A 134,366-nucleotide genomic window follows, 5' to 3' on the forward strand; every position below is an offset into this window, starting at 1 on the left:
CCATGCAGGAAGCACTCCACCCCCCCATTTCACACAAAGGGCAGTCGTACGCTTGGCTGTGTGACACCTACACCTCCCCCTCCAACCCTCCCGATGGTTTGGCTGACATGGAGAAGTTTTGCCATTGGCAGACAATGGACCAATAAGATGGAGGCAGGAACATGGAGACAGAGGCGGAGTTTGCGCACAGAAATTATGCAGCATTAGGGTGACCTAGTAACTTCTGCGTGGAGGAAATTTGTTGAAGGCTGGATTAATTATTACATAATTGATTCATACATTCATTAACAATGAATGAATCGCAGTCGCTCATTAGCATAGACAAGAGCCTAAGCATCACTCTCATCTGCCATAAAAACTGTCAATTAAATCCAGAGAGATTTGCATTCTGGTTGAACAAGTTGGAATATAAAGCTGAAGAAAGTCATACCCTTGATGGGAGCTTAGCCAAGTTGATCTGCGGATGAAGGAAATGTAAATGACCATCTTCTCCGATAATACAACACATACTCCTATTGTAAATGCATCATTTAACCACCCCCCCCCCACACACACACACACAATGGGATTTAAAACCCTGGTAGGGGTAGCTATCTAGGAGCCCTGAAATCTTCTAAGCAGAAGAATTATCTTTGAAACAAAACGTGTGCCTGGTTGTAGACTTCTGCAGATAAGGTGTTTGGGGGGGGGGGGGGAATGGGGATGTTGCTGGTCGCCCCAGGCAACCCAGCAGCCCCTGTCTAACCCCAGCCCATCTGCCATAGTTTCTGGGGCATCTTCAGCACTTGAATGCAGCTGGAGAGAGTGAGGTGGGAGGGGTCGCAGGGGGAGTGGGTGTGTGGGGGGTGGGGGGTGCTGGGGTTGCAGGGGGCATGAAAGGGTGTCTCCAGAGGGAGCCATGTTGCAGGCAGTCTCCTTCGGGGGGGGATAAGGGAGGGGGGGGTGTGGGGCCAGGAGTGTGCGTAGATAATGAAATATTGTGACACACCACACTCAAAGCCCAAGCTAATCAAAACAGCTGCAGGCTTTGGGGGGGGTAGTCTGGCTTTGGGAGGGGGGAGGCTACATCCTCTTATATTAATCAGTACATTCCAGCCGACCGAGTGCTCCATCACCAGGACAGGGTAGCCCCCCTAATTTTATGCCAGGATTAGGGGCCCCTCCTTGCACTTTAAGGTTGCCGAATATGACCACTGCCCCCCACCTCACTCTCCCCCGCACGGCTCCCTGCTACCCATGAGTGCACTACAATGGGGAACCAAAAACACAACCTCCAAAGCAAACAGAGGAATGAGGGCTGGCTTGTGCCAGGCCTGACCCCCCCCCCCCCCCCCCAGAGACCCACCCACTATCCTTTTGTGTGGAGTGGCAGATGGAGAGATGCAGCCCCGTTGCTGGGTAGACTTGCCATCAAAGTTTTTAGGCAAGCTCTGTTTTTTTTTCTACAGACAGCGGCTGCCTGTCTGCTGAAGACAAAGAAGCTCTTACACTTGCATTGTTCGGGATTTCTGATTAGACTGCTTTTGTTCAACTTTTCCCTATTGCCCCCCCCCCCCAAAAAAAAAAAAAAAAACAGAATGACCTGCCTGGGGGGGATGAAGGGGTCAACAGGAAGCCTGGTGGGGGTGACCGCCGGTCTCCACACGCGTCCGCTATTGCGGCAGCACAAGCAGCTGATCGCTTTGGGGCATTTAACCGCTCGCATGTGCAGCCGCCATGAGTTTAACCACGCGTACACACCGCGCGCGGACATGCTGCATTTAACCACACGCACGCGCCCACACAAGGAACATGGGCAGAGTGAGTTTATGTTTACTCACCGTTCCTTGAATATCACACACTGTGATTGCAGTGTTAAGCTGCTATACAGTTTAAACAAACTGAATTAGGTGGCAGATAATAAATGACAACCGGCTATCTTAGAGAAGTAAACACAATTTGCTACCAAATTGGGGAAATATTATTATTTATAAAGCTTGTAGTCAGGGAAGGAAGCGTACGAATAAAATGAGCTGATTTATTCCAGTTATAATGAAAACTTAATCAATGTCTAATAGAAAACATGTCCTGGAGCAGTAAGGGTGGCACGATGAACCCAAAGTGGCTGGTTCGGTCCGTTTCCTTCCTTGTGGATTAAACCATTGAGTCTCAGAATGTGCATTTGCATGTCCTGCTGTCCTCAGTGTCCAAGTGCCTTAGTGACACAAGTGCCCAGAGCAGGAATGCATCCAGTGTAACCTCAGTGTAAACAGGCCTCACAGAATATCAATGGGAGTAATAATAACTTAGAAGTATATTATCTGCATCGCGGTGGTGAACAAGGCCTAAATTCGTGCAGTAATAGTACAATGTTTTGAAGACCTATTTTTCACATTGTCTTGTAATGATTGTGCTGTCTTGCATGAATCTGTTTGAATATGATAAAATGTGAAGCAGATGTAACTTTCAAATGCACAAACTGACATACAGAAAAAGAAAATGAAATGTTATTGACCACACCGATAGAGTTCATATTCGAAACACAGGACTAAAGCTTGATAAGTCCCATTTTCCCACGCATGTGGTGTATATTCTTCCCATTTTTACTCTAATGTTGTTTGGCACCAGTTTTCTTAATCAATTTTTTTGCGATCAGATTTCCTTGCACGCCTGCATTGTTAATTGTATTTTTAAATAAGGCTTGGTATGGTGTATTATTTGCGTTTCTTTATCAGTTCAGCAGTAGCCGCTAAGATTATGATGAATTGTTGTATTTATGTATCCTTGCATCGCTATTTGGTGTCTTGGGACACATATGAATGGTAACCTGGATGGTTAATAATGCAAAAATATACAGGTGGCAGTAGAGATTCACATTAAGGAGCTTAATGGCCTTCAGTAACAAGGTCAGCATTCCCGTTGTTATTTGAGTGTGGCCCTTGAGCAGCACATGATGAAAAACAATGTAAAAATTGCATGTCTTGCGTGGAGGTCAGCCAGCTGTCACGGTCTTTACAGGAAAGGAGGTCTGATGCAGCAGTGCAGCTCCACGATTGTGCAAAAAACAACATTATCTTAAAGCACACCCTGCACTGCTCCCTGAGAGTGCACTCAGTAGAAAACATACAGGATTGCACAAGAGCTGCGTTAACCAATGAGAGGACTGTTGCCCCCAGAAACACCTCCTGTTTGGTACTGTCCTAGAAGCAATCCTGACTTTGATTGGTCGAAGGCACCCAGCCCCCCATCCAACCTTCTACCAGCTTTCAGGTTTCAGACCTCTGTGGATTAAGGGGTATCATCACTAATAAATAGGCGTTTTTTTGTTTTTTTGTCAAAAGAAGAAAACAGATAAGACAAACAAACCTGATTTGTTTTCTGCGGAAACAAAGGGATGTGTGTTGAGTGGAAGGGCCTTATTATAACCGTACGATTACCTACTGTTGCCAGGGGCTTGCGTGTGCAGGAAGAGTAATGCCCCCCACCCCCCGTCAACAAGGCTCCTTAAAAATGCAAGGGAGTGACTCTATCGCTGAGGCTATCAGTTGGAGCGGCATGAAAAAGCCATTCAGTTTAAGATGAATTCACTGCGTTTGTTACTGGAGCAGGTATTATGTGGAACACATGTAAAAATACAGGCATGCTGTCCATTGGAACACACAGGAACACATGGAGATGTTTTTGTGACCTGTGCTGTTTACCTTATTAAAAGGCAAACTTTACCTCTAACGTGCCCCAACCACACACAGGGGCACTCTGGGAATGTGTGGGTGAGGCAGAAATGGTAGAGTTTTCATTTTGATTGCAAATGTTTATTAGGTTGTTATATAAAAAAAGCATTTCTTGGAACTTTGGTGAAGGGGATCCCCTTACAGTTGCATCATATTTGTGAGAACAGTAGCTGTGCACGATACATACGAAGTGTGATGCATTGCAAAAATAATATATGTGAGCTTATTCTGTCAGCATAATAAGTACACAGTTATCTACAAAAGACTGGCTTCGTTTTCCAAAGCAGAAGGGAATTCGGGCGTCGTTTATTAACCAGCATGTGTAAAACACTATAAACAGTACGTCAATGAGGCATGGCCTGCATGTTATGGAACAGCCCCCGGCCCCTCGCCCCCCGCCCTCCGAGTCCACATTGTTCCCAAAGGCATGGACCGCAAACAACAAGCTGGGCAAAGTTATTTGTACGCAGAGAGCGACCTTTATTCAAACTCCCCCCACATGAGACCACGAGTCAATGTGAGGTGTGCTGTGGAGCTGGGGGGGGGGGGGGGTTGGGGGGGGGGAGGCAGCACAGGTTGCTTATGCAGAGACGCACTGTGTTTCCCAGCCATGCTGGAAAAAGGGATTTGTTGACAAAGTTAGGATAACCTTTAAGCCAGGCGGGATGTTGATAACCGTCTGAATAAGACAACCAGTGCCCCATCATACAAGTATATTACAATAAAGATCACGGACCAATGCTGCTGCATTCAATTTAGTTACTGGATTTGTCCAAAAGTGTCCCCAGGTCCACCTTGTAAACCAGGCCGAGGAGTTCTGTTGTTTTTTAGCACTAAAAGAGAGCCTCTGTAATACCATCTGCACCACAACATGAAACCAAATCCGAAACAAATAGGGGGTCAACAAACATTGTGTTTTTCCCAAGACTCCACGCTGTGCCAAGACTCTTTTAACACCCCTGTTATCCGGTTACAGACTTAAACGTCTTAAACAAAATAGATCACATTTTAAGAGTCGTGTACTTGGGTGGTGCTGCACAATAATTTGACACAGATAATAAGAAACAGAATTGCACTCACTGTTTTTGCAGCGCAAACTGTGACACGACAATAAATATGAATCTGAATCAGTTTTTATGGCTTAAATGCTGCTATAATTTAGGGTTTTCTTTATGTCTGCCGTATGTGTTCATCAGGCATCATTTCCTGCCTTTCTGCTGTGTGTGTACTGTATGCTTGTGTTTACATTTGTGCCTGTCCTTTAATTGGGTACAGCAAGTCCATGCTGAAGATCACAGAGAAACAGGGCATGTTTGTGACAGCGAGGGCACTGCTGCTCCGGCCTTTGCTGTCGGAACCCCTGGCAGCCTGTCACCTGATCTGTCGTGGAACCGGACCCAGCAGTAGGCACGAGGCAGCATGTACTGCATCATGGGGGGACACTCCAGACTGAGAGGATGGTGGGCAAGAGGACAGGCGTCCCCCCCCCCTTTCTGGGGAGTTTAATTTATTCAGTGGCCAAGTCATGCTGCATTTGAAGGAAAACACAGAAATTGGGGGAGATATACAGGTTCAAAGCGATTCATCGTGCAGGTCTTACTACTGCCTGTTTCCCGTGAAGCACAATTTGTGCGCCAGTTATCACTGTCTTTGCACGTAGATAGGCTCAGTGTTTTTGAAGGGGGTGGGGAATCAAAGTCCGTGCCACTGTTCCTCGGGGTAAATGTCACCGGATTTCCTTTGATGTTGACCACAAGTGGGCTGTTTTTGATGGTAGAGGGGTGGTGGGTGGAAGAGATCGATGTTCTGGACGCACGGAAGTGCAGATCGCGAGCGGGAGTCCAGGGGAAGCGGCCAAAACACAATCGACGGCGACGCAGACTTCACAGGTTCACAGATCAGTTCCCGTTAGGCACAAAAGCTACTTTAGACATTCTACTAGCTAATATGTGTCAGGTCATGTGTTTCATTGGGTTGTAGTTGTAAATGTATAAAAGACAGCCAGCATTAGATTATGATAATTACAAGAAGAAATATGTTATCTTAAGCAGTGCAGGAATCTGGCTGGCTGCTGAAGAGGAAATACTCAACTTGAATTTCATGTCCTCATCTGGTCACATCTGACTTGTTAACTATCCTACAACTAATATGCCTAATAAGTCTGTAGCAAAACAGGTCAGAAATACATGAAAGCTCTCGTAACAATTGTCTTGACATTCCAAAATAATGAAACAATCACATACTCATGGAAGAGTGTTGTGATTCCCTTCTAAGCAGACCTTGATAGTTGGCAAAGGTGTTTTGACAACTGTCTGAGCCTCTTACGACATTGACGTGTTTGTTATGGAGCAAAAATTTATTAAAATTTTAACCTGACAGGGTTTCCAGCAAACAGGAACTGAACTAGTGATGAGAGAGAAACATGACAAGCATTTTTCCAGCTGGAAAAAAATATTAAAAGGGTTAGACATGCACATGACTCTGGAAAACAGCATCACTAAGCAGCCAACAAATGAACAAAGTCAGAGGGCAGATTAGTGCTACGCAAAAGGATAATAAATCACAACAGAAACCAGACCCAAAGAAAAAAGTTTTCAGACACATGGGCGTGTGAATCTGCCGCATGCGTCTGAACATGGCTGGCAGGGATCCATACATCTCTCATTCATAACAGCTTATCCTCCCGCACTGCGGTGCAGTGAGACTGGAGTCTGGCCCAGTAAGAATGAGGCAGGGGACACCCTGGACAAGACGGCAGGCCATCGCAGAGTGTGCACACACGTGCACACACACATTGACACGGACACACACAGACACACTTACATGTTTAAGTTTAGAGGTATTAATTCATCTAACTGTATGTTTTTCGATTGTGGGGGTGGGGAGGCATGCAGACAGGGGGGATCATGCAAACTCCACCCACAAAGTTCTCATAATTTAACACCAACATCAGTGTCATGCCCCGATCGTGCCGATCCTCTTCAGTGCCACACCCCCTCAGCTACCCCCGTGTGGAATCCTCGTGTTATCAGCTGTTTCTAGTTGTGTCTCATTAGTCTAGTGTATTTAAGTTCATATCAGTGTATGTTTCCGGAGTCCGGTCATTGACATTGTTCTGTGCTCCTTAGTGTGTCTCTTCAGAATAAAACCCGTGTTCACCCGATTCCCCCGGCTCCTGTGGCTGCTTCCCCGCTTTGTGCCAAGACAGAATGACCCACCAAGGAAGAATACCTCAACCTGGTGGACGAGGTGATCTACTGGCTCCGGCAACACGAGGTGATGGAGGGCCCAGCTGCCAGAGCCCCTGCGGTGCGGTCAAGGGACATAATGGAGGCGATCTCCCCGTCTGGTGACCCGCAGCTCGCAGAGGAGGTGCGGCACAACCTGGTCCAGCTGAGATGCGGAGTAGTTGGGGCTCTGTTAAGGCAGGTGCCCCTTGACAGTGGATTGTCAAGATGATCAGTGCGCACTGTGCATCACAAGGCAAGAGCAGATTTTCACATCATCTGGCCTGGACTGTAAATTCGTGTAACTCAAGGAGGAGGTACGGAGGGGACTGGCTTTCTCAAGGCTTTCGGGGGACCTAAAAAGAGAAGGAAGGTTGTACCTATTCATATGCCGAGAAATGTGACTGCCGGTCACTCCTGGATGTGAGCCTGGCATGAGGCAGGGCCCCCCTCCTTCCACCACCCCTCTCAGGTGTCCCGGCATGGGGGGAGAGCAGAATTTGCACCCACTTCTGTTTGTGTCAGCTGCTTGTGTCAGCCTGTGTTATCAATTATCTGTGCACTCCCAAAAGTACTGGGCAGCTAATGCTAACGCCGGCACTAAGTTTGCAGTGTGCCGATGTCAATGTTGCCTCAGATAAACACAAAGCCGCGGCACATAAGATCAGAGGGAGGGGAAACTCCGTCAGTGACACAGAAACCTCAAGTGTTTTCTAGGCACTGCCAGGTGCCTCGGTTACTGCCCACACTCATGCTGACAGCGGTAGCAGGTCTGGACAAACACAATCTGGATGCCAGCTGCCTGGTGGGTTCCGGGATGTTGCCAACATCGGATGGGGATTTTTTTGGTGGTCGGGGTGGGGGGGGGGGGGGTCCTGGTCCTCTCTGGCCTTCTCGGATTGCCATCAAATAGTCCTGTCCAGTCAGAGCCTTGTTCTGTCTCTGTGGCGGAATTCACACCCGCTAAATCTCCCCCAGCTGAATCATAGCAGGCCTCACGCCAGCTGCCTGGTGCTTAGACTCACTGCCCTTTTCTTCGTCTTTGACCGGAAACAAACTGCTCCCATTTCCCTTCCTGCAAATACTCTAACTGACACACTACATAGTCTCGTTTATCCTCCTTGCAGGGAAATCAGGCTGCCCCGGGGTAAACTTCTTCAAACCCTCTGAAAAGATTCATCATCAACCGATAATCCACTCAAAGATACTTTTTCTCTTGCCAGTTTATTTGTAATCGGCGCTTAAGCAACATTTAAGCCAGTAAATGATTCTGCTGATTAGCAGCAAAGGTGTTAAATGCCCTGGCTGTTAACTTCAAGGTGCTCTGAGCAGAGACACAGGAAGTGAGCTACCTTGGACCTACCTCTGCCATTTAACACATCTAAGCTAATCAAAAGGTAATCAGCTTAACATGAAACTTAGAATTGCCTGGAATAAAGCTATCATGATTGTTTGGTGGTGAATAGCAGCCATCAAAGCTGGCAGTTAGGACTGGACTTTTAGCCTTGCAATTGTCTCAAGCCGAGCCCCAGAGCGAGACAGTGAGGCTGCCCCACATTGCCCCGTGGCATGTGTTCCTTCCAGGGTTTAGTGAACTATGGCGACTATGTGTGAGGCCTCTCTGCAGGTCCCAGGGAGACGCTTAGCATTTCGCAGTCGGCGCAAATGCGCAGTGCCTGGAGAACTGCAGAGCAGCTGGAGCATGTGGAGAGCGACTGGCACTGGGAAGCAAGTATCTGTGGGGCCCTTCATTTTTTTAAAGGGCAGTATGTCGCCCTGTCGGTTAGGACTTTTTATCCATGATCAGAAGGTTGCTGGTTCAAATCCCTCGGTCGGCAGAATGAGCTCACCGTTAGGCTCTGGAGCCAGGCCCTTAACCCCAAATTACTTCTGGAACCAGGTGGCCCTGCTCTCTCAACTGTACAACACTTTGGATAAAAGCAGATGTTAAGAATGTTAATGAATTTCTTTTGCATAACACCGTACATCCTCTCGGAACATGTTGGTCAAATAGGCCACAGCCTTTGCAAGTCTGAACCCAGTAATGATTTTCTGTAATTGTCTTCACCAAAGACAGCTGTACCGGGACTAAACATTCCTGAGAAAAAGTGCCTACAGTGACATTTTTGTCGAGGAGGATGTCTGGTTAGTAGCACATAACTACAGCATGTGTTTTGTACATCTGTGTGTTTATATAATGCCTGATATGCTCCGTACTTTCCCCCTCCATCTCTGTAGTTGACTTTCTGGGAAGGAATGGCAAGCCTACAGTAAGTAGAAGCCCAATGCGAAAGAGTGACCTGCTCCCCACCCCCGCAATATCCTCACATTGAGATCTGTGCCCTGGGCACTGGAATGACTGGGGGACTTTTCAGCTTGGCCTGTCCCTCCTATTTTGGAGATGCTATTTCATTCACACTTCTCTCATTTCAGGTCACATGGCAAAGTGAAGGCCCTGCTCCTCTCCCCTACCCCGATTTTGATAAACACAGGCTTGAGAAATCACAAACATCAAACCTTGCAAGCAAACTTTACGTGCCACACTAACACACTAATGCTTGCAAACCCCACTGTTTTGATGTTTCCTCTTGACATGCACATTTACCTGTCTAAGACTGCAAAGTTCTTTTAATTCACGGCTGGCCAATGCACAGATTTGGCTGGCAGAACCACGTAAACCATTTAATTTGATTACTGGTCAGACCAAGCATTACCAAGACGTCCAGCATATCTGTTTGTTTAAAAAAAAAATGTGACAACCAGATTTGGAAAGGAGCCTACTGACTGGTAAATAGGTGACATTCGACCAGTAACACATATTTCACGCGGCCTTGATGAGCAAGAGATGAATTCAGATGCAATCTCCGAGCTTTGCTAAAGAAAAACATACTAATGTTTACCAAGACCCCTGAGATCATCCTGTGTCACTGATCATTAGGGACAGGGGACAGATGTGTCCTTGGTTAGAAGCACTGCCTCATTAGGGCTGATTAAGGAATACTGCTACCTCACACAGGCCCTAAGTTTTAATTAAAGATTTTGTGTCATGGGATCACAGCCAGAAGAAGGGATGGGAATAACAGCCCTGGGCTTTGTGAGTTTTTCTGATGGTTTCACACAGATCCTTAGAAAATCTGGACCATGAACAATACAGAGGGTGGGAGAACGGGACAGACAGGCGTGAGACACTGCTGAGTCTCCACCCAAACAAGCACCAAGCAGGCAGTTCACTCCTGGGGAGTTCATTTGTGCGACAATGGACACCCTATCACACATCATAACCATTTATGTATGTGGCATGAAAGTGCACATTTTGGGGGGCAGCAGACCCCTCCATAGGAGACAGGAATTTTGGAGGATGGAACAGAGAATTTTTATTGTCACCCTCGGGGTAAAACTGGTGTGTTAACTGAGCAACATGCAGAATAACCTTTTTTTGCGCTGCAAACAAGAACAAATAAATCAGATCCCTCCAAAAGCTGGACCATTGTTCTTGGTCTCTCTCTAGAACATGCACAGAGCAAACCTCCTTAATACACTTACCAATTGATTACATGTCAAGAGGAGCTTGTCCCAAGACCTTGTCCCGCTGAAAAATCATTGCCCTCCCCGCAGATTACACAAGGGTATAAATTTCAGGAGATACATGTCCTTTTGAAGTCAGGACGGGTTTAAATTGCATCATAAGCTGTTGTACTCTTTTCCAGAGAGCTACTCCTATGAGTAAAGCAAAGGTTGACTCAGCTTCCCAAAATAGAAGAATCTGATGCAGGGTTGTACAAACTCTGGAGAAGAATTTGTTTACCTGTGATGTCATCTTCAGTAAAAGTCTATTTGTCAACTTTGGTCTGCACTGCAAGTCCAGTTCAAAGGAACCACTGCAATAATTACAGGGCAAGTAAGATAGCCACATAACCAAAGTTTCAAAGATCCTAGACCACAAGATCCCTGACTGATGTTTCAGCACCTACATCTCAGCTAGCAATTTTTTGTTCTTGGAACGTTTACTGAACATTATGATTAAGGTATGGAAACGTTCAAGTTTTCCTGATGTTCCCAGAATGTGATCCCACTACTACAGCTACATATACAACTATGAATAATTTTGTGGGTTCTGACAAAGATCCAGGTAGCGCTTAACACTTCACACTCAGGGTGCCACACTGATTCCTGCAGTGTTCAATAAGTCACAGCCTTAAATCTTCATTCTCCATTACTGTAACCTACAATGTTTATATCTGCACAGATCTGATTAGAAGTCTTGCATGTAAGCAAGAAAGGGTACAGAAAAGTCTGCTTTCACCTGATATCTCTCCTGAACCTTTATCACATCAAGTCTGGCAGCCAATAGCATTGTGTGGTCGCAGACGCAAACTTTATGGCATTTCAAGGAGAAATGAGGCACGTCCTGACTCGTTGTTTATGTTCGAGTTAAAGACGTTGGCCTGCAGTTGTCACCATTGCTTGCAGGAACAATGGTCCCATTTTCTATTGCAGGCTGAATTTGAGTGAGTAACAGCTAACAGTACAGAGCTTAACAATAGCTGAGTAGCAGCTGCTGAGAGAGTCAGTATTGCACGTACTATATGACTTCTGGGTGTGAGTAAGCACCATCCCCAGAGGGCCAGATGCCACAAACATCACATTTCAGCCAAGAATCCAAAATACAATGTGATTGTTAACAATGCAAGTCAAGTTTAGTTTATCAAACCAATAAAGCATCATTACCCATAGCTCCCCTGTCTACAGTTTTGCATCCAAAGGAGCAGCATGGAGTTTCAACTCACACATTACAACGGCAATGCGGTGGTGGAGATTCAAAATACCACAGAGGGCAACTGGTAATGCAGGGGGAAATCAACGAACCCAGCCAACCAGTGGCTGCCTATGAATCACACGCACATGCAAACATTTGGTGGTTCACTAGCATGCATGATTCCTTCACTTTCACATGTAGGACAAGTAACAAGGATGATAAGGGGCTTCTGTCTCCTAGGTGTGAAAAGCTTCAAAGCCCATAATTTGAATGTTTCGCTAAGCTGCACGGGAGGCAGAGCCGTCAAGAACAGGGCTGCCAAGTGAAGAGAACGACGAAGCCTTCAGATCCCACCACTGTGAGTCAACAAACGTGGGACATGCACACACCTCAGACTTACAGTGCTGCTGCAGAAACACCGCATGTGCAAAAGTGTTCATCTGCAGAGTGGATCTGAATTTAGGTAGGTACCACTGCCCAATATGAGACTGCCTGTATGATTAGCAGCGCTCACCACTTGCATTACCGTCCCATTAGATTGCATGTTAATGAAGCATCTGCCTTTTACATGTAGTCTGATGGGTGTGGGCTGTGTAGAGAAGCAATGCTGCACTCAGTGAGTCCTGCTCAGTGACCACACTGTCTGAAAGGGTAATCCCCTTTAGGTTACACTGCACAAATCTTCAGTTGTCAGGAAGACATCGCAGATATCAGAAAGCTTCTTTCCTACTGATGCATGAGTGGAAATCTTAACCAAAGCCTTTTTTGCTAGTTTTATCTCTGTAATGAAAGTCACAGGACTGGGAGTTTCACAGAGCAGGAAGCCTACTGGGAGTTCACCTCAAATGCAGTGAATGTTTTTCAGTTACATGTAATAGCCTGCAAACAAATAGGTACAGGTGGATGCTGACAGGCAACTTTGATTATTCAGAAAGAAATCAGTTGGCAAAAGGGTGATGCCCACATGATGGGGGGGGCAGGGGAGGGCAGGACAGCGGGTGCATGGCATGTCTAGTTAGTGCTGTGGGGGCGCAGTGATGGGTCGCTTCTGCTTACCTGATAAAATCTTTCATGTAGGAGTGCACCTGACCCTTGCCCCCCCTTTTCCCCGAAGCGGGCGAGCAAACTGTCCCGCGGTGGTTTGCTTTACACAGCAGTGGTTGTAACCAGACATCGTGCACCCAAGGACTGCTGACGTGACTCAGAGGCATTTACAGAGAAGCTCCACCCCCCCCCCCCTTTCTTCCTCACTTCCTCCCAACAGCCATGACAGTGAAGCTTCTGGCGCCGGGGGCCACGTGAAACAAAGAGCGCACTATGAGTAAACAAGTGAAATCTCTCAACTGCACACAGCTCAAATTCCCCCTCCCCTCTTCTGGACCTCCCTGCAGGTGCCACATCATCTGCAAAGGGGGGGGGTGGGGGTCGGATACTCATTTTGACAGCACCCCCCCCTCACCTGAACTCATGCAAGCTATTGCGCTAAGCAGCTGGCACATGAGTGGAAATGGGTCATTGCGGGTCAGTCGGCACACATGTCGGGCCTGTTATTGCGGCGCGGCCCCCCTCCCGCCTGCTGGCGGGCCGGGCCTGTGGCACGGTGGTCTGTGCCAAGCCCACAGCTGCCGTGCTCTGTCACTAACGGCATCGGCTTTCCTCTGCATGCCGCCCCTCTTTCCTGTCACAGTGGTGAAAAACTCGAAAGAAGGCACACTGTTGGCAGTCAGTCTGCGATTACAGCACAACGGGGGGGTGGAGGCACATACACAGACACACAACTCAAGTACATTTTCACATGTTTATTGCAAAGAAAGCACACGGTGCTACACTTGCAGAGTCCCGGCTGCGCACGTGTCCACTTTGTCTGTTCAGAAGCATCATTCCAGATGGCTGCCCAGTCTACTCCAGGCTCCCGGGATAGTGTAACCAATGCAGTTTGCAAAACGTCGACAGTCTACGTTTAATAAATATATATTTGCCCCCACACAGCTCATCAGCAGCAAGCATAGTTTAGCCTTTTTTTCTGTCAGTTCGTTTGACACCCTTTAACCACCCATGTCTCCAACCCTCAGTCTTAAGTCCTCCTTACAGAGACACGATCCAGTTTTCAAGTACTGTTCTCCATCGTTGATAAACCACTAGCAGGACCCACCCAGCTGCCCCTAACCACATCCGTGGTTTTACAGGTGGGGCGTGGGTTTGAGCTGTCCTCTTCACTTCCTTCCAGAGTCGTCAAGAATCCAACAGCCCAGTCCATTCATCTCCTCTCTCCCACAGGATAATCCAAAGATTTCCTAGAAATCGCCAGGAGGGGTTGGGTGTAGATTCTGTCTTTCACCCGTTCCAAAAGGATGACGTCGTGCCCAGGGGTTAAACATCCACTTGGGCTCAGCTGGATGCCTGCTCAGCGCTCGGGCAAGGTGATGGCTGGTACCCACTCGTAACCGCTGCGGCTCTCTTCGCAGAACAGGGCCAGCTCCTCCAGGGCAGGGTCCTTCAGTGTGTCTACGCTGGGGCTCTGCGAGGCAGGGAAGATAAAAAAGGCTATGAACAACGGCCGAGGGCGTGCAGTTCTGCAGGAGGTGCAGCGTGACACAGAGGCAGCAACGCAGAACGTTCTCAGGCGGCAGCAATTCTTACCGTAACCAAGATACAGTGGGCGTCTCTGGGCTCCTCTGACTCATCGCTGCCAACGATCTCAGCCAGGCGCTTCACGTCGCTCACCCGCACCACGTTGATGTCGTTGTCGAAGCAGAACGCCTGTATCAACGTGAAGTGGATCTGCAGGGCGATGTCATATTCGTACTCCTCGTCGGTGGCCAGGACGCAGAAAGCCACACTGTCTGGGTCACTGCAGGATGATGACAGCGTTTTTAGAACTAGAGCTCCAACATGATGCAACAGCAGCAAAAGACAAATGGCTCTGCACGTGAGGTACAGTAAGCAGCGAAGTGCTGCTATACTTACACATTCATGACCTTGGCGGACTCGTACACCCCGACTGTCAGACAGTCCTGCTTCTTCGCGGACACCAGGAGCTGCTCTAGTGCTCTGCCAGCACACTGCATTCTGGAAACATTCAGATAAAAAAAAAAAACAAGTTTAGATACACGAGCCGGTCATGCATATCGAAGAATTATACCTTCCATCCATCTGTCTAAAGCCCTTACTTATGAATCGGATTCCGTTTCTAAATAAAATAGTCCTGTGTAGCATATATTAAGAGAGCGAAAGATTGACATTTACCTGTCATTAGATACGACTTCGCTCTCCTGTCCTCGAACTTCCTCCAGTGTCATGGTTAATATCCAGTTACACGGCAGCAGACTGTAAGACCAAACGCTTGTTTCTCTAGCCACGGTTGTGTGTGGGTTACACGGCTCTGCCGGCACTTTTATAGTCTGCGGCAAACGTTTCTCGGCAGTGGGAGGATCTTCCGTGGCTGCTTTTACTGATTGGTTGAAAAGACAAAACAAATGTTAATACATTTTCGAGTCATAAGCCCGGCGCGTGTCGACACCCCACGTGGGCAGAAAATCACTACGCCTCAACTGTTCCTTTTGTTATCATGGTTTCTGGGCAGACCTGGACTTGCCTTTTAAAAGATAAAAGAATCCAATACATTAGTGGATCCTTATTGCACATTTATGAAAGGCAAGCGTGCAAGTTGCAGGTGGTGAATTCTATTGTATTCTCATGCAAACTTTGACTGTTCGTCTGCGGTGAATTATAAACGTTTACTAGCTCTGAACAAATATAATCAGATTCACGATTAAATTTATATGTTGATTAACAAATAAACTTAATCGATTCTTTGTGCTTCCTCCAAATGCAATGCAAATGAAAACATCTTATGAAGTTAATGTTTTAAAAGTATTTAATATATACATTGTGTTTAATGTAGACAAACAGAAAAGCTTATGCTTAAATTCAGCAGACTGAGCACGACACACGCCTCTGCTTTGCACATGTATAGCGTCCCCATAAAAGCCTGACTTTGGCGCGTGGCAATTAATGCCATGACGGCCTGGGTTTGTAACAATAGCCCCCGTGTTCCACCTGCTGCGCGCCCTGTGACATGGGGGAGGGTCAGCATGCGCTTAGCCTAACTCCCCGACCTTGTCATTGTCTGAGACAGATGTATACACATAGATCCAAAGCGTTAACTCTCCCTCAGCTCGACTGATTTTTGACATATTCATAAATTCAGCTCCCGCAACACTGACCAGGATAAGCGTTTTTATAGAATGGATGGATGGATATTCAACAATCACTCGCTCTTACTGTGTCAAAATGTTTAGTGACAGCTAAATATTTTAGATATTTAAATGGATTCGTTAGCGAAACATTGCCTAATCGTTTGGGAACGATACAATAATCTAAATGGTATTATTGATAAGTAAAATCAGCATCAACTACTGATTATACAGCAGATCTGAAATGCTATATGTTATGTATCAAAAATATAAAAATTTAAGAAAGCAGTATAATTCTCATTTTATAGTACTTGCGAGCGTTCGATTTCATCTCGCAGTGGTGAAAATACAGTTGCACTGAAGGCGCCACCTGCTGGTGAATTTCGATGAATTTCGTAATGCGCTCACTGAAGGTTATGAGTCATACTGAGACCACTCACGAACCCACCAGGTCATGTTGCGTGACTTCAGGTAGGCTACATGTAGAACCTGCTTCGTCCTATACTTAATGCATCCTTTTTCGCAAGGAGTGCTCAGTACTATTGCTGCGTTTAAAAGTATTTTATGATAAAGCTTGATATTGATATAATGCAGGAAATGTGATTTGTGGTATGAATTAGTACTGATGCAACCATGATTCGTTAGATTATTTACACTGGTATATATGCAGTTGTATAATACAGGTAAAGTAGTATTTACCATATTGTATGTCTATCAAATGACTATACAGACGATAGCTGTCAATAACAATATAACAGCATGTGTAGATGGGCATTTCTTGCAGAAGATAATTTCATTCCCCAGGGTGAAGCCACTGATTCAATCAGAGCAAATTGGGTATGTGACATATAAAGTTAAATGGGTACATGACGTGTAAAGTTGGAAAATGGGAGAAACTTATACAAGGACAGAAGTGATTCTAACGAAGTCAATCACACAAGGTTCACAACAATCACTAACAGATGGATGAGAAACCTCTCTCAGCGTATTTCTAGATAAGCGTTATTTTTACTCTGGAACAGAAACTGCCCTTAACTAGGTACTAAAAGACATAGATGCTCGGGTGTTATGATTGATGATATTTAAAACTTAAAGTTTGACTTTGCCACTCATATCAGCAGATAACAGAAAATACTTCTGCCATCTAGTGGTAGTAGTTTAAATAGGCCCTAATTTTCAAGGGGGAATAAAAGACCCCTCGTTTTAATTTCAGCTTTAAGTTTAAAAAAGTATTCCCACTCATATGTGAGAGATGCAAATTAGGATTAGCAAAAAAATACGGACTCAGGTGTTGTTTTTTTAATGTTTATTGGTCATTAAAGTTAAACATGGGTGCCATTTCAATTAAAATTCATAACGATATCAGTTATGCCAGCAAAACAGCAAACACGTCTTTCGGTTTGTACAGATTCCTTCCTCGGTAACTTTCATGTCCATCCACGCATTCCATGTTGTCGGTTTCACGTTCTCGACGCCAGTCCAACATTGTGTAGTAAACATTTCCACGAAGCCTTTCAGTAGCTTACACAATGTCCAATCACCCCTTGTACACTACAGAACTTGAGTCCTTGGGAAAGCGAGATCGACAACGCATTTGCGGTATACACCCCCAATCCGAATGGCTCGTTCTGCACAGACCGACCACCGCTAGGAGCTCTACGGCATACTCTCGCCCTTCCTGGAACTGAACTCTTCGGAAACATCCAGCGATGTGCAGGGTTGAGCTCACCCTCCCATTTTCGGATGACAGCTTAATTCCTTCAGGTTCCCAGAATCCATATTAAGACCCATTTCAGCGCTCCGGGAAAGTTACTTCGGGCACCCATTCATTCATTCTGCGACTCTCCTCGCAAAACAGGTGCAGCTTCTCCAGGGCTGGGTCCTCCCACGAACCTTCAGCTGGGTTCTGTTGCGATACAAGAGAAAATAAATATCAGCATCACCGACTACGAAACCATGAAACTGAACTGCGTTAACATAACGCTTAATAGTCAGATGCATGCGTATAATGAGATACATACCGTGATCAGAACGCAGTGCGCATCTTCAACATCTCCGGACTTGTCGCCGATGATATCAGCAAGTCGCTGCATGTCGTTCACTCGGACAATGTTAATGTCGTTGTCGAAGCAGAAAGCCTGGATCAGGGTGAAGTGGATCTGAAGGGCGATATCGCACTCGTATTCCTCGTCGGTTGCCAGTATGCAAAACGACACGCTGTCCGGGTCACTGCAAAGAGCGATAAAAGAACGTTACTATTCATTCATTCTTTCGCACTCAGGAAATTCACGCAGACGCAATTTTAAGTATTCCAAGTCATTAAGTGTTTACTTACTCGTTCATGATTTTCGCAGATTCGTACACGCCAATAGTCAGTCGGCTCTCGGACTGAGCTGAGATGAGAGCCTGTCTCAAAGTCTTTCCTGTGCTCTGCATGCTGACTGCGAAGTATGGGCAGGCAGCAAGCGGACAGTGCAATAGAGCGTTGTGGCGAATGTCACCTGGAGTCAGCATTTATAATCCCTCCCCTGACGCTGACTTTCCGCACTCGCTCTGATTGGCTCGATAGTACAATCGACTGACTTGAGGGCAGGCGCGTGCCCATAGACCAACCCATTAATAAATCATAGTAAAAAAACAAACTTTAAATGTAATGAAAAATATCCACACACTGAAGTATCTAATTGTTATTGTGCATTATTTATATGTATCATGCAAATTAAAACGTATGTAATTAAATATACTTTACTATAAAACTTACATTAAAGTTTTGTAGTTTTAATCTTAATTTTTGTAATATATTTTTTATCTTAATCTTTAGCCTAATTTTCAATAGCAATTTCTATCGAAATGAGCCATTTCTTCTGGGTTGGACGAAGCAATTGCATTATATTATTCGTCAGCAATTATATCATTGTTGAAACGCGTTTTTATATGTATACGTGAATGTTACACTGTATGGTACAATGAAACATAATAAGCGAAACGACTAATGTATGGGCCAGACTATGAGCGGCACGCGCTGCGGCTTTGTATCCAAGAAGTCTGGGCAGACAATAGCCCAACTTCGACTCGTGTCATGAGGAATTTCCTTATCCTTAATTATCTTCAGGGCAACAGCTCCATCTGCCAAAATCGGGGCAGGGCAGAGGTCAGCACAGGCCACTTTTTATGCCTTGAACCCGAGACAGATGTACAGGGGAGTTATATTAGCATCCGTGCTGTTTTCAAATGAGTTCCACCTAAACAAGGGGAAGCTTGCGCAGAGTTATACAACTGGAATAAAGACTTGGGTAAATTGCAGTATAATAATTCATTTGAGAGAAATAAAGTAAAGTAAAACTTAAAAAACAAGATAAACGACAAGCATTTCTAAGATTTTACGTCGTCAGTGATAGTAATTACACGAGGAATGCTGATATGCATCTGTATCGATATGCCATGTTATGGGTGACTTCGGCATGCGTCCTTTCATTTGGCTGGCACTGCAACGGACCACCTGTCACCCATGAATGCATTGTTTAAACTGGGGAAGGGTATGTGTCCAATCAGTCTAAAGATGTCATTTGAATTATAACTGACGTACACGTGCCATTAAAGCAATGTTTATCAGCTGCAATAAGTTTTGCAGCAGGCCTACATTGCTTTCATGCTAAATTTGGTCCTAGTGCCAATAAATATAATAAAATTTGAATATCGTAAGATTTCACCAAGTAGATGTTCATCAGTTCTAACTGAAAGCCATTTGTGATGCAATTTCTTTTAAGTAGGCTACTGGAGATAGATTATCTCTTACAGAGGAGCTGTTTGCAACAAATACTAATGTAATAGCGGAGTATAGAAGCAAGTTGATTGACAATCAATTCCCGCGCATTAAAAAGAAAACAGTTCTTCAGTAACTTGGTTGGAAGGACCAGATTAATAATTTCTTTGATGTGCTTGTTACTTATGCAAATATAGGCCTAATCAATACCTATACGTAGTCGTCGGTGTTTTAACAGATACACTGCGTGTGCATCAGACTGCAATGCAAATCTTGCAGACTAAATTGTCTTAATTGTAATATTAAGATACAAGTTGTTTGGTGCCTCTTTTCTATAATTAGAATTTTGTGAAATTTCGAGCGGCACGTGCTGTTTTACATATGTGAAGGCTCGCGGACAATGGGACGGCACACGGCAGCATCTGGGGGTTCGAGTCGTGTGCTCTTCGGGGCCTCTTCATTGCGACACGTCTCCATCTGCTCCGGGGGTGCAACCGCCAGGAGGGGGCTTATTGATCCTTATCTTTTACGGACTTATTTCCAGTTGTGTAATTTCTTGGGGAACAATTGTCGTTACATTCGTTACCAAATGATTGCTTGCAATATAGAATTAGACGTCACCAGTTTGTTTTATGTACTTACATTTCTCTGTACATAGGCTACTTTTTAAATGAAATACTTCTTCATATGTTGTTTAAATCTATTAAATGGCATTATTGACCATGTACTTTACAATCGTAAAGTAGCATGGCACTCTGTAAAATTATAAATGCCGCTTATATGTGTAATCTCTTACGAAACCGCTTCTATGACCAAAAGGTGACTAGGGTAGACTATGTTTGAAATTAATACACAACATCCACGAATTCGCTTTGTATGCCTACCATTAGAGAACGGCTGTTCATTCAGACACAAGCAGCAGATTGTGGCCGGCACACGCTCTTCATTTGCATTTGTATAGAAAGGCTAATAATAGCAGCGATTTCAGACTTGGGGCCACACAATAGGCCTTTCAGCCATCCCTTTTTGTGGAGGATCGTAGCTCCACCTGTCGATAGTTTTTTTCCTGGGGGTCGGGGGGGGGGGGGTGGTGGTTGGGTAGGGCCTTTTTCCTTTATCGTCACTTTCACTATAACAAATTGTAGGGAAAAAATCTACGGGTTAGAAGGGGTGTAGTGAAATGAGTTCGCTATGATCTTGACTAAAAAGTAAGATTTCTTTGAACGCAAGATTAAAATGATGGCGCAGCGAGGAGAACAAAAGTAAAGATATTACTGAGCCGGCCACGAGCACAAGTGAACAATTACATTAGCATAGCAAAGGTCCCCCCGGACAGCCAATGACATGCCGGGATTCCAACAATAGCGGGGATCCCTACCGTATAAAAACGAGGGAGTGACCCGACTGCAGCACATCGCCGGATCACACCAGCTCATCGCAATGACTTTCGAAGAAGTACAGAGCAAGGCGGACGCTGGTCAGTTTATTGGGGAAACATTAGAAGATGCATTGACTGTGGCTAAAAATAACGACTGCCTTACTGTCGGAGTATACGAGTCAGCTAAAGTCATGAACATGTAAGTATGCCTTAACACTTGGGACGTAAGCGCGTTTGGAAAGTGAGCGAAGTTAGTGTTTGAAACCTTTTGTGAACTTGTTAGTAATCCACGTTTTGTTTTCTTTGCAGTGACCCGGACAGCGTGTCGTTTTGCATACTGGCAACCGACGAGGAATACGAGTGCGATATCGCCCTTCAGATCCACTTCACCCTGATCCAGGCTTTCTGCTTCGACAATGACATTAACATTGTCCGAGTGAACGACATGCAGCGACTTGCTGATATCATCGGCGACAAGTCCGGAGATGTTGAAGATGCGCACTGCGTTCTCATCACGGTATGTATCTCATTATACGCATACATCTGACTATTAAGCGTTATGTTAACGCAGTTCAGTCTCATGGTTTCGTAGTCGGCGGTGCTGATATTTATTTTCTCTTGTATCGTAACAGAACCCAGCTGAAGGTTCGTGGGAGGACCCAGCACTGGAGAAGCTGCACTTGTTTTGCGAGGAGAGTCGCAGAATAAACGAATGGGTGCCCGAAGTAACTTTCCCGGAGCGCTGAAATGGGACTTTATGGAGATCCTGGAAACCTGAAGGAATTACCATCCGACCAGAAAGGACGATGGGAATCCTAAACACACACTGGGTGTTCCTGAAAGAGGATGCAGTCCCAGGGAGCGCCGGGATAGGTCGGAGATCCCAGCGATGGTCGGTACCTGCCCGAATAACCAAGGTCCTTGTACTGGACGAGGTCTGGTGCGGCAGGAGGAGGAGACAAGAGTTTGCTTCAAGAAACTTGGAAAGTGAACCGTAGAGAAACGCCTTTGAAGAACTAACAACATGAAGATGGAGAACATTCATTTCTTTGAACGTTTGTTTTGTAACCGAAATAATTGAACGCGAGCACAAATGAAAATGATCTTGCGTGCTTTTGTGATCGAGATTAATAAAATGGTCAAAGAAAATGTTTTGTGTTATTTCATGCATGGATCATACTCTGTTTTAATTTACCGACCGATTCTAATAGAATAGATTAATTATAGAAGTGTGTTTCTGAATCGTGCAGTAAAATAGAGCAGAATCTAAAGAAAGGGGGGCGGGGGGCGCGCACTGGCATTATAACAAAGCGCCCGTCGCACGCCTCAGCCATCTGCATGTCAATGACACGAGTACAATAGTAGCACCTTGCCCCTTAACATCTTGAGGCCCATTATCCAGCAGATGTCCGAGCTGCAACTGCTCCATCTGCCAGGGTGGATGGGTTAAGGGGGGGGGGGCTCACAGAGTTTTCATCCAATGCCTCTATTGTGTACAAGGGGCCCCCCTCAAGTCTGGCTGCTAGTTTGTAAACATCTACAAAAGGATCCAGAGGCAAAAGTGTTCAGGATTTCTTAGTGTTTTATGTTGATCTTAAATACACCTCCTTGTTTTGCTAATCAGTGCTACATAATATTATGAGCATAGCTTAATTTTATAGGCTATTCATAATGTGAAATTTGATATTTCTGAAGTGGAATCAAAAAAGGGAAAATGCAGGAATAAGTCACAGATAAGCATTTAATGCATTTTAACATTCAATAAAAAATGTGCAAAAAAGTGCAAAAATTTAAAATAAATCAACAGGACTACGAACACAAATGATCTGATTTAAAAAAAACAGGCACAGAAAAAATGAGACATGATTTTTTACACCATTTTATACATGAATACATTCTGATCAACAGCATGTTTCATCAGTAGGCTTTTTATGTAACTGCATGAATACGATTCAGAAATGCTTCACTGTCGTAACAGATCATAACATCTTCACCTGAATGCATCATATAGTCAATAGTTGCTTACATTTGTACAGGAGGAACTGCAAAGAAAGTGGGGATTTTGGGTAAGAGTCACAGACATCACTACAAACAATGGAGCAAAAGCTGAACAGGACAGATACAGTTACGAACATTTCATCTGGAGATTTTCCCTTCTGTTGTAGATGTTCAACAGGTACCACAGACAAGTTAATTTATCTGGTTAAGTTTATCACCTTGCGTGAGAGCAGTGCTGCCAAATGTGAGATCATGATTTTGTCACTATATTACCGTCACGCCATTTCATCCTTCTTAACTGTAAGGAGACTTGGAAAAATAGAGAAGGAAAAATTACAATCGCCCGTTAAAAATGAATATTTAATCTTAATAAATCAAAAGACACAAGTACATCGAAGCTATTAAAAATATATTAAAGGATTTCATTATTAAAAAGTGCAGAAACAGCATAGCCGCTAGCTGCAAGCTGAAGGCTCGTTACCCTCTGCTACAAGGGTAAAGAGAAACAGGATTGTTTATACATGCCCAACATTATACACATCCGAGATAATCCACTGAAATCTTCATTTACTGTCAATACTAAATGTTTAACTTCTTTCATATGATTTTGTATGCAATGCCCTGTTTTTCTGGAGAAATTATAATGCATAATAATAATGATAATAACATATAACAATATAACAACCCTAACTTGTGAAAACAGTAAATGCAGTGCATATATGAAGGACAGTAGTTCCACCAGAATAACCCTGATCTCCACAGTTTGAAGATACTTTTCTGTTCCCTTTCCATCGGTAAAAGTCAAGGTGAAACTTAAAAGCGAGGCTTTTAGAATAAATGTTAACATTTTCGTTTTTACATTTCATCCGAGTGGTGTTTCTGGATGGTAACTGTGATCGATTTCTGCTCCCTCCAGTTTCTGTCGGACCCTGGAACGTGGTACTCAATGGGAAGGACTGGAGTTTCCGGCAGCCTCTCACCCACGGAGCTGGCCGGCTTCAGCTCGGACTTTGGTGGAGTCGGGAAATCAGAAGATGAGTTGCTGTTGACTCCAGACTCGGACTCAGGATGCTCCACCCGCTGGTAGTCTGGAGTGTGAATCTGACTGCTGGAGAACTTGTTTTGTAGACCCAGGATGTTCTCCTCAGCCTCAAACTCCAGAGAAGGAAGCGAGGAGCTCTCCTCAACCGGAATGGAACGGATAGTTCTTGACAATACTGCAAGACAATAATATATAATTAGCTATAGGGATAATTATAAGATATGCATTTTAAATAAAGTATCTGCTTAGGACAATAAAACTGCTCTCAACCACCCATTTTCCCCTTACACCTCAGTACTATGATCACAAAATCCCAATTTGTCTCAGAATTTGTCTGGTAACCTTAGATACATGAAACGTGTTTCTCAGTGAGTCAAGTTAAGATAAAGGCATCCTTTGATAGCCCACTGCAGCCAGCCATCCTGAAGGGTCAAAGGTAAACTGTACGTCTCCTTTTGACGGACAGCAGCGAGAATTACCTCCTGAGGGGGCATATAGATCCGTCTGATTCCCGCTGCCGCCAAAGGGGTTGACAGAAGGAAAGATGATCAGGCAGAAAGACAGCAGGAACACCTGGACGTAAAGAAAGGAGAAACCATTAAACAAAGCCGGTGGCATTACCTAAGATGCACTTTAGGTTTTTGTCTCATCAGTTTGAATAGATGCTTCCTTATTTAAATCACTAGGTCTAACAAAGGCAGCTGGATAGCACCTGAAATCGGATTATCAATTGCCAGTTTATAAATGATTTACTGAACTGACACAAAATCAGACCATGACACTGGCTGAAATGGGAAGCTCTGCCTCCCCCTTAAGGTTCACCGTTCATTAGCGTGGTAAACCCGCTTGTGTGTTTTGGGGATGAGCAGACGGGTGGGGGTTCAGCACAGTGGACTCACCATGAGGCAGGTGCTGGTTGTGCTCGTCTTCATGGTTGAGAGTTTTATCAGAGACTGCAGCTTCCTCACCTGTTCAATCAGAGATCTGGGACAAGAGAACTTATAAATAAGGCAGAAGAGACCTTCATGTACATTTAGAAAAATGGCTGACAAACACTGGGAACATTCACCAATAAAACCAAGATGCGAGAGTGCATGAAATAATAATGCCTCTGCAGCTCTATGGAACAAGAACGACTGCTATAAGACGTCCCCCGGGTACAGTTTGATTCTTCCTCAGAAGTACAATAGCTGACTGATCATAAGTCATAATGTCCCAAGTCTGCCTGCTGCACACAATAACAGCTGCTCTTTGTTACAAGAACAGAGCAAAACAGAAAGAAAGAGCAGTCTTACATGTTTTGTTTCTGCAGGGTTTGAACCTTCTTTTGCAGCTCCTGATTCTGAGCAGTGCAGACAGCAACCCTGAGAAAAGGCCGTCCATCAGACACACAACGAATGGATCTCAGCACATGTCACTCTACACCAGCTCTGTAGGTCACAGGCGGCATCAATAAAACAGCACAACTCATATAAAATAATCCAAAGCAAAGTCATTCAGCTTCTTTAATCATCATATTTCATTTTAATGACAAAAGCAAGGATAACTAACAGGATAAGTTAAACCTGATGTAATTTCACTGGAGACAGAACACTTTAAAAAAAAAAAAAATCATGTTACTTCAGTTCAAAGTGAGATTCATCTAGTCTACATGATTTTCAATTGTATCATTTGTACCTGTTCATAAGGGTTTTCCACTCTATCACAGTGATTCCGCATTTATTCTTACTCACCTGTTCTCTAACCCATCCACATACACCTTCTTCTTTTTTCGGCTTTCCTGTGCAGACTGCTTGTTCCGGATCTTTCTCCTAATCCTTTTCAGAGTCCTCTCCTCCGCCTGAAACAGTTCCAGAATCACTCAGGATTGTGAGACGTAAAAATGCAATAAACTTTTTACTGATGCCAGACAGAGAGGAATAATGGAAATATGAATATTTAAATATTCAAAAGTAATAAAACTGCCATTTATCCTGGGGTGTGGCTCACAGCCAGCAGGTGGCAGCAGGGAGTATAAATTCTACACTCTGCAGACTTGCATCACGAACAGGAACATTGTTATTACTAAATGGTGTTTTGTAGAGGATCATAGCTACAAAAATATTAATAAAAAAACACAAGTTGTCTCTTCAAGGTTGATAAAAGGTTTCCAATTTAAATCCAGAGTAAAACAGGACCACTGTACCTTCGAGTAAATATCTCGATTTAATATAAAGGGATATATATTTCAAATATAAATACAAAAAAGTACATAAAATGTGCATAAACGTTTTGTGTAAGCACATCATTTGCTGTCAAAGGTTAAACTTTCTTCACAACTCCCACTAGGGACGTGTAGTTTGCTTCCTGTGGTTTCGTACATTAGACCCTGATAAAGGTGGTAATGAAGGGCAGTAAAGATACCAGCTGAGCTGCTCGTCTTCTCAGAGGCTGTGGTGTCTGTGTTCCCCATCAGGGCGTTTAACCCTTGGTCACACATCCCAGATGGGATGACAGGGACACACAGGGACCGTACCTTTGTCAGGGGCATGTGAGTCGGCATGGATATGCCTTCTTTTGTGAGAAGTCTCTTCTCTTCAGCTGTCAGAACGATTTCCTGGAACTGAAGAAAAATTTCATTCAGAGAGTACTCATTCTACTCCTTCATTCCAGCATGAAAGGTTAAAATTCCACCTTAAAAAAAAAAATTACCGTATGTGCAGTAAAAAAGTAAAAACACCAGGTGGCGCTCAAGAGTTTTAGAAGAACGCTCTCCTTTGCCCAGCTGCAACTGGCCCATTTTCAAGCAATTTTCATCCTCATAGTCTATTTGCACAACACATTGCACAATAATTTATCCCAACCCCCCCCCACCACCCCAAAGTGACGCCCACATGGCTGTAGGTGGAGCCAAACCAACAAAGGTCAAGCTTGCAGTAGAAAGACTGAAAGGAAATGGGAGGTTGACAGCACATGCAAAGGGAGATGTGGGTGGCAGTCTGCACCCCCCCCAAACCGGTGGGGGTACCGAGCTGCATAAGAAATTAGATCACTGGAAAAATTCCAAACAGAGAAAAATGAAAATCTTTCTAGAAGAAAATATTTTTCCAAAAGTATATACCTATTACATATGCTGTATATACTTAAAATAAAAAGCATTGATTTATAGCATGAATTCGTGCAAAGTTATGAGCAACAGCAGGAGAAGCATTCAACAGGGTTCATAGACTTTTTGATCAAGAAATTTCAGTGACTTTTTCATGATTTCTCCAGGACTTCAAGCTAGATTTCAAAGAAACATTATCTGTTCAGCCCATTCAGGAAAAGCATCCTAAACTGATATGTGATCATCATCGCATAACAGCATTACAAACATGTACTTTGTGTAGAGCAGGGGTCTCCAACTCCGGTCCTGGAGAGCTACCGTCCAGTAGGTTTTCTGTCCCACTTGGCTTCTGATGAGCCACACCTGCTCCTGGTATTTACCTGAGAACAGGTGTGTCTCATCAGAAGCCAGGTAGGACAGAAAACCTACTGGACGGTAGCTCTCCAGGACCGGAGTTGGAGACCCCTGGTGTAGAGGAACCAGCTGTTATGATCTTGCATTCATCCTTTGGATATGGATACACCTTCTATTGCATGTAATTTTACAGATATGCATGTTGCTTTTCCCTCTTTTCAGACACACACCATCAAAATAGCTGCACGGTTTCATTTCCAGCTGCTCTAGCTATCACAAGATAGTCATTCATTCATTTCTTACATTTGCAATAGCAAAAACAATAATTATTGAGCTGTAAAAGTTAGTGATAAGACAAATTATTTGTGCATGCCATTATAATTAATGTGTCACAAAAGTAAGAACGAAATAATGTTCACTTGAAGTATACCCAATATGTTACAGAGTGTCTCTGCTAGCCTGTACTCACAGCGCAGCAATCTTCACAGGTATTACACTAATTGTTTAGTAAAACACAACAGACAGGGTAATCAGATGTTATAAGACATTTACCTCATTTGCTTTAATGCAGGGTGTGGGGTCCTCTATGGCCAGTGTGCAGGGAAGTTCATCAGAGTCCATTTCGACCACACTATCAGTGTCCCAGTTGTCTGTTAGGACGATATAGATGTACAACGAACTAAATGCTTTTTCAACAAATGTATCAGATACCATTACAGTTACTACAGTATCATAACAGTCTTGGGACAGAGTAATATGAAATGAATGTAATAATACTGCTTACTCCCAAAACTAAAATGACGATCAGTATCGCATTTTTGAACACTTGAGTGACAACAGGATGACAAGTATAACATGTAACAATGTAAATTATAGACAGACAGAGTGGGGAAAATATGATGACTGAAAACAAAACACAAATAATTAAGATTCACAAAATCCCCCATGGTAATTTCTGTAAAACCACAGCATCGGCATATTGTCAGACAGAGAAAAGATGACAGGCGGTGAGAAATGTGTGAGTGGAGAAGCAGCCACCCCACACCCCCCCCCCCCCCCCCCACTACCCACACGCCTGCACTCAAGCAGCTCCCTACCTGGGTCCAAATCAATGAAAACGTCGGTGTCAGGCTGCTCCGACCTCACGCTCAGCAGGGTGTCACCAGCCGGCTGATCCTGCTGGAGGGAGTAGCAGTGGTCCACATGGATCACTTCCATTGTCACGGGGCTGGCCTCCGGCAAGGGGGTGAAGCCCATGAGCCCGGGGCTCTGGCAGGGGGTACTGTCCGAGTCACTGATCCTGGGGCTTTGGCACTGGGGGTTGCCCACGTCGGAGATACCACTGTCACTTCCTGGGGGAGAGAAAGACTGGGCAAGAGCAGCGTCGTCTTCCCCCAGAAGGCTGTTAAGGAAGTCCTCCGTATCCTGACTGTTCAGAATCTGGAGCAAAAATATATATGGGAAAAAAACAATAGTAAATCACTCTTCTTAATCAACGACATGTAATACAATACTCATCAAATGAAACAGGAAAGATTTTTTTCAGAAGGAAATTATATTTGGCAAATTTTCGCCTGTGACCCAGACCAGGATGGTCCTGTTGTCAGTATCCCCTGTTAAAAGCAGATTTTATGTGTGCGAAATGAGGCAGTGTGTGGCATCTGTGTTCAGACTATGGTTGCGATCAGAAGGTTTCCAGTTCAGATTTCGTGATTAAAAGAGTGAGTCCAGCGTCGCACCCTTGGAAAAAGCCCTAACCCTCAAACTGCTTCAGGGACTCACTAACCCTGCTCTTTCAAATGCATGTTGCTTTGGACAAAAGCAGCTGATAAATAAATATAGAATAAAATTTAGATGACTAAAATGACCCACTGTTTTTAAGCCCAATTCAGTACTGGACAATCACACACACACACACACACACAAGTCTCCACAGGGTCAGAGAAATGGTTTTACCCCCCAAAAGAGGTATATTAAACAGCATTACACTTACATCCTGCCCGAAGAGCCAATCCTCAATGACCCCAGAGAAGGGGTCATGCGCTCCATGGTCTTCATCTAAGAACAGACCGAAGAGGTCTGTGTCGTCCATCTCCGGAAAGGTGTCAGGAACTGACATGCCACAAGAATCTGGGTGTGTTCCCGTCACTGTGAGGGTAAAAAGGCACAATCTCATCTGACTGGTCTTACACGACTTCGGTAGTTGCTCAGTTCAAAGGGCTATTGGCCCACCCTCCAGAAACGGCTCCAATTCCTGTCTAGCACCAGACTCTGTCCCCCCCCCCCCCCCCCCGCCCCTGCTCTGTGCATATACATTGGTGTATTATACTGACAAAATAAGGCACTTCACAGTGAAATCGTATCAGTCATCTTGGTGTCTAATGTATAAATCGTGACAGAGGTGTAGCAAGATTTATCATCCTACAGTTGCGGCTTTTTTCAGCAATAAGTCTTGCGTACACAGGACAAAAAAAAAAAAAAACAACTGAAAAGCAACATCAAGTGTGAATCATCGTTTTTATATTCCATAGTATCTAAACATTAACAGCCAGCTGAATTTTCAGTCCCTGTAGCTCCCCTCTTATGCCACCTGCACCTGTGGCTTTGGGCTGTGAATCTCCTAAACGTAAATTTGCTCTCACATTACAAGAGATCAGCTTCACTGGAAGAATGGCTCTATTGCTACACAGTCTGGGTGTTGAGAGTTTCATGCTTCAGAGAGTAAGGCCTCCAGGCAAAAGGGCTCGGCTGAGACATTTAAGTTCCATGAATATAGCGGCATTGGCAGAAGATCCCCTGATAAAGCACCAGGAATGTCTCTGAACATTTATGAGGAGAAAATGAGCTCTATCACTGAAGAAAAGGCCGAGAAGCCTGGCTTCCTAGATTTTAACATCCATTTTACTCTGCAATTATAAGTAATATCATAAATTAGATGTTGTTAGCAAATGACCAGAAACATACTGTATAAAAACCTAGCTAAAAGCTATTTGCTCTTGTCTGAGAGTGCAAAATCGGGAGAGATGTTATTTAAGGTTAAGTTACAATGTTACTTATAAGTGTTTTTAATATATATATTAACAACAAAAAGTTTACATACATATTAAAAAGAAAAAGTTAAAAACTTTGTGAGTTTTTGCTGGTTGAGTTTGAGAAACTGATATAAGCATAATAGTTAGGAAAGAATTAATGTCCCTTTAATTTTTCTTACCAGTTAATCTTTTGTTACTGATATAATCGGTAACATGAATTGTTAGTTTCTTAAAATCTGTTTTAGAGACGAACGGTTCTTATTGTTCAGGCCATAGGGGACCACACCCTTTGCAGTGATGGGTGGGATGGGAACAACGTTCTCAGCTCTTCACTGACATTGTTCACTGAATTCCTGCCCTTGATCACATGGATGTCACTATCACCGACAGACCCGCTACACTCAGTAATAGTGATCATGGCATCTTCACACTCAATGGAAAAAAGTGATTTTTAATTTTTTTTATTTCTGCAAACAGTCAGAAAATAAATTTGCAGGAATGCACTGTGTGGTCCATGGCCTCAGCACAGTGGTCCCAAGGGAACTCAGAGCACCCTCATGACTCAGGAGAGGTATTTGAGGATTTTGAGAATAGTAGTAGATGTTACTAAGACATTCAATAGTAACCAGGTGTCCACAAAGATAAAAAAGTAGTCAATGGCTGCAGAACTGCATCAGTTGCAAAACAGGCTCCAGCACCCCTCCTACAATGGCCAGAACACCCTGAGGAGTGCATGAAGGTCACCTTCACTGGGGAGTTATAGGTGTTCTGCATTAGCAAGGGGCTGCAGTGCAGTGGCTTTCAATACTTAAAAGAGTCCCAACGAGCCCTATTTGCAGCGTCTATTCTCAGGGTTTCACCGAGATCCTGAAGTCCTCTTTGCACATGGCAAACATTTGACAGGCTCAGTTGGTGTAGAGGAGGGCCTGCAAATCTGGACATCATTCGGTTACAGAACCACGATACAAATCCTCCACGAGCCTGTCACAATCATCATACTTTCTTTTTATTTTGAGCCTCATGGAAACAGTAGGATGTTTTGTTTGCCGGAATTACAACGCCGTTACATTAAAACGATAGTGATTTGTGATCGCCGGTGATAATTAAGAGTGGACGTTCAAAATCGCTTAAAACCAGCAGCCAGGAAAATACCGATTAGACCGGTGCTTTGCCAGACCGCCTTACCGCACGCAGCGCGAGGTCACGCCCACGCCCATGTGACAGCCGAATAAGGGTGACGTACAGAATAAACAAGACACGTTCAGCCATTAACCTATTGTGCCAAACAAACAATCTAATCTAAAAGGTCTTACTAAGATTATTTAATGTACAGATCCCTAAATGATTCCCCAAGTGTCACAAACTGTTGTTAAATGCACAAATGTCACAAACTGTCAAATCGAATAACGTCGCTAGTGAACGCTGTAGTCTAAAAAATTATTTTTCATAATTAATAAAGCATCTTTGCAACCATGTTGCACATGCGTTCTGATTATCCGAGTCATCTATTATAAATTCAGATTTACAGTTCACGGGTAAATATGCTGGCATACGGCTAGGAGGCACTAAGTAAAATACACCACAACGTTCACTAGTCATTTTTAACAAAACCATCTAACAAAGAACAAATACGTTTAACACCAAAACCGCCAACGCAAAATAACAAGACCGTGTAACAAATACACTGATTTAATAAATAGATTAAAAAAACTCCAGCATCTTATTACCTTTTAAGGGCTTTACGATGTCGCAGAAGATGTATATGTTATTAGTTCCTGGATCTTCTTCTCTTGTATTGTAAGCGGTACCGTCTTCCTTCCTGATGAAATCACCTTCCAACAAGACAGAAATGACGTCATCCCGCAGGCGCGAGCGACCCGACGCGCGGCTTCGTTAGGGACTTGTAGTCCATCGAAATGCTTGAGAAATTCCCGTTCCCTAAGTTACATGGTTAACAACTTTACCCAACTCTTATACATTCAGTCATTTATAAAACTGGATATTCTGTCAGAGGAGTTCAGATAAAACACATTTGTGCTTGTTTTACTTCCAGTTGTGTTTATTTAGAAGATAAACGTCACTTGACCTCCGTAGCAACGTAACGTAGCAACGTGATACATGATGAATGTTTTTCTGTGTATTTCCCTTATAAGCCGGTGAATATTTGTACATTTAAAATGTTTTAAGAGTGTAATGAATCACTTCCAGTACAGTTAATTTCAGGGTTTCCAAAGTAAATTGAACTACCTACTGCAGTAATTCATACCAAAACAAGGCATACCAAGCACCGATTGAATCTGCAACTTTTGGCAAAGTGCCGTATTCGCATGCTAAAACGTTTGGGACTTAAAAGTTTACGGGATAACTGCAGTCGGCATAAGCGCATTGCTACAGCCTAAAGATTCGATTTCATGCTTCATAGTAACTTGGGAACACAGTGGTCCTATTGAAAGGACGTACCAGAAAAGCACAATGAGCTATTTCATCATGGCAACCATATCATTTTGACGTAGTGTTAAAAAAAATCATCAATTTAATATAGTTGTTTATAATTTTAATGTTACTTGGAAAATTAGTTCTTTTCTGTCCAGCATATTGTGTAGGAATAAGCTTCAACAGGAGAGGGAAACATGTTAATTTGCTTTTAACAGTAACAGTCATGATTCATTATCACACAACCAATCAGTGTTTTTGGGCGAGGAACATTTGTACTTATATCACATTATATTGTATCAAAACCCTTCATTATCAGATTTCTTTTCAAAACAAAATTCAAAAAATATATTAATATATTAACTGTGACAATGATGTAATAAAATCTGGACAGACAGTCTGCTGAATGTCTGCAGGCTGGTGCTGCAAGTCTGGCTGTCCGTGATGTTGTTGGGAATCCGTCAGAGGATCACGCAGAGCTTTGAAGTGTGCCGCAGGCTCCGGTAGGCGTGTAGACGCTCCTTCTTGGGGTCGGCGGGAACACGCGTGACGACGGGCATGCTTTCCATGGCTCGCCGGCGGTGCGCACGGTGCAGCAGGATGCGGTAGATGCCGGTGATTGAGCTGCGACAGTCCTTGCCCTGGTTATTGCGGATGTGCTCCGTCGTGATGCCCAGTGCCTCCAGTGTGGCCTTCACCTCCAGTTCGTCCTCCTCCAGCTCACTGGGCTCCGACTCCGCCAGATGCAGGGGGTTCAGCTGGAAGGGTTCCATGGCCCTGGGGAAGTCCACTGGCAGAAGCCACTCGCAGCCCATCATCTGATCCACGCCCCAGCGTTCTGAGGGTTGCGGCTGCAAGATGCCGCGGATGAGCTGCTGGAACGGCTCGGGCACCCAGGGCGGGATGGTGTAGGCGCCCTCCAGGATGCAGCGCTTCAGTTTGGCCACTGTGTCGGCGCGAAACGGCATGGTGCCCGTCACAATGAAGAAGAGCAGGACGCCCAGTGCCCACACGTCCACATAAATGCCCACGTAGTGCTCGTCACGGAAGAGCTCTGGCGCAGCGTAAGGAGGCGAGCCGCAGAACGTGTTCAGGGTCTCGTCCCGCCGGCTGATGGTGCTGAAGCCAAAGTCGCCCACCTTGACGCATGTGCTGCAGGTGTAGAACACGTTTTCCGCCTTAAGGTCCCGGTGGATGATGTTGTTGTCATGCTAGGAAAAGATACAGACAGATTTATTCACCATTAAAAGTATAAAAAGTACACTTGTGCATGTCATATACACGTAACTACATAATAGGCCTACATACGATTAATGACTTGTTTACATTGTGATAATTAAGTCTTCTTGGACAAACATTTCTTTACTCATCTCATCAATAAATTAGAACACATTCTCAGTGGGTAGAAATGTTCAGGAATACAGAGAGGAAAGGCGTAATCCCTGGCAAAGGAATGATGAATCATGGAGAAATCGGAATGCAAAGAACATGAAGTACATCCTGTTTGAGCAATCGGGGGGGGGTATCAGCAAAACACTCCGCTTGAAAATGAAAGCATGTGCCCTTTGGTAGAAGCCTGCATTTCACTATTCACATGCAATCCAGCGTGTCGGAATATCACACATGGTTTCATGCAGAATTGTATAAAAGTCTAACAGGTCTAAAGTGAATATTATATAAAGTACTGCTGTGCGCTAACAGCAAGGACTGTGAGGCACCACCCACTTTGGTGCGTGCTGAGCCACGGCAAGCACCCTGTGCCTCTGTGACTAATAATCTTGGTAGCATCACACATGGATGCTATAAATATACCAATCAGTTATCTGCTTTATTGATAGTTTGTGTTAATCAGGGAAATGGAGGAAGACCAGCTCATGCCAACGAATAAGAAGATTTCCATCTTGTACTTGGATTTATTAGGGAAATTGCCTGTAGGACAGGAATCTACAATGAGACCACATATTAGGTCTCGATTTGCTGAATATCATCAATACAACCGATCTGGATATAAAAATATGTGCGTGTTTGAGTTTGTCACTGTTCCATTTAACCAGCACTTGTGAAAAGACATACAGTTGTGCCTGTGGTTCACGAACGCTGTTGCTTACGAACAGTTTGGTTTGTGACCCAAAATTTTGTGAAAAAATGCATTGGTTCGCGTACAAAATTTGGTTGACGAACAGATTAATATAAAAAAGGAATCTGATCAGTGTCGCACCGGTGTTCTGTCGAATTTAGCTACTTTGTCGAGTTAGGCTACCGTAGTGCTAATCGATAGCCCTAACCCTAACCCCAAAAACCCCCCTAAAACCTAACCCTAATCCCAAGACGGTGGAACTGCACATGCACAGAAAGGCTCGATAGCACGTCTCAATAGGTTGCGTTTCCCTATTGTCACGCGTGTGTTTGCCCGTGTCTTGTGTGTACCCGGTCCGATCCTCTCGTGTATTTAGCATATGTAAATCTTCCACCGTGTGTGCATCTTGCAGTTCAGCATCTGACAACCTCGTGTTTCCCGTCTGTGTATTTGGGTTGGGTGCCTGTCGTGGTTCTTCTATTTACAACTGCACGCGGGGCATGCTGGGACAAAAATTATTTGGAAGGCTTGTGAACGAATTAATCAAATTTCTTATGGGGAAAATTGCCTTGGTTTGCGTACAAACTGGTTCATGACCACTTTCCTGGAACGGATTGTGTTCGTGAACAGGAGGCACCACTCTATTAGGAAAATTTTTAGATTTTGAGTTTATCATTAAACTTTGCAGGCTCTCCATTTTTGTACTGGTATTACAATACTTATACAGAATAACCTCACTTTAATATGGGGCAGCAGGTACTTGGAAGGTTGTAACTTCTGTTGTACATTCTGTTGTAACTCTTTAAAGACTCATCTTTTAATGAACACAATTTCACATGTGGATTTCTAGATAGATCTAAAAATAAGGTGAAAGCTAAACTTCTTCAAAACAAAACAAATGTGATTGCACACCAAACTGCTGTCAGGCTTGCTTCACACACCAGACTCAACAAAGTGTGAATTATGTCTAACATTTAAACATACACACAACAAAAAAAGAAAAAAAAAAAAACAAAGTATCAGCGAACTTCGGAAGCAGGGGTGCAGAATGTACAGAAGCTGAAGGACATTCTAACCATGTGCTTCACTGCAGACAGGATCTGGGAGAAGACTATCTTGCTGTCCGTGTCGGACAGCTTCCCGTCCAGGCTGATCTTGGTGTAGAGCTCCCCTCCCGGGGCGTACTCCATGACCAGATGCAGGCGGGAGAGAGTCTCCACCACCTCGTACAGCCGGATGATGTTGGGGTGATGCAGCCTCTCCATGCTGGAGATCTCCCGGGACAGCAGCCGCTGCGTCTTCTGGTCCAGTTTGGTCTTGTCCAGGATCTTTATCGCCACTTTGTCTGGAAGCGAGAGACAGAGTCCCAGATGGTTTAGCTACATGGAAGAAAGTCCTCAGTCATCTTTTCCATCACAACTTTTATAACAAACAAGTCTATGTATAGTTGTGTTCAGAATAATTGCAGTGAATAAAGCTGAAAATCCTTAATAGTTTTTATTTCCATACATGCAAATGCATTGGGAATACTACAAATTCTATTCCAAATCAAAACAAGAACAGAAATTCATCACATTTGTGTTATTCCTTTATAGAATGTGAAGGAAAGGGAATATTAGGCTGCTCAAAAAAATAGCAGTGTCCACATTCTTCTTTAAAAACTCAAAGATTCACTGTATGAACTGAAAAATATTTTAAGATTTTGCTTTCCTTTGAATCATTGAACTAATATTTAATTGTATAACAACTGTTTCTGAGAAATGCTGCACATCTGTGTTGTATGGAGTCGACCAACTTCTGGCACCTGTGAACAGGTATTCCATCCCACGATGACTGGACTACATTTCTTGGTTTTGCTTCAGAAACAGCATTTTTGATGTCACCCCACAAGTTTTCTATTGGATTAAGGTCAGAGGATTGGGCTGGCCACTCCATAACATCAATCTTCTTGGTCTGGAACCAAGATGTTGCTTGTTTACTGGTGTGTTTGGGGTCGTTATCTTGTTGAAACACCCATTTCAGGGGCATTTCCTCTTCAGCATAAGGCAACATGACCTCTTCAAGTATTTTGAGGTATTCAAACTGATCCATGATCCCTGGTATGTGATAAATAGGCCCGCCACCGTAGTATGAGAAACATCCCCATAACATGATGCTTGCACCACCATGCTTCACTGTCTTCACATTCAGTGTTTGGGGGTCATTTGACAAACTGTCTGGGGCCCCTAGACCCAAAAAGAACAATCTTGCTTCCACCAGTCCACAAAATGTTGCGGCATTTCTCTTTAGGCCAGTCAATGTGTTCTTTGGCAAATTGAAACCTCTTCAGCACGTGTCTTTTTTCAGCAATGGGACTTTGTGGGGGCTTCTTGCCAATAGCTTGGCTTCACATAGGCATCATCTGATTGTAACAGTACTCACAGGTAACTTTAGACCTTCTTTGATCTTCCTGGAGATGATCATTGGCTGAGTCTTTGCCATTTTGGCTATTCTTCGATCCATTCGAATGGTAGTTTTTCGTTTTCTTCCACGTCTTTTAGGTTTTGGTTGCCATTTTAAAGCATTTGTGATCATTTTAGCTGAGCAGCCTATCATTTTCTGCACTTCTTTATATGTTTTCCCCTCTCCAATCAACTTTTTAATCAAGGTACGCTGTTCTTATGAACAATGTCTGGAATGACCCATTTTACTCAGAATTTCAGAGAGAAATGCACTATAACCAGCATGTACAACATTTGCTGCCTTCCTTCCTTAAATAAGGCCCATAATTGGCACCTACTTTTTCACAGAATAACCTCACGAATTGAACTTCACACTGCTATTATTTTGAACACGCCCCTTTCAAGTAATGATTCTGTTACACATAATCAGCAGCATGCATGTCATGACTGTTGGGTCTGTTGGTTTTCCATTACTCTACTACACCTACTAGTAAATTATTTGCCATGTAGAAATATAATTTCTACCAAAAACGGTGATTGATCAGGTTAGTGATGTCGGACTGCTATTATTTGGAACACAACTGTACGTCATGCTATTTATAAGCAACTCAATTTACTAAAGCCATTCTTTTGCTCCAGTAGTTCAAAGGTCCAAAGTTATTGGCATATCTCCTGTATTACATGGATAATGACAGAATATTATATGGTAAAATGGGGTTTCCTGTTGTGTATCATTCAGAATAATGGTCTTGTTCATATATGTTTTCATCATTACACCAATGTAACCCACTGGATATTTTGGGTGCCTCACTGCCAGAAGGTGGTCAGCTTGGTGTGACAGACAATAAATCTCTGCTTATTAGGTTCATGGTGGATTCCAGCATATCTGTTATTTTTTGTGCAGAAAATCCTAAGCAAACATTACTGCAAAACACGTCAAGGCATCAGGCATACTGGAGTCTCACAGCAAGGACCAGCCATACCAGCTTCTTAACGTTTTATACAAGCATTTACAATTTGCTATACAGTTTTTAAAATATTGAATTGTCAAGTTAAAGAATAACCTCAATTAGAATGTTAATGTGTTGATACACACTGAATAAACATTTTAATGATGTTAATCATTTGAGGTGAAAGTCCACTCATCCTTTAAACCCTAACCCAGTTCAGGGTCACAGGGCATCCCAAGCCTGTCCTATGTAACACGGCAAAAGGAAGGGCAACATACCCTCCCCACCCCACCCTACCCTACCCTACCCAGGTTTGTAATTGTATCTTTGTGGGGACTCCATTCATTTCCATGGGGAAAACTCTAATCCCAACATGACGACTTTAACCGCTACCCAGCCCTAACCATAACCATAAGTACCCAAACTACATACGACACATTTGGCATTTTTTGTGTTTTGATTGCATTCGCAGGTTTTTATAAAATTAAGGTTACAGCACAATGTGTGTGAGGTCTTTTCAAGTTCTCCAAAAGTTAGAAAAGCAGTTATCTTGGGGTAAAAATGGTTGTGGGAAATCGCAGTGACAGGGTACATTCAGTGTGTCAATGTTCTTTTCACTAAATGTATCCTATATATCTGATTATTAAGGCTTCTTTTATGGAGGAAAACAACCAGGAATCCACGAAAAGTACAAATCAAGCAGGAAAACACAGTGCTCTGCTGAATTAAAAATGTCATGTTAGGGTCAGTCCTCAGTTTGGCCCGATTTCACGGGAGCGGCAGAAACACGAGGCGCTCTTCAGGCTGTATGAAGCAAATGATGCAGTGCTTATCTCTTTCAGCTCTACTGAAGCGTGCAGTAATTCCATCCCTCTCCAAAAGTCATACAGCTCCTCTGTTCAAGCCATCTCATTGCCCTGTTTAACTCTGCTCTCTCCCATTATAACTAGGTTACCTTATCGGGAAAGTTCATTGCAGGCAAGTGATTAGCAATTCAGACATACAAGGCCCTGAACAGGGAGCATTTGAAGTGCAATCTGACCAAGGGTCCCGGGGCTAATGTTCCCCTATTTGTGTTTGTCTTAAGCCAATAAAGCCTCAGTTAACAAAACCCAGCTGGTTCTCACTGGACTAGCTGCATTGGAGGGATGAAGAGGGTCATCTGTGGGCAGGTGGGGAGGCAGGAGCAGCCTGTGATGGAGGGTCAGCTGGCTGCCTGCCAATAGGTATTACATGTTCCAGCTGGTTTATTAGCTTTTTTGTAGGTTTGTTTAGTAGTAGTAATAATAATAATAATAATAATAATAATAATAATAATAATAATAGATACTTTATTGATTCCCCTGGGGAAATTGTCTTTACGCCTCCCTCAACTTGCTCTTTTTCGTAGAGTAAGTTGTCCGCGAAGGGCAGCCACCCATAGTGCCGTCCAGGGAGCTGGGGGTTAAGGGCCTTGCTCAAGGACCCGCAGACGTGCTGAGGCTGGGTTTGAACCGGCGACCTTCTGATTACAGGCACACAGGCTTAGCCCACTGCAGCAGCAGCTTTATGTTTAAGTAATTTCTAAATTCACAACTCAATTTTGTGTTTGATTGAATTTTTTTTTTTTTTCCCCCCCTTTGGCAAACTTGCTCACCGACCTTCGACCCTCCATCCATCCACAGAAGAGAGCTGAGACCATTTGAATGTCTAAATATACGAATATTTACAGTTCCATGAGTTACATTAAAATGAATGCTTACTTCATAATATGGCTATCATGGCAGACTGTAAAGGTCACTCATTATATTTGAATTTAATGTATTTGTTTCATTTCAGTAGCACATCGCACCTTTGGTGAGGGCGTGGATGCCCAGCTTGACATGAGAGAAGTTCCCGCAGCCGATCTCACCGCGGACCTTGTAGAAGCCGATGCGGCGGCCCACCGTCAGCTCACGCACCACCCTGTCATCCTGGCACATGTCCAGGTTGAGCTTCTCCAGGGGCGTGAGTCGCCGCGGCGGGCCGCCCTCATCATCCGTGCAGATGTCGGAGCTGTCCTGGTGGCTCCAGCGGGCGTAGCGCTGGGTCCCGCCACCAGAGTCGGGCGCCATGCTCGGACACACGGCTGCCATCTGGGAGCCTCGGGGACGGTCCACTCACGGCCGGTGAGCTGGGTGCCTCGGGTCACCTGAGGTCACACGCATGTACAGACATTACTTCCTGCTCCGGAATTTATATACACACACGTTTGTAATTATATCTTAGTGGGGACTCTCCATTCATTTCTATGGGGAAAACTCTAACCCCAACATGGCGACCTTAAACTGCAGGCTCAGAGCAACCAGCAATGGAAGTCATTGGCTTGGCTTAAACTCGATTTAAACTGCAGCTAAGCTAATGACAGAACAATTGCAGTGATTTCCTTTTCTCTCTACCTGCCTCTGCATATGAATGTGTGTGTAATAAGTTTATATTACATTGTGAGGACCAACTGTTCCCCACAATGTGATAAAAACCTGCTATTTTGACGTGGGGACCACTCAGATTCCCAAGACCTGTGAATGCAATCAAAAAACTAAAAATGCTAGAAATCTTGTATTTTGTTTGGTTAGGGTTAGGGTTAGGTAGGGGTTAATGCTGCTAGAGGTCACGGTTTCTGCGATTTATCTCAAATCTGCTTTGGATATGGATTAGCTGCGGTTTCAGGACAGATGGACACAGTTGAAACACGCTGCCAAATCGGATGTTATTGACAGGCTATTTAATACTTTGAAATCTGTCACACTGTAGGCAATTTTGCCATTTATGGAGCCTTCGTGTAACCTTGAGCTAAAGGCAAGAGTACTTACACAGGCTAAGCTTGCTTACGCCACATTTAATCTTAAGGCACCTGGCTTAAATTATGAAGCCAGGGAGGGTTATAATTCGTGCTTATCCTATTTTTTAAGTATCGTAAAAATGACGACGGCCTACGCCATGATAAAAACAGCACGGCAGTGCTTGTTCTTCCTTCACAGACCACAACAATCTGGCACATCACCCCACATCCTCAGATACACAAGAAGATGCATGAAGTAGGCCAGATCCATCCTGAAGGACCCCTCCCAAACACCAAAGGTTTTCACTCCTGCCGCATATGTGCAATGGAGCTGAGACAAACAGACCCCGCAACAATGTCTTCTCACAAGCAGTGAGGCTACTGAATAAGTAATCAGGCAATTAGTGTGGAATTTGCACATTTGCATTTTATGTATTTTTAAATATAAAATGTTAATATTTTCATATTTCTATTTACCGTTTTACTTATTTCTCTTATACGTTGGTTGCACTGTTGAGGCGACACAGTGATTAGCGCTGTTGCCTCACACCCCTGGGACCAGGGTTTGAGTCTCTGCTGTGGCACCATGTGTGTGTGGAGTTTGCATGTTCTCCCCGTGTCATTGTGGGGTTTCCTCTGCATACTCCAGTATTCCCCCACAGTCCAAAAACACGCGGAGGTTAATTGTAGGTACCAAACTAGCCACAGGTGTGAGTGTGCCCTGTGATGGGTTGGTGCCCCATCTTGGGTTGGTGCCCCATCTTGGGTTGTTCCCTGCCTTTTGTTCACAGTCTAACCCAACCCTAAGTAGGACAAGCAGTTTAAGGAAATGGAAGCTTGCTGTACATTTGATGACTAAACTTTGATATCTTTTAAAATGACCTTTAATGCAACCTGGCATTGCCACAGAAGTCTACAAAAAGATACCTTTCAATTATAAAATACATCTTTTTAAGAGAAACTTCATTTCCAGTTAAATTCTTGCACCCCTTGTCACAGATTCTGCTGTTACTGAGGTAGTGCTTCATTTAGCTGTAACTAGGGGTGCACCGATTGCAGTTTTCTGGCCGATCAACGATCACCGATCCTTAGGCAACCTTACCTGCTGATCTCGATTTTTTTTTTGCCGATCTTGTTTCTTTCATAACTAAAAGACAGTTACTTCAATGTTTCCATTTTTATTGAGTAAATTGATATGAATACTCACAAAACATGAGGTAGTGTCCTCAAATATAAACGAACATATAAATGAGCATTGCTGTTTGAACTACAAAATCATATTTTTTCTTCCAGACTTTAATTTCTCTAATTTTGTAAAAAAAAAATATATATATATATAGCTGTTATGACACACTTGTCCAAAAAATAGGGAGGGAGGCAGCCTGCACTGCACCTCTCTCGGGAATGGGAGAAAAGGCTGATTTAACCCTCTGGGGCCTAGGGGTAGGAAACACACTTTCACTGACTGGGGCATGATCACACATTTCATCACACTTAATTCATGGCAAATAAATTATTTCTTATATATTTGTTTTGCCATTACACTCATCTTTATTTTAATATATATTGTAAATATGTCAGATTTTTGTTAAGTTTGAAATTTGACATCAAAGTATAGACATTGCAAAATGCAGTTTGGAACACTTGCAGAAACATTATAAAAGTACATAGTAAGCAATGCTGGCAGTGTGTTTTGATCCCAGATATCTGATCACCAAAGTCTTGGCTACATGAAGATGACTAAATGGTGTAGATGCAACATTAATTTGGATAAATAAATAAGAAAAACCTAACTCATGTAACTATTTCTGGCTCCTTTCATTGAATATGTAGCAACTTTCATGTGTATGAATGAGCCATTGTCACCTGGCCACGTCCCCAACCCCCTTTTATGGCGCTGAAGGGGATGTATCTGGATCGCGTTTCACCGTTGCGCTGTTAATCAAATTACCATGCGAATGCGATTTGAATACGCGCTAATGCGGCTATTTAGAATGTGAATAGCGATCTTCGGGTGAGAGCGGTACTACACGCCCCCGATGTAGGTAAAACAAAGTAAGATGACATGGTTTACTTTTTTGCCGATTTAACCTAATTTTTAAAACTTTAATACTTCCGACAATGGACGTTTTGAAAAGAAGACAGATTACGGATTTAGCCAGCGTTTTTTTCATGATTATACATTAAGTTTTCAGCGAGATATTTATAAACTGAAATAGACGCGAAAAGTACGCGATGTCGTCGACGACATACTCGACCCCAAAGAGTTAAAAGCATATAACTAAGATCGGTGGATCTCATGGGGATATGGTCGAGTTCTGATCCCCTCAAATTAACGTGATCGAGGCCGATCGATCGGTGCGCCGATCGATCGGTGCACCCCTAGCTGTAACACATACTGCTTACCAAGCAGCCCTTTCCCAGAGGGCCTCACCATAACGTGGTCCTGCCACGCAGGGTGGCGTCACTCGCAATTTTCTCATTGACGTCGGAAATCTGTTCATCTCAGGGTTTCGGTGGAGCAGCTCCTACTTGGCCGAGTCCATGGTCACCTGGCAACCACGCAAGCTTGTCCAGACCCGAACACGGGACCGTCACCTGTGCTGCCGTCCTTAGTATTCCACCACAAACATCGGTTCTCCAATCCAGCTTGGTGGTATCAGCCGCCTTAAATGCAGTTACTTTTTCTCTTTCCTTCTTGTTCAGCCATGTTCTTCAACATCTGCTTATAAGCCACATGTATCCAAAGTGAGTCGCATTGATTCTGCTGTTATTCATTTATGGACTCAAACATTCGTAGAAGTACGTCAGGCTGTGGAAATTAGTGAAGGCTACAAGAATTGGGGTCCCCTTTGATCCAAGACTGAAATGACACATGGACTAAAGAAGCTCTCACTGAGAGTTTGTGATCACCACCGTGTTGCCGTCACAAAGTCCCAGAAGCTATGGTGGGAATGTCCGTGTTTCTTTGAAGTCTCCTTCTTATGACCCCCCCACCAAAGTTGGCATTAGAGGATGTGGTGACGATCGATCCTAATTCTGCTTTCATTTAACACGCTAGTAAATTCCCGCTCCACTTCCTCGGGAATCCACACTCACCTACGGGAGAGAAGACAAAACTGAAAATGAGAACATTAAGTCACTGGTCTGGTGTTTCAGACGTCTGTTGTTGAGTCTCTAGAACCATCTACGCTGGTGAGGTCTTTAATAAAGGTTTTAACCTAAAACAATAAACCTGTGTGTGCTGCACATGCACGTACATACCATTAAAAGACGTTCTTTACATGGGGAGCTTTGGAGGTGGTTACTGTTTGTTACTCGTAGGGGAGGAGCTAATGAACCACCTGGGGAGGTAGGGAAAGGAGACGAGGGAGAGGAGGAGGTAAAACAGGTGGTGACAGAACTTCTCTAGTACACAACACCCCAACAGTGCTGCTTAGTGACTGAAATCCCTGAACATACATCCTGGATTTCCCTTAAGGAGTTTCCTCGTTTAATGCCTACACTGGGGTTATTCGAGGTCATGGTGCTCTGTGTTACGTGATGTGGGAGGGCACAATCATATAATTACTTACGTTTCTTTTCCAGAACATACACAATCACAGAATAACAAAAGGTAACTGGAAGGGGATTTTCATGAAAAGGGACTTTGGCTCTCTGTTAGAACATACGCGCTTTTCAAATATCATACCGTCTTAAACCGTTACTGGGATAAGTGTGCAAGCACTGCTCTGAAAATAGAATACATAAAAACATTTTTATTGGAATATTTCTCATTCCGTTTCATATCTCTTCCTGGGTGTATCGCTGCCTTGTGCCCTATATTGCCTGGAGTTTGCTCCAGGCCCACCCGTGATAAGCGGCAGTTGGAAGATGCTGGATGGATGGATGGACTATTTTCACTAGTTTGTAATAGTGTCAAGAGACGCATTAACAGAGAGACTGAATCCTCTTCATGCAGGGATGATCTGTAAGGCAAAGTAAGAGGATCACTAAAGACTGACGTCCCAAAGCCGTGTGCAGCCACATTAGAGGGGACAAAGGGGAAGGGGGGCACAGAAAAACGAGGCCCATCGGTCGTTGCGGTGAACGTGTACCAAGCTCCCCCCCCAGCCAAGTTTCTCAGGGGTGGGGCCGGACGCCGGCAAGGCTTTTTGCGAGCACTCCGGTGCCTTCAAAGGGTCCCGCACACGTCCAGGTCTGCGGCCCGGCTTGAATATGTCACCATTGATCTCCGCAGCTGAAAAGCGCTGTTCGGGAGGACCGAGGCCATGGCTTTGCACCACAAAGAGAGCCGGCCCCATCAATTAGCCCCCCGCACATGTGCGGAGCTCCAGGGCAGGTGTGCACACGCCATCTCTCCCTTCCTGTCCCTTTTGTGGTTCCTTTTAAAACGGCCGACAGATCAACTCGGCGGCAATTAACCCTCCGATGCATCTCTTTGTGCGTCACTTCCAAGCACAAGCAGTGACTCTGATCATGGTGTGCGGTGGACAGTATCCAAACCTGCCTGGTAACAGGCCACAATCAATCAAAGAATTTTATCGATCACCTTCTCAGGTACTGACGTGCGCCAACCATTAAAAGGACAGTAATTCAATCACACACTCTATAAAAGTATGTCTTTGACTTTTTGAAAATGGATTAAAACAACCACAAATCGTAAAAGTATCTCCACAAAACTACTGCAGTTTGATTTGGGAAAGTCTTTGTCACAATTCTTAGAGATGCACCAACTGAATCAGCCAACGATCAGAATCGGTTGATATAGGAACAAAATCGGCCATTGTTAAAAATTAGCTGATTTTTATCACTGATAATTCCCTTTAAAATGGTGACACATATTGCTTTGCACACCCATGTACTAAAGAGTTACAAAAATTTCTGCTGGGGGGAATTATTTTAACATTGAGTACTTTGCAAACATTGTTTTGCAAAAATTTCATGAGGATCTACAACTAAACATTTCAACAACAAATTTGATTTCTCACCTTTAGATGAGACAGGGAAGAGTAGAAAGGGTTTCTGAAACACAAACCCATTCCTATAAAGGCGGCGGCAGTACTGGGGAATAACGCTGGCCTCCAATAACGTAAGCATTTAATAGCAAAAGAAAATTCAGTGCAGACAGTGCAAATCAAGAGATAAGAGTAAAATCACAATTGCTGATTGGCCTTTCTGTGTTGTTGTATGCCAGAGTTGGTGTTTACTTACCAAAACATAAATACATTTTTCCTATTTTACAAAAGGAAATGTATTTATTTATTTGGGTGGAGTGCCCATTTAAACTCATTTAAGCAGAACCTCCTGAACAATCGATATCGGTATCAGTTTTTCAAATAAATCGGCTATCTGTATCGGTCTAATAATTCGACGATTTCTTGGCAATATAAGTTATGATTATGAACTACTGTCAAATATTTGTTAAAGGAAACATTGTTAAATGCAACATTGCTTTCACTTAGTGGAGCTGCATGATGTACCTGATTCAATGAAATGTCAACAGTACAATGCTAATTGCAGAGCTGCTGGACATGACGTGTAAAGTAAGATCAGGCGTCTACAGAACTGCCTACAGGTTGCACAACAGGAAATCGGTCCAGCTGGCAGGAGGTGGCCCTGCTGCATTTCCTCGCGAAATAAGATGGAAAATATCTCCGAAAAGCAGCACTAGAATCATTAAGAAAATTTGTAATCACACAACCTCAATTAAACTACCAATGACAATAATAAAACTGGTCAACATGACCTTGCCCGTCCCAAAAATTCCAGCTAAACAGTGCCACAGCAGGTCATACCAGCAGTCGGCTCAGCTTACAGATTTATTTTTTGGTTTATTTAGCAGCGAGTGTCAGATAAATGTGAGCACAATACCACAATTAATGCTGAAAGATGAGACGTGGCCATCATCTGATACACGGCCTCCGCTCACCCATACGGGGACTGCCAGCTGTGACTGAGCTGCGCAGGCGGGAAGGCCAGTGCCGTAGCGTGGCAGTGCCAACTCCGCCGCGCTGGCACTAAAAGCAGAGCCTCTGTCCACCTCCTCGCTGGCTCTGCTGCTGCCTCCATTGACCAAGAAAATTAAAAATGACAGGGACAGCCAGTGTCCCAAAGCGGGGACACTCTCAAGCTCTGCTCGTCTCCAGCCGGCTCCACTTTAATATTCCCAGCATGTGAAAGCCCCCCCCCCCCGGGACACAGGCAGGGGTGCTGGGGGGCTGACGGCTCTCGGCACATCAATGGAAGCATCTGGAGGGCAAATTCATGCTCTCTCTCCACATCCCTTTCTCACCCAGGCAGCTGAAGTGGCCGTGATGATTGATTAATTATGAACCAGCCCCCCCCTTAGATTCAGAGCAGAAGCCTCTTCCATTCGTTTGGATGTGGATGGATGGCAGCAGACAATGAAGTCCAGCCACTGTAAGATGAGCTTGGAGAGAAAAGTCCACCTCCACGCACCATGCTAACTGGGGGGGGGGGGGGGGGGGGGCTACAGGGACTGCTTCTGCTAAATGCATTTTTTAACGTTAAGGAGGAATATGCTTTAAACTGCAGCGTAATCTCAAAGTAGTTCAGGGGCACACATTTCTTTTTTCTTTAAAACGCTGATGACAGCATTAATACTTAAGTCCGTCTATTGTTTCACCAACGTTAACATTGAAATACACATTTAAAGCTCATTTCAGCAGCCCAAGAATTGTAACATGGCTGTGACAATCAAGAGGAATGTGAGGACAGAAAGATAAAATCTCTTAATGAACTACTGATTTGATTAACATATGTCACCCAGACAAGTTTAACAACATTCCTGGCATTCATGGTACATGTATCCCTGAACGTCCAGCCCTTCTGCATGTACCTTGTGGACGCAGGTAGATACTGAACACAAAAGCACATGCAAATTCACACATACAAAATCCTACTTACTATTGCACAATTCGGCAGAACAGAAAATAATTACAAAATGTAAAGCTAACATAAAAACCATATAAAAATCAAGGAATTTGGGAGATAACGGATTTTCTTTTGTATTTTTTTTTCTTTAATAAAATGCCACAGCACGACAGCAAGTACATGTTGATCTGTTGTCACCAGTCTACTAAGGTATTAGAATTAGACCTCAGAGGCTTGCAGACCTCGGATGATGTCTAAGCGAATCAGACGGGCATATGAAAGCACACGTCGCTGTTTTCATCAAAGCCCCAGGGTTCCCGCCAAGTCGTGTATTTGCTCAGAGGCGGCTCTCAGAGACAGCTGGTCAAGCCAACCGCAGAAATAAAACAGACTGACTGCAGAACAGCTCATTACATGTGACTAATCCTACCCCTGCCATCCACTCAGTTGGGATCGTCGGCAGAGCTGCTGAGATCTCATTTGCAGCCCTCGCCTCCTCAGAGCCCAATACACCAATTGTGGTGACATTAACACCATGATACAAGTCATCACTGTGAAAACACCCTGTCCCTTTAAGAGTCAGCAAGTGTGGACAGGAGAGATTAAAGGGGGGGGGGGGGGGGTCACTTAAGGCACTTGTGTTGGGGCCAAAACATACAGATAGTCAATAATGGGGTTGCCAATGCAGTCACAACTTTAATTTTCAAAGCTTTGTGGAATCGTTCCCCAAGTTTGATGTTTGGACTATCCTACATTGACTGAATGCAGTGACAGCTTTCACAGTGCAATTAAATGCCAGATCCCTGCCTTAATTAAACATAGTCCTCTTCACTCCCAAGCAAAGAAGCTTTACTATTTGTCATGAGCCATACAGCTTTGCTTCTATAAAGAAAACAGCATCCAAGGCAGACAAATGAGCCTTTGACTCTACAAGACACCAAAACCTATACATTCTCTTCAGAAATATGCTGATGTAAATCTTCCGTCAGGATTGCAATTTTACAATAAGCAAAAAGACTAGTTGTGCTTTAGTAAAAGGTGGATTATCCAAAAACGCTGCACTGTTTTTGCAACAAACTGGCAGCCGATTTCTTTTTTTGCCCATTCAAATTACATAGGAAACGATCTATGCCAACATACAATATACAGAACCACAAAGAAAATCATCATATCGAACCTAAGTGAAACTAAAGTAGCCCATCTGTTACTTTTCCAACTACTTAGCCATATCAAACTTTTTGACCAACTGCAAGGCCAGTGTGATCAGGGCAACATGAGAAGGGCCATCTCCGCTACAATTCACTTCATGTTTTATTTACTTCGTGTTTGTTCTCATGCAGCATATGGCTCTGTGGGTTAGGAATCTGTGTCCGTTCTCTGGCTCAAAACCCACGGCACCTTTGAGGCTTTGAGCAAAGCCCTTAACACCACTTGCTCCAGGGACTGGCTGACCTTGCTCTCTGCTCCTCACTTTCATGTCGTTTGGAGAAAAGTGTCCAATACATAAGTAGACATTTATGAAGATCTGAAGGGTTTAGTTGAGTTTCACATTAATTTGATGCATGACTTGTTTCATTTAGCATGGTCTTTGATTCCTTCATTCCCAGGAAGAAAAAAGTATTTACAATACTCTAAAAGCATTCATTTGATATCCTAAGTTGCCACAAACCCTGGTTGTGATCTGACAGTGCAACCAGTGACGGCAGTACAGTGAATGTTAACCAGCCTCTAAGACCACATCTATAGAGGGGAGATGATGTCATTAGATTATGTCATTAGCAAGCATCATATCAAGTCCTGCCCTGGTCCAAAAGTAACACCTTCCAGTGCAGCTTTCACTGGATGCAGCCCCCAGCAGAAGATTTAAAAACATCAACAATCATCAAAACATGTTTCTATTACCTCACATCAGTTCACACAAGTTTCCATCATCCACTGAACCACAATAATGGCAAAAGATCTGGTTCCCAACCAATCCTTTCCAACTGTAAAATTTTGTGAACATGGGATTAGTAACATTTGTTTTGGTTAAATTACTTTATTATGATTTTTCTAAGGAAACACAAACTATTTCAACCATGCAAAGATACAGCAACGTTATCTGGCCCTGGTAGAAACAGAGCTTCACAGAATGGAGACTGAGGCCAGAAGCATCGGAGTCCTGGGAAGCTGGGAGGGACGCAACTGACGAGAAGGTTCTGGTCTGAAACTAAACCCATGACAGGAAGCCACACTTTCCAAATGGCCAATGGAAATTTCCATGTGTGCAAGAACTTGTGAATGCTGCTAAAAATAAACTTTTTAATAATATAAATATATAAATAATAGTTCACAGGCTAATTATCCTGAGATATAAAAATAATTTATTCTTGACATTGTCATATATGTATGCATACCATACTTCTAAGAATGCTTTTTAAAATGTCATGATATCTGTAGAAACACCTGAAACTTGCATGCATTTTGACGTTTCATGCATCTTGCAGATGCTACGTGATGGCTTAAGGATTAGCACTGCCAGCTCTCAGCTCCAGGGCTAAGGTCTGACCCCAGGCTCAGGCCCCCCATGTTTGCACAGGTTTCTTCCAAGCACACCTGTTTCCACCCACAGACCAAAAACATGCAGCTAGAAGAAATGGTGGCTATTAATTTCCCTTAATACGCGCCCCGTGATGTACTGGAACCCCAACCAGGGTGTTCCCAACCCTAAACCCCATGTTCCTGGGATAGGCTCCAAGTTCACCACAACCCTGTGCTGGATAAGCAGCTAAGGGTTCCATAAATACACGCACACATTATACAACGAGTACTTCCAGTAACTGCTTGTCCAGCCGAGGCTGCATTGATTCAATGCCTTGACATGGAAAAAAGGGAAAATACTTTACTAACCAACTGCATTTATACACTGATATGAAACACATTCATACATTGATCTGTAATAGGGAAATAACCAGTGGCCGAAGCTGGATGCCTTGCTTAGGCAGATAACTTTTATTTAAGGTAGTCTGGGTTAAACGTAAGTGAACAAAGACAATGTCCGTTTAAAACTAGGGTTTTAACTACCTGAAATCCAATAAATTATGTGACCAAGAAGAAGAAATTCAGCTTCATGATACAGGCCCCAGTTCTCCACTTATTTCACATGTAGTCAGCAAACAGCATGCCAAGAATGTTGCTGACACACACACACACACACACACACACACACACACACACACACACCGGAACAAATGTGTGATTTTAGGATTTACTAATGTTCTCAGCAATCAAACTTTATTTACTTTACCTGCTAAAACATGTCATCAGATTTACAGTTAGCCAAACTAAATTTAGCGGACTGGTCCGCTAATGGTTTTCAAAGTCAGCATGAACATAAGAACATGAATGCTAATCTGCTAACGAAAAGGTTATCTTTGCTAATTGGCAGGTAGCGGACTAGCGGAACCCTGCTCTCCAGTGGAAGAGGGAAAAAGCGAACAGGAATTGGTCAAGAAAAAGCTCACGTTTTCTGTATGGAAATATTTTATGTCCCAAAGAGCAAAATAATTTATTTGTCGGCACTGCTTTGTGTCTGCTTGTACAACTCAAGGCACAAAACCAACTTACTTGACAGATTCAGATAATAGATAAAATAGATGACAGATCATTATTATTCAGCTATATAGTTAATTTTCAATTCCTAAATATCGCAAAAACTTCAAATATCGCAATGTGAACTTTTCCCAATATGGTTCAGCCATAAATCATGTAATACGCTGACAAAAAAAAATAAAAATATCAATATGTTTATTACATAACATATTCTGTAAGATGATATAGCTAAGTGAAAGGGTTAACGTTGGTTTTACCACCAACTATTTTGACAAACAGGAATCGTAAAACATAAATTAAGCAGAATGGTTTTAAGTAACAAAGCGAAAGACAGGCTAGGCTTCTCAGAGGATAAATGTCACATATCTATGGCTAAGCTCACACTATTCGCCGAGTCCAACAAACGTGAAATCTTCTTTTAAGATGTATTTGCATTGCAGTTTTTCTGTGTCATGTTTAAGTTCTGCTTTGCAATACTGACAGAGCTTAATTCTCATTCACTCAATCAGCAGTGTTTCCACAGAACTAATGCCTTTGCTCTTTATTTAGATTCTCATGTGCGATGCACCGTCTTCCATCTGCCATACTGCAGAGTAATCGAGAAGGAAAATTTAAAAAGATGCTTTTTAGTAATAATCGAGTTTAATCAGGTAAACATGACAGCTCTAATCTGTAGGTGAAAGTATTTGACGTGTATAAATTAAAACTCAAAATTAATAAAAAAGCAAAACATAAAATAAGCAAATGAAATACACCATGAATAGAATGGCAGTCCATCAGAGGGCATCCATCCACATTTGATTAACCATACAAATGCTATTCCTGTCATCTGTTTTTGGCACTTCAAAGCAGCTCGATATGACGCAGATTCAAAGGAAGATAGCGGACTCACTCTACAGCTCTAATACTTTTCATAAATCCCTGCAAGACCCTTTGTGGGTTAATTAAGCACAAACGGTCCCTTCTTTTAAATCTATTCAGGGCAAATCAAACAAACACTGCTTTCAGCATCTGAATAATTCCTAGCCCTGCAATCAATAAGTTGCAACAATGCCTTGAAATACTGTACTCCATATTTATTTGTTTGATTATTTTTTATGTATCAGATCGGGGGGGGGGGGGGGGGGGGGATGGTTAGAGAGTGATGACACAATGCTAACCCCCCAAAGGCTATGTCACCCCCAGCCCTCAAATGTAAGCCCCAATGGGGTACGGGCCTGGGTGAACCTGGTGCGACTAGCAGACCTCCAATTCATGTTAAACATCAGCAGGGACAAACTCAGCAAGTCCCCTTGCTCCATTTCATGACAGTCAGTGCCTGTCATGGTTACCGCCAAACACCCCCCACTTTCACACCCCCACTCTTCTGTACCGTGACCTCAGTTTAGACCTGTGATCACGTGATTCCTGGTGCACGCCCTTTGTCTAACAGCCCGTTGTTGGTATCATTGTCGTTTTCATTGGAACATGTTCATTTTCATGCATAGGTAACATTCATTTTCAAGCCAGGCTGAGTAACAGCTGGTGGCCACTTGGAACTGCAGCATTCGTCACGGTTGCAGTTTTCGTTCGGATAAAACAGTACTGCGGGGCTGCCAGCGGTGTGGCTTGTATAACAGCTTCAGGTATGTAAAGCACAGGAGCACTTGCATGAAAGGCAGCACCTATATAAATGGACACAAGTGAAACTTGCATGAAAACACAAATGTTGATATGTGGTTGCTGGAGGCCTCAAAGACTCCTGGTTTTGCACCTCAACGTTGCCCATAAACGTTACACGATTGATCTGCATTGTTTTTATTGCAACTGTACGGTGACTTTACTGTAATTATTTGACTTTAACAGATAAATTAGTCTGCACCAAAACAGCCAGCCAACCTCTTCTGTTTGGTAAACTGACAATATTGAAGCAGGATTTAAGCTTTCCCCACTGTGCTTCATGCAAGTGAATATAGGTACGGCCGCGATGTGAGGGGGGTAATATCACGAGGTGCAGCGCTGACTATTAAAAACTGATCCTTCAAATCTTACAAACGCAACAATATCATTATGCACATCAAAATGTACATGTCATATACGTTATATATGGTCGACTGGTCAAGCAAAATACATTTTATAACATGAATGTCCCAATTAAACTGAAATTTATCCATACCGTTATAGCGTAAACCTACACTAGTAAATCACGAGGTAGTACGCAGCCATATGCTATTATGTACAATAAATTGTGATAAAAGTTCACGAGCTGAACGTTTCCAATACACCACAGTAATGCTGCTTAACGTAAAATTCATCGGCACTTAGTAGTGTTTTGTGTACGGCATCTAATCATTATGAATGCAAAGATTACTTATTAAATCAGTTGCTCCACACTATTCGGAGAACATTATGACGGTAGGCGAAACATACAATCGATGCAATAATAAACCCCATACATGCGAGCGTTAACTATAACATGTGTGCTGTAAAATATACTATATAACAATAAGCGTATTATGCAGCTTAATCATCGCATCGCAAATACTGACTCGACAGGTGTTCACCCGGAGCTGTTCAGAGATTTACCTTATATTCGTTTCTAAGACCCAAACATTACATCCGAGCGACCATTTTCCAGGAGAGTGATGCCTGCCGTCCTGATCACCTCGGTCGATGGGATCATGCTGGAAGATTACACACAGCTAGCAAGGCACTGCAAGCCAAGTACATTTTAAATTGACGCTCTCTTACCTTGCTGAGATTTCTGAACGGACAACGCAGGTAAGCATCGGGGAATGGGAATTTAAACTGGTGTCAAGTCCTTTTTTTGCATGAATGAATACGTACAGCAGTCGCGCTTTCAGGATCCCCGAGCAAAAGCGTTCGCGGTGAAGACAGTTCATTGCCGTTAGATGTATGTCGGAGGCTCGCAAAATGACAAGCGCCTCGGCGTATCACGAGCTGAAGGAGGCGGGATTTATAGGCGCATTCAGCCAATAGGAACACCGAATGAGGCGTAAGTTCATGTTTAGGCCATTACTTAATTAAAAACAGATTTAGAACATGTATGAGAATGTTTTTTTTTCTATTCACAGTTATATTTAAAAGAATTAGGTGTTGCTATACAACATATAGCAAAAGGAAAACATCATAAACAACAGTATGAAAAAGATGTTCGTCACTTATCTTGGGGACCAGCAACCGATATGAACGATCATCACATTATTATCAACTTCTTCCCCAAGCGCGAACAGGTGGTATCTTGCTAAAAGAAGGCGGCCCCACATCTCAGACACTAAAACGTCTTAAGAAAATACATGAACAAACAAAATACAAATAAAGACGGCGTAAAAATCTTCAAACATGTAATTCTCTGAAGAAATAATAACCGTATCAAAATAGGTTCTTGATGTGATGTAAAATAGTTATTCCCTCCGTCAGGGGTCAGCATCGTGGCATATCCTGACGGATATTGTGATCAAAAGGCATTTTTTTTACCACGTATCTTACGCAGTGTATTTTCCTTTATCGCCGACACAGACGCTCCTTGCTGCGATCGAGCACGTTTGCACCTGTATGGACATGGTGACCATCCCGATCCCTGTCATTACTAGACGCTTAATATTTCTTAAAGCCAATAATTGCCATACACCGTGGTCGCCAACTCTCATGTATCTGGCGTGACACTCACGCTGTCTGACTCTCACGCTCACGCAAAAAAAACTTATGGCGAATCTATATTCCATTATAAACCTAGAATTTTATGTATCAAAAGCGTTAGAATGGTCTGCAAACCCTACAGACTGTTTAAATATCATTTACGGTACAGACTATTAAGGTAATTAAAGGGTTACATACATGTAAATTCGTATGCTGATTTGTCTCGAATTGAAACATCAGGCCAACCAGCTAACCAAAGTTGGAAAGCCCGCATATACTAAAACATGGATTTTTAAAATTATTATTTTAAAACATTAAACGTGTAAGTGCATTTTCCAGTTCCATCTACTCCAAAAGTCTTACGGAAATAAATGGTAGTAACGTGAATTTATTACACATTTCCATCCATTAAACTATGCACACTGCATTTGGTGCTTAGGCAACTGATCGAGCGTCAGCAGCTGGAATCAGCACAAGCCGTAGGTTTCAGCCTAGGAATCGGTGCTGGGTTATATTTAATAAGTATGCGACATGCGCCTTCCGCTTGGGTTTCTGATGTGAAGCAGCTATCCAAAGTCCTGTTAATCACATTTTCAGCGATATAAATCAAGGGACCTTATACAATGGAAGAAAACATTGTTTAATATGCTTCAAGTACATTTTTAATTCATAATAGAGTGATTGCAAAATGTGATTAGAATCGAGGTGACACAGCTCACCTCGTCATCAGCTTGAATAAAATGACACCCGACGAGGCTGCGATATCTGTCCCAATTCTTAATATGGTCGATAAGGACGCTTCAGATTTAAAAATCCGCTAAAACGTAGAAGAAAAAAAGTTTAATGACTTACATCCACTAACTGCACGTTTTTACTGTAGCGCAACTATGCTGTTCTTGTTAGTTTTATTCCAAGAATCATCCAGAAACTCTGCATCAAAGAAATGAATCTTACAGTACTATAAACTTGGGCGGTCCCTCCCTGAGTGTGAACATGCATTATCTGCCTCATATTGATGTCTGACAATTAGGTACCTGAGAAAGATTTTGCCTAAATATTAAAACAGACCATTTCAATTCTACGGGTGTATTAATACGCAAACTCTTGAAAAAAGAAAATATTCTACATTATTGGTTATAAACAGTGTGCGAAATACCCATCAATATTCGTGGGTTTCCCTATCTCCCTATTGTTGCGCAATACCTATCTTGATACACCCTTAAAATTTTGCTTTTGAGCCTTTCAGGGGGTCTCATGGGTTAATCGGGGGTATCGGACCCCCCCCGTATTTCGCACACTGGTTATAAATGAATGAAAAATATCAAATGCCATTACACAAGCTAAATACTGTGTCAATAAGTGAAAATGTCAAGCATTTTAGCTTTATGAGAATCATCCAACCAATAATTTTTAAAATAGGGCTCTCCCTCCCAGGATAAGCAGCTAAAAGATGGGTGAATTGATGGGTGGATGGATTTTACTTCTATGTTCTGTAAAAGAAGTCAGTACATCATCACCAACTATAGCATTCTTTTTTATTTTTCTGTACAAAACAGAAGAATTTATGTAACAAATTAATAATGCAACTATCATCTGGGAACATAAAAACTGAATGGGGAAAAAAAAAAACTGTACGTATGATCCTGCTGGAGCTTTTTGAAATTCTTCATCACTAGAGAATGTGCCACAGTGTTATTTCACGGACTGCAGCCGGATAAAGGTAAACACAAAGCAGGCCATGTCCGTTTCTCTCTCTGTGGGATATGTAGCTCCTAGCACTCCAGGACTCTGCCAGTCTCCTCATCTCCTAATGTTACCTCAAGCTCCTCAGAGCTAGTCCAAAACAGGCAATCTTCATTTACAGAGAAGGGTAGCTACTAACTGGATAGAGCTGGGTCCTGATCAGGAACCTGAATGCTTGGGGCATATGGTTATGCTGTCTCAGAGTCATGACTAAGCAAAGTGCTTCCTGAGGACACCAAAGCAGCTTTGAGTTCCAACATGTCAGGTAGAAGGTAGGAAGATCTGCAAGACTCCAAAGGACATGGTTGCCAGATGCGTTGAGCAAACCAACTCTCAGCATCCATGACATGTATGATAACCATAAAATATTAAAATAGAAAAGGGTTTGAAATCATTTGGTCATCAAGCTATAAAAACCTTCAAATTTATTCCAAGGTGTGCAGGAGGCGGAGCAAGAGAGAAACACCTGTTTCTGATTAATTTTGTAAATGTACATTACAAATCCTCGTTTCTTTGGGCCAAGGGCTTGGAGACGGATGATTATTGGGTATTTCTCATACTTCCACAGCCTCAGCCTCACAGTCCTCCACGTGCGTCTCCACCTGTTCCTGTGCCACCTGGACCTCCAAGTCCGACACGGGCTGCTCCCCGTTGCCTGTCACCTGCCCCACTTGGATCTCTACCTCTGTCCCATCATCCTGCTGTACCTCAGTGAGTTCTCCTTCCTCCACCTTGCACACCTGTAGTGCCTCCTCCTCATCCTGTGACAGGGGTTTCTCCTCTGGATCCTCCTCCATCACCACGGCTTCTTCCACCTGCTCCACATCCACAGGCTCCACAGTCACGTGCTCCACCCGCATGCCGTCCTCCTCCAGCAGGGCCCCGGCCTCCTCCTCAGAGGTCACCACAGCCACCACGGCGGGGCTGGGCTGTGCAATCAGCACCTCCTCTACGGAAGTGGCTCCGTGGATGTCACGCAGGTGTGTGCGCAGGTCTCGAGGCTGGGTGAACCACAGGTCACACAACGTGCAGTGGTTGGGCTTCTCCCCCGTGTGGATCACAAGATGGTCTTTAAAATGGTCCCAGCTATTGAATACGCTGCTGCACACCTGGGGAAAGCATAAAAAAGGGGAAACAGGAAAGTAGGATCAAAAAATAGTTTTACTAAAGAAACCATTTTATGCCATGTTATGATAGTTCCAGTTCTTTAGCTTCTATGCTATTAGAAAGAAGATTTCCCTTTGAGTCTCCTCCTGTCTGACTCCATCTAGCTCACACAAAACGAACACGACTCTCTTGGATGCAACACTGTACTGTTCCACATGCATTGTGAACATTTTCACAGTTTTACATTATTTATCGTATTGGGATTTTTCCTTGTAATGCTGCGGGACAAGTAATACACCCCACAGGGAATTAATGAAATTCACACATATATTATGAGGGCCAGCATGCCTTTGAGCAAGAGATTACAGGGACATTTGCGTAGTACCACCTTACCTGACATTCATAAAGCTTTTTGCGGCCTTTCTTCGCTCCACAGCCATTCTGACAGGCTGCCATGTGGCATTTGAGTGTGCTGTTCCGGGCAAATCGCTCATGGCAATCTGGACACTCAAACGGTTTCTCACCTGCAGACACGATCGAAGTAGGTGAGAATGTCAACCATCATTGACGTCCCACTGCAAGGTCTTGGGGAATATAGCAAAGTCTTATCATACTACCCCAACCACGATTCATAACAATGAATTTCATTTACCAAGGAACACAGAACCACAGATAACGTGGTTTCTCCCCTCACCTGTGTGTTTGCGCAGGTGCTCTTTGAAGTGCCCGAAGTGGTCAAACTGTTTGTCACAGTACTCGCAGACGTGCACCTTCTTCTGTGGCCGGTGGCGCCTCGACTGCTCCTCCGCCTCGAAGTGGCAGCTGTTGAGGTGCTGCTTGAGGGCACCCTCACGTGCGTAAGCCTTGGCACAGTGCCGGCAGGTGTACGGCTTGTCCGTGCCAGCCACGTGCGACCTCATGTGCTGCTTTAGGTGGTAGAAGAGCTTGAAGGAGCGCTCGCATTTGTCACACCGGAACATGTTGTCCAGTTGTGAGATCTGCACCTCCACCACCTCGATGCCCTCCAGGGCCTTAGGGGCCACAACACTCTCATCCTGCAGCACTACTTCCTCGCCTCCCTTTGTCACTACTCGGAGAGCTGGCTCCCCCTGCTGGTACTTGCTGGTGATGTCAGCTAGTAGTGCCAATGCTGAGTCATCTGAGGAACCCTCAGCACTTTGGGCATTTTTGGCTGCGTTCATCACCATCTCCTCCAGCCCAGCCTCCTCCACCTCGATAGAGCCCTCAGAGATCTCCACCTCGATCTCTACAGGCTCTGTCTCCACAGAAGGCAGTGACTCAGTGATGACGTTTGAGGTCTCTGCAATCCTTCTTTTTTTCGCCTTGCTCTTCCCCGTCAGGGTTGGGCTTGTACCAAAGGAAGCACTGCTGTTAATCCTACCAAAGAAAACCCCCCAGGTTCAGCAGATCAGACAACAGGCTGGCTAGCTGGGAACAAGGAAACTTGATGGCACACAATGACGGCAGCCAAGATTCATGTTAAAAGTCAACACGCACCTATTGTTGAGGGCTTTGATGGCCTCCTGCATCTGTAGATATTCGGCTGCTTTCCACACATCATTAACCTCCTCATGGCCGCTGACCACCAGCTTGGCGGTGTAGGTGAATTCCATCAAGTGTCGGAAAGCAGAGTTGCTGACCCCTGTTACAGCAGAGGGCAATACTCATGAGCATCCAACATTGAAAAACAATACTATGCATCTGCTATTACTATTTATTATATCTTACAAGTATCTGAGATATATATAAAATTGTATACGGTCCAGAAAACTAGATGAATAAGAGTCATACAGAAATTAGCAAATTTAATTTGGATACTTGCCCTCAATCTCCACCAGTGGTTCCAGAGTAAAATCTTGGAAAAACTTGTGGAAAAACTGACTGCAGGCAGCCAAGACAGCTTTATGAGCCCTGAACTGGTGTCCTGAAAAGGCAAAAATGTGATGGTGTATAACAGTAATTAAAGTAAAGACAAGTTCACATCTACAGCAAGCAGCATAAAGAAATCGAGTTATATCACTATGAAATGACAGAGCTAATTGGACTGACAGTGTACTGAACACTACATATCTTCGAGGTTGTTCCCAGGGCTTTCAGGCCATATGCATGACTGTATGAGTATGCAAAAAAATTATTCAACTTCGTTGGTGCCATCTGGTGCCAATTTATGGATACTGCAAACCAAATCCTGCAAACAAACATGTCTCAAACTGCAATGGTTGCTAACCCCATGGCATTCTTCAAAGCACACCATTAATACACTTAGCCCTGTAATGAGTATGCAAAGTCAATCAATTGCAGTATATTGTTCAGATTGTATAGTTGCAGGTACACACTCAACAATAATCCAGTGGCATTTAAAAATTTGAAAGAGTGTTACATAATAAGGTTATGTACCATCCACAATTAGGGTGATGTCGGTAAACTGGTCCAGTTGGCGCTGCTCATTGAGCTTGTCCAGCATGACCTTGTAGTGTGCGGGGAACTCATTCCCAAAGTCCACCTCACCGTCATCTGACATGATTCAGCCAATTGTCTGGAAATAATCCACAGAAAGAATAAAGGAATCACCACATGAAATGAACAAATGCCTCCACTTCAACTTATCTGTGATTGTGGCCTGTAGATATATGATAGGCAGAGTCATGCACTGAGGTCCAGATAGTGACTAGGACTGGAGTAGTTACTACTAGAAATATGAGGAGATGACAGGGTGAGAAAAACATTTGTGCCAAAGAAATTTTTAAAAATAACTACAATTTTTAAATAAGGGCAACATGTGCCTAAGCTAAAAAAAAATTAAGCTCTGATAAAAATGAAATGCACAGAGAAAAAGCAAAGAATAAATCTACTGACAGAACCCACCATAGTTTAGATAGATAGATAGATAGATGGACAGATGATAAATGTAAACTTAAACGTATTTGAAAAAAACATATTACCTTTATATTCTTATTCATATGAACTGCAATGGGACCAAAGCATAGTAGATAAGTCTGGCAGTCACTGTTTGACATCATGCCTAAACTGTGTGAGTTTTATCCATCTATTTTCACCACCACTATCCAATGCAGGGTCGTGGTAAGCCTGAAGCCCAATAAGGTGAAAATGATTAATTGTCCTTGTTGACACACCGCAGAACACAACAACAAAACGTGCTCTCTGCATTTAACCCATATGTGACATAGCAGTGCTGCTACTATTATTTTCCAGTGGACAGTGCATGGGGATGACACCTTAATGGCACGGTGCTGGTCGGGATTCGAACCAGAAACCTTTCAATCACGAGCACGCTTCCTTTACCGTTAGGCCAACACTGCCCAGCATTAAACCACGGTATGACACAGGGGACAACCTCTATTGGATTTCAATCAAACACACACTACGCACAACTCAGAGAGACAAAACAACTAAACCTTGACTTTTGAACATATGCAGGAAACCCAACATGGGAGAATTAATCCCACAACCTTGGAAGTGTGAGATACGTACGGAGTTACCGTAAAATTAAAATAAATCTGCCGCGGAAAACTATTTTAAACCGTCTCTACTGCGTTAAATGCACCATATCTCATTGCTTGTATACCGATACTACATTGTCATTTTTACATATGACACGAACGGCCAACCAGTCAACTACTAACGCGAACCAGAAAAGTGTGATGCACCGAACATTTGACAATGGTCCATGTACGAAGCTTCATACTATTTTGAATGAACGTTTAAAAACATCCAATCAAAAGAAAAACAAACCCACGTCAGTCAAAAACGTTAGCCAATTAAATATGTCGGAGCAGGGGCGATTCTGGGTAGGAAACGACACAGTCTCCAATCACATCGTAGATGACGGTGTCAAATATATCAAAAAGACCAATTACTGATTAGTAGGCGGTCAACGTGTAGCCGCTAGCACACTACCGATGGTTTACTGCGGAAGGCCTTATAAGAACCTCCTCAACCTTCGAATAAAGACATCAGCAAAACAATATGCAGCATAGAATTGGATAAAATGTATTTATACGGCAACTTATACTAAGTATATACAGCTGGAACCAGTTGGACGACAACTAACGCTTAAGAACTCTAAACGGGCCTGCAGGCGCTCATTCCATTTGTTGTTTGACCATCGCCATTACGTCATCAAATCGCGCATTAAAATCCACATTTTTATCGGACGTATTGATAAATAAACTAGCCTCACTTAAAAACAATTTATTTATCACGCCGTTAAACCTACCCCAAGAAGGTTCCACTGCTTTATCCAGTTATTTTCTGAGTCTATATCTCGCTCAGTTTCCCCTGTGCTGTTCTTCTGTCGTTCCCCAGAAAAGGGCGGTCGCTTTCTGAACGGGCCTCTGATTCCCAGCAGCCCATGCGAAGTCTGAAAGAGACGACGCTGATTGGTAGTGTTGCTGGGCAACTGCAGTGGAATAAACCAAAATGGCGCTATCGCCAAAGCACGCATTGCAGTACTACTCATTTACGCTGCCTGCCCAAAAAAGGTCACCGCTTGGATTTAACTAAGCAAATAGGTAAGAGCCTTCCATTTGATAAGTACTGCAATGATTAATATGTTTCATCTGGCAACAAGTTATTTAACCCTAAATGATGCAGTGAGTAGCTTCTGATTTAAATGACCAAGTCGGAAGACATATCCTGTGGTCGTGGAAAAGATGTTACGTTGTATCAGAAGGGTCAAATTATTGGCCTGCATCAAGCAAAGAAAACAACTAAGGCGATTGCTACAATTGCTAAAATTGTGTTAAGAATTGCCAAACGCATCATTAAAACCTGGAAGGATAGTGGTGAACCATCATATTCGAGGAAGAAATGTGGTTGGGAAAAAAATCTTCAATGATCGTGATCGGGGATCGCTTGAACGTTTGGTGAAATTAAATCCTAAAAAATCATCAGTAGAACTCACGGCTTTGAAAAGACAGTGAAAGTAATAATATTTCCACACGCACAATGCGAAGAGAACGTAAGGCATTGAGTTACAGATGTGTAGCCTTAAGAAACCACCTATCTGCGAGGCTTCAAAAAGGCTTCAGTTTGCCAGGGAGCATAAAGATTAGACTCTGGAGCAATGGAAAAAGGTCATGTGGTCTGATGAGTCCAGATTTACCCTGTTCCAGAGTGATGGGTGCATCAGGGTAAGAAGAGGGAGATATGAAGGGATGCACTCACCCTGCCTAGTGCCTACTGTGCAAGCCTGTGGGGGCAGTGTTATGATCTGGGGTTGCTTAAGTTTGTCAGGTCTAGGTTCAGCAAAGTTATGTGCCCGACGAATGAGGTCAGCTGACTACCTGAATATACTAAATGACCAGGTTCTTCCATCAATGGATTTTTTTCTTCCCTGATGGCACAGGCATATTCCAAGATGACAATGCCAGGATTTATTGGGCTCAAAAAGTCAGAGATTGGTTCAGGAAGCATAATACATAATTTTCACACATGGATTGGCCACCACAGAGTCCAGACCGTAACCCCATCCAGAATCTGTGGGATGTGCTGGAGAATACTTTATGCAGTGGTACCACTATCACTACAAGATCTTGGCAAAATATTAATGCAACTCAAGATGGAAATAAATGTTGTGACATTGCATAAGCTTATCGAAACGATGCCATCGCGAATGCATGCTGTAATCAGAGCTATAGGCAGTCCAACAAAATATTAATGCATAACTTTTGGCCAGGCAGTCTATTATAAACAGCCATTTAACTGTGCAGAGAATATGTTAATCTTCACAAAAGCGTCCATAGGCATTAGGTTGAAAGGAGATATATTTTCAGTTGCTATAATGTTATTTGGTGTTATTAGTGCCAGTTTATAATATAGTTTATAGTGACAATTAAAAGCATCAAAATGATTTTTTAATAATAGAATATGGATTCCTTGTTCCCCAACAGAAATGTTCATAGTTGCTTGGAAGAAAATAGTATTACACAGTAAATGCATTTAAGCATAATTGTACAGTGGAAAGCAGATCTTTAACGTTAAACTCTGATTATGAGTTTTTTAAGAAAATGAAGGGATGTCTGACAATTTCAACAAGACATTTAAATGGAAAGTGAAAAGTGCCAGGAGAAAACCGATATACCCAATTTTTTTAAAATGTCTGCCTTGTCTTCGCAAGGGGGTCTCCTAGTGTCCTCAGTAATGACTAGAGATATGTACATAATTCTACTGTGTGTGAGAAGGGTGCACCAAAACGTGTTGAAATTCACAGTGAGGCAGCAGAGGCATTTGAGGTAAAGATAGCCAAGCTGATTGCAAACTTAATTGGAATAATGATAACCAATACAGTACATAATAAACAAGTGTACATATGATAAATACTAGAAAGTTTGTAAACAAGGGTAAACTGAAGGCTGTTTGCTAATGAGGAGAGACTTTCCATTGGAAAAATATCCACTGACTCCTGCTTGAGTGTTTGCAAGATGACAAAGCTTTTCTTTCATATATGAGTTTAAGATTTAATATTTACATAATAAAATTTATTCTGGGTAAGGGGACATGCAGATCTCATCTTGAAGTCTATTGAAATCAGAATAAAAGTGTATTTGTTTCGTGGCAGACATCCATAACTTCATTATGAATATAATGAAAGGCCTTGTTTTTGCATTGTAAAGAGTGCAGGCTGCATGAATACTGGGAAGGAGAGGCAGGAATCTTGTGTCCCCTAGGAGGTACAATGAAGAGCAGTTCTGGAAAAGATATCACTTGTCAAAACAGACAGACAAAGAGATGGAATATGCCAGTCTACATTATCTTGCGATACAGTCTTTTGTGTGCTGTGGTGGGGATCTTATCAATGTCCACGGAAGCACAGTTTGCCTGTCAGTCCACAAGGTGCCCAGGACCCTTGCTATACTCCATTTCAGATGTGTCATCATGCCAACTGGGGATCAAAAGAGGTTTTTCTGCTGCAGGGCTGCCCAGTCCTCCTCCTGCAGAGCTACCCCCCTGCAGAGCGTAGTTACAGCCCTAATTAAACACACCTGATACAGATAATCAGGCCCTTCAGTTATATCTCAGTATGAGAACCAGCTTGACTTCAACATAGCTGACTCTAATACTGAGGTGATGCTGAAGTGCCTGATTACCTGTATCAGGCGTGTTAAATTAGGGCTGTACTTAAGCTCTGCAGGGTGGCAGCTCTCCAGGAGCTGGACTGGGCAGCCCTGCTCTGCTGCATTTTATAGTAAAACCAGCATATCTGGGGTGATTGGCATTTTGTGAACTACACCCATGTCTCAACTGTGTTTCATAGCACTGTGTAGGACTGGGCATTTGTCAGGTAGCACTGGTACTGTAATGGATTTCGGTAGGCTAATTGTAAAGTCACATGCATTTTATTGTCTGTTTCTTCCCGTAATGTGTGAGCATGAAGCAGTTTTGCTTATTGAATGATTTGTTATATCTGTGTCACAGGTACACCTTTCTGAATGGCCAGGTGATGTGAGACGTGGGTATGCACGGTCAAAACACTGTTGAAAGGTGGCCAGGCAGAAGACAAATGAATGTGGAAAGGTCTGTAAGTGATAACACTACAAAAAGAAATGGTCATCATCCACTGAGGATCGTCAACTACCGTTAGTTCCAGGGCAGAAAAACCACTTGTCGACCCAGCAAAGATATTTTTGCCTCCTCTTCACATGAAACTGGCACTAATGAAGATTTTGTGAAAGCAATGAACAAGGAAGGTGAAGGATTTTGTTATTTAAGACAGATGTTCCCAGGATTAACTGACACCAAGATCAAAGAGGGCATTTTTGTTGGCCCTCAGATCAAACAACTTATGAGTGACAAGCGGTTCGAAGATCTGTTAGTTGGGCCGGAAAAAATTGCCTGGAAAGCCTTTAAAGATGTTCACAATTATAGAGCCCCAAACTATATTCAACTGGTAGACAAACTTCTACATGCATATGAAGCAATGAAGTGCAACATGTCACTCGATTCATTTCCTCTACTCACACTTGGACTTCTTCCCTGCAGAACTTGGTGCTGTCAGTGATGAACACGGTGAAAGGTTTCACCAGGACATTGCTACAATGGAAAAACGTTATCAGGGCAACTGGAATCCATCAATGCTGGCTGACTACTGTTAGGCACTGCAATGTGATGCACTTGACATTGAATACAAACGAAAATCAAACACTTCTAATTATGTTGTACTTAATAGCAGATGAGAACCATAAAGGCGATTAAATACGTATATTTCTCAGAGTTCCTACGTGATGCAGCAAAACCAAAACCATATTTGTGCATACCCAACAGGTACCTGTCACAATTAGCAAAAACTTTTTAGAAAGCAAAACTTTTCAAAAAAATTGTTGTCCAGTGATACCTGTCCACCATTCACTGCACCCCCCCCCCCCCACCATATAGCCATTGTCCCCTACTTTGTCCTCACCCCCACCAATATCTATCTGTGAAAAAGGTGAACAGCCCTGAGCCTGTTGGTGCATCTTCAGCCTCCTTGAAGTACCGTGCTGATCAGCTAGCACTGCTTTTCACAGACATCTTTAGTCAATCCCTAGACCTCTTCATTGTCCCAGCCTACTCCAAAAGTTGAACAATCATATCAGTCCCCAAAAAGCCAAGATTTCAAGGCATGAACGTTAACAGACCAGTTGCCCCGACATCAGTAATCACGAAGACTCTTGAGAGACTTATGCTTGTCTACGTAAAATCCATCCCAGCCCCTTGCAGTTGGCGTAAAGGACAAACAGGTATGCAGACCATGCAGTCAACCTGGGATTCCACTTCATCTGCAGCATTTGGAGTCTCCTGGAACCTATGCCAGGATCCTGTTTCAGCTCCGTGTTCAATGTTATAATTCCATCTCCGTTGCAAGACTAAACTTTCCCAGTACCTGATGCCACATGATGTAGGATTACTGACTTCCTTAATGACAGGAAGCAGCATGTGAGGCTGGGACAGATCACCTCTCTGACCCTCAGCTCCGCAGCACCGTGGGGCTGAGCATCCTCTCCATTGTTTTTCTTGTTAGACTGTCCACTGCACAATTTTTCAGGAATCCCACTCTTTAATGCTATATTACCCTTTATTTGAGTTATTGTTTTGTTTGTGTAGTTCTCAGAGCAGTCACCTAGTCCAAATTCCTTTTGAAGAAGGAGCTTAGAGTGGAGTTCTTCTCACGTATCGATGCTACCCCTTGCTCCGATAACCTATAACACCTGTCCAAAAGCTCATATCTCATGCTGAGTTATGAATTAGCAAAAGCCTCTTTACACACACACACACACACTCTGCCACTCTGCTTCACACACAATACTCATTAAACATGAAGTACAAGAAAAAGTCACCTCTAGTGACATGTAGGTGATTTTTAAAGAAACCGGGTTACAGCTGTAAAGTACAGGGCTAGAGAACACAGTATCTAAGAGGGAGGTTATAAGGGGCACTAATAACATATAATATAATATAATATAATATATATATATATATAAAGGTGAGTGTGTATATATATTACTGTTACTGTTTTTGTTGTTTGAACAATGTATTCAGTGTTTTTGGACAGGTGGAAAGTATGACAAGTAATGGAAATCTTCATCACCATGAACATCATAAAATATCCCATAAGAAAAAGGCAGGGTCTGTGGTGACTGTTGTTGCAAGCGAATGTTTAACTGTGTCTTCAATGGTGCTGAATTATGGCCTTTTCTGGCTGAGGATACATAGTTTACTTTCAGAATCTGTCCAAATAAGCATTAACTTTCTCAAGCTGCTGAGTAATCAACACGAAGTTAAATATTCACTTGGAGTCTAATGGTATGTCTGTTCGAGGGGACAAAGTAAAGAAAACGTATTCCTTCAATACGGAGCTGTGTTAGGGCCGCCTTAAACCTACGAAGTGGAACACAACATTACACTTTAACTGATGGTCCAAAGGCAGCTGTCTTGATTTAATCTTCCACTGAGGAATGCAACATTACGTTCTAACTAAGCATCCCAAATGAAGTCACTCAGACTGGGCCAGAAGAAATTATAAAGAATCCTCCAACAATAAGCAATAAGACACTTTGAGGCAACATGAAATGCATGTTTCATGTATGTCCAGTGGTATATGGAACATCTACAGGTACAAAATGATGCTAATGAACCAGTACACATTTTCTTATTTCAGCATCAACATATGTCTATATTTAACAAATGCTATTGTCCAGTAATAGCAGTAGGGTGTTTAACCAGCCCTTTTGTTAAGATAATGATAATGAAGATGAAGATTCCATAGGAGAGAAATAGTAACTGAGAACTGCAGTGTTCCTGTCTAACTGTATCTGTATTTACGTTGCTCTTTTATCTACAGTAATGTACATTAAAAATAGTGCAAACAACAAAAAAGTCATTGAAATAGACTTGAAACCCAGTGCATTCACAATAATTAATGCAAGTTATTCTGCTTTTCAGGAGCTTGTTCCACCAATAAAGTAGAATTTAAAATGTGCACACTACGGACATTCCCAACAGCTCAAAGCTGCTGAGATAAGCAGGAAAACTTGCATGACTCCCAAACTATTTGTTGTTTTTGTAGATCGAAACCAAGGTCTTGAACTTGATTTGAGAACAATCCGCTTTTGATGAAAACAGATGAAGAGCTGCTTGTGAGCCTGGAAGGATGCAGAGCAAGCAGCTGCACAGCAGATGAGCTGGAAGGGTTAGTAGGCACAGGAAACAAGCTGCAACAGTCCAAGCATGACCGCAGCACGCTTGAGGAAGGTGTTTGCTACAGTGAAAATTCCATATAGAACTGTAAACATTTAAGCATTTCAGCTAATAATTGGCAAGCGTGTATGTGTGTATATATAAAATATACATTTTTTTCCATAGGATGGACCTTTATACAGTGATAAACATAGTTCACCATGACATTTCAGAAGGGCAAATTCTAGATAAGATATGTGTACAAGGCCCCGGTAATCTTACCGATTTATGGTATAGCTATATTGAGCATTTAACAATCCAGAAGGCCTTTATTATGCAAGAGATTAAAAAGGTCCTCATGACCTTTCTGCTAGCATTCACTTATTTCTTTATTATTCCCCTTTAATCGTGAGTTTGTTTATGTTATATTACATATTCACTCTAATATTTACATAAATGAATAGGACATATTCTAATCCGATATTTAAAATAGCCGTGTCTTTTCATACATACAAGGGTACATCCTTCATATCTTCAAACTTTAAATTATTTGGTCTGCTAACAGAACAATTTGGTTGGTTATCAGACGCAAAGCAGACTGCAGGCCATTGTTATGGTAGCCAATCGGAGACATCCCCTGAGCCGCAGAAGGGTTGCACTGTGACCATCAAGGTGCATTAACTTAAGCGAGAATGACCTGAAGATTCATGTAATAATAGGTGCCATGGGGAGTTTTAGAAGATTAAAAAATGCTTGTTAGAACATTGAACAAGGGACTGTGAGTTAATTTTTTGGTTGGATTACTCTTTAAGTATGGCTCCTCTCTTTACGATGGCCACGGACATTAGCAGACTGTAGCCCCAACTGGGATAGCTTTGTCTGTTCTGCAGGCGTTGGATTGAACTTTGTCCTACATTCTGACTTGAAAAACAAGTCAAGTATAAATAGGAGGGGCAAGCAAGGGTGGAATGTATTTCTGGGGAAGAGGCACAGCTGGACAGACAAAGACTGAGAGTGCAGTTTACCAGATTGTAAGTAATATAAGATTTGGTTTGTTTTAGAATAATTTCTGTTCAGAATTGACCGCTGTAAGCGCGTCGACTATATTAATCTACCAGTTTTTACATGCAATGCTGATTATATCTCACACATTGTTTTGTTTTACATTGTGTTGTAAGTTATGTTAAAGGTGTGTCAGAAATCTGTAGTTCCCTTCAAAATGTTTATCTGAATTATATACAGTGCCTTATTTTTTCATCATTCCTTCCTCGAGGCACAGCCTTAATGTGTGTTTAAATGCAGAAGTGAGCAGGGGTCTTGGTGTTTGCCAGAGCGGGGGTCTTGGTGTTTGCTTTGTTTGCTCTGTTGGAGCAGACAATCCAGAGCACATTTAAAAAGCCTGCAAGTTATTATGAAAGAGTGATTAGTGAGCACTTCGGTAATTTATCACAATAATAACCTCAAAATAATTTTGTTAGTTGATAAGATGTTTTTTTGTCATATCTGTTTATTATTCAAAATTCAACAAAGTTAAAGCTTATTTAAAAGATAACAGGATTGTTTTTGGTGCATTAACATTAAGAAGAACATCAGAATCAGTCATTTCCAACAAAGGTATAGATGATAGTCACCTGATTTCTGTCCCCTCATTTGTTCTTCATTCTTGCCGGACCTTGATTGGTTGCTGTGCAGTGCGGCGTGCCTGCGCTCCGTAGCCATGCGGACGGGGCTCTGCCTGGCCTTGGCTCTGTGCCTGCTCCCATGGGGAGGGGCAGAGAGCGAGGTCGAGGGGAGCCACTGCAGGCCGGCCCCGCCCTGGAAGATCGAGGACATGGAGCCGATGAGTGCCTCCATGGGGACGGTGACCGTGGTGGCACTCCTCAAGGCCAGCTGACCTTTCTGCCTGGTGCAGGCATCCAGGTATGACACGATTGTGCGCGATTGCACTGGCAGCACTGCTAGTATTCAGCCAGGGACATAACCTCCATGCCATATCATTCATACAGACAAAATAGGAACAGAGAAGCACAACATACAGCACTGGAAAAAATTAAGACACCAAAATCTGCATGTTTAATCCCGGTTCTGCTGGCAGAAGCTACGCTGAGCAGCAGGTTGCTTCCAGGCTCAAAGTTTCTAAGACAGCAGTACACAAGAACAAGGTGAAGCAGGAGACACTGGGAACGACCAGAAACCAGCCTGGTAGAGGGCAGAAGCGACTTTCTAATGACAGAGATGACTGTCAACTTATCCGGCAGTGCCTCATAAATCGGAGGATGACCTCAAATGACAAAAGAATGGGAAACATTAAATGGGGTGAAATGCACTGCTAGGACAGTTCATAACAGGCAGCTAGAAGCAGGACTGAAGGCCCATAAAACACGGAAGAAGCCCTTCATCACTGAGAAGCAGAGGATAGTCAGGCTGCAAAAAAAAACCTTATTCACAGAAGCACCTATAAATTGAAAAAAGAGTGAAACATAAGATTTTGCTGTGGTTTCTCAGTTTTTTTTCAGTGCTGTATGTAACTCAGTTATATTTTCAGTGTTCCAGTGAACCACACAGACTCCCCGGCCAAACACCGTATTTATCAGCAGCTCTCCTGCAGTGGAGGAAGCAAAGATACCGGTAACTAAAGGACATGCCACCATCTCCCCTTTTGCAGAATGGATGAGCTGCGCCTGAAGCTGACAGCACAGGGTCTGGCTAACGTCACCTTCATGGTGGTGAACAGCCAGCACAAGGCATCACGGCGGCTTCATCACCAGCTGCGGCAGGAGATGTCTGACAACATAACGCTGTACGCACAGGATCCTTGGCAGCCTGATATATGGAAGGCCCTGTCAGGTGACACAGATGACTTCCTGGTGTATGACAAGTAAGTGTAAGCCCCTCCCCCACCGTCTCCACCCACCGGTAATCAATTCAAATCTTCATGGGAGGGTCACAGCGCGGGACCACGTGCGAGTCCCTAATGCGATGCACTTTCTCCCCACACAGGTGTGGTCGTCTCACCTCTCACATCTCCACGCCGTACTCCAACCTCTCGGCGCCCCATGTGGAGAGCGCCATCCGAGGGTCATACTGCAGCAGTGCCTGTGGCAACTGCTCGTCAGAGGTAATGTCTGCCTGTCTGGAAAAAAAATAAAATAAATAATAATAAAATATATATGTAAAAAAAAGATTACCACAATACTGCACCATCGTACTGTATGTCAGTTTGCTGATGACCGTATAATGAGAAATTTGACTATCTATCTATCTATCTCTCTATTTCTCTATCTATCTATCTATCTATCTATCTATCTCTCTATTTCTCTATCTACCTGTCTATCGTGTCTGTCATCACAGGACTCAGAGCAAATAGAAGCATGTAAGAAGCCAGCGGAAACAGAAGGCGCGGACAAACTGATGGGTGACGAGACAGTGACTTTGGGACCGGAACTTGGCAGGTTTCCTTGGCGTCATTACGATCTTGGTGAAAGTAGTCAGATTCATGATCACAAGAAACATCATGTTGATGGTCATGGTCACGGTCACGGTCACGGTCATGGTCACAGCCAACATCACGACCAGACTCTTCATAGTGGTAGTCACAGTCATGGAGACCATCCTGGCCACAGGCTCCAATTAGACCAGCAGGACTTCCAAAACATTCAGTCCCAGCTGAATCAGCAGTTGTCCCTGCAGGAGGTGCTCCACCTCTCTGTTCAGCGGCAACAGCAGCCCTGAAAGAAAGAGCAGCCCAGGTGAAGAGTGCAGTACAGCTGAGAGCAGGGGGCGGAGTCACACAACTCCGCCTCTGTGACCAGCTGATGCTGACACTGACGCCAGCTGTTCGGCAGCGATGGGGCCAATGGGCCGGCCGCCCTCTGACACTGCGAGGCACAACTTCCCACCTCCTGACAGTGACGGGGGTCGCTGGGCGGCATCCAATACGTCAGGGAAACCTGACAGTGACGCATGCCCCCCGCTGCCTGACAGCAGCATCAGCCCACCTGAGCCTGACCGCAGGGCCGCAGCACCTGAGAGTGACAAGAGCAGTAAGCAGGGCCTCCGCTCTGCTGCACTGCTACACCTCAGGCTACACAAACAGCCCAGCATTCGCTGTGGACTCCTGCCTGGGACGTCCAATTTACCAACTAGTATTAGAACGGGGGTCCAAGTCAGCTCCAAGCTGCGGGGAAAGGGACAGCTGTAGTCAAAAGTATTGGCACATAATATCAGAGACAGTCAGATTAGACAGCTACATACATCCAGTCACTGACTACAGGGGGGAGTGACCCTGTCTCTTTGCCTGCAGACTTGCCCCCAGAGCGTGCGGTCAGGCCGTGTTAGTGCTCCCTGACCTTCCCTAAGCTGGCTTTGTCTTTATGACGCCAGGTGCAGAAACTATGACCTAGTGGTGCCTGTCTGATGTTAGGCAGAGCCAGTGGAAAGGTCAGGAGCACTCTGACCATCAACATCAGTGGCGTGAGAGTATCTGTGGACAAAAGTCACCCGAAGCCACACAATAGGTAGATCTCAAAGTCTTAAAGACACATTGTGAAAGTCTGCAGCATTAAGGCGAACAGAAAAAGTCAAGCGAAACAATAAACTAAGTTCTAAGAATGTGATGTGATGACTCACCTGTAAATGTGATGGTGTAAGGCTTGGCCTTTTAACTGTCTTTATCTTCATTTTCATCATATGATCTCCTGTTTCCTTTAATGTGTGAATGACATGCATTCTTAGCGTATCTGTTCACCTCTATGCACCTGCTATATATCTATCCAAAACGGCATTCATAGTATTTTAGAACACGGGTTTGGTTTTAAAAAGCCAATGTTTTTTTAGAAGTAATTCTCATTAGCTGTAGGCAAAGTACATTTACAGTTTAAACAGCTATTATACATTTAAAAGCTATGTACAACCATTTGTGAATGTAACAAAAAGGAGCCAAAAAGAATGATGCTGAAATGAAATATGGTATGAAGAAGGTGAAAAAGGAAAGATGTTTCAAACATTCTTTATACTTAATGAAGGTGTCAAGGTAAAAACAAATCCTATGTTACCAGATAATGTGTATAGAAAATGTTAGAAACAATGAATGCTCCAAAAATATCAAACGAAAATTCAATAAAGATGGTCTGTACACTTCAGATGTCCTGGTCTGTTGTTATTTTTAAAAGCATGATCTGAAGGACCAGTCAGGTCTGAGTATGTTCATTAATGACCATTATTATTCATTAATGTATTGAGTTCAACACCTCTGAGTTCCCACTAGGTTTTTGATAATATTTAGGAAGCCAATTCAAGCATCTGGTCACATGGTACCACAAACAAAATGGTGGAGAAAGTTCACTTGCATGTATGAATGTTATTCATCTGATGGAATCTATATGTATGTGTTAAAATGAACTGATCTGAAATGGCAATTGGGTGATGTTTTACTCCTTAAACATTCTAAAAGAATTTTAATTACTAATGGGAGAATGAAGTCATGTGACATACTATTAAACAGTAAGCATCTCATCAGATTTGTGTGAAATCACATTTTTGGGACATTTTCTAAAGAGTTCGAATCGTGGCAATAATGTCTGGGTCATGCATTTAATGCTTGATGTGAAGGTGTTACAACATAATTAACAAGACGGCATTTAATGAGCTGCTTTTCGCCTGAAGATCATTGCACAGATTGTGAGGTACATCACCCAGTTACTAATCGAAAAGCTGAACAGTAATCTTCAAAAAAGGAAATTCTGTGGTCGCTGAGGATGAGACTTCTTCAAAGCTATAATCAGAGGCAGAAAATGTTTTGTTTCAGATGAGAACTGTTTCATTTATTTCCTCTCTCTTTGAGTTTATCGTATTTCTAAATAAAGAATACCTGATAAATCAGTAAAATGGTGTTATCTGGGATGGACTGTTGTGTGGATGATCACAGAAAGGCTCCCTCCTTGGGTGGTTCTCTTGGTTTCCTAATCTCATCAGTCAGCCTGGTCAATCTAATTTAAGGACCATAATGTTGTTGTTCGGTTGTTTTTCCATCTCTAATTTGTAATTAATGTCTCCTTGCGTCTGTTTCTTTTAGCTCTGGGCACTTAAATGGGGTTAAAAAACATATATTTTGTTTAAAGTTAATAGGGTAAAACAGCTTATTTAATTTCCTAACACATGTGCTGGTGCTCAGTGGGTGGCGTTGACTCCTCACACCTTCCAGACTGGTGTCTTCAATCTCACGCTTCTCTGTATGTATGGAACACTTCTGTTATCCCCGTGTTTACAATAATAGATGCTCTATTGATCCCTGTGGGGAAATTGTCTTTACACCTCCCCCAACTTTGTAGAGTAAGTTGTCTGTGAAGGGCAGCCACCCGTAGCAGCACTCAGGGAGCTGGGGGTTAAGGCCTTGCTCAAGGACCCACAAATGTGCTGAGACTGGGTTTGAACCAGCAGCCTTCTGATTAGAGGCACACAGGCTTAGCCCACTGAGCCACACACTGCCCTTTATGAGTTTCCTACTGTAGTCTGACATGTTAGGTGAAATGGTGTCATGAAATGGGCAGCTTGTCTGTGTTTATGCCCTGTGATCGACTGGAATCCATTCCAGGGTATGTCGCCTCACACCTCTGGGACACCTATGCTGTGGCTCCATGTGTGTGTGGAGTTTGCATGTTCTCCCCGTGTCATTGTGGGGTTTCCTCTGCATACTCCAGTATTCCCCCATAGTCCAAAAACACGCGGAGGTTAATTGTAGGTACCAAATTGCCCATAGGTGTGAGGGTGCCCCATCCTGGGTTGTTCCCTCCTTTATGCCAATATTCTGTGGACCCCCCTGTGACCCTGAATAAGACAAGCAGTCTCAGAAAATGGATGGATGGATTTTCAAATATCGCATCATAATTCGAAATAGGTCTGTTTCTGGCTTTACTAACTTTTAATGGAAGTAATGTAGAACGTTTTTAATGTCCAGTACACAGACAATGATGGACATCAATTATTTTTGCGGGTTTTCCAGCTTTCTTTGCGGTCGAATTTTAATTGATTTTCCAATGTTCAAGTGTCTCCATATAATGATTTTTCAATGTTCACATGTATCCACTTAATTTTTCAATGTTTGCACGTATCCACATAATTAATTTTTCAATGTTCACATGTATCCATATAATGAGCAATGGGACAATACATGAAAGGGTTAATAACTAGACAAGACAGACACATCTAATGAAGTGTGCTTGGATCAGCGGACTCCAGGCATCAATGACACCCCCTGGATTTTCAGGTTATTTTTGTTTGTACTAGTTGTTGATTGTTATATTGTATCAATTTAATGCGCAATGGGGCAATTAATAGACTAATGGGTTAATAGATCTAAAACTAAACAAGACAGACACACCTAGTAAAGTGTGCTTTGAACAGTAGGCTGCAAGGAACAACGCACACTCCCTGGATTTTCAGGTATTTTGTTTTACCTGTAATAGTTATTAATTATTACATTATATCCATATAACATGCCATTGGAGCAATACACTAATGGGCTCGTTAGAGTCCACTGATCCAAGCGCATTGAACATTGAAAAATTAATTAAAATTCGACCGGAAAGAAATCGGGAAATCCTTGGGGTGTGCAACAGCTTCCCTGAAGCTAAAACGCTAAACCAATTCCTAATTACAGCTTAAATTACCTATTTTCTTAGGCATTAACGAGATTAACAAGAAATGACTCGAAGCGCAAAAATAATCGGCGTGCGTCGTTGTCTGTGTACAGGACATTACAATTCTGTCATTAAAAACGTCCTACCTTATTTCAGTTAAAAGTTATTAAAGCTGAATATCGAATATGAGGCTAACATAACCGCGGTTGAAAACGTGTAGCTTTATGTTGGAAAAAATCGCTGATCACATTAGCTTCAAAAGGGTCTTTCTGACAAACTGTTGGTAACTTGAAACCTCCCTTTATCCGGAGCCGCCGCACGTTTACTTAGTGTAAAACTTTACCGTAAAAGGGACTGTTCAGGTTAATGACGATAGGTGGCGCTCTCGCCCCTTTGGAATAACTCCCCACTTTCCCTTATTGAGCCTCGTGCGCTGCAGCGAACTCTCGCCACACTAAATTCCCCGTGAGCTGTGCAGCTTGGCAATGCAGCCGAAGATGGACATGTTGCCGTGTGGCTGCCTTTGCGGGGGATTTGCGTCTTAAGTTCTTTTGTATATAAGCGCGTCGCATTTATTTGAGCCCGAGCGTGACATCTGCTATGAATACCAATAAAGTTACTGTTGCCGGCTCACTTCTTCTTCCCGTATACTTTTTAAATTCTTTGCCAAATCATTCCTCCCCCCATTTCAGGCGTAGTGACGGGTAAAGAGTTGAAAAATAGGGAGGCAAAAATAAAACAGAGAAATGAGTTCAAGGGGTAAGCCTAATAAAATGAATAATTAACTGATTTATTAATAATGTGGCATTTTAGGATTTTCACAACTCATGAAATTATAAGAAAATGTAGGCTGTATTTCCCTTTGTAAAGTGTTCTACTAAAAGAATAGAAATGAATGAGCGGTCCCCATAAAGATATGATTACACGACTGTGTCTGTGTGTGTGAGTGTATACATATATTCACCCTTTTAAGGAACAGTTGAAACATGTTGTCCTCATTTTACTGACATAAGCTAAAAAATGAGCTTCTGCTCAGTGGGCTGACTAAAAATGCTATTGAGGGAGAAGAAATGTGAAAGCATGTTTACAAAAATCTACAGAGGACTACACGACACAAGAATACCAGTAAAAATATGACCAGGGAATGTATTTCATAACATCCTGAATCTGGTTGGAGAAAAATGTTAAACTTCTTAGAAAGGACTCCGACTTCCAGATGGGAGTTACCTATGCTGAACAGTAATCTAGCAAAGTGCTTTGTGGGATTTTAACAAGAAAGAATGTCAGTTCAGGAAATGCCGTCAGGGGAAGAAGGAATAACTTAGCATCTTGCCAGGCATTGACAATAAAAAGCTGGACGCATTAACAAGCTTGCTATCATTCTGGATGGAAAAAATTAAATGTTCACTTGTGCGCGACCTAGACTGACTGCACATGAGATTTCTCACTATGAGAGTCAATAAGGTCAATATTGTAATTGTCGTTATGTACAATGTGAAGTTATGAAACTAGGATTAGCAACTAGGAGATAGCGCACTGTCTATAGGATGCCTACTGCCTACTACTTCCAGAATAGGTCCCTCTGTGACCTTGACCAGGATAAAAGTTGGAAGAAACTTGGAAAAGATTGCTGAGTATATTAAAATTGTTATAAAGAAATGTTATATGTTAATGCATCTGCGATGGGTTTGCAGCCCATGGTAGGTTATTCCTGACCCTGAAGCTTCCGGGATAGGCTACAGACCCCCTACCCCTGCAACAGATAAGCAAGTATAAAAAATGGAAGGATGGGTGTCTAATGATTGTTTTATTCATTTTTATATGCAAGTTTATATGTTTATATAGTCATATTAAACATTAATGATGACTTGCATGATTAGTCTAGGTCAGGGGTGGGCAATCTTATCCAGGAAGGGTCGTTGTGTATGCGGGTTTTCTCTGCAACTCCCTAATTAGATTATTAATTAGAGGACTGATTTGCTGAAGAGTCCTCACACCTGGGTTTGAACAGCTGACCTAAAGGTTATCCCTCAATCTTGCATACACACCGGCCCTTTGAGGATAAGATTGCCCACCCCTGGTCTAGGTAATTGCATAACTAAAAATCTGCCCCACATTCAGAGTTACTTAATTTACAAAAATATTACAAGGGTCAGATTCATCATTATCATTATTGGTAGAGTTAGGTGAAATTTCAGTAGTTCTAATTTGGGGTGGGCAGATATAAATAAAAGGTGGCTTACCTGATACATACAGCTGTGAGAAAAATGAAAAGACTACAGCACAATTTTTTGTTTCACTCATTTCTCAACTTATGGGTTTGCATCTGTGAATAATAAATATGTTTTTTTGCAAACTTCAGCCTGGTTCTTCTCTGTTTCTCATTAATGAAGGGCTTCTTCCTTGCTTTATGGGTCTTCAGTCCTGCTTCTAGGAGCCTGATGCAAACTGTCCTAGCAGTGCACTTCACACCTGCACTTAATGTTTCCCGTTCCTTTTGAAGGTCACTTGATGTCATTCTGCGATTCATGAAAATTTGTCGGATAAGTTAATGGTAATCTCTGGCATCACTTCTGCCCTCTACCTGGCTGGTTTCTGGTCGTTCCCAGTGTCTCCTGCTTCACCGTATTCTTGTGTACTATGGTCTTAGAAACTTTGAGCCTGGAAGCAGCCTGCTGCTCAGCGTAGCTTCTGCCAGCAGAACCGGGATTAAACCAGGATTTAAAAATGCAGATATTTAAAAGTATACAGTGGTCTCAATTTTTTCCACGGCTGTATATTTTTCACACAAACGTGGGAACCACTTATTCAGGGTTTTAAACCCTTTAAGTCCCTTGATTTGAATCCCTTGATTTTTATCACCCATAGCAGCTGCAGAACAACATTAACTGTTCAGGGAAGTTAAAATCAGTCTTACTAGCCAAGAAAATACAATTTTATATAACTAATACTATAGACAGAGAGATATAGATTATAATTTACCTTTATCTATCTATCCATCTATCTATCTAATCTTATCGTACCTGTAATCTCTTCAGCAGCTGTGGGTTACTCAATACTGGCTTGCCTGGGTCCTGTGTTTACGCGGCTGTGTGATGCAGTGGCTGTGTGATGCAGTGGCTGTGTGATGCAGTGGCTGTTTGACAGGGACTGGCACCCGGCACACCGTCTTAGCCATTACAAGACCGCAATCTGACGCAAGTGGCGGAAAGGTCAACAAGCGGCCAGGGGCATGAAGGGGGTGGGGGGCCACTTAACAGCTAGAATATGGTTACTCCTGTGCAATTACACGCACATCCTGAAAAACGAGTTTCTGAGCGCCTGCTCCTTAGTCCCAATCAGCCCCACACTGTGTTGCTAAGAAGGGGTGCCTTGTCTAATTGGCCGATACACTTTCCTCGCCATAGCATGTTGCCGATTGACTGAGCCACTTATCAAGGGCAATAAAGAGCTCTCCTCAGGTGTGCTATACAACCAGGGACCTTGGCCCATCTGTCACTGTACAGTGAGACAAGAGCTGCATCAAACTACCTACATAATGTGTCTTTCTCCTGCCACCCATCCCTGAATACCACAATAAATCGGCCTTCAGAAGCCGTAACCACATGGGACATTTGTCCCAGGCTTGAACTACAGTAGAGAATCAGTACAATAGAGAATAGTTTTCGTGGTGACCCAAGTGGCACAAGAGCTAATGTAGTGCTGTCTTTTTTTTTTTTTTTTTTAAGTTTTTCTAATGTTATGTTGTTTGTTTTAACTAATAATTGTGTTGGTGGTTTCAGTTATTGGGGTTGGGTCACATATGTCTCAGCATATTAAAACATAAGATGCAGAAGAGGGTTCAGATGTTTTTGGAGAAGGGGCGATGTCGTGGCACAAGCTGCTGTACGCACCTGAACCTAACCGGTAATTGTGTAAAGCAGCATCACTCTATATGCGTATTTGGGACAGACCAGGAGCGATCATCTGGCTTTGAGAGGTTTCTGATTCGTTAGGTTTTTAAATTGCTCATCTGATACATCCTGAGAATGCAATAAATTAATGACAGCCCGATGAAGCTTCATGAACCATTTACCGTATTTTTTCACCGCACCAGATGGTGCTCTTGGTTTGCTTTAGGGCATGAAGTCAGACCTTTTTTGAATAGAGCACCATCAAGTGGTGTCAGAAAATAAAGCTAATGGTTCATAAAGCTTAATTTGGCCATCACTACCATAAATATCTCCACTGCATCCTCCAGAATCCCTGTGGCTGTAAGTTTTTTATTTATTTATTTATTTATTTATTTATTAACCTATAAAAACCTAAAAGAAACACAAGTGATGAGAAGAAATACATTTATTGGGTACTTAAGAAAATAAAATGCTATAACACTCAAATATAAACAAAGATGGTGACTGAAGTCAGGGGGAAAAAAATACAAACTTAACCCACTTATGCTCCCAGCATCAGTGCCCCTCTCCCCAGGAAAGGGAGGCCTTGTGGCAAGTTAGGCCCCATTTCTGACTCATTCCAGGGTGGGTGAAATCTTCATTTAACACCAGGCTTCAGTCTTTGGGCTAGAGTTATCCACCCAGATAAACAGTCACCCAATCATAAGATGTACCATGTCATTATACAAGGAAAATAACGGTAACAGCAAGAATAAAAACAATAGCAATCTTTTCCAACATGTTGCACCTGATGAAAGCCATTTTCTAAAAGGTGACTAGCAGCCAACAGAATAGAAAAGAGCATTTCACACAAAGGCTTTAAAATAAACATGAAAGATCGCATTTTTGTGTCCCAGTGATATTGAATGGCAAATTGACACAAAAAGTATACAATGTAGCTCTGTTTCAACAGATATTGTGGATGGAAAAAAAATCATGATCTACAGCTCTGGACAGCTGTGCATGGCCAGAAACACAATGACCAGTTTTGACTCATTCTGATAGCGGTTTACAAACGCAGTGCTAGATGTTGACAGTGGCTGAATAAATTCAGAGATCTAGGACCTCTTCACCCTCACCCCAAAGACACCCCCTCTCCCCTCCTGATTGACACCCAGGAATGTAAACTTGTACAACACTTTAATTCCCCCACCCCCACCTAACTTGAGGGCATTTAAAACGTTATATACAGATATATATTGTAGTTTCACTTCAAGCAGAAATAAATTCATCGCGTGTACCAGATGGTAAAAAGACATGGTTTATATTCGAGTAATTGTTTAATCTGTACCAAAAAATACATAAATGACATTATTTTGCATACTGAAAATGCGCCAAAGGCAAGCTATGATTTCATTTCCAATACAATCCTTCAGATATCACCACATGCTCAGCCTGGATGCCGTTCGTACTTCTACTCAGCACGTCTTGCTGTTTACTAGAATCAGGCTAAAAGCTCCAGGATGCTACATTACGCTGGCAAATGCCAAACGGTTCATTCTAGCAGGAAAAAAAATAAACAATAATAATTCAAGATTAGTAACTCTCCATAATGAGTTGAAATATTAACTTCGCTCGTTCTCAAAATAGTTAGATCTTTATATACTTCATATACAGATGCATCTAGGTTTTTTTTTTTTTTTTTTAAAGCTATAGACATCTGCTTACCAGAGACCATACAATAGGATACAGCATATGCTGAAATACAGACGTTGCAAATCTATAATGATATATTAAGACATGTCTTTGTAAATGTGGACATATTGGTTTTGGCAGCAGCAATAGCAGCGGGAGCAACAGCAGCGTTGAGGAGCCGATCGCGTTCATATTTAAGGCAGAAACGGCGCTGGGTCGGGCCGCGCTGCCAACGCAGCAGCCGAAAGCTCAGTGGACACGCTTCCTTCTCCTGCGGACACCCAGCCTATAACAGCCTTAATGACAAAGACTACAAAAATTACACACAAAAAAAACACACGTGCCATTTTCAGGAGCCACACTTCTGTATCCGCAAGATAATATGAAGAGAGAACTCTCTTTGAATCTGGTAGTCTAGTAACACAGAATATAGATTTTAAACACATTTAAAGCAAATAATCAACTGTGTAAAGTACTCCATTAAATATTCGAATTCGAAAAAAAAATATTGGCCTATTGGCATATCAAAAACCCATTCTTCCACAAGCTTACATATAGGTCAGTTGGATCCTTCTTTGGGTACAAACATTCCTCTAGAGATAAATAATATACTATATCTATACATAAGATGAAGAGAATTAACTTTGGAAAATGAATCTACCAAACTAACATGATGTGATAACACTTTGTATGACTTCATGCTACATATTAATTTACGTGGCTTTAAGGCAAAGTGACTGTAAAGTTCTCGCTAATGTACGTATCGTCAACCCATCTGCCTCTCATCTGAGTCGGGGTCCTATCAGAAATCTAGGGACCACCCCAGGCTAATGACAGCATCCCTCATAACCGCGGCAACTAAGTTCGAGGCCAAACTCTCCGAATTATGGATGCCGTGCCCGTATTTGTCCGAAAGGGCGGAGCACAAAGAAAACGCGTGGAGGGTCACGAATCGCTGGCCCCCTGAATGCTGTCCAGGCACCATACCCTACCTAACAGCCTAAGTAACACAGAGGATGTGACTCTGTGCACCTTGCATACAGCTCCATGAAGTTTGGCATATAAAAAAAAAAACTGCTTTCCAGTTTGTAATTACTGCCATTGTAACGCAAGTTACAAATAATGACTTAAGACTTAAGCAGCATTTTCCATTATCAAGAGCTGAGCGTAATAAGGCCGTCGAGTGGAACTAGGTCATCATAAACAGACGTACACTTGGCAGCCAGGTCACTATAATGCTGTGTTTCATTACCGCACGCTGCTGGTACATTCGACACTGTCACACGGAGAAGGGGCGGCATCTCTGTGAATTAATATCAAAAAACAAGACCTCACTTCATTACGCATTTTGCAAATAGTCACAGTAAGAGGACAAATAAGGTTTTTTTTGTTTGCATGTTGTTGCATGAAAGATAATTTCCCTATTAAAGGTCTATAAACGTAATAATTCTGACCTTTGACCCCAGAGATGCACCATTATTTCTGCCCTGCTGCAGATACACCGGGATAGTGCATCAGATCTGTTCTTTTCTGTTAGATTTTGCATCATTTGATCCAAGCTTAATGAAGGTGAGCAGGTTTATATACAAATACAGAAAGTACAACCTTCATTAGACGATGCCGTCCACACATACATAAGTATCCCTTCAGTTGAGTTGTTTGGGTGACATTATGACATTATGTTGCTTTTAATAGCTGTTGTGTTCCAACTAATATTTACCCTGAACATTATAAGTGTAATAATAAAAAAGCAATATAGGCACCAGTCCTATTCATATAAAAAAACTACTTTCCTGATACTATTCCTCTTAAGGGGGAAATTCGATTGAAAAGAAAAACTCAACCAATTCACTGCATTCTTTAGATTCAGATAAACAGCATCTGGCCACAGAAGTATGCTACTCTGCACTGACGACCTTGCCGGGGGTCACGTGGCACAATAAAATGTTTCCACAGCAAAACATGAACACTGCAGGAACATTACATCCCATCTGCAATTATCGCAAATTATGGCAAATGAATTCACATTAAGGCTGTTTTAGAGCTTATTAGACATGCTTAGTGAGATCTGAAGGGAAAATACTGAACTGCTATAGCGTCTTTTACCAAAGTACGGCAGGGTAACAAACACTTTGTTACGGTTAACGTATATTATGTTTGTAAACAGCATGTGTAATTCTGTAATAATAATAAAAAAAAAAAAAAAAGCATTAAAAGAAAACCAAATATGTGTCAACATTAAGTAATACTTGTGACACCATTTTCCCCACTATGAAACTGTACTGTGCATAATCTTGAAGAACTCCCTCTCTCAAGAGGATGAACTTAAACCAGTGCCACAAGTGGTCAAGAACCAACATTTGTACTTCCAGGCCAATGCACTGGCTCCCTGATGTTTAGTCCGGCATTTAGTGTTTGTCTGTAGGCCCTTGGTTTTCACTGGTGTAAGATGCAGAGCGGGTCTGTGTGTGTGTGTGTGTGTGTGTGTGTGTGTGTGTGTGTGTGTGTGTGTGTGTGTGTGTGTGTGAGGTCCAGCGTCCGCATTCCTGGGCTGCTCCCACAGCGGGGGGCTTGGCCAAGGTGGGCAGCTCAGAGCGAGATGTTCCCCAGGAGGTCTGGCGTGAGGTACCCCACAGGCATTGCTGGCGGGGGCTTCACGGGGGCCATGCTGGGGGGCGGTGGGGTGCTGGGGTTGAGCAGGAGGCTCTGCTGTGCGTCCACGTCCTGCACGACAGTGTAGTCTGCAACAGGGGGTAGCTGGGGTGTCGGGGGAATGAAGTAGGGACTCTGATACTCCCCTGCGGGGGGCACAATGAGCGCAAACTGCTCCACGGCGTTCTTCTCGGGGGGTGGCTGTGGCATTTCTGCGGGGGGGTCTTGGAAGGCTTCTCGGCGGGAGCAGTCACTGCCTATCTGCCGGTTACCCAGCTCTGAGGTGTATGCTCCACTGTCAGGGGCTACGATTAGCAGTGGGAGCGGCACCTCCTTCTCCACCCCGCCTTCTCCTTCCTTCTTCTGCCCCTCCTTTTGATTTTTTAGGGGCTGGCCATCTCCTCCCTCGCCTTTCTCCCCCGGCCCCCTAACCTGCTGGCCAGGGGAGAGCACGACCCCGCCCAGGGGGGTGACGTCGCTGACCTGGGCGTAGAAGTCCATGCTGACCGAGCTCTGCGTGCTGAGCTGTGTCTGGATGACGGGCCGGCCGTCAGCTTCGCCGTCAGGGGCGGGGCCTGCATCAGGGGCGGGGCCTGCATCAGGGGCGGGGCGGTCGCTCTGCGGCTCTGGGGAGGTCACGCGGGGTCTCAGGCAGAAAGCCGCCGCCACCGCGGGGTCGGCTTCTGACAGCTCGGGCTCGTAGCAGCTGGCTCGGCCCAAATCGCCGTCCTTGGCCGCCAGCCTGTGGGAGGAGCCGAGGTGGGGAACCAGGCCCAGCAACCGCTGCGTGTCCGAACAGCCAGTCTTCTCGGCCGCGTCCATCCGCTCCAGGTCCAGCTCGATGAACTCCACCCAGGGCTCCTCGCGGTACATCTCCGCCTTACAGAGCGGATGGCTGCTGAGGACCGAGCTCAACTCATCCAACCTCCCCTTCTGTGGACGGGGCACAGAGGTTCTCCGTGAGTTACTGCCTGATTTCTGCGTTTTGCTCTCGTCATGCAAGGAAACATGTGCAACAGGTAGGCAGACGCCATATCTGGACTAAATAACACTTTCATCACCTTATAGTGCTTAACATCAAAGCCAAAAGTGCATCATACCGCATAATTACCTTTACATCACAAAGTCACCTTTAAATACATAAGTCACTTTATATCAGATCTTAAATACTCTGTAACTTGGATCTTACTAACAAAATAGCCCATGTTTTCTTTGTATGAACACACACACACATGCAAACATAATTCAATATAAAAATGAAGTCAAAATTCCAACCTTTAGCAGATCCGGATCAATCCCTTTGATTTTTGGAGCTGGCACTGGGGGCAGTAAAATCACCATCAACCTGAGCGAAGACATTGAGGAGGGAGTGAGGACTCAAACATCGGCCTCATGCAGGATTGCAGGATGCTCTTGGTTGGCTGTCAAAGGGACCAGACTCTACAGAGGCGTTACTTGGGTGAAGCTCTTAAGAAGACCACCAAGTAACAATCTAAAGTAATGATTTGCCAGGATTTCACTGCAATTTATTCTTTGTCTGATTTATTACGTGTAATTTTTTTGTAAATGTTCAAAATCATAAATATCAAAGCCAGGAGAGTTTGAATCCTGCCCTCACTCTACATGTGTGGTTTGCGTGTTATCTTTGTTTCCTCTGGATATTCTGGCTTTCTGAAAGGGAGCAAAAATTAGGACTATCTGGCAGGAATCTCGGAGGGAGCAAAAACATGGACTAACTGTGGGTCCCCAAGGACCAGATTGGGCAACGCTGGGTTACAGGATGAAATGGTGTCAAACTTTTCAATGGGTAATTCATACCCTACAGAATTCCCAAATAGCAGCTGTCATATAAATGTGTTTGTTTACCAACAAATGTTTGATTATATGCGAATAATTAGTAATAATTAGAGGCATACAGAAATGCTTCATCAGAGAAATTCATACTTCTGCTGATGAGAGAAGATGATCAGCAGGAAGAGGATCGCTAGCCCCACCACTCCAAAGATGAAGACGACCGTCACGGGGAAGGTGGATTCTGGTGGAACAGAGACGGAGCACTAAATCAGATGATTTTTAAAATAACCAAGAACGGCATGTAATAATCCCGAGGAATCTCCTGACGTAATGGCACACGCTGCTGAGCGCTCCAGCGGCAGAACGGCGCCCCCTAGGGGTCTCACCTTTACCATGCACCTTCCCCGGCACATGGACGAAGATGCTGTCACTGAACTGTCCAAAGTTGTCAAAGGCTCGCATCTTGCACCTGACCCGGACCTCATACTCCATGTTGGTGTGCAGGCCATAAACGGACTGCTGGGTGGAGGTTTCCAGGTCGAGCTGGGGGGGGGGGGGGAGGGGGGACAGGGTGGAGAGGCCAGCCGGTTTAGGGTGTGTCAGGGTGGTTCTAAGGTTTCACACATAAGCATAAAGAAACGACTGGGGTTTTGATAGATGGAGGAAGTGCATCCGTCTTCCTTACACACTATGTCCAATTTAAGTTCCTGGGGGGGGGGGGGGGGGAGCCTCTCACAGGAAGCCCAAGACACACAGCAGGAAGACTCTGGACTGGGTGGCTACGTTCACACTGCAGGACAAATGTGGCCCAAATCTGATTTTTTGCTCATATGTGACATTTTTCATGACCATGAACACAAGTCACATGGAATCCGATTTTTTCAATTCCGATTTGGGCCACTTCAGAATGTGGACATAAATCGGATACAAGTCTGATTTTTTGCAATGCGACCTCAGTCTGAACAGCGAAATCGGAATTCATGCGACTTTTATGCAGGGGCGGAGCCAAAAGGGTGGCAATTACCATTCCCAGTGCCACCCGCTGGAAATGGTAAACATTAAAATATAAAACTGTAATTTCCGAGTGGCACTGAAGGCATCCCGACGCAGCAGTACCCTGTGCACACTGCTTACTGACATGTCACTGGCTAAAAGCTCAGGCAGTGGCCCTGAAGGCATCCCGACGCAGCAGTACCCTGTGCACACTGCTTACTGACATGTCACTGGCTAAAAGCTCTGGCAGTGGCCCTGAAGGCATCCCGACGCAGCAGTACCCTGTGCGCACTGCTTACTGACATGTCACTGGCTAAAAGCTCTGGCAGTGGCCCTGAAGGCATCCCGACGCAGCAGTACCCTGTGCGCACTGCTTACTGACATGTCACTGGCTAAAAGCTCTGGCAGTGGCCCTGAAGGCATCCCGACGCAGCAGTACCCTGTGCGCACTGCTTACTGACATGTCACTGGCTAAAAGCTCTGGCAGTGGCCCTGAAGGCATCCCGACGCAGCAGTACCCTGTGCGCACTGCTTACTGACATGTCACTGGCTAAAAGCTCTGGCAGTGGCCCTGAAGGCATCCCGACGCAGCAGTACCCTGTGCGAGCTGCTTACTGACATGTCACTGGCTAAAAGCTCTGGCAGTGGCCCTGAAGGCATCCCGACGCAGCAGTACCCTGTGCGTGCTGCTTACTGACATGTCACTGGCTAAAAGCTCAGGCAGTGGCCCTGAAGGCATCCCGACGCAGCAGTACCCTGTGCCCACTGCTTACTGACATGTCACTGGCTAAAAGCTCAGGCAGTGGCCCTGAAGGCATCCCGAAGCAGCAGTACCCTGTGCACACTGCTTACTGACATGTCATTGGCTAAAAGCTCTGGCAGTGGCCCTGAAGGCATCCCGACGCAGCAGTACCCTGTGCGCCCTGCTTACTGACATGTCACTGGCTAAAAGCTCTGGCAGTGGCCCTGAAGGCATCCCGACGCAGCAGTACCCTGTGCACACTGCTTACTGACATGTCATTGGCTAAAAGCTCTGGCAGTGGCCCTGAAGGCATCCCGACGCAGCAGTACCCTGTGCGAGCTGCTTACTGACATGTCACTGGCTAAAAGCTCTGGCAGTGGCCCTGAAGGCATCCCGACGCAGCAGTACCCTGTGCGTACTGCTTACTGACATGTCACTTCCTAAAAGCTCTGGCAGTGGCCCTGAAGGCATCCCGACGCAGCAGTACCCTGTGCGCACTGCTTACTGACATGTCACTGGCTAAAAGCTCTGGCAGTGGCCCTGAAGGCATCCCGACGCAGCAGTACCCTGTGCGCACTGCTTACTGACATGTCACTGGCTAAAAGCTCTGGCAGTGGCCCTGAAGGCATCCCGACGCAGCAGTACTCTGTGCACACTGCTTACTGACATGTCACTGGCTAAAAGCTCTGGCAGTGGCCCTGAAGGCATCCCGACGCAGCAGTACCCTGTGCGCACTGCTTACTGACATGTCACTGGCTAAAAGCTCTGGCAGTGGCCCTGAAGGCATCCCGACGCAGCAGTACCCTGTGCGCACTGCTTACTGACATGTCACTGGCTAAAAGCTCTGGCAGTGGCCCTGAAGGCATCCCGACGCAGCAGTACCCTGTGCGCACTGCTTACTGACATGTCACTGGCTAAAAGCTCTGGCAGTGGCACACGTTCCTACATGATCCAAAACACACCCGAGGTATTGATAACAGCAGAAGTTAAGCAGGTATTTATAACATATTACACTGTATTACCTTCCTAATGAGAGGTGGCCACACACTTGCAATACATAAGAAATAGCAGCATGAAAGCGTTGCGCACTGTCTGCTCCATGTCTCGTTTAAATTAGCCACGAGCTCTGCTCATGCTGATATAGATCTTCTTTTAGACATCGTCTTTGTACGTATGTATGTTTTAGTGCACATGCTGAATTATAGTGTTTACAGTCATTAGTTTTCCACTGCATGGAAGCAGGCTATGCATGTCATATTAAAGCTTTGAATCAACTTCACTATACTGTAATGCGAGGGTTTAATTAGCTGCCTAGATTCATTAATTAATTAGATTAGGCTTGGTGCTTATGATTGGTGTTTATGATTTTATAAATATTGTGTTTATTCAAGAAACATTTACAAACTCATTTATTATGAGTGTGTACAAGAAAAATATTCAGGCAAAACTGGAAGGTTCATATCGTAACCGGGCAGTTTTCGAATCAATAAAGTGACGTCTTTGTTTTTGCGCATGTGCTTCATTGCGTCTTTGTTGTTTTGTGCGTACGCGGGCCTGTTCAGTATAGTGAACCGTTCACATTGAAATCTGATATTGCCCACATTAAAAAAAAAAAAAAGAGTAATGTGAACAGGCAAACAAAAAATCCGATCAGAGCAGGAAATCAGAATCGAGCATTGAGGCCTGCAGTGAACGTAGCCATAGAGACAATTATATACCAAGGGCTATTTAGACCAGTGTTTCTCAACCTGGTCCTCAGGGACCCACGACAGTCCACGTTTTTGCTCCTTTCCAGCTCTCCGCCAGGCAGTTCACGTTTTTGCTCCTTTCCAGCTCTCCGCCAGGCAGTTCACATTTTTGGTCCTTCCCAGCTCCTGACTTTCTGGGGGTCCCAAGGACTAGTCTGAGAAACACTGACTTAGACTTCACACCTTTGGACTGTGGGAGCTGGAGGAAGCCTACACTGCACACAGAGAAAGTGTAAACTCCCGTGGAACACAAAGTGGTGATTTGGGGGGGAAAAAATGATCATACATAGTCGTGGGAAAATTTTTAAGACCACAGGACAATTTTTGTTTCACTCATTTCTCAATTTATTGGTGTACCTCTGTGAATAATACACATTTTTTGCAAACTGCAGCCATGTTTCTTATTAATGAAGGGCTTCTTCCTTGCTTTATGGGACTTCAGTTCTGCTTCTAGGAGCCTGAAACGATCCTGTCCTAACAGTGCACTCCACATCTGCACTTCATGTTTCATCCTCCGATTTATGAGGCATTGCCGGATAATTAAACAGTAATTTCTGGTATTAGAACGTCGCTTCTGCCCTCTACCTGGCTGGTTTCTGGTCGTTCCCAGTGTCTCCTGCTTCACCTTATTCTTGTGTATCTTAGAAATTTTGAACCTGGAAGCAACCTGCTGCTCAGCATAACTTTCTAACAGCAGAACCGGGATTAAACCAGGATTTTAAAATGCAGAATTGTTTAAAAATATAGAGTGGTCTCAATTTTTTCTGTAGCTATATAAGGTTCCACTTTGGCAAGCTAACGGAATTCTGGCGATTGCAGCGACAGTCTCTGTGTGTCCACACTTCTGTATCCACCCAGATATGACAGCTGTTGACCATCTGGCACGTCCCCGTGTGGGGAGGTACGGTTTGAGTGAACGGACAGTGTGTCTTTCTTGGCTCTGGGTGACATGTACAAACAGGGTAAAAACAGCACAAATGCAGGAGATGCTGAACAGCTCACAGACCTCCGCGCTAGCAAGGCACGATGCCGACTTTACTGATAATGCTTCGTGCAGTCATGGAGGTGTTTTTCTGCTCGCTCAAGGGGTGCCGGCCGCAGCCAATCTCACGGCCCGTTTCCTGGAAGTGCCGCGTTCTGAGGAAGGCAGGCCTTTGGCTGACAGAGGGCCGTTTTACACGCAACATCAGCCGCGCAGCGACTTAATGGCCGGCCTGCTACCGGAGGCTGGGGCTCCCTGCAGTCGTAACCGTGCGACTCAGACGGAGGATGTAACACAGAACAAGATGTATCCGCATCCGGGCCTTTGTCTGGCACAGAAAACATTTTTTTTTCTTCCGCTAACATGATCCATCACCCCCCCCCCCACACACACACAAACACACACACACAGACACACACACACACACACGGAGCTGTTTGGCACTCGTGTCAATTGTAAATAGAACAAGCTGTGGGGCAGGACTCAGAAACTCGAGCCGGAGCTTGAGTAACCCCCCCCACCCCCCCACCCCGCACCTCCATATCACTGCAGGCCACTTCAAAGTGCGCGGCTCTGAACGGGTAAAACCACAAGCAAAAGCAAACCCCCCCCCCCCCGCCTCCACTGCACGCCGGCCCCCGTATGTTGTGGTTCCCCGGGGCCTTCAAAGTGTTTGACATAAGTGCCACGCTCATGATTCGCGCAATTTCATTAGCGGTGCCGCAGAAGGACGTTACATGAGACCGGGCGATAATCAGAACAGGAAAGCTACAGTGACAGATGAAGAAAGACACAGGGCCTGTTAATGTCAAAACAGTGAAAATGGAGACGTTTCCCTCCTTCATCCATATAAGGCCTTGTCTGTCCTGACAGATATTTGTTCATAGCACAGTTCATAACAAAGAATTTCTAAAACTTTCGTCCCAAAAAGGCCCTGGTCTGGAGTGGTGTTATTTCTGACCGCAGCCGTGCTGCAGTATCGGAAAAGCCGAAACCATTTAAAAGCAGATCTCCCATGTTTAGGACGCCGGGGCGGAGGGCGGTGACTCACCACTTCCCAGTGTGAGGCGTTCCTCTCCCGGTACTGCACCTCGTAGGTGAGGCTCATCCAGCCGGCCTTCACGTCGGCCGAGGGCGGCGGCTCCCAGCGCACGATGATGTCGAAGTGCAGCCCGGAGCGACTCACGTTCAGCAGGGTCCAGTTCATGCTGACGGGAGGATCGGGATGCACTGGGGAACAAGGGCGGGAGACTCAGCTGAGCACGTGGCCGCGGCAGAGCCACCGCTGCTGCCGGTGACCTTGTCGTACCGTTTAACGGACATTACCAAACTAACGGTATCTCCATCCAAACAACTCACAGGAACAGGGTTACAGTGAACCTGTAGCTTATCCCAGGAGCTGCAGGAGGACACAGGGCAGCCGGGAGACGGGGCCTGTCCACACACTGACACTCTAGTGGTAACTAAATTTCTTTTGACATATTTGTCCTGCCTCCCCCCCAACACACACTTATCCAAAATAAACTATATTAAATGAAATGTTATTTTAATTTGTTGCCGTCAAATAACGTGTACAGGCATATAAGGCGCTCATATTATTTTTAATATTTCTAAAGGTAGCAATTTCAAAATAGGTCTGCCCCCACACCCCTACAGTTCTCAAAGTCCATACACAGAGCAGGGGGTGTGGGGATCAAACCTGCAACCCTGGAGGTATGAGGCGAGAGCGCCACCTACAGACTCCCTCTGGTGAGTCTGGTAAATCTGTCTCAGTCTCAAACGGCAGCCACTGTACTCTGGAAGGATGCACACTCTGTACTTTTTATCCGTTTGTGTAGCCGTATGCTTCTTGGAAAAGGTTCAGGAACAGAGTCTCAAATCAAAGGCAGCGAGGTGTGATTCCCTGCAAACCCAGAAGCTTTGGGTAACAAGTAACGCTTCATCCCAACTTCTCCTGACAGGGAACCTGGCATAGGGCACCATGCGATGTTAAAAAATGTATAAATTCAGAAGCACATAAACAAATAAACAAGATTCTTGGCCTTCAAAGTCAGAATCTTTTATGGTATTTCTGGCTATTCTAAAAATAGCTGCTCTCTCCTGATGGGGAACCGTTCGGAGGTGCAGTCCACGTTACAGCATATTTAGCTGCCATTATGAAGCACCCGTACAGCAGGTACCAGAAGCTAAAGCACTGCCCCTCCCTGAACCCCCAAGTACCAGAGAGACAGGCAGTTACAAAGTGACAAGCCTGTCAGTCTGAGCGAGAGCCATGTTACTGCATTCAGAAGCAGGCAGCAGTTCACTCTGGAAAGTGTGGCAGCCAGTATTCAAGATGAAATCCGTCGCTTGTGCAACTGCCACTGGCCCCTCCAAACCACACCCCCACCCCTCCCCACTCTCCAGACTCCTCTGAAGGTCACGACATTCTGTTTGCACAGACTTTCACAAACAAGACCCAGTGCTAAATCCATTCCGTTTTTAAATTTTTTCCTCCAAGTGTGAACGAATCACATTTCGAACAGAAGTATTTTCTATTTACAAGAAATAAACACATAAATTGAAGCTGGAGAAATAAAAAACTGAAAGCATCAGAAGCAATTAAGGCATCCTGGCTCACTGCTGTTAACCTCACGATGGCCTTTATACTGTGAAACAGCAGCTTATGTACACTGCAATTTGCACTTTCACAATACAGTGATCCCCCGCTATATCGCGGTTCAGCTATTGCACTCCCATTATATCGCAGATTTTCACCTATCGCTGACGGGTCTGGAACGTAACTTTTGCGATAGGCGGGGGATCACTGTGTACATATAACTAGGATTTTTTTTAATGGGGTGACTTTTTTTCATGTGTTCACTTTGTGTTTGTTCAGTTATTACTTGCGGCTAATTTTATTTCAATCTTTATGTAATTCAAATAGAACAAGAGGCAATTTAATGGTTGATTACATGCAACAATAACCATATGAACTTGAATCCTACAGAAACTACACCAAAACCAAAAACATGGATAAATATACTCACAAAGCAGCACTGATAACACAAATAATTATCTGGCAAACACCCCACAGGCCAGGCTGTGAGGTTTTTCTTTTGCAACAAAACACAAGTGACTACCTGCATGTTCACAATATAGTCCTGAAAGCTGGTGACAAATTAGGTACTTTGTTATGTAAAGGGGAAAAAAAGCAGGATTATCATTAACGCTTAATGACAACAGGACTAAAATAGCTACAATGAAATGGTTGGAATGACAGCAGCGCCTCCGCTTATGACTGCTTACCCCACGTGTAGACCACATGTCCTCATCTGAAGTATTTATTTAAAAAAAACACATGCCTCTGTAACAAAATCATTTAGTTGGTGAAACTTGGACCTTTCTTTTAATGTACAGGTTGGCCTGACAAACAGCAAATCAGGTGGTATAGTTACTAACCCCGTGTTGCTCAAGAACTTGGTGGAACATCGAACTGTGTCAACGAGAGGCACGTGTCGATGGTAGGGACACTGCGAACCCTTCAGAGAGCCAGCTGGACGGTCAATGTCTGCCACCTCCCAAGCAAACACGTAGACAGGTAGCAAAATTATGAGTTTGAACGCCACCCCCCCCATCTCAAAATCTAGGGGGACCCCCACCCTATCGGTAGGGTCACGGAACACCCCATGATTTCAGACTACAGGCCTGGTCCCAAGAGGAGCATGCCATCCCGTAAGGTCACTTGCCCATTCTCCGCACCCCCAGTGATCAGTGTAGGGCGGAGTTTGTCCAAACAGCCTGAGGTCCGCACTCAAAGCCCCGCAGCAGGCTGCCCGTCGCAGACGTGCCGGGAGAGAGGCACACTCACCGATGTCTTCCACGTTGAAGCAGCGCTCGTCGTACGTCACATTGTGGTGGCGGGAGCGCAGCTGCAGGCAGTAAGAGGTCCAGATGGACGTGTAGCTCTTGTTGAAGTAGCACTCATTGGGCACGCTGGCGGTGTAGTTGGGGCACTCCATCCAGGTTCTGGAGAGGGAGCTGCCGAACAGAGAGCGGGTGTGAGAATGCGGCGTGTGAGAGGAGCGGCGAATCGGTCACGAGCCTGCCGACCCTTCACGTCCATCAGGGGCTGCAGGTCTGCCATAATGCATTATGTGACACATCTCTAACACTACTTAAATTAAGTATGTAGGTTTGTATTTATACATGTACTTTTTATCGCTGCATCTTGTTTTTTAGCAGGAGAATGAGACACGCAGACTGTGGAAAGATGTAAGACTCATCCACTGCATCCACTAAGCATGTGACCAGGTTTAACGCTCCAGCTGGACCTCAACAGATCACTACTGATTCATTGCCCAATTATTAGCATTTGTGGCAATTAAAAAAATCAATAAATATTGCAAATAAATATTTTAATGGCCTTTTATTTATCGTCTATTTACCCTTTGTTTTACCAGATTACCCCCTTTTTGACTAAATTAATTGATTTTCATGCCAAAGCATATCAGCATGACTGCATGTGACAAAATCTGGAATCAATAAAAATATCACACACAGGGTTTTCATTTTAGGAGCAGAAGTCTTACAAATAAAAATTTCATGTCATGAGAAAGGTCGTTTTTCTACTGCTTCGGTTTTCCTCCTGAGGTCATCGTAGCTTGTGTCCTGTTTGTTTCAGAGTTGTTATTCGGCCCTGGTGCATGCCGGTGTCTGCGCAGAGGCGGGGAACGGCTAAATGCCCTGCCACTGTTTTTCCCAGCAGAGCTGTGCGAGTAATGCATGGCTAGAATTTAATGCCGGGGACAGATGGTCAGGGAGAAGCTCCTGTGTCACACTTACTTCTTTTTCAGAAAGAACACCCGCAGGGCGCCGGGCTGAGAGAGATTCCGGAAGCTTCCGGCGCTCCACCAGCATCGGAAGGTCTCCTGCTCCCGGGAGAGGCAGGCCGTAAAATGGGGGCTTTCTAGGGGGGCTTAAGGGAAAAGATTAAGAGTCAGTGAGCATCACACACACCGGAGGAATAGGAGGTCATGTGGATTTGACACTTTAAGGAACCAAGAGAGATCCTGCTTTAGCAACACAGTCTCTTAGAATTCCGAGAGAACAGACTGAGGGATTCTTCATACCCTTTAATAATTTGCTATGTAGTTTAAAAACCCCACCAAAGGAGAAAAGATTCAAAAACTATTTTCACATTTTAGAAACACCATCCAGCATTTTCTTAAACTTTAAGGTACAGACAGAGGCTTATTTTGTAATTACATTAAATGAACACAATAAAAACTTTCTTGAATAATGACAATATGTCATGACACACTCAGTGGCCGCTTTATTAGGTACGTCTAGCTGGTACTGGGTAGGGCCCACTTTGCCTCCTGAACCACTTCAGCGCTGGATGAGTTGTTCCATCAGAGATGCCTTTCTGTACACCACTTGCACTGAGATGTTATTTTTGCACTGATTGCCATCCTGTTAGCTTTAACGAGTCTGGTCATTTTCCTGTGACTTCCCTTCAACAAGGTGCTTTTTCCCCCAAAGAAAAAGACACTGACTGGAAATGTTTCCATTTGTCACACTATTCTCTGTACACTCTATAGACTGTTGTGTGTAAAATTTTCACACAGCCATAAATATCTAACCCCCACACCATCCCACCTCCTGAAGACATATAACTAAAGCAAACAGTCAGATAGAACCGGCCTGCAGAGCGCTAGATATGCCTCAGTTTTTCATTTTATTGTGAACAGAAGCATGTAAATGTAGTGTGACCTTTAAACAGCGCACTAGTTAGAGACGGCTGTATAAAATCCAATTTGCAGGAAGACAGTAATGCCATAATACAGCTCTCCTGGCTCGACCGACACCAAACGCCGACAGCAAGATGGATTCCTCCTGTACAAAGCTGCTGAGCTCGACAAAACTCGACCCGATCGACTGAAAGCCGGCCCAGACGGTAGGTAAATAGTGGCTCTGTCTCCAAGCGAAGGCGAACGCAGGAAGTCTCCTCTGCACCCAGGGTGCATCTAAGTCCTACTGCCGTAAACACAAACACACATGGATTACCATCTTTCCCAAGCTGACTCCCTTTGCGCCGTTATGTAATGTACAGCACCAGGGTCACTAATATTTATGAAAAAAATAATTATTTCTTGCTCGACACTCCAGGGCTACATTGTTAAAATATCTTTTAGGTTTTTATTAGCAAATGGTACAGAGGATTTGACAAACACTCAGACTCAGCGCTTCCTTAGTCTGAAATCTCTATCGTCCCCGTTTTCAGCTTTTAACTACTGATAACCCAGGATGAACATATGTGGCATTGAGCTATGCTGTGTCAATGTGATGAGTCTGGGGAGGGAGCGCAAGATTTTCTGTTACCAGTCAACTGGGCTAGTTTACTAAAAAAAAAAAAAAAAAAAAAAAAAAAAGCATTCAACATGCACGTTTTTTTTTTACTAGCCAGTACGGTAGTGGCCAGTATTTTTGTACCCCTAGTCTAAATTACTCTCCTCAAGTGAGCGCGCAGAATTAATTTCCAGACCTGGATGAGTCCAAGACAAAAGCTCAGGAAATGAGACAGAGGCTTGATCTTCTGGTGGAGCACAGAAAGGAATAACTTTAAGGAGCCAGTTTATTTACCAAGCAGACGCATGTGCAGTGATATGTACCTAAGTGGATTATATACATTTTTAGCACTCCAGGTTAATCTTCCTCTGAAAAAGCAGCAACATTTTGTTCATAAGGCCAATGCATTGTTTACCATCTCCACCATATATCATATTGTATACCTATACATGTACTTTTATTGCAGATATTGAATTGATTAATAACGAAGGGTGGGGGTTCGAAGGCAAGTTTTTCTTGTGTCAAATGGGTTTCCTCAGGGTGCTCTGGTGTCTGTCCACCATCCAAAAGACATGGTTTAGCAAACTGGTCTCTCTAAATTGCTCATAGTGTCCGTGCGTGTGTGTCCATGTGAACACCCCTCCCTGGACTGGCAGCCCATCCAGGGGGCTCCCCCCGCCTTGTGCTGCCTCCTCTAGGCCACCAGCGACCCTGACCAGCATACGCATTTGGAAGATGGATGGATGGATGGATGGATGGATGGAAGACATACTGGCAACTATTTGTGATCAATTTTACCATAATTATATGTAATTTCTCTGCATAATTACATAGAATTTCTTTTGCTGGGGATGGAAGAAAGGCCTTCTATAGTGTGTCTGGGGAGAAACACATGAAGAGGACGCTAAGAGCAGCGTATGAACTGGTTTACATACCTCGGCACCACCCGGGAGCAGCCTCGGCCATCCGAACACAGATTTACAGCTGGTATTACAGCGCGGGCAGCTTTAAGGGCTGTCATAAACAACCTGCGGCTGCATGGGACTATATATCTCCACTGGTGCGCTTGTGTGGCTGCGCTGCATGAGGTGATGCAGAAGTTTGTTTTGTGTATTTTCTAAGCTGGTGAAGCCGATGAGGAGACTTGCCTGAAACGCAGAGAAATGCAGGCAGCCACAAAGCGCGAGGAAGACAGGCAGCATCGCTACGGCCTGTTTTTCCGTCTTGACGGTCAATTGTCCGCATTAAGGCCCCTACACTGGCCCAGAAATCAATGCCGCCAACTCGGCCCCCAGAGCACGGGGGCCATCGATTGTGGCCTTCAGGAGCATGGCTTCATCGTTTATCACGCCTGGGTTGGGGGGGGGGAGGGGCAGGGTGGTACACCCAGGCTCTGATCACGGAGCACAAACAATTCAGCTGTCCATCACGGAGCGGGTGGCAGGAACATCAAGTTCCCATAAGTGCGGGAGCACAGAGAGATGCACGTTGGAGTGTGTGAGGTTTGAGTCTGTGGCTTATCAGAAACCACAGTCACAGTAATGATCTAATCAAACCTGATTTTTCAGCATTCTGAGTTTCATAAAATGCACACAGCCTCCCAATACTGGTCTTTTCTACAAGATCAACTAAGACAACATCACTGTTAGATTTCCATCCATCCATTTTCTGAAACCGCTTGTTCTATTCAGAGTCAGGCGGTCCGGAAGCTATGGGTGCAAGGCAGGGGACAACCCAGGTTTGTGTGTGTGTGTGTGTGTGTGTGTGTCTGTGTCTGTGTGGGAGGGGGGAGGTTCTCCTGGCATTTGCATGGGTTTTCTGAGTACTCTGGGTCTTGTCCACCAAGTTAATCTCTCTAAATTGCCTTCAGTATGTATGTGCCCTGCAATAGACTGGCATCCCAACCAAGATGTACCCCAGTCTCCTGTCCGGTGCTGGCTGGCATGAGTTCTAAGCCTCTTTACAACTCTGATCAGGATAAGAACTTGGAAATTTCATTTCTCTTATTTAGTCAATAATCCGCACAAAACATCTCTGTAGCAAACAGCCAAATGTCTCTACTTTTACCCAAGCCTATTATGTAGCCCACATACATACTGTTCCTGTAGTAGCCGGTAGTAATTTGCTGTGTGGATATAGCAAATGCTGAACAAAATAAATCACAGTCCATATATGCTACAGATAATACACAGCACATGGCTGAAGCCTGTTACATGTATGTTAGACTGTAGGTATCAGTGTTACTGTACGCAGAGCCCCCAACGTGACAAAGATAAGGGCGATTATTCAAAATGAGATGGTGTGTTCAAGAGGCTGTTGGGCTCATCATACAGATGTTCTGGGGTAATTATCCGAGGGCCGAAGGGAACAGCTCGATGACTCACTCCCTCCCTGCTGCAGGCTGCTCGCTGGCTGGCATTTTTTATTATTATTTTTTTTTTTTTAAACAGCCTGTTTTGCTGAAAGATTCACTGAGGGTTTTCTCTGAAAGCGGAAACTTGAAAAAAAAAATGATCATTCTCCGGACACACGTTTCTGCAATTTAAGCTGGAAATTGCAGTAATGATGGATCTCAATCTGGTGGAAAGAGGGTGAACGGGTTTTCAAAGCCTGAGGACCTGATGCCCATGTCGCATGTCTGCGCATGGGTTACGCAACGGTGCTCGGATGCGCATGTCTGCGCATACTTCAGACAGCAAATCAGACTGACTCCTAAACTAACATACACCACCGTTACACTACAACAGCTATAGAACACTACATATTACATCAGGTTACACACCAGCCCAATTTTAAAACATCAACGTAATAGCAAAGTTATTTTATACTTTATAATTCTGGAATCTAATTGGCCAGAAAGACATTGATTAATTTTCTATAACCACACACACACAGTACTCAGGAATTTTAAGTAAGGGTAGTTGGAATTTAAGATATAATATCCCATTGATTTACTGATGTGATTTGCCTGGTTGGTACAACACGATTTAAATTGAACTGAAACTAAACAGGAAGGTTTAATCACTGGGGAGGTTAAATCGCTGCGTGGGGGGGTTCTTTGCCTCCGCAGTTGTGATTTTAAGAGCGTATAATGAACAGCCTATTGTGAATTGACCCTTACTAAAATCATTAAGGAACTCCTTGTGCAGAAGTAGTGTTACACATTATGCTGATTCATTTAAGGGTGTGTACTAGTGAGACAGCTCAGGCACACTGGTCACTCACTGGCTCCCATGATTCCATTATTCCCTCCCCAGGGGCAGTGCTGTCATACAGACCATCAGCAGGTACTGGGGTATAAGGGGATTCTGACATGTATCACCAAGTGCACAGAAACTCCCATACAGCCGTCCACCTGCATCCAAACGCAAAGGAGTGCACAAACGTGCAAAGCGACGCACACAGAAACAGTAAAGCACTGGTGATCTGCATCATGCTCGCTCAATTCAAAAACTTTGGTGACTTGCAAATGGGGGGGGGGGGGGGGGAACCACTGATCCTGTTGGAATTTTCCTTCGCCCTGGAAATTCCACTAATTTTAACAGGCAGATGAACAACATTAGTACTGAATAGGGACTCTCCTCTACCTTGTGATTACATTCTGTGAAACTTTATAATATGCCAGAATCTATTACACATCCTTACAAACATTATTGATTTTAGTAGAGTACTAAAGGAAAATCAGAGCACTGCTTGATAAAGGAATTGCAAAAAAGTTACTGAATCTTAAAATAATTATGCTGTTTACATAATAATTGCACTGAGCAAATCACTGAAGTATTCTGTAAAGCATTATTCATTCTAATAAGAAAACAACAATTCATTCAAGCAGCACTACAGAAATTATTCCAGCATGGCCGAGGGAAAGAAATACTGGCACTGTAACATACAAAAGGGCTCTTTATTATCCAAGGGGAATGTACATAAAATTAGCTTTACAAAAATCAGATTTAATTAAGTCTATGAGTATCTGTATTGCAAACACCCCTGAGGCAGCGGGTCCTTGGAAAAGAATTCGGGCTCTTTGAAACGAAAGCCTCTTTGTAGGATCATGGATGTGTGTCTCTCAGCATTGCAGCAACAATGTTTGCTGCCTTAACTGGCCAGAGTACATATAGGCCAATAGTCATAATGGGCTCCCAGAACCTGACCTAACATCCCACCCAGGAACTGGCTGTTCCAGGGCACAGAGCAAACCTTTCCGCCCCCACTGGGGCTCCCCTGGCAGTGGGGCGCAAACAGAGTGCAGTGGCGGCCAGTGAGGTTTCGCGGATAATCCGATAGGAACTGGGGGCAGAAAAAACCGAGGCCGAGCAAAGAGCCAGTGGCCTTCGGAGACCAAGCCTGGCGTACGAGAGGCCAAATGGCCGGACGAGAGAGGGGCCAGACTTTAACAACAAAGTCACTCTGGTGAGCCTTTAAATATTGGGAATGTCTTCCAGAAGCATCTTCACTCTTGCTTGTTTATTGGTCTAATGGGGAGAAAGGAAACATATGCAAATTTCCTAGAAATCCAGTGAGTTCACTAGCGATTTCGAAGAAATTTGTGGGGGGGGTGGAAAAAAAATTATTTTCGAGTTTAATGGCAGGACATGCATGCTCACATGGAGCCGGCTGGAGAAACAGCCCCTTTGGTGTAAGAAACAAATGCACTAAAAGTAAAAGGCTGGTTTGGGCAAAAGGGTTCGGCCAGCTGTTCCCCGTGTACAGAGGTGAACACAGCTGTTGGCAACGACTTCCGACACTCAAACTGGGCTCTATCCTGGCCAACTGCCAGCAAGACCGTAAGGACAGTCTAGTGTACTCCTACCAGACAACCAATCAACACAGAGCGTGAGGCCGGCTTGTAATTAACAGTTAAATGCTTGTTACTTCCTTTGTAGTCTCTACACCCACAGAATCTGGGGACCTCAGAACTGCTCCTACAGCATTTAATTGTGTGTTTCATAATACTACACTTCCAGGTAAATACAGAACAAGATCCTCTTTACGCAACAGAAAAAAAAATAAAAAATAAAAAATCAGAAAGCCCATTGCAGATTAAAAATAAAGCAACAATAATGCATAAAGGGTAGTTTATGTTGTTGTCAACAAACTATCATCCATGATTTCCAATGAGAAACACAGACGGCACAATATGGAGCTAAAAGAGGGACCTCTTGGTCAGCTGCATGTAATTGCAAACTAGTTGGACTCCTGACAGAAGACCAGCCAAAAGACTGATGGACAAAAATAAAGTAAGATACCCAAGTGTTGAGCAAGGCCCTGACCCCTCAGCCGATCCATGGACCAGCTTTCTCAATCGAATGTCGCTTTGGATAAAAGTCACTGCTAAATAAATAAATGCAAATGGACCCTTCGGTTGGCCAAGTTCTTGCACATCGCCCACACACCATCTCAGACATCGCCTCTGCTTATTTTTTTCAGCAAAATTGGAGAAGAGTCTTTGTCAATCCATCCATGTCCCATGCAGGGCCGTGTAGGTCTGGAGCCTATCCTGGAAGCTACAGGTGCAAAGTAAGGAATCACCCAGGACAAGGTGCCAACCCATTGCAAGGCAGACTCTTCATTCACGCACGCACACACACACGCACACGTCTTTATTTATGTATAAACTGCTCTATGTCTCCCAGACCTGAAGGGTACCTTCTCCCAACTTCTCCCAATCCAGTGGATTGTCTTGCTCAGTATTTTTTGAAGTATATTTAGGGTCATTGTCATAATTACTTAGTAATTTCCCATCTTTTTTTATATAATATAAATGTCATCTAAATTATGCCCCTGTGTGTATGAAGTTACTACTGTAAGGACTGGGAACACTGTGTTTAGGGCCCATTATTAAAACCACGAAATTAACAGCACTAAAAATTTTAAGTTACTGTGAGAAATGTGAGATTCCACGGACGCGAGCAGAGCTGATTGTTGAAACAAAGATGCGGCCTATGAGATTGATTTGGGTCACATAAAATCATTTTTCAGTATTGTCTTTGGCTTACGTGTCTTCTGCAAGTTTCTGATCTTTTGGTAGGCTGCAACATTATTCCCGTTTAATTGTTCATGGCCAACTGGCGAAACGGCAAATGTCGAATGTGAAGGGGGTGAAGCATTTGTAGAATGTGATAATAGTTGTCCAGGAAATATTAGGATTTCTTGTGCAATGAGCTAAGAATTTGTGAATTCCTTCATTTTTTGATGTATTCCAATAGATATGCAAAGAATGTACGCATGGAAACCAAAAGACTTTAGTTCAACAGTTTTGTGGAAGAAATGGTAAATCATCTGGAAAAAAAGTATGAGATCAGAACTATATTAGCCACTATAAGGTGCATAGGAATCGTTTGTTTTCATATACACCACATTGTTCACCATAAAAGACAGGAAGGATTCACCAGTCACTCTTGACTGTTAGGCTTAAGGGCCTTACTTCAAGGGTCCAACAAAAATATGACTATTCTGTTGGCCACAAAATTCAAACCTACAATCATCTGGACTAAGGCACAGATCCCAGCTCCCTCAGCAAAATACCACCAAAAATGACATGGTGTTTAAGCTACTAGGTTTTTGCCAGTACTGCTGTAACCCTGAGAAATGTACTTAGCCCAAATCACTTAATACCCAGCTTGAAACAGATCCAACCTTAAACCCTTTGGATACAGATATCTGCTATTTATAGAAAACAGAAGCAAGTATGTAAGTGCTTCATATACAGTAACCAGTCAAGATGCCCTGATTTACTTAAAGGCTCCCCCTATAGGACAGTAATGCAGATTGTGCTGCATCCACATGTAAGCCTTTTATAAGCCAGACGTTTTTCAAAAAAATGACGGTAGCTAAGAATGACCTATAGTCTGATTCACAGCAATACAGCTCTGGAAAAAAATTTAAAATATGTAAAATATACATGTTTTTTGCAAACTGCAGCCTGGTTCTTCTCCCTGCTTCTCAGTGATGAAGGGCTTCTTGCTCGCTTTATGGGTCTTCAGTCCTGCTTCCAGGAGCCTAGCAGTGCACTGCACACCATTTAATGTTTCCCTTTTCTTTTGAAGGTGACTTGGTGTCATCCTCCGATTCACGAGGCACTGCTGGATAAGTTGACCACCGTCTCTGGCATTAGAGTCTCGCTTCTGCCCACTACCTGGCTGAGTTTTTCTAGATTCAGAATTCTGAGATTAAAGTCATAATTCTGAGAAAAAAAGTCCGAATTCAAATAATATTTTAATGGTGGCCTAATCCTCTTCCGTAATTTGGTAACATACCTTCATAATGCCTTTATAATGCACTCATAGAACATTCAGTGGATCTTCGTAATGCATTCATATAATATTCATAAGCAGCATGTAAGTTTACCTTACAATGTTTGTTATTAATGTATATTAAAGCTGTCAAGGTATGTTATGGTATTAAGGTATACTTACATGCTGCTTAAAAATGTTCAATGAATGCTTTATATATGCATTATGAAGGTGCACTGAATGTTCTATGAATGCATAATGAAATTGCAGTTAATGTAAAGTGTTATCTATTATTTTCTTAAAAGTGAAACCCTAGTGTTCAACATGCACTAACGCAAACTGAGGTGATCTTTGATTTTAAGGTGAGCTGGCATAATTAGAGAGACAGTAGATCTGACCACCTCTACAGCTAAGAAACTGGCAAGAATTGGCTAGAGAAAACACTGACGCAATCGAATGTAAACTGGAATTTCATTCAGCTTTACTCAGTTGCTGAGTGCAGCAGCCATTCTGAGAAGAGGAAAAAAAGTATAAAACTTGTAAAAACACTCAAAAAGAGCTTAACTGTCTTGATTGGGTCCCAACAATCCAGGGTTGCTTGTCAGTCAGCTTTCTACCAAATAAACCAAAGAATTCTTTGAAATACACAATTTCTATATTCCACAAATAGAATTATTCTGCTGCCAAAATAGGCTAGGATTTCCGTGTATTGTGATATCCACTTCAGCAACTCAGTCATAAGCAAAAGCCTGGAATTTTATGGTGGAATTTGCCGATTCCCTTGGAAAGACATGGATTCCAGCATTTTATGTAAGTACGGGGTGTCTGTGGTCCGTCAAACACATACATGATTCAAAAAGATCACAGACTTTAACCAACCCTTGCAATGGTGTTTGAGTCAAGTCAATTAAAATGGTGTTTTAGTGGTTTAAAGTAGACCAACAGATTAACTAGAAAGGAAACAGAAGAGAAGGAAGAGAAATAAGGGGAAACAGAAGAGAAATAAAATGGGAATATAAACAACAAAGCTGGTTACATTAAACCAGCTTAATCATTGTCAGCCCAGAAAGATTCACAGCCCTCATAGGCCACAAGGGACAGCCACCCATAGCCTATGACCATCAATTTGTTTATATAGACCCAGATGGGCCCTGCTCTGCTAGGGAGGGGCTGTGAGCATTTCTCTCTGTCTCTCACACACACACACACACACACACACACAACGACTCATCAAAGCCATCCAGCCCTGAAAAGAAGCAAGATGCAGGTCGCCAGACCCTTTAAAGTCAAAATATTTAAAATGGGTGATTTATTAAACGCCTCTCATAACCAACACATCCGTAAATCATTATATTCCTGAAGATTACTGCTACCATTTAGCAAAGAAAGGCTCACATTAGAAGGAAGGTATACTACAAATAAGAATACAATGAAGCATGAATTTACCTTCTAACCATCTAGAGAAATTTAAAAGACACCACACATGTCTGTATGTCTGTTTACAGCGCAACTTCAAAACTGAGCGACTAGAGCTCCCAGGCAGGAGAGACATCCACAGCCCACAGTGGAAGATGCCAACAGCTTCATATCTGTGTGAGAACCTCTCTTTTTTGAAAAACTTATAATGGCTCAAATAGCTTTTCTTTATCTTTTTTTTTCTTTTTTACTTCATACATTTCATTATATTTCCCAGAAATATTATTATTTCCCATCCTTTCTTGAATAATAGAAGAGGAGGAAACGAAAGCAGATCTTCCCAAAAGTTGCCGTATTTTTGGTTACTTAGCTGTTCTCGACACGTTTCTGTGTTTGAAGCATGACCTTTTCGGTACGACGCAAAAAACGGAGCCACCCACTGTGGGTTCTGGTCCTGGTCACATTACCACAATCAGAGTCATTGTGGCAGATAGAGACCAGCAGAGGCACAGCGGCTTGTGTGAGACGCGCCCTCGACAGACACCGGGGAGGCTGACTGTCAGCTGGCCAGGAACAGCAATTAGCCTAAAATAATTAGCCTGTGATTCATATTTTAGTGCTTTAAGAGTAAATAAAATCTGTGAATTCTGGCATTTAAGGTACTTTTATTTGTTATGCACATTTTATGTTATGTTAAAGACTACCCTGTCACTGTTAAAAATAAAACGTGTAACTGAACAATAATCAACAAACTAAAACTAATTCTGAATGTATTACCTAAAAGAAAATATTTCATGGAAATCCTCATTTTATTTGTTAGGAAAATAAACATGAATCTGGCGATGGTAAACATGAAGGATTTCTGAAATTTTGGTGAAAAATTTCCATCCATCCAGCTGCCTAATACAGGGTCACGGGGTACTGTATATCCACTTCGTATAAATAACACATTTATTAGGACTATTTATACATTACAGAATAAACCCTAATAAACCCATAAACAGCTGGAAGAGATACAGAAACCTACTTTTTAAAGCAAAAAGTCAAAACACCTCCAAATGATGGATGCACATAGAGGTGGCGGGGGCCGTCGGTCAGCGGGGGCAGTACCTTCTGACGCCGTGAGCGGGGGGGCAGCTGCCAAAGAGCCCGTCTCTAACAGCAGGCAGGCCTGGCTCAGGAGCAGCAGCAGGTGTCTGGCCGCCATCATCTCAGGCCCCTGAAACAGACAGACAGGCGGGTAATTAGCTGGGGGGGGGGGGGGTGACAGACCGGCTCGGACGCGGCCGTGATTGAGCAGAAAACACTGATACAGATGGAAGTATTTTGTTGATCTCTGCGGGGAAACTGTGTGGGTTTCATGGACTCACATGTATATTCAGGTGAGAGCAGGTTTTGGGGGTCATAGAGCAGGTTTTGGGGGTCATAGAGCAGGCTCAGCCAGCAATCTCTCCCCCCCCTTCCCCAAGAGCAGCTCGGGCTAAAGGCCTTAGGGCCTGATTCAAGGACTCACAACCTTCTGGTCACGTGATCGCAAAGCTGCAAAGCTACACACTTGCCGTGATATTCCCCAAGTTCAGCTCACAAACCGCCAATCAGGCAGACTTTTAAGCAACTACTGAATAATTTCACTATTTCTTAAGCAAAGAAAAAATAGCTCCCTCTATATAACGGCATTAAAGATTAGCACCACACAGGTATAAACCTCGATCGACCCTCGGCTGTTCATATGCTAAAACTCGTTACGCTTTCCCAATAAAGATACACTGGTCACACCATCCACCTCAATATAAACTTTAAGTAAAACTTTTACAAACTGCCACCCTCCCCATGGAAGAAGATAAAAGGCTTAGGTCTGAGGTCTTCCTCACCGGACAGTCCCGCAAGTCAGAGCTGCTCAGAGTAAGACGAGGATCAGCGGAGTGCATTTACGGGCCCCGTGTAGCGGCAGCTTCGCTGCGACGCCGCGGATGTGGGTCGGCAAGGTCGGCGGCAGTGAGGATTACACTCGGCATGCCTGCCTGCTAAATTTAAACCGATTGCTGGGCGTTAAATTCTGTGCGACTCGTGGCTGCGAATCGCCTCAGCGGGGACTCACGTTCTCCCAGCAGTCAACACGTCATGCATTAGCACCAAATAAACCGGATAAGGCCTACAAGCCTCATAAAGGAGGGACCAAATGCTTCACAGCATTTGCCAGAATTTGGTACAAAAATCCAGTGTGGGTGTGCTGTGGCGACTGCCGCTGTATCAAGACCTCCCATCATTATCCCACTGGATGCTACAAACTGCAAAATTCTCACTTTCGGTTGTGTGTGAGAGACCACCCCCCCCCCCCCCACACTCCCAAATGTTAGGAAACACCTGGCAAGCCCAGAGCCATGATGGGGGCCATCGGCCGTGTGCAGCGCACAGGGAGAAATGAAAAGCAGATCAGTGTGACGGTCCTTTCCTTCAATTCATGTTCTCGTGTGTTCGGACAAAAACCACAGCCAAGTAAACACTGTAAAGGGACAACTGTCTTTATTTAAACATTCCTTTGGTTGTGCAATCCCTGACCCGACCCTGCTTGAGCCCCCCCCTTACTGAGAACCACAGACATTTGGCCCACAGAGCTTTTTCTCAGCACAGAGAGCAAAGAAGTCGCGCAGAGCACGTTTCAACCTGCTCGTTAACATAGAAAAAGAGTCAACTGCGCATTATTGACAGAATATCCTGAACTCTGGTCATTACAGGATGGACTGACATCTTATCTCCACTATTAACAAAGTGTTTCCTGAACAGGGTGAAAAGTCAGTTTCCCATCTGTTGCTTTTATCTGTGTGCACGCCAGGTCTTAGAGATACATCAAGGTGGACCACAGGCCTCTACCATAAGCTTTATAAACTTAGTCACCTGAGAAAAAGCCCAAAAATTAATTCAATTTATTTTTATATAGCGCCTTTCACAACACAGTTGTTCCTAAAGAAGGGGGAGAAAAGCTGTTCAATACATTTCAGCTTCTCTCCCTCCAAGTGTATGGATTCGCGATGGAAGCCTTCTGTACCACTGCAAATGCTGACCACCTTTGATAAGGAACATCAACCATTTGGTGAAAACTGATCCCCTCTCCAACTGTCTGCAATGAAAAAAATGTCTGCACGTTGCTCGTGTCTGAAGGGTTTAGGGTTGTCCCCTTGAAATGCCAAGCTTTTTACTTTTAATGGATGATTGTATTGGTCTGGGTAAAAGCATTAGCAAAGTTCTCTTTCATTTTGCTGCTTCTGCTCCTAGCTTCTCCATATATCAGCATCCAGCCGGAAGAGCAGCCACCCAGAACAGAACCTGCAGGTGCTCAATTAGTTGGGCAGTCTGGCCTGCAGCTGTAAACTACACACTCCATACCAGATCTTCAGTTCATAATACTTCAGCATGACAACCCTGCAACATAAACCATTTCAGCATTAAGATCCTTAATTGGAAAGCAGTTATAGCCACTGGCAAAGTTCCTGAAACCTGTTTTCACAGAATATGCCAGTACATTCCCTTAAATGTTTATCCACATTTTATATTTACACCAAAAGCGGTCTAAACAAACAGTACTTACATGCTGCCCTGTTTCAATTTTGGTAGCTACTGTGATCTTCAATCTTTGTCTTCGTTCAAGATGGAATCATATTCTGGCTTAATGATTCTACACTATGGCCAAAATTGTGGAAACAATTAGTGATTAGTGAAAACTTTATTCAACTGCTGCCCCAGCTACTTATTTAATTGCCCAATGTATTTGTAACATTCTTTGATTGTTTATAGACATTACCGGCAATATTCGTGTAGTAAATTTTTAAAGCGTAAAGCCAAAAATGCTTGGCCTTTCCACAATTTTGGCCATTAGTGCATTTGCTCAAGCCTGTGAATTAGGAACTATTGCTTTCACTGCCCTGGTGACAACATTCCATAGCCACAGCAAATTAGCCATAAGAACAGTATACATGTTGGCTATCTTCTCATTTCCATGGTTGGTTCTGGGGAATATTTGGACGGGTAAATACTCCTTTAGAAAACACTACTCAAGGAATGTGTTGGTTTGTCTGGATGAAATCAGGACCTGGGAGTGGGGACGGGATCGCCTGGCTGATAAGAGGAACCCATCTTGTCGTTATCAGTGTTTGGTGACCATGCTAGGTGGCTGCTTCCATACTGTGTGTGTCTGGATGACAGAAGAGGGGATGAGGATTGAAATTATCCAGAAAAATATCGGCACCAGTTCTTAAATCGGTAAGCAATGCTCAGTGAGAAGGCAATCTAAACTTCTGCTGTTATTGTTCATCCATAGGCAGATATATTCTGAAGTACTATCCTGAAACATTTTGGTCACAAGATTAGCTCTTCAACAGCTACGCAAACTGTTGCTCATCTAATATTAGTTTAAAAAATCAGTAGGGAAAATCCCAATTGTTTTGAAATTAATATTATGAGAAAAGCTCACTAATGTTTGGGGGTGGGGTCTGGTTCATCCGAGGCAATTAATCGGGTGACTACATGGGGCGACAGAATTTTGTCAGCCAGTCATTCCTTGTTTTGCCTGGTTACATATGAAAGTGGGTTCCTGTTCACCACTGGGTGGCCTCGACCTGCTCTTGGTGTGAACTTCACCCTCCCCCAAGCTCAGAGAAAGGAAAGGTCTATAATAAGGATTAGGTCTCCGTTTCCAATCCCTGTGCCATGTGGCCCTCGAGTTGAGCCAGCTGTCATACATAAGCAATATGCAAAAATAATTTTGAAAAATGATAATCAATGCTATCTTAATCAATGTGACAGGTAACTTCCCCCCCCCCAAAAAAAAAGAGTCATCTACTAGTAATGCAAGTAACAGTAATGTAAGTAATGACTTACGGCTATAGCCGCCGTGAACTAGACTTCAGAATCAACTGTCAAGGGAAGGTAACAGTTGGCAAGAAGCAGGTCTAGGTCTCTGAAGCCCGATCCAGGCTAATGGTTAACAGATTCCGTCCACATGGAAGGAAAAGGGGGCGCTGGACGACACACCAGACATATTGACTTATCAAGCCCTCCGGGGGTGGAGTGGGACCTCCCTCAAAGCTTATTGGCTGACAGGGGCCAGGCTTCCTAGGGTCAGGCTAGGTCCTGAAGACCACTCCGCATCTGGCAACGGGGATTGGAAGATACCGAAATTACACAGCCTTTTAACCTCAAATATTTGTTGTCTAGTGCTGATAAAAATTTTGGACAAAAAAAAAAAAAAACCTTTGACTGACTATGCGTGTGTACAGGGCAGCGCGAGCTTTATCCTTCAAAAGAATATTCCATAATCAAGCAACCAAATCAAACTGTACCATGCGTCTGTTGGATCTGCTGTCTGATATTAGTCACATATAATTTTATGAAACCAGTACATACTTTTCTTAGCATATAAAATTTACAAAACCGGTTTATGATGTATTTGTAATGTGCTTATAGCTAGCTACTGTATAATATATCACATAATTGGTTGTTTCAAGTTAAATACAAAGCCCTTTGTGATAATTCAATCTTTGATGTCTTAATTGGAACATAATATGGTCAAAGTACAGCAAGAGAGAAGTGACAGTAGTAGGAGTATACAGTATGTATGTCTGTTTGGATGAATGAAAGAAATGTTTCCTTTTTAAAAAAAAACGTCTTTAATTGACACTCATGATTATTGTATTTCCTTATACCATGTATAAGCTATAAAAACATTACAGATATGAATGTATTCTTACATTACTTGAAACAAACAATAAACTGTCACTATAACCACAGCCTTCATGCTTTTTAATAAAACATTATTAATACCTTATTTTTATGTAGAATTGGTAGAATGATTATGAGCAGTTGTAATGATGAAGATTATGAATTGTGTGTTATAATCAACACTATAATGCCTTATGACTATCAACAGAAGGTGCTGTAATGCTTTATTAATTCTTATATCGACCAAAATAATTAATTACAGATGCTTTGTACTGCATTCTGAAGACTCATGGGCATTTCACTTACACAAAAATGTTCCAAAGGCAGAAGGAAAAATGTCTTTCGTCCCACCTCCTCAAATTGCTTGGACACACCGCATCTACAATCTGATTGGTTCAGAGAGAGAACCAATCATTTTTCCTTCTGCCCTCAGAACGTTTTTGTGTAAGTAAATCTCCCATGAGATTTATGAGGGTGTCTATAATGCATTACAGATAAGAGATTCATAGAACGTCTAACCTTTTCATTTCGTACATTTGTTTCTTTGTGTTTTTCAGTACACATATTCTAAACATAAATTCTGAAACCAGGCATCTGTGTGAACAATGATTGCACTTAATATAATTTTGTTTCTTTGTGTTATCGTACTTCTCTCTCAGGAGAGTCCTTTTCTCTAATGCCAGACTCACATCGGCAGGTGTGACGTGGCTGTTCATCGCATCACCGAGACACTCATGGTCTCCAGTTGCGGGAAGGGGCCAAATCAAGGACAATAGCTTCACACTATAAAAAAGGCAATGCAAAAACCACTGACTGGACTGCTTGCCATCATAAAGGATGGGGGTTTTCAGAGCTTTGACCTTGCTGACATCTACACTGTCTAACCTATAGTAGCTATATTCATGGCAAACACACAGTTTGTCTGGAAAAAGACAAATTACCACACGAGCAGACGAATTGGTTTTGCTTTAACAAATGAGAATTATCACAAGTTCGTGCAAGTGATTTGTGCTGGTATTTTCCATTGTGCGAGACATTTGTATGAAAACACTGGTTCACATTTGCATACAGCAAAATGATCTGACGTCTAAAGCTGCAGTCCAGCGAGGTCCTGCTAACTGGAAATTTTGGAATTTTTGCATAAAAGAATGCTTTGACCATTACGGCAACATTCGTGAACTCCAACGACTCACATTCACAGCATAGAAGATTCCATAAATATCTTCCTGTTGCACATTTAACACCAAAGTGGACTACATTTACTCCTTTCTGAACAACTGTGAGGCACAACCAATCGTTATATATGGAATGCAGTGGAGACTCACTCATGAGGGATGAGTTTCCAAGGTGAGCCTTACTCTCGTGTGAGGTGTTTCCAAGACGACCAGCTTCTACTTATGACATCATGTTCAACAATTAAGCAAAAAAAAAAATAAAAAACTGGCTCCCAACCGGGGAGTTTTACATCGACCAATTGCTTAAGAGGTTTCAAGGATTTCCTGCACTGGCTGACGCTGGTACAGCTTATCATGCGTTAAACACAAACCTAAAAAATATGTTATTATGCAGCGGCAATTTTCACAATGACTCGACATCACGAAACTGCAGCAGTTCCTAGGTTTTGACTCCTATATCTCAATCGAGGGAGCTGAAGGAATCAGAGAAGAAAGGAATGTGATTAGTCCTCAGCATATAGTCTGTTTGCATTTCATGGGAGAATGGAAAGTGGGGATCAGCAGAATATACTTGAGGGAGTGAGGAGCAGGGATCTGGCTGCTCCGCACATCCCAAAACTGAGCTGTGTCCACACGTGTGTGTGTGTGTGTGTGTGTGTGTGTGTGTCAGATGGCACATATGAGTCTTCGTGGTTCCGCAGACACAGAATCCCAGGCCATGGTGCATCTGTCCTGTACGAATATCCTGCATGTCCGGGCACAGGAGTGAGCGTACGTGGATCTGCGTTTATGTGCGTCACAAGGACCGGAGTGAGCGCACGGTGCAGCCAAGCGTCTGAGCACCGACGGCAAATCACATGGCGTGCGCACACATTCATTCAGAGAAAGGGGCTGGGGTGCGTCGGTGTGTGGACACAGCAGGAGTACGGGTGCAAGCATGTCTGAGTGCATGCGTCCGTGTGCATGCGTGCGTGTGTGTGTGCACGTGTGTGTGCACAAGCACATGTGGGTCCATAATAAAACACTTTAAATGAAATTTTTGTAAGTAAAGAAAAAAGCAAACCATTAAGACAGGGGTGGCCAATCTTACCCACAAAGGGCCTGTATTGTATGCGGGTTTTCACTGTAGCTCCCTAATTATATTACTAATTAGAGGACTGATTGGCTAAGGAGTCCTCACACCTGGGTTTGAACAGCTGACCTACAGGTTATCCCAAAAACCTGCATACACACCAGCCCTTTGCGGATAAGACTGGCCACCGCTGCATTAAGAGACATTAAACTATCATGGTATCATTGTATTTGGTGAGGCAAAATAGTGGTTGAATTTACAAAAAAAAAAACAAAAAAACTAGGAATTAAGCCACAGATTAAGAACAGTAAGCTTACTAACATGAAAGCTGACCTCATCCACTACATAGAACGTCTTATTCACATAATCCACAGACACACGCTGGCACAAAGAAAAACCGGCCCTTTATTTGATTCAGCAAACAGATGAGATAGGAACCCAGACTTCCTTTGTAGTTGTTTAAAATTCAGCTTAAAAATCGATGGATGTCGGAAAATGTCACAGAAGGAACCACTGGAACCATACTACGAATGACGCAGGCTGTCATATGACATCTTTCTCAAGGCCAAAATCGATACCTTAACAGACTGACCAGCAACGACATGGCTTCACATGCTGACTTTAATATTACACCATTGCTTATTCAGCCAAAACGCTAGCTTGAACACGGTAACCTGCAGAGCCAAAAGGTGCAAGCTATAGCCACTTATATAACTAGATATTGTAAGAGAAATTTTAAGTGAATACAGCCTCAGTGCTACAATAGAATCTACCTGAGACCTGAAACCAGTTTTAAAACCCAGCTGCATGTTGTATCCATTTTATTGCCAGTTGGAAAAAAGAAAAAAAAAACATGTTAATACCATTGATTGTTTCAATTCAAATTAAAAGCAGTCATCTTTTTAAATTTTCTGTGGCAAAGAAGCATGTCAGCATGCCAGTTAGGTCCCACATTGTGGTTTGCATATAATTTCAAGATATTGATTTTCAGAGGCCTGAGTGCACACCAAATGACATTATTCCTATATACTTCATACTTATGACCTATCCATCCACACATCTTTCTACCCCATATCCTGAGCAGGGGGTCTCCAACTCCGGTCCTGGAGAGCTACCGTCCAGTAGGTTTTCTATCATACCCGGCTTCTGATGAGCCACACCTGTTCTCAGGTAAATACCAGGAGCAGGTGTGGCTCCTCAGAAGCCAAGTGGGACAGAAAACCTACTGGATAGTAGCTCTCCAGGACCGGAGTTGGAGACCCCTGCTCTAGAGCCTACCCCATGGGGCTCAATGCCGAGGTACACCCTGGAAATGAGGCTAGTCACTATAGGCAATTTACTCAATTCAGCATGTATTTTTATGCAAAGTGACACACATTTTTGAGAAAGCAGAGTAAATCCCTGGGCCTTGCTCAGGGTCACAATGATGAAATAACCCCATTGACTCATGGAATTTGAACCAGAAACCTTCCGATCACTAGTACAGCATCCTAACCTGTTGAACCACACACCACCACAAACTAGTCTAACTGCAAGTTTCTGGATTCTGAGGGGAAACCAGAGTACCGGAGAAAACGCACACGGCACGGGGATAACATGCAAACTGCACAGACCCAGAAGAGGAGAGATTCCGCGCCCGATCCTGAAGGTGTGAGGCAAGACGACCGTACACGAAGCACTGAGCCAACCCTCTGCTCTCAGCGTTATACCACTTTCATTGTCATTGTTATGCTGCATATGAAGCATCGCCCACTTAGCATTAAACCACCCTTAAGTACAGTTTTGGACCCAATTTCCTAGAAATCATTTTCTTACAACAAACGCTGTTACGCATTCAAAATAGAAAGGTCTCACCATAATCGGCAGACCAGGATGATGCATGTTATTTATTTACTGCAGAAATCATTACCGTGGGGAGTAAAGGCAACATTTTCAGCTTAGCTAAAGGTAACATGGCCATGCTCATGGCAGACTGACAAAACTAAAGCGACTGGTGCCGACTGAGGGGTGCCAGCCTTGTTTACACAACAGCAGCGCCAGACATGAAACCAGTCTGTGTTTAACACGGATAAAAGCCTATATTTACTTTGCAACAGAATAAAAACGCATTTTATTTTTAAAAACGAAAATTATATAAATGCAGAACATATAAAACCGAATTATATGATATATATGTACTTTTATTCATTTTCAGATTTAACTGAGTGAAATTAATTTGGATTTTTAATATATTTGTGCATATATGTATACCAATACTGGATTATTATTATTATAAGCTTGTATTAAGGTCGAATGAAATGAGAGTTTGCAAGAAAACTACACAGAAGTTATATAGAAAGAAAATTTTAGTGTCAGCTTGTAATTTGCTCTTTTACCCAACAATCCTAGTGGCCAGTTTCTGGTTTTAGACTCGCTGGTCAACATACACAGTTCATCTCAACTTCACTCAAACAACATTCGACCAACAACATTCCCATCGATGGGAAAACCTCAGCAGAAAAGGGCGAAAGGCTTCTGATTAACTTCAGTTTCCTGCTCGGATTTCTCTCTGCCGTCTTACAAAGGATTCAGCAAACAGTTCCGACACACATGTATCCCCTTATTTCGTATATAGAGCGCATCACCATCACAGACGTGACATTTAGAAACGGAATAGCTGCAGCCCCTGGTTTCTTATTTCCCAGCAACTGCCAAGTGGAAAATGCAGACAGCATAAGAACATCTGTTTATCTGGGGAGCCAGGAGCCCCCACGCTGGTACGCGGCTCGCTTTCCGACACACAGACTAGTAACTAAATGAAACTGCTAAAACATACCCAACAACATTTTTTCCCCACCTAAGATAACAAGGACTTTGCTATTGCAAAAAAAAAATTACGCGGTTATAACTTTAATCTCTTCCAGTAAACAGTCCTGAGCTTATTCCGTGAAGGAGGGGGGAAGAAGTGCTGGAGAATCGCAGAGATGTGCGCAGGAGCCGCCGCAGAAAAGGAAGCGAAGGTTACTCAGGCTGGCTTTCCAGAAGCACATCATCGCACCCACCTTATCGCAGAAGTTGTCAGTGGCGAAATGCGCGCCGAACGAGTCCGCGTCGCCGCAGCCGGGGACGGGGCGCTAGGAGCGGGGCGCTAGCAGCGGGACGCGGGCATTCTGCCGAGCCGGCGCTCCGCTTCCTCAAATATCCCTTCGAATCGTTTCTCTCTATTCAGTCATATCCTTCAAAGTGCCTCTTTTCTCACCGCACTGAAGTATCCTTGCTCGTCGCGGCGAATCTCAGTTTTATTTGTCACCCTGTTTCAGGAGCGAAATGTGGGAAAAAAAAACGTTTCTCCGCTTCTGTTGCGATTATTGAGACCAAATAATGAAGCGCCACCTGGTGGCAGACATTCGCCATGCGCGCCAAGCTGCACGCAATCAGCGAAAATGTGGCTGCAGTTTAATATTTGCTGCCTTCTGAGGACGTTCTCTCTAATAAATAAAAAAGTAAACAGACGGACCCTGTCCTTGTGTTTTTTTATTTTTATCTAAGGTATGCATATATTTTTTTCTCGTAACGGTTTTGAAGCAAAAAAAAAACTTGGAGGGTACTAGTCCTTTAAGTAAAGATCATGAACATTACATCTGCATCTGGTATTTGTTTTCCTGCTGTTGTGTCGGCAGTTAAATCTCATTACTGTACACCCTAGTGCATATTGGTGTGAACCTTAGTGTGAACAGTGGTCTTAGGGTAAAGTTCAGTTCTGCAGAAGGAAGATTCATCCAAAACATCGGTCCAAGTATGAGTTTTTTTTTCCGTTGTACTTTAAGCACCCAGATTTGTTTTAGTTAGGCCCACTTGAATCAGCAAATTTGGATGTGCTTAACTCTGGCCTTTTTCTAGATGATGAATATTTTGACCTGTGATCCCATTCGATATTGTTAAAAATTAACAATTAAGTTATAGTATTACTTCAAATAATTAAAATAATGCAGTATAAATTACTATTGTAGTATAACCATTAATTTGATATTTAAGTGAATTTCTTCAAAAAAATCAATACAAATTTGTATTTTTTTTTCTTACAAAGAACCATTCTTTTTCCCATCAAAGTTGCCGCGTAACAAAGAATAAACAAGCTACATTGTTGACTGGAATTATAGTTTGCAGTTATTACACAATATTTTTAAAAAGTATAACCCCTACAATAATATAAGATAAAACTTTATCTGCAGGCAAATTATTGACTGTCTACCCAAACCACTTAAGTAAGAAAACCTTACAGAAGTCTTAAATGTATGAAAATAAATGTATCTATGACAATGGGGTCATACACAATTAAAAGAAGCCAACTTCTCATGTAAACAGTCAGTTTATATTTCTTACCAGTCTCATTTTATTCCATAAATAAAAGTTTGAATAAAGTAAAACAATATACAACCTTAAATGACTGAAATGGTTCAATCACTTACAGTATCTAGATGGACAATAAGGAGAACTGAATTAATTGTTATTGTCTATTTAGAGAAAGCCTTTATCAAAGATTTGTGTGTGTGTGTGTGTGTCCAAGACTTTACACAAAACCAATAGTATGGGCTATAGCATTATATTTTATATTTTTATGTGTGATGGGAAAATTATTGCTGCTAGTGTGTTCTACACAGGGCTGGAAATTAAGTTCACCCACTCGCTGAGGCGAGTACATAAACACTGACCACTAGCTCACTGGTAGTAAAAAAAAAACTGTATCTGTATGCCCAAATATATTATTTTCCTGAACAGGTCAGCTGGCTAGTAGCAAACTTTCTTAAGCTCCAACCCAGGCTGCAGAATATATTTTCTATACTTTAAAGATTTTCATTGGAGCTACTTACTGTTTGCATATGGAAGTCTGAGTTCCAGCCAAGCAAGCTGCCTTGGTCTTGAGCGGCGGGGAAGCCTCTTTCTTCTGAAGATGCATCCTCTGCCTTCCATGTCACTTTCACCATCAGCCGCCTCCGGTTTTTACAAGACTTAACACAGGATGTTATCTAGTCAGTTCTTGGAAAGTGAAATCTGGAAAATTCTAAAAGGAAGCGGTGTGTTGAAGAAGAGCATTGCTACTGCTATTGCTACTGTGGTTGTCTGTGTTGCCCTATAGCGTGACGCGTAACTCTATCAGTCAGCCTGCTCAGCTCATATATTGGATGCTTACTTAGTCTTCTTCGCTATAGCCAGAGAACAGAAACTTAAAAATGCATTTCCCCTTAACTGAGACAAAACAATTATACTGTTTCCTGGAATTCTGTTAAAATGATAACATGCTTGACACATCTGGGACATTGAAGGAATCTACAGACCCTGGACCCTGGACATCTACAGACCCTGGACCCTGGACATCTACAGACCCTGGACCATGGTCTTGTGGTCATATTACTTTACTGGGAATGATTGTGGCAAAGATTTCCTGCTGCACACTTATCACTAAGCAACCACTTGTAATACCCAGCTGTCTTTAAATGAACCTGGCAATGTTCCTGTTAACATGCTGCAGAGCTCAGGTACCACCAACAGTGGGGTAAGCTGCTGCCTGTTTTCCACTGAAAAGGGGGGGGGGGGCATCGGGACGATTTATCCGCTTGCCGCCCCCAGCACACTATTTCACGAGATCTCTCATGCACCTGTGAGTCACTGGCTGTTGGCGATTAGTGATACATTGATGGTCTCATCTCAGCAGTCTGGTAGGAGAGAAGTGAAGGCAACTGAACAGAGACCACTTGCTGACCCTGGAAGGCACAAGGCTGTTGTGCGCAAAATAAAACGATTATATTTTACAGTAACTGAAATCCGGGTGAAAAACTGACCATCCGTATACAGGCAGTCTCTGGGTCAGAAACGTCCAACTTATGGACAACTCATACTTACGAAGAAATTGCCACAAAGTGCATTATATTAAAAACCCACGTTAAATTAAATGGTTTGTGATAATTAATGAACACATGCGCTACTTTGTGACACTTCTGAAGATATTGTGCAGCTTCAGTGGCTCGTCGGCTCGAGATACAGTACAGTACCGTGTGTAGTTACTTTTACTATTGCTGTAAAAATATAATTTTTATTATAATTATTGCGCACCGTATTACTATTTTTCTGACTACAAATTTGACATAAAGACAGACTTATGGAAAGGATCTTGTTTGGAACTTGGCGACTGCCTGCACACGTGCCTTGTACGCCCCCCCCCCGCCCCCCCCCCCCCAGGCAGCATTGGGAGAGGCCAGGAGAACACGCTGAGCAAAATGCCGGTCTCCTCCAAAGTAAACACACACATTATGGACAGCTTATAAATACCAATGCATATAACTACACAAAATCAGGATACCTAGACAAATCTGGCATAACACAGGGGAACCATGCAAACTGCACACATAGAGTAGGGGTGGCACTTGAATCTTCAGTGCTGGAAGCATATGGGAGCAAGTCTATCCACTGAGCCTATATGTTAGCAGTAGATGATACTCAATTTGAAATGCATTTACCTTACTATCTGGAGAACATAATTTAATGCTTTATTTCAACACTGATAAGTATTTAATAACAATGTAAATTGATTCAGATTTAATAGATTGATAATTCCACATTGTTCTGTTTTTTTTTTAAACATATCTGTTAAAAAAAAATAAAAATAAAGCTGTTTCCCAATGTTCTGATAGGACCTATTAGTAATTAACAGATGCCATGAAGAGATTCATTGATTAATTTTTTCTCAGTGCCTAATCTGTAATACAAAACAATGTTTTCTAATTAACGTTACAGAAGCCTGTTACTGGTGTTCTGAACCCTAATGGATGAGAAGCTTGGGAGATAATGAGGCGTACTCACACTCCTGCTCACTTCCTGTGCCAGATCTGCAAACAAGGGCTCGCACAAGCACTGGACTGTGGGTGCTGCACCGCTGACCCTCTGCCGCTGCAGAGTCTCCTCCCACCACAGCAGAATGACTGGAATGAGTCTGTCCATGCTTAGCTGAGGACAGCTATTATTTATTCTTCTCTTCACTTCCAGGGCTCTGAAATGTACATGGGTTTATCTACAAAGCAATGGCTCAAGACTGAGCTATTTTTCAAAACAAAAAACACAGAACCTGTATGATGGCATACTGGCTCGGTGGGTAGTATTGTTGTCTGAAATCCTTCCGTGTGTGTGGAATTTCCATTTTCTCAAGGTCACCTTCTGGCTGAGCTTTGTCACAACTATGCCCTTGTGCTTCACGGGGGGTACACCTGGCATCCTAACCAAGATGTACCTCTGCCACATGCCCTGTGGCACGTAGGAGAGGTTCCAGGCTCGATAACCAGAATAAATGGCTGGAAAAGGGATGGACATAAATATGTATACATTCTCCGTTGGACACTTTGGTTATAAATAAGCGTTGAATGACAAGCTAAAGAATGGAACAAATTTGCAATAAATCAGGAGAACTGCAAGGAAAAATTTTGCGCACACCTGTTTAAGTAAAAACTAGGGAGTCAAAAGTAGGACTGAAGATGTATTTAGCTTCACTCTCACAAGACGAGAGATCTTCTCTGCCTCGGAACAAGCAAGTCACAATAACATTCTGCTGTGGAAAGGGGTGGACTTCTATCTGGGGAGAGAGCGGCAGGTTATTACAGTTAACAGTAAACATTTTCAGAAAAATGCCCATCTGCCATATTTAATATAAATTCCTATACATATAAGACCAGGTTGTTGGACTCTGTTACAGAGAGACGTCACGGTGGCAGTACCCTCCCAACACAGCACTGCTTTAGCTTGTCTTTTGAACTAGTGATAGATCCACCCTCCCCCTGGCCCAGTCTGTTTTTGAAGTGGGGGAATTTTAAAATAGACTCCCAAGGTCACACAGTTGGTCTATGCTTGAGAATTTCCACACAGACGGTTTTTCAGTGTTAACAGAAGCATCCCGTTAGGTTACAAGAATGTCTAAATTTATCACTATAGTGACTCTATATGATTGTATATGACAACATTGTAGAGCACTCATTATTACGGCTGAAAAAGTGATGAGTCAATCAAAAGTATTGGCATTACAATCGTGAATCATGAATAAATTATTTAAAATTGAGAATAGATCAGGAATGCTGGTGTAAATTAAGAAAAATCATGAAATACATTTTATGGCAAGAAGGAGCATGCTAAGGGTTACTGTATAAAAACATTACTATGGATTAGATAGGCTTTTACCAATACATGTACTGGACCCTCGCAAGCTGAACTGGGACATCTCATGCTTAAAAACAAACCACATTAAAAACATGGCTTCCCAGGAGTAGGGCTCATAAACAATCCATTTAATCCTGGGATTTCCCCAAACCCCTGATTGGCTAATATTTGCTCAAACACTTGGGAAGAAGTTTGGGGTCGAAGAAATGGTAAATTCCAGTTCACATTAAGATCCTGGGTATGACGTTAAACCACATCCGGCCCTGCAAGTTGGAGGACCGCTTTTTGGGGGTTGCTGGCTGGATTGGCACTCCAGCCACTGTAAAACAACTCACAACAGATCGGTATAAACAGGCATGATACCCTTCTGCTCTCCATGGGAGTAGCTCTGCTGCAGCCGCCCGCAGGAAGGCTGCATGCATCATGAAGGAGATGGGGGAAAGCCCATCTCCTTCATAGCTGTTAGAGAGGATGGCTTGTGAACCAGCCAGCCTCACTGAGATTGCATGGGTCGTGAATCAGCTGGGGGCAGGGAAGGCCACAGAGATCTGGGGTATCTGGGGTGAACTTCTCCAGGCTGCTGGTAAGGCTGTCCTCCTGGCATTGCAATCTTTGCTTCCCTTTGGGTGTCAGGCGTCATCCTAACCGACTGGAAAATGAGACTTGAAGTCCCTATCTGAAATGGGAAGGATGATCACCTGGATTGTGGCAACTACAGGGGGATAACACTGCTTTTAGTGCTGGGTAAGGTTCTTGCTAGGGTCATCCTTAAATCTGTGGTCACTTGCTCGCCCGTCAGCAACCGGAGCAGTCTGGTTTTACACCTTGGAAGTCTACCATCGACCGCATCCTGGCACTGAGGGTTCTCATCAAGCGCAAACATAAATATTGGCCAAGGTTCTTTTCAACCTTTGTCGATTTTCGTAAAGCATTTGACTCAGTTGATCGAGTTGCCCTGTGGGACATCCTGAGACTTTGCGGGATCCCCCCGAAGTTGCTGGACATCATGGCCGACCTGTACACTGGTACTGTGAGTGCTGTGCATAGTGGAGGGAGAACCTCCACGTTCTTCCCAGTTGATTCTGGGGTTCGCCAGGGGTGTGTTCTTCTTCCTACTCTGTTCCATGCTTGTATGGACTGGGTGTTGGGCAGGGTCGTGGGGTCCAGCAGCTGTGGGGCATCCGTTGGTGAAGAAAGATTTACTGATCTTGACTTTGCCGACAATGCTGTGATCTTAGCGGAGTCAATAGAGGCTCTGATCGGGGCTCTCGAGAGACTGAGGGAGGAGTTTGAGTGTCTGGGATTGTTGGTGTCCTGGATAAAAACCAAGATCCAGGCCTTTAATGATTTCTTAGGCACAGCCACCTGTAGTGTGTCTATCTGCAGGGAGAATGTCGAGCTTGTCGAGAGATTTACTTACTTCAGCAGCGACATTCATGCCTCTGGTGACTCTTCCTATGAAGTCAGCAGAAAGACTGGGAGAGCATGGGGAGTCATGAGGTCGCTGGAAAGGGGTGTGTGGCGCCGCCGATATCTTTGCAAGAACATGAAGGTCCAAGTCTTTAGAGTCCTGGTGCTCCCTGTCTTACTGTATAGCTGTGAGACATGGATGCTATCCAGTGAGCTGAGACAAAGACTGGACTCCTTCATTACTGTGTCTCTTCGGAGAATCCTTGGGTCCCGCTGGTTTGACTTTGTGTTGAATGAGCGGTTGCTAGAGGAGTCCTGAATGAGGCACATTACCTGCATTGTAAGGGAGCGTCAGTTACGGCACTACGGCCATGTGGCGCGTTTCCCTGAGGATGATCTGGCTCACAGGATCCTCATTGCTGACGACCCGAGCAGCTGGACCAGGCCAAGGGGACACCCACATATCACATGGCTGCGGGAGATGGATGGGACTGGACTGTGTGTCTGCCTGGGGGGTCGCCAGCCATGATCCCAAAGAGTTTACCACACGCTGCATCAGTGCATGTTCCCCAACCTGATCTGACCTGATTAAGACAAAAAAAACATCCTATTCACCGAAAACCAAATTTGCAATTGGACAGAAATGTGCTTTTCAAAACAGATACAGGGTCTGAAGTACAAGGGGTCATCAAAATGCCCCGTGTCTCAGGGCAAACTGCACATTGGCCTGTTTGTCTTTTCAAAAATCTGATGCTGATCCAAAGACGGAGCCTTATTAACCAAAAATCAATGGTTTGATTCTGAATAACTGGATGAGGAATGTCCTTGAGATAAATTGATTTCCACAAGGCAGGAATGCCTGCTTATACACCCAATCCTCCACTTCAACCGGGAACTTTAAAGGATGCATATGACATTTCCTCCATTGTTGTTTGAGTAATAGGTGCTCTGATTAATGTTGTCTTCTAGATTATCCCTGGACATGACAAAGGAATGCAGGAGCAAATACAAGAAACACTTTCTGTGCGAGTTATTTTATTACTCTGTATGTTAATATCATTTAGAACTATTACTTCCTGGAGAATGTGTACATTATGTATAGCAAGTGTAATAGAATTTTTTTGTCACGAAGAGTAGTAGAAGGGTCTAGAATGGTTTAGTAACAGAGCCTGGGCTGGAGGACAAGTTCATGTTTAGGAAAGGTGTGGGAACCACTTCAATGCAGATTGTGTGGGTTTATCTGTAACACAAACATCCACGTCTTCCCTCACGCATCACACACTTTGACCTTTCTCTACTGATTGCAGCACCTCTGGCAAGATGGTATAGGTCAGATTCACTCTGCTGTACAATGTGTCTCCTCTCTTCGACAGATAATGTTGTTTGCATCAATGAGGTTCCAAATTCTAACCGGGACAGATGTGAAGCTCCACACAGGGGTGTGCAGTACAGGCACTGGACAGTCTGATCATTTAAACTCATTGATGAAATCGAAATAACAAAGCATTGCACAAAAAATGGAAAACAAAACATATGTACAGTTATAGAACGCATCTAAGTGTGCCGTAGGAGTGGCAGTCACGTCGAGAGGGATTCAGAAGGACAAATGCGGGGGGGGGGGGGGGGACACTCACAGCTCACAGAGGGGAGTGCCAGGCAAATGAAACAAGGCGAAGTGGAGATATTACAGACACAACCTCACAGCAGGGCTCAGAGCGACTGGGGGGGGGGGGGGCAGTGGTAACCAGGCAAGCCAATTAGTTCCCCTAGCTCATTAAACGATGTGATATATCAGGAAGATCAAATGCCGTTTAAATGTACTTATACCTTAACTCTCTCTGTTATGAATACAAATTGAGAACTTAAGATCACCAAGATGCAGCATCCTGAGGGAGAGGCTGCTCTCCATTTCAGCATCTCTCAAAAAAATCAGTGACTCAGTCTGAGTTTTTCATGTACTTAATCTTAAAAGGGTGAGGCACCTTAATTTTGGTTAGCTGTGTATTAATCGTGACCTTAATGGCTGCTCAAAATAATGCAGCCCAAAGACATAACTGATGTTATTCCAAATGGGGACCAGTGAAGCTCTGTTACCGTGTCCATTGGGAAAGAAATTAATAGGAATTGTTTTAGCCATTGCTGTATTAGTTACAGCATACAGCATTTAAATGGTGACAGCGTATTGTTAGGAAAAGGACCTATAACAGGATTCAAATGGCTAAAGTAACCATGGATGTACCCATCACCTACACCAGGGTTATTCAAATCACGGTCCTCGAGGTCCAAGCACTGCTGGTTTTCCAGCCTTCCTTTACCTGTGAAGCAGGTGTGAAGCCTCTGACCAATAAGAATCAGTAATTATTAAACTAGCTACCTGGGAGAACTGAAAACAAAACCTGGATTTGGAATTGAGGTCCAGATTTGAAGAACCTTGACCTACACTATATGAGCAAAAGTCTTGGGACACACCTCTTAATCATTGAATTCAGGTGTTTCATCCACACCCATTGGCGCAGGTGTATAAAATTAAGCATCTAGCCATGCAGTCAGGTTTACTTTGTGCCAGGAGCTTCATGAAATGGGCTTCCATGGCTGAACAACTGCATGCAAGCCTCACATCACCAAACGTCAGATGCAGTGGTGTAAGGTATGCTGCTATTGGGTTCCGGAGCAGTGGAAACGTGTTCTGTGGAATGACGAATCAGGCTTCTCTGTCTGGCAGTCTGATGGACGAGACTGAGTTTGGTGGGTGCCAGGAGAACATTACCTGCCGGTCTGCATTGAGCCAGCTGTAAAGTTTGGTGGAGGAGGGATAATGGTATGGGGGTGTTTTTCAGGGTTGGATTAGGTCCCATAGTTCCAATGAAGGGAACTCTTAATGCTTCAGCATACAAAGACATTTTGAACAATTCTATGCTTTGAGCTTTGTTGTAACAGTTTGGGGAAGGCCCATTCCTGTTCCAGCATGTCTGTGCCCCAGAGCACAAAGCAAAGTCCAAGTTCCATGGCTGAGTGTATTTGGTGTGGAACATGGGCGTCATTAGGTCTGATCACTCGGGGCTGTAGCCCCAAGTATTTTAGCCCTAATGCCAAAAAAAAAAAATGTCCCAGATAAACCTGACTTAGCCTCTGATCTTTTCAATAGCTAAACCCCATTGAACACATACTGTATGGGATAAACTAGAATGGAGATTGAGATCCAGGCTTTCATGTCCAACATCAGTGTCTGACCTCACAAAATGCTCTTCCAGATGAATGGGCAAAAATTCCCGCAGACACACTCCAAACTCTTGTGGAAATCCTTTCCAGAAGAGTGGCAGCTGTTATAGCTGCAAAGGGGGGATCAACTCCATTTTGATGCCTATGGATTCAGAATAGTGTGTCATAAAACTTCCTGTAGGTGTAACGGCCAAATGCTCTTTTCCATAACGTGCATGAATGGCACAAAACAGGACCCGACTGTATGTGCCCCTTCCCATTAGCCAGCTAGATGTAAAAAATTCAAAGCTTTGTCATGTGCACAGAGTACAGTGTATAAAGTATAATTAAATTCTTACTTACATACCTTTCATGTAAGGATGTAATGGTACGTGTAGGTGCCCATGTAATGCTCGGTACATGATTTTCGGTTCAGTACGCGCTAATAAGCTAATGAATACGTTTCCTGACGCAGGCAGAACCTAAATTCACAAGCTGATGTTCAACATGGAAAACATTTTGCTAATTGGGATTGTTTTTTGAGTTGTTTGTGGCAAATGCTGGTTATAGTCAGTCAGTCAGTTATAGTCAGTCATGATTGGCGGTTTGGGAGCATTTCAGCTTCCCAAAAGAACATGTTGCCTTCATGTGCTAGGTAGAAGGTCCTACTTCCTACTATCAATGTGGGCATTCGCGTAAAAAACAGTAAATCTAGAGATGTGAACTGGGATGTATTTCATTAAACTATTATCTTATTATTTAAATTTTATTTTTCTAAGCCAAAGGCTATGTATTTATCTTGGAGAATATAATCTTCTATTTCAAATATTACGTCTTGTCACCTCTCACCATGAAATGAAAATATCTGTAATTGTCTAGCCTATAGTCATGAGAATGAAATATGGCATAATAGCATTCTTGCTAGTGACTAAGTAAACAGAAATATTAGATAGGAATGAGTTTTCATGGACCATCAAAATTATTTTTTGTTATTTGTTTGACGTTGTACACCATGTGTACTGTCTTTGCACTTTGTCTGTTTTGCACACTGTTTCTGTACACTGTGGGTGAACAAGCAAACATAAGAACTATAATTGCAGTAACATCTAATGTAATCGGGGCAACTGACTGCATTGACGATGATTATTATTACGTTACAGCATACAGCAGTAGATGCAGTCAATGAAATGAGTGCTAATTAAGCTACTTTTGGTGACCAACAGCCATTTCATTCTATTACTGCACAAATAATCGGAGATGCCAACATGACATGATTCGCAGTGTCCCAAATTTCTTCTTGGACGGCACGTTTACAAGACCTCTCTTCCAAGACCATGAGTATGATCTTTGCATTCTCGGTATTGAGAAACACCCAGTCTGACCAGAATGCAAACACAGGCACCAAATCACAGTCAGATTACCACATTAGCAAGTGTCAAGGTAATAAAAATAAAAGTTTTAATGCTAAAATGTCCAAATACCCCAGACAAGTTATATACAAATTGTCCTTGTTCTGCCTCATTAGTCAGTAAACTAACAGTCCTTCTGACAGCAAACATTCTGTAGTACAACATATAATTGGATTTAGGTCACATCCAACTGTTTTCGTCTGTTTCAATCTCCCCTTCCTTCTAAGTACCACAACACATTTAATTAATGCCATTATCATCATTACCAGAAAGATCGCCTCGTTGACATTCTCATTGTCCAAAAAAAGCAAAACAATTTCATGATTCCCACACCAATAAAGCCCTGTCTGTTACACTGACTAACAGGCGGTGATGGAGAATAGCATCTGCTCATATGTAACTGGGGAATTAGAATTTTCAGCAGTACTTTTGTTATTCAGTAGTATGACATGGTTCTGGCTTATTGTGGGTTTATTCTGTCTTGCAGAGTACGGAGGGGGGTTGCATAGGAAAGGACCTGTGTTGTTCTCAGGGCATGATCTGTCATTTTTGCAATTAATTGTAAATTGATGCTCTTATTTTTTGCTTGGTCTTGCCTTGTGACAGTTATATTATCACGTTTCAGGTATTTTTGGACAATCCTCACTCTGCCCTCCCCCAGCTCACTCCCCAAGTTAATGTGCATGCGTCGTCCACTGGGGAGTGCAAGAGCTTATGTGTGACAAAATCACCAAAGGTGGAACAATCCAACGTTTGGTTAAAGGTACAGTCTCACTTCTAAGAAATTCTATTAAATTTTACCCACTTACACAGCTGAATATTTCACTGGAACAATTCAAGTTTTCTAATGGTCATTTTTATTTTAAATCTGGCAATTTGTACTCTACAGCAAAAAGATAGCTTTTAATCAATGAAACCATTTCAGTATTTTTAGCACACAGTAATATAGGACATTCAGTCCTGTTCTTGATTGTTTAACCCCCCCCCCCCCCCCCCACACACACACACACACAAATACTTTCTCCTCTCTCTGCAAGTTGTAACTCAGTGATTATCAAAGCATAATGGACCCAGTACTTAAAGCTCTCATGCTAAAAATGCAGCCCATATACTGGGAAGGTAGCAGAGTCCAGGCTTACAGTGACAAACATGTGTTGGGGGGGGGGGGGGGGGGTAGCATGGTGAAGTAGAGAATAGAACGGTGATCCACTGAGTGGCTCCAATGAAAAGGGATTTATTAACAAAACACAACACAAAGTAGAAGCCAGAAAAAAAAGGACCATGAGGGGTCAGAAAACAAATCAGGAGAATTAAGAACAAACTAAAGAAACCACACAGTAAACAGGGAAGAGAATAAAACAAAGAGCAGGACTAGGAAACAACCACAGCTACTAACACACGGTAACAACTAGAATGACAGACTGAAGAACAGAATGAGGGTAGGTACATAAATCTACAAAGATGACAAGGGCTAACAAGGGGCAAGTATGGAACATAACCAAAAACCACCAATCAGAAAAGGCACAGGACAACAAGCAACAGGTTGAATATATTTCAATTAACAAGCACAGGAAAGTAGGGAACTTTAAACAGCACTGGGGCTAACTACACAAGGAAAGGCTAGAAACAAGTACAAGCAAGACATACTGTAAACCAACAAGGCATGGGTAAGATAAACTACGAACAGGGACACAAAGCAAAAAGACCTAGACAAACATTACCAAAAGCTAAGGATAAAATAAAACCAAAATATGTTAAACCAAGGTGAAGGATGCCCTCTGACCAGCCTCAAACTCATGGCTGGAGGGGTTCAGTCTCAGAGCTGCACCATTAACTCATAGAGCTACACAGCAGCCTGGGTGTCACAGGAAGGATCTGGAGGGGCACTGACCCTGACAACATGAGCAGAACCTCTGCCCCCCCTTTTGGCAGATTTTAATCCAGGTGAGCCTGTATGGGCAAAAGTCCAGGGCCAATTTAATCCCAGTTCAGCCCTGTCAGGGGGAATAAAATATTCTAATTACCTCAGCAGTGCCAGGAATGGGCACTATTTTTATGATGGATGCTGGGAAAAAAAGCAAAGCCTCGTTGAGCTGATGGGTGGAGCCAATATCACCCTTGAGGTGCAACTCTCGGCTCCCCAGAGTGAAATGTTTATTTCCAAAGGTGATATAAAGAAATGCTGTCATCAAACAGTAATGAATATAATAATAATAATAATAATAAGAAGAAGAATAGTAAAATATCCTATTCTTCAGGATGTTATAACCCTGACAATCGACAGCAACCAGTTGCTATGTGGAGCTCTTTGTTACCCTGTATGATCTTATTTAATAAACCCGCCCATTAAACCTATGCAGCCATTCATTTCTAAAGGCTGTTTTTGTTCTATGTAGCACAGACTTAAGTCATAAAGCTTATATATGTATATATATCAATATCGTTTTGAACATGTGGCCTGAACTAATTAAAGCTGAGAGATCTGGGTTCCTGCAGCACACCAAGATACAGCTTTAATGTGCACACACATTCTGCCAAGAATGGCTTTTGCTAACAATGAGCATTTTCCACGACCCATCATCTAATGGCTTATCTTGGTCAGGGACATCTGGAGCCCAACCCAGGTAGCGTAGGGCACAAGGCTGGGGACATACATGCACATCATGGATAATTTAAAATAAATACATTTTACATGGTACAGAAGACAGTGAATAAGCACAGACTGGTATACCAACATTAAGAGAGGAAAACTCTGTAAAACGTAGAGCTGCTGATTAAATAATCATATTGCTTTGTTATTTTCTGAAAATCTCAGTCCTTGAAGAATCAGTAGACTGGGACAGTGTTTCCCAAACCGCTCCTCTGGGACCTTCAGACAGTCTGTGTTTCTGCTGGCCCATCTGGGGCTCCACGAGGACCAGATGGGGAAACACTGGATTAGGGATTCTACTGATGAAGACCAGAGGATCTGTGGGGTGACCTGAGCAGCACAATGAGAAGATACAGACCCGTCTCTAGGCTTCTGGGACCTCATCATGCAGCCAGTCATGCAAAATCTTATTATGATTTATCTGAAACAAAACAATTACAGCCAAAGTCATGAATATACACTCAGTGGCCGATTTATTAGGTACACTCACTCATTAATGTGAATAGTCTGCTCCATGGGTGTCATTAGGTCTGATCACTTGGGGCTATAGTCCCAAGTATTTTAACCCCGATGCCAAAAAAGTCAAGCCCAAGGTAAACTTGACTGATCTTTTCAGTAGCTAGAAACTCCCCTATTTTGCTCCTCCAAACAGTAAAACATGTGACTACATCTGAATATATACAGTATGCACTCAAAGTCTGGAGGTTCACTTACTGTGTAGCTAATCATTACAATGGGTAAGACACATGATCTACATTATTTTAAACGTGGTATGATTATTAGAGCCATATGTATTGGTTTCTATATCACAGACACAGTCACCTTCCTGGGGATTTTCACACACTACAGTATCTAGAGCTTACAGACAATGGAGTGATGAACAAAAACATCCATTCAATGGGGAAAAATACCTTGTTAATGAGACAGATCAAAGATGTTTGGAGACTTGTTAAAGCTAACAGGAAGGCATTAAGTACAAAAATAACAGCTGAGAATAGCAGTGATGTGCTGAATGTGTTCTCCAAATGCAAACTAGTCAGCTCAGGGGAAGGGGGCTTTTACCCCATACTATGTAGAGGTACCTAATAAAGCGGCTGCTGAATGCTCAGATGGTCATTTGCTTGTAGTTGAAATTCCTGGCCACAGAGCACTTTTTCTTAAAGTTTTCTATTCCAAGCTTAAAAACCTTGAGTACAGAGTCCTCTAGTCTGATATGCCAGCACATGGACTTCAAAACGCTTTGATAAGCAAAACATGGTGACCTTTGGACTCTGCCTTTCTCTGACAAATTGTTATTCGTAGTTACAAAGAGGAAGGCAAGTTCTTATCTTTATTTATTCATTCATGAACTAGATTTCAATTTGTGAGCTTTTACATTTTTTGCCAGTCTTAAGCATGCTGATATTAAATGTGTCCACATTGTCTTCACATTAGGTTCAGTCCAGTTGAAGTGAATGATTTAATCACTTTTCATTAGGTTTTTTTTTATATTATCCACTCATCCATTTGTAATAAACAATTATTTTGATAATAATCGTATTCACAGAATTCCAGACTGCACTTTGGGATACATCCTAGAGGGGGAGCCATTGCACCCCAGGTAATTAATACTCAATGAGCAAAATTAAGGCTCTGTTTACACTTGGTTTTAAACTGTATATTGGGTGATTGGATCACAAGTAGACAGCTTAGACACATCACCATATGCACATGTGTGTTCAGATTTTGTTACTGCCCCATACACAGTTGCTGTGACATCCCTGTGCATCAGGAAGCACTAGCATTTACACTGCAAAATATATGTGGTCAGATGCACCCCAGGTCACCTTGGCAAGTGGTTTAAGTGATCGGATCACAATACGTCTAGGTGGTCATTGTCATTTGCCTTTAGTGCTGTCCACTTGCAAACTGATCACCCAAGACATTTTAAAACCAAGTGTAAGCTGGGTCTTAGTCTGAATACTCCACCTCAATGAAATATCTGTAGTATGAGAGGAGATCAGAATGATGAGGTCTAGTGGATACAGAACCCACTACACACACAGGGGGTTGAGACCAGATTGTATAGAATATACTGTGAGATTATGGCAGGCAGAGTGAAGGCATAGGGTAACCTTTTCTTAAGCTTTTGCTTTTTCGTTTTGTTGCCATGGTGAGTGATCGCCAACCTTGGACAGACCGGTAACCCCATTAAAAACAGCCCAGCAGAGCTTTGTTAGGCCCATTGCCTTATTAGGGTAATTAATAAGGTCAAGTCGGGGGGGGTGGGGGGGGGAATGTCTGGGGGGAAATGGGAACCTGCTTTCTCTGTGGAAGCATGTTTTGTGGTTTTGCTTGCTGTTCATAAAGATGCCTTGAACACAGTAATGTAGACACTGGGGGCGCTGAGCCCCCCCCAATAAACAGACCCTTGTATTTAAATGATTAAGTTGTGCCCCCTCCCATATCAAACTCTTTTCTATGCCGTGGCTTGTTACGTCACAGCAAATCTGATTGATTTAAAAAATAATAATAACGGACTAAATTAGGAATTAAAACCATTAAAATGTATATTGTTAGATAATGTTATATAATGCTTTAATGTGGTGTGAGATTGTTTTTTTAGAGCATTGTGAATGTTTTGTTTGCTGCCTTAATTTGAAGCTTAATGATACCTAAAGTACCGTACATTCATCTATGAGTGCTTTGCTCTGTGTATGTGTGTGTATGTGGTCATGTATATATTACATTGTGGGGGCCAAATGTTTACTAATTGTTGGTAACCTCTGTCAAAACAAATCAGTTATGGCATTTTTAAAGTATGTGTACGTATGTTTGTTTTACAGTTCGTTTGGTTCCGGTGAATAAATCATTCAGAATATACAGTGTTTTTGGATAATTTCATTACCACCCAAAGTCATAAAACAACAGTATAAACGTTAATGCATTTGGCTATTGAAAACGCTGCAATAATAATATTCCTTTAGAATTATGCTATAGTGAAAATTATTTGATCACGGCTTTCCAATTTCATTGAAAAAGATTAATATTTCATAAATGTCTCCATAACTGTGTCGATACTGAGCTCTCGGGGCTACGATGGGGTTACGTTCCGATAAACCTGTCATAAGGCAAAAATACTGTAAAATTAAAAGGCATTTTAATACAGTATACCTAAGCTAACAAACATCATAGCCTAGCCTAGCCTAGGCTAACCCTAACCCTAACCCTAACTTAAATATGCTTAGAACACTTACATTAGCCTACAGTTCAGCAAAATCATTAACACAAAGCCTATTTTATAATAAAGAGTTGAATATCTTATGAAATTTCTTGAATAACCATAACGCCAATCATAATCATAAAGTCAAAATATCCTAACATGGATCGTTGTAACCCAGGGAGCGTTTGTATTGGCTTACACTAAGAATATGGTGTTAATGATGATGCTGTTTCCATTTAAACCTTGTCTTCCTCAGGTCCCTTTTGTCATATAACACACTCTAACTTGGGTGGTCACATGGCAAAGCAGCACAAACCCAGGCCAATCATTTACCTTTCAGTTTATTTTGC

General features: G+C 43.3%; 8 protein-coding genes and 2 long non-coding RNA genes across 22 annotated transcripts in view; 4 read left to right on the forward strand and 6 right to left on the reverse strand.

Moving 5' to 3' along the window:
* The window catches only part of LOC111839169 (uncharacterized), a 15,581-nt gene extending 7,812 nt beyond the window's left edge, over positions 1 to 7,769 (forward strand). The window contains exon 3 of the long non-coding RNA XR_002837045.2: positions 6,919 to 7,769. This is a non-coding gene — a long non-coding RNA (uncharacterized lncRNA). The remainder of the gene's footprint in view (positions 1 to 6,918) is intronic.
* A 5,708-nt stretch (positions 7,770 to 13,477) lies between these two features.
* gadd45ga (growth arrest and DNA-damage-inducible, gamma a) lies at positions 13,478 to 15,090 on the reverse strand. The gene is made up of 4 exons (XM_023802825.2): positions 14,940 to 15,090; positions 14,661 to 14,762; positions 14,334 to 14,544; positions 13,478 to 14,211 (listed from the first exon to the last, which is right to left on the reverse strand). The coding sequence occupies exons 1-4, from the start codon at positions 14,990 to 14,992 to the stop codon at positions 14,098 to 14,100; spliced, it is 480 nt and encodes a 159-aa protein (XP_023658593.1). The 5' UTR covers positions 14,993 to 15,090; the 3' UTR covers positions 13,478 to 14,097.
* Positions 15,091 to 17,206: 2,116 nt separating this feature from the next.
* LOC111839275 (growth arrest and DNA damage-inducible protein GADD45 gamma-like) lies at positions 17,207 to 19,380 on the reverse strand. The gene is made up of 3 exons (XM_023803025.2): positions 18,225 to 19,380; positions 17,911 to 18,118; positions 17,207 to 17,795 (listed from the first exon to the last, which is right to left on the reverse strand). Exons 1-3 carry the CDS (start codon positions 18,401 to 18,403, stop codon positions 17,682 to 17,684), a joined length of 501 nt encoding a protein of 166 aa, XP_023658793.2. The 5' UTR covers positions 18,404 to 19,380; the 3' UTR covers positions 17,207 to 17,681.
* Positions 19,381 to 20,769: 1,389 nt separating this feature from the next.
* On the forward strand, positions 20,770 to 22,112 carry LOC111839282 (growth arrest and DNA damage-inducible protein GADD45 gamma-like). The gene is made up of 3 exons (XM_023803039.2): positions 20,770 to 21,229; positions 21,340 to 21,547; positions 21,663 to 22,112. The coding sequence occupies exons 1-3, from the start codon at positions 21,093 to 21,095 to the stop codon at positions 21,774 to 21,776; spliced, it is 459 nt and encodes a 152-aa protein (XP_023658807.2). The 5' UTR covers positions 20,770 to 21,092; the 3' UTR covers positions 21,777 to 22,112.
* Positions 22,113 to 22,753: 641 nt separating this feature from the next.
* On the reverse strand, positions 22,754 to 32,415 carry creb3l3l (cAMP responsive element binding protein 3-like 3 like). Its single transcript, XM_023802953.2, has 10 exons — positions 32,269 to 32,415; positions 29,503 to 29,657; positions 28,607 to 28,949; positions 28,062 to 28,159; positions 26,586 to 26,672; positions 25,804 to 25,910; positions 25,366 to 25,434; positions 24,970 to 25,054; positions 24,550 to 24,643; positions 22,754 to 24,245 (listed from the first exon to the last, which is right to left on the reverse strand). Exons 2-10 carry the CDS (start codon positions 29,626 to 29,628, stop codon positions 23,884 to 23,886), a joined length of 1,371 nt encoding a protein of 456 aa, XP_023658721.2. The 5' UTR covers positions 29,629 to 29,657; positions 32,269 to 32,415; the 3' UTR covers positions 22,754 to 23,883.
* A 128-nt stretch (positions 32,416 to 32,543) lies between these two features.
* nim1ka (NIM1 serine/threonine protein kinase a) lies at positions 32,544 to 55,156 on the reverse strand. Of its 9 annotated transcripts, none has more exons than XM_023802963.2 (7): positions 54,557 to 55,156; positions 54,296 to 54,393; positions 44,507 to 44,586; positions 43,677 to 44,341; positions 40,274 to 40,612; positions 36,128 to 36,396; positions 32,544 to 34,185 (listed from the first exon to the last, which is right to left on the reverse strand). In XM_023802963.2, exons 5-7 carry the CDS (start codon positions 40,554 to 40,556, stop codon positions 33,436 to 33,438), a joined length of 1,302 nt encoding a protein of 433 aa, XP_023658731.1. In that variant the 5' UTR covers positions 40,557 to 40,612; positions 43,677 to 44,341; positions 44,507 to 44,586; positions 54,296 to 54,393; positions 54,557 to 55,156; the 3' UTR covers positions 32,544 to 33,435. The 9 variants fall into 9 exon arrangements, with proteins under 9 accessions (XP_023658731.1, XP_023658730.1, XP_023658724.1 ...); XM_023802962.2 differs by having other exon boundaries at positions 54,296 to 54,422; XM_023802956.2 differs by having other exon boundaries at positions 54,461 to 55,156.
* A 1,734-nt stretch (positions 55,157 to 56,890) lies between these two features.
* On the reverse strand, positions 56,891 to 62,667 carry znf131 (zinc finger protein 131). 4 transcript variants are annotated; one of them, XM_023802869.2, is made up of 8 exons: positions 62,478 to 62,667; positions 61,183 to 61,205; positions 60,638 to 60,776; positions 60,063 to 60,164; positions 59,738 to 59,882; positions 58,914 to 59,617; positions 58,613 to 58,743; positions 56,891 to 58,221 (listed from the first exon to the last, which is right to left on the reverse strand). In XM_023802869.2, the coding sequence occupies exons 3-8, from the start codon at positions 60,759 to 60,761 to the stop codon at positions 57,667 to 57,669; spliced, it is 1,761 nt and encodes a 586-aa protein (XP_023658637.1). In that variant the 5' UTR covers positions 60,762 to 60,776; positions 61,183 to 61,205; positions 62,478 to 62,667; the 3' UTR covers positions 56,891 to 57,666. The 4 variants fall into 4 exon arrangements, with proteins under 4 accessions (XP_023658637.1, XP_023658634.1, XP_023658635.1 ...); XM_023802866.2 differs by having other exon boundaries at positions 61,183 to 61,327; positions 62,478 to 62,666; XM_023802867.2 differs by lacking the exon at positions 62,478 to 62,667 and adding an exon at positions 61,891 to 62,461 and having other exon boundaries at positions 61,183 to 61,327.
* On the forward strand, positions 62,641 to 67,316 carry LOC111839193 (uncharacterized). Its single transcript, XR_002837048.2, has 2 exons — positions 62,641 to 62,772; positions 65,678 to 67,316. It is a non-coding gene; the product is annotated as an uncharacterized lncRNA (long non-coding RNA).
* A 2,476-nt stretch (positions 67,317 to 69,792) lies between these two features.
* Positions 69,793 to 74,055, forward strand: selenop (selenoprotein P). Its single transcript, XM_023802870.2, has 5 exons — positions 69,793 to 69,945; positions 70,607 to 70,834; positions 71,580 to 71,792; positions 71,915 to 72,032; positions 72,266 to 74,055. Exons 2-5 carry the CDS (start codon positions 70,632 to 70,634, stop codon positions 72,644 to 72,646), a joined length of 915 nt encoding a protein of 304 aa, XP_023658638.2. The 5' UTR covers positions 69,793 to 69,945; positions 70,607 to 70,631; the 3' UTR covers positions 72,647 to 74,055.
* A 6,816-nt stretch (positions 74,056 to 80,871) lies between these two features.
* ghra (growth hormone receptor a) lies at positions 80,872 to 117,389 on the reverse strand. 2 transcript variants are annotated; one of them, XM_023802923.2, is made up of 9 exons: positions 117,011 to 117,389; positions 107,118 to 107,226; positions 95,854 to 95,986; positions 94,880 to 95,049; positions 92,081 to 92,259; positions 86,951 to 87,107; positions 86,715 to 86,805; positions 86,046 to 86,115; positions 80,872 to 85,703 (listed from the first exon to the last, which is right to left on the reverse strand). In XM_023802923.2, the coding sequence occupies exons 2-9, from the start codon at positions 107,215 to 107,217 to the stop codon at positions 84,708 to 84,710; spliced, it is 1,896 nt and encodes a 631-aa protein (XP_023658691.2). In that variant the 5' UTR covers positions 107,218 to 107,226; positions 117,011 to 117,389; the 3' UTR covers positions 80,872 to 84,707. The 2 variants fall into 2 exon arrangements, with proteins under 2 accessions (XP_023658691.2, XP_023658690.2); XM_023802922.2 differs by lacking the exon at positions 117,011 to 117,389 and adding an exon at positions 107,879 to 108,249.
* Positions 117,390 to 134,366: the final 16,977 nt, after the last annotated feature.

This window comes from Paramormyrops kingsleyae, chromosome 2 (genome assembly GCF_048594095.1).
Source record: "Paramormyrops kingsleyae isolate MSU_618 chromosome 2, PKINGS_0.4, whole genome shotgun sequence".
Classification (NCBI taxonomy): domain Eukaryota; kingdom Metazoa; phylum Chordata; class Actinopteri; order Osteoglossiformes; family Mormyridae; genus Paramormyrops; species Paramormyrops kingsleyae.

Coding starts and splice junctions, on each gene's coding strand:
- gadd45ga (XM_023802825.2), bottom strand. CDS start 14,992: ATGACACTGGAGGAAGTTCGAGGACAGGAGAGCGAAGTCGTATCTAAT. Junction 14,763..14,939: donor GAAGTCGTATCTAATGACAG/GTAAATGTCAAT, acceptor GAATGTTTCCAG/AATGCAGTGTGCTGGCAGAG. Junction 14,545..14,660: donor TCCGCCAAGGTCATGAATGT/GTAAGTATAGCA, acceptor ATCATCCTGCAG/TGACCCAGACAGTGTGGCTT.
- LOC111839275 (XM_023803025.2), bottom strand. CDS start 18,403: ATGCTGACTCCAGGTGACATTCGCCACAACGCTCTATTGCACTGTCCG. Junction 18,119..18,224: donor TCTGCGAAAATCATGAACGA/GTAAGTAAACAC, acceptor CGCTCTTTGCAG/TGACCCGGACAGCGTGTCGT. Junction 17,796..17,910: donor CGCACTGCGTTCTGATCACG/GTATGTATCTCA, acceptor GTATCGCAACAG/AACCCAGCTGAAGGTTCGTG.
- LOC111839282 (XM_023803039.2), top strand. CDS start 21,093: ATGACTTTCGAAGAAGTACAGAGCAAGGCGGACGCTGGTCAGTTTATT. Junction 21,230..21,339: donor TCAGCTAAAGTCATGAACAT/GTAAGTATGCCT, acceptor TTTTCTTTGCAG/TGACCCGGACAGCGTGTCGT. Junction 21,548..21,662: donor CGCACTGCGTTCTCATCACG/GTATGTATCTCA, acceptor GTATCGTAACAG/AACCCAGCTGAAGGTTCGTG.
- creb3l3l (XM_023802953.2), bottom strand. CDS start 29,628: ATGTCAGTTCCTGACACCTTTCCGGAGATGGACGACACAGACCTCTTC. Junction 26,673..28,061: donor CCTGCATTAAAGCAAATGAG/GTAAATGTCTTA, acceptor ATTTTTCTTCAG/TTCCAGGAAATCGTTCTGAC. Junction 25,911..26,585: donor CTCACATGCCCCTGACAAAG/GTACGGTCCCTG, acceptor GAACTGTTTCAG/GCGGAGGAGAGGACTCTGAA.
- nim1ka (XM_023802963.2), bottom strand. CDS start 40,556: ATGGCAGCCGTGTGTCCGAGCATGGCGCCCGACTCTGGTGGCGGGACC. Junction 36,397..40,273: donor CATCCACGCCCTCACCAAAG/GTGCGATGTGCT, acceptor TCTCGCTTCCAG/ACAAAGTGGCGATAAAGATC. Junction 34,186..36,127: donor TGTCTGCAGTGAAGCACATG/GTTAGAATGTCC, acceptor ATCTTTTCCTAG/CATGACAACAACATCATCCA.
- znf131 (XM_023802869.2), bottom strand. CDS start 60,761: ATGTCAGATGACGGTGAGGTGGACTTTGGGAATGAGTTCCCCGCACAC. Junction 58,744..58,913: donor GCACCTGCGCAAACACACAG/GTGAGGGGAGAA, acceptor TCGTGTCTGCAG/GTGAGAAACCGTTTGAGTGT. Junction 58,222..58,612: donor AAAAGCTTTATGAATGTCAG/GTAAGGTGGTAC, acceptor TGCTTTCCCCAG/GTGTGCAGCAGCGTATTCAA.
- ghra (XM_023802922.2), bottom strand. CDS start 107,935: ATGCACTCCGCTGATCCTCGTCTTACTCTGAGCAGCTCTGACTTGCGG. Junction 92,260..94,879: donor CTTCAACGTGGAAGACATCG/GTGAGTGTGCCT, acceptor CTTGTTCCCCAG/TGCATCCCGATCCTCCCGTC. Junction 86,806..86,950: donor GGGGAAGGTGCATGGTAAAG/GTGAGACCCCTA, acceptor CTGTTCCACCAG/AATCCACCTTCCCCGTGACG.